This window comes from Lolium rigidum, chromosome 4 (genome assembly GCF_022539505.1).
Source record: "Lolium rigidum isolate FL_2022 chromosome 4, APGP_CSIRO_Lrig_0.1, whole genome shotgun sequence".
NCBI lineage: Eukaryota > Viridiplantae > Streptophyta > Magnoliopsida > Poales > Poaceae > Lolium > Lolium rigidum.
Window position 1 is genome coordinate 51,846,493 of NC_061511.1, and position 144,179 is coordinate 51,990,671.

Genomic DNA, 144,179 nt, shown 5'->3' on the forward strand with positions numbered 1-144,179 from the left:
CAAACAATCATCTTCCACACAATACGGTTAATCCTTTGTTACAGCAAGCCGGTGAGATTGACAACCTCACTGTTTCGTTGGGGCAAAGTACTTTGGTTGTGTTGTGCGAGGTTCCACGTTGGCGCCGGAATCTCCGGTGTTGCGCCGCACTACATCCCGCCGCCATCAACCTTCAACGTGCTTCTTGGCTCCTCCTGGTTCGATAAACCTTGGTTTCTTTCTGAGGGAAAACTTGCTGCTGTGCTCATCATACCTTCCTCTTGGGGTTGCCCAACGAACGTGTGAAATACACGCCATCAACACCGTCAAGGCCTCGCACCAGCCACGGCCGCCAGACAAGACGTTGCAGCAATACGGTCTCTGCGGTGACCCAGCATACCACTGCATGGTGTAGTATGCAAGTCGTTGACATAACACCAATGAAACACCATTCCACTAGTATTACATCCCTCGGAGTGGTACAACAGAAACATATGCGAGTCCAAAGCATGTCTATAGAATTACACATAAGCTCTTTACAAAATATCAACACAGCCTCCTACTTTACAGTGAGGTAAAATAACAAATAAAGTTCCAGAAGAACAACTCGTAGACTAAATTATGGCGAATTCTAGATCTATAAGTACTTGGCTTGCTAAAGAAATCTGGTAAAACTCTAGCCACTTAGATGCTAGGATTAGGAGAATGCATGATTCCCTTCTATTACTAGTCTAGGTTTTCATCGTAGCTGATGTAGAAGTTGACTCCATTGACTCCATTGATTGGATTCTCCATCTTGTTGTAGTTGAATCCTTTGTCTTCGAGTTCCATGGTAGTTTCTCCTTCGGTGACTTTAAATCTAAGAAGGGGGTTCAAGAGGGAACGAATGAGTACGAGCGTACTCAACAAGTTCTATAACAGAAATAGGTGTATCATGCACTAGCTACATCCATAGACCAGAAAGTCATAGGCCAATGCAAGTTTTCGTAATCATTTCTTCAAATGGTTTGTTTTATTCTGAAAAACTATGTCCGTCAGTCTTCACAGGTTGACCGAAACTTCATGGAGTTCCTTTACTGCTGCGTTCGTAGTTCCTTCCCGAAACAGGGAGTGACAGGTCACAGTTCAATACACTCTGCATAGGTGTGTTACTTTACCCATAAGAGAACTTATCCTTGTTGCCAACCGAGTTGCAAGCTCGTCCACACTTCCTTGGTGTGAGGCCAGGTGTAAGATCTAAGCCAATCATTGTCTTCTCCGCGACCCCGCATACCCACCCTTTTGTCCACTCACATATCCCTGGTAGACATCTTCCGTTCATACGGATTTACCCCTAATAGGTATGGAAAATCCATCGTAAATGGTAGAGCGCCCTTCATCCACACAGATGGGGAGATTAAGTCCATCCCAAACTACTGAGTGTTCATAGCCAGGTTCTATCAAGTCCGTTGATATGCGAAAGGAAGAAGATACAGCTAACTTCTCTAGAGCCATTATAGATCTTATAGTTAACACGTAATATGTGGCGCAATAATCATTGGACGAAATTTGTTGTTAATCATGTGTGAATCCATTCCAGTTGCAATGGAACCTCTACCATCATCTCAAACCATGGCTCCATTACCCACCATATAGTCATATTCATAATTGTAAAAGTAATATTTTGATTTTCAGTGCAAAAGTGATAAGTACAGTACTTTGCAAGTAATTTGATAAAAATAATCAAATGACATGAGCAAGTGATGAACTTGCCTTTCTTGACTGCAAGATTATGCAGGCAAAAACTTCGATACGTGATAACTCCAAATTCTGAAATAGCATCATTGTCTGGTAAGGACAATGTTTAAGCACTAGCAAAGAAGCTATGATGCATAGTATGAGATGCAATCGTTCTAAGCATAACCTAACCCTGATTTAGGATTGATGAGTTGTAATGATTTCTTTAGGGTGCGTTGCACTTTTAGAGATGGTTCACAAATAAAGTTCTTATTAAGGTTTTGATTCACTTGGTATCATATACAAGTGGTGTAATAAAGTATAGCAATCACATTAGCACACAAGAGAAGTAGTTGGCATAGCATGTATAGAAATGTTCTTAGGTTTTAGTACTATAAGACATGGTTAATAATTACTTGGTATTTACTTCAAAAGAATAACTTTTGAAGAACATGTTTCTTAGTGAACCACAAAGTATTTTCAAACAAGGTCTTTTGGTTTCTAGGATTTACTAGTGGTTTCATTTAATTCACTAAGTAAGGGTGAGTTGGTTCCTAAGTAGGATGTGTTCATATTCAGCAAGTATTGGTATGGTGTATCTAAATAGGGACAACAGAGTAAATTAGTACACATGGTTACTACTGTGGTTGACCATAGGGTGTCATATTAAAGGATGGTGATCAAGGTGGTGCCATGAATTAACCATTAGGGTTTACTATGTCTTCTTATCTCGCTTCACTAAGTAATCAACAATGGGTTCCTAAACTAGGTGGTTCCTTATCTTCTAGTGGGGTTTAGTTGAGTAGAAGCATATAAGGCGAATTACTGCACCGGGTTGGTATTTTGGTTGATCACCATGGTTCTACTAAGTAATGGTGGTTAAGGTTGAGTACATGCAATTAATAAGTTAGGGTTTACTATTAATTGATCATATAAGGTCTATTCAAAATGAAGACATGAAATGGTAACTTTATTTGCATTTGGGTTGGTACTATTTTAGTAGAACTTGAGCATACACTTATTTTCTTGGAATGGATCTATAAGTAATGGTGAAGTCCATAAGATCATGTTTTATAGGTTCCTTGGGTTTTAGGGTTCACATAAAATTATGGATCAAGGGTTATGATAGGATTAGGTTTCATATGACATGGAATTAGGTTCTTTGTTCATAACTGAATTAGGGTTTCCTCTTTGTCCTTCTAGAATTAAATTGTTGAATAAAGTTGAACTTAATAAATAATTCTTAAGTATAAGATAATATTGAGTTTTGAAATTTTTCATATTTTATATTATTTGGGTTAATATATTTTTAGGGTTTAAGTCTTAACAATTTAAGACCTAAGAATTGGTTTTCAAAAATTAGAGTAAAAATTCATTTTATGGTTATTTGTTCTTAAAAGTATTTCTTACTATTTTTTATTTTGTTCAGAAGTTATTTATTATTTGGTTTTTCTTACCATCTTATTTACTTAAAGAATTGTTCTAAAAGAATGGCCAAAAGAATAGAATGGGCCCATTTGATCCAGCCGGATCAGAACCAACAGGTCTGGCCCATTAGACCGACCCAACTGGCTGAGTCGGTCTGGCATGGGTCATCAAGACCCACCCCGGCCACTCCACTCTCCCATCCTCTCCCATTCTCTGTCATGGACACGCGAGCTCCCGAGCGACCATGTCGCTACCGTGCCTCCCCTTTTTGCTAGACCGCCCAGGCCCTCTCCGGCGCCGGCGAGATGGGCTATCACTCCGCCTCTTCAAGCTCTATAACCTCCCCCTGCTTGATTTGATCCTTCTGATTCCTCCTTGTCGCCCCTGACCCCGAAACCCTAGTTACCCTAACAGTGGGTTTGGCCGTCGTTGGCCTCAGCGGCCATCGTCGTCGGTCTGCATGGCTCCGCCATGAAGGTCTCCATCAGTTCCCATTCGCCACCACCTGGTCCAGTGCTCACGCGCCTGCTCTGGTTAACCCTAGTCGTGGCTAGGTGGTTCACCGACTCCGACTGTTGACCCTCGGTTGTTTCTCGACGATGAGCACGGGTTCCTCGTCATCCTCCACGATTTCTACTTGGTGCTGGCAGGACGGTAGCAGTTGTTGCAACCCTTACGCCCCTCCTTGCTCGCCACGGCCTACCCTCGCTGGGTGAGGGTGTAGTACCTTTGCTGCATGTGATGATGCAATAGTGGTGGTGGAGCTGTTGGTGAGGTGTTGTGGTGGTGATACTGGTGAGGGTGTGATACATCGCAAACATATCTATAATTTTTGATGCTCCATCCTTGTTTTACACCAATTTCATTTCGTTCACACAGCGTGGCACTTTTATACATTTTCAGGCACTAACCTATTGACAAGATGCCACAGTGCCAGTTCACTATTTTCTGCTGTTTTTTGTTTCAGAAAAGCTGTATAGGAAATATTCTCGGAATTTGACGAAACAAAAGCCGAAGTTCCTATTTTACCGAAACAAAGACGGAGTCTAGAGGGGGGTCGAAGAATTGGCGCAGGGCGGCCAGACCACACCTAGATGCGACCTGGCCCTAGCCTGCGCCTAGGCGTGGTGTGGGCCACCCTGGCACCCCACCGACCTAAATCCTCCGCCTATTTATACATGTTCTCGGGAAAACTCTGGATACAAGAGCCTCCGTCCCTGAAAAGTTCCATCGCCGCCGCCATCGTTCAGACAAGTTTTGGGGGTCAGAAGTTCCTGTTCTGGCACCCTACCGGGACTGGGATCGACCCCTGGAGCCATATCCATCAACTCCACCGCCTCTACTGTGACTCCATGATTGTTCGTGAGTAGTTTCCCCCTGGACTACGGGTTCTCGGTTATAGCTAGTTGGTACTCTCTCTCCCCCCATGTACTTCAATACAATGATCTCATGAGCTGCTTTACATGATTGAGATCCATATGATGTAATCTGTGTTGTGTTTGTTGGGATCCGGTAAATTGTGGAATTGTGATCACATTGTTCATCATATTATCATACTATTGTTATTTAAGATCTTGCATGCTCTCCGGTACTTGTGATTACCCTGATCAAGTAGTTGCATGTATCTCCAAGAGGGACTATTTATGCTCGATAGTGGGTTCATGCCTCTAGTTTTCTGGAAGAGTGACAATAACTTCTAAGATTGTAGATGTGATGTTTCTACTACGGAGAAAATAACAATGCTTTATCCAAGGGTAATTCTATTGTTTACTTTACACACATTGCTTAATGAGATTATCTGTTGCCCTCAACTTAATACTGAAAGGGGTGCGGATGCTAATCGAAAGGTGGATTATTACTCATAGACGCAGTTGGATTACGGTCTATGTATTATGTTGTAATGCCCAATTAAATACTACAGTAAACTTTATCTTATCATAGCATGCATTGTCATGCCCTCACAATTATCAATTGCCCAACTGTAATTTGTTCACCCAACACATGTTATATGGAGAGTTACCACTAGTGTAGATAGCTGGGAACCCCAGTCCTTCTGTCATCATCATTGCTCTAAAGTCAACTCCGCACCAGAATACTTTCTGGTGCCATCTCCTATGTGTTGCTACTACTGCTACTGTGTTACTATTACCATTACTCTCATATTAATGTTACTTTCACGTCACCCCTGTTACTAGTGCTTTTCCAGGTGTAGCTGAATCGACAACTCCGCTGTTAAGGCTTATAAGTATTCTTTACCTCCCCTTGTGTCGAATTAATAAATTTGGGTTTTACTTCCCTCGATGACTATTGCGATCCCCTATACTTGTGGGTTATCAAAACTATTTTCTGGCGCCTTTGTCGGGGAGGCATAGCTCTACTCATAAGTTCACCTGGGGAGTATACTTTACATGTCTCTCTGTTTTTATTTTATTTTATTTTGTCTTGTCTAGTTTATTTTTGCTTAGTTTATTTCTATTTAGTTGTGTTTTGTTTAGTTTACTTTTGTTTAGTTTATTTTTGCCTTGTTTTATTTTTCTTATATACCCAAAAATCCATAAAAAATTGAAAAACCAAAAATCTAAAAAACGGTTGCTATGGAAGAACATGCTAGACCCTCTGTGGGACATTTTATAAAGTATAGAGAATCATATAATGGTAAAGTCATGAGAGGCGCGTTAAAAAGGTTGGATCAAATTGCTAAAATTTTGCTTAAACGTCATGATATAAATTGCTACTCTGAACATGATACTAAACATCTTAAATTTCAGTGTGGCTTTAGTAAAGAAGTTTTGATTATGAAATATCAATGGAATAACTATATTCATCTTGTGTTTGAAGAAGTAGAACAATTTTTCTTATTTATGGGAGCTTCTGAAATAGAATCATTTATGTCTAAAAATTATGAAATTTGTGTTGCTTGTGAAAACCTTAAAGATCTGGTCTCTTCTATCCTTGATTATTGCATAGAAATTTTTAGCAATAATTGTTATATCATTGATTATAAAGAGAGACTCAGTCATGCACAAGAATGTATCCACAATTTGCAGGAACCTGTGGAAGAAGAAATTGATGAAGAAGAATTTGCTGAACCTGAAAGCTCATTAGATGAAAAAGAGGAGGAGGAAGAATGGATTAGCTATCCATGCCTACCTTCTAATGAGAGTAACTCTTTATCTCTTACATTATTTGATTGTCCTCCATGCTTACCAAAGGAGGATGAATGTTATGTTCACGTGGATTCTCTTAAAATATCTACTAAGACTAAAACTTGTGATAATAATTATGCTCCTGTTATCTATGATAATCCATGATATTTTGATAAATCCTATGATAATCCTTTATTTGTGCCTAACTTCGAAATGCATGGTGATACGTCCAAAACGTATCTACTTTCCCGAACACTTTTGCTATTGTTTTGCCTCTAATTTGTGTATTTTGGATGCAACTAACACGGACTAACGCTGTTTTCAGCAGAACTGTTCCGGTGTCTCGTTTTTGTGCGTAAATCCAACTTTCGGGAAAAACCTCGGGATTTTGACTGAAGGCCCTATTTTCCCGAATATCGATGTCTACGGGTGCTTCTATTCTTGTAGACAGTGTTGGGCCTCCAAGAGCAGAGGTTTGTAGAACAGCAGCAAGTTTCCCTTAAGTGGATCACCCAAGGTTTATCGAACTCAGGGAGGAAGAGGTCAAAGATATCCCCCTCAAGCAACCCTGCAACCACAAAGCAAGAAGTCTCTTGTGTCCCCAACACACCTAATACACTTGTCAGATGTATAGGTGCACTAGTTCGGCGAAGAGATAGTGAAATACAAGTAGTATGGATGTATATGAGTGGTAATAGCAATCTGAATAAAATATGGCAGCGAGTAAACATGCAACAGAACAATAAACAAACGGAGATTCGATGCTTGGAAGCAAGGCCTAGGGATCCTGCTTTCACTAGTGGACACTCTCAACAATGATCACATAATAGGACTACTCTACACTCTTTTGTTGGATGATGAACACCGCTAATCGTGTAGGATTACACGAACCCTCAATGCCGGAGTTAACAAGCTCCACAATATTCAATGTTCATATTTAAATAACCTTAGAGTGTAAGATAGATCAACACAATTACACCAAGAACTAACATAGCATGCACACTTGTCACCATCATACCATGAAGGAGGCATAGATCATATCAATACTATCATAGCAATAGTTAACTTCATAATCTACAAGAGATTACAATCATAGCCTACGCCAAGTACTAACACGGATGCACACACTTGTCACCATTACACCGTGCGGGAGGAATAAAACTACTTTAATAACATCACTAGAGTAGCACATAGATGATATTCAACTAGATCACATAAAGAGAGAGATGAACCACATAGCTACAAGCGGAGCCCTCAGCCTCGGGGGTGGATTACTCCCTCCTCATCATGGAGGCAGCGATGGCGGTGAAGATGGCGGTGGAGACGGCGGTGGAGATGGCTCCGGGGGCAATTCCCCGCCCCGGCAGGGTGCCGGAACAGAGAGTTCTGTCCCCCGAATTGGACTTTCGCGATGGCGGCGTCTCAGTAAGGTTTTCCGTATCGTGGTTCTTCGCATCAGGGGTTTCGCGACGGAGGCTTTAAGTAGGCGGAAGGGCAACGTGGGGGGCCACACGAGGGCCCCACACCACAGGTCGGCGCGGCCAAGGCCTGGGCCGCGCCGCCCTATGGTGGCGGCCCCTCGTGGCCCCACTTCGACTCCTCTTCGGTCTTCCGGAAGCTTCGTGGCAAAATAGGACCACGGGTTTTAATTTCGTCCAATTCGAGAATATTTCGTTACTAGGATTTACTGAAACCAAAAACAGCGAGAAAACAGCAAGCGGCTCTTCGGCATCTTGTTAATAGGTTAGTTCCGGAAAATGCACGAATATGACATAAAGTGTGCATAAAACATGTAGATATCATCAATAATATGGCATGGAACATAAGAAATTATCGATACGTCGGAGACGTATCAGCATCCCCAAGCTTAGTTACGCTCGTCCCGAGCGAGGTAAAACGATAACAAAGATAATTTCGAAGTGACATGCCATCATAACCTTGATCATACTATTTGTAAACATATGTAATGAATGCAGCGATCAAAACAATGGTAATGACATGAGTAAACAAGTGAATCATAAAGCAAAGACTTTTCATGAATAGTACTTCAAGACAAGCATCAATAAGTCTTGCATAAGAGTTAACTCATAAAGCAATAAATCAAAGTAAAGGTATTGAAGCAACACAAAGGAAGATTAAGTTTCAGCGGTTGCTTTCAACTTGTAACATGTATATCTCATGGATAATTGTCAACATAGAGTAATATAACAAGTGCAATATGCAAGTATGTAGGAATCAATGCACAGTTCACACAAGTGTTTGCTTCTTGAGGTGGAGAGAGATAGGTGAACTGACTCAACATAAAAGTAAAAAGAATGGTCCTTCAAAGAGGAAAGCATCGATTGCTATATTTGTGCTAGAGCTTTTATTTTGAAAACATGAAACAATTTTGTCAACAGTAGTAATAAAGCATATGAGTTATGAAAATTATATCTTACAAGTTGCAAGTCTCATGCATAGTATACTAATAGTGCCCGCACCTTGTCCTAATTAGCTTGGACTACCGGATCATCACAATACACATGTTTTAACCAAGTGTCACAATGGGGTACCTCCATGCCGCCTGTACAAAGGTCTAAGGAGAAAGCTCGCATTTTGGATTTCTCGCTTTTGATTATTCTCAACTTAGACATCCATACCGGGACAACATGGACAACAGATAATGGACTCCTCTTTAATGCATAACCATGTGGCAGCAATTATTATTCTCATATGAGATTGAGGATATATGTCCAAAACTGAAACTTCCACCATGAATCATGGCTTTAGTTAGCGGCACAATGTTCTTCTCTAACAATATGTATGCTCCAACCATAAAGGTGGTAGATCTCTCTTACTTCAGACAAGACGGACATGCATAGCAACTCACATGATATTCAACAAAGAATAGTTGATGGCGTCCCCGAAGCATGGTTATCGCACAACAAGCAACTTAATAAGAGATAAAGTGCATAAGTACATATTCAATACCACAATAGTTTTTAAGCTATTTGTCCCATGAGCTATATATTGCAAAGGTGAATGATGGAATTTTAAAGGTAGCACTCAAGCAATTTACTTTGGAATGGCGGATAAATACCATGTAGTAGGTAGGTATGGTGGACACAAATGGCATAGTGGTTGGCTCAAGTATTTTGGATGCATGAGAAGTATTCCCTCTCGATACAACGTTTAGGCTAGCAAGGTTATTTCAAAAAAACACAAGGATGAACGGTACAGCAAAACTCACATAAAAGACATATTGTAAACATTATAAGACTCTACACCGTCTTCCTTGTTGTTCAAACTTAATACTAGAAATTATCTAGACTTTAGAGAGACCAAATATGCAAACCAAATTTTAGCATGCTCTATGTATTTCTTCATTAATGGGTGCAAAGTATATGATGCAAAAGCTTAAACATAAGCACAACAATTGCCAAGTATCACATTATCCAAGACATTATAGCAAATACTACATGTATCATTTTCCAATTCCAACCATATAAAAATGAACGAAGCAGTTTTAACCTTCGCCATGAACACTAAAAGATAAAGCGAAGAACACATGTGTTCATATGAACCAGTTGAGCGTGTCTCTCTCCCACACAAGCATGTATTTATTCAGAGAATGAAAATAACAAAACAAAAATAAAAGCACACAGACGCTCCAAGTAAAGTACATAAGATGTGACCGAATAAAAATATAGTTTCAAGAGAAGGAACCTGATAATTTGTCGATGAAGAAGGGGATGCCTTGGGCATCCCCAAGCTTAGACGCTTGAGTTTTCTTATAATATCCAGGGATGAACCATGGGGGCATCCCCAAGCTTATACTCTTCACTCTTCTTGATCATAATATATCATCCTCCTCTCTTGACCCTTGAAAACTTCTTCCACACCAAACTCGAAACAAACTCATTAGAGGGTTAGTGCATAATCAAAAACTCACATGTTCAGAGGTGACACAATCATTCTTAACACTTCGGACATTGCATAAAGCTACTCGGACATTAATGGATCAAAGAAATTCATCCAACATAGCAAAAGAGGCAATGCGAAATAAAAGGCAGAATCTGTCAAAACAGAACAGTCCGTAAAGATGGATTTTATTAAGGCACCAGACTTGCTCAAATGAAAATGCCCAAATAGAATGAAAGTTGCGTACATATCGGAGGATCACTCACGTAAATTGGCATAATTTTCTGAGTTACCTACGGAGAATTAGACCCGGATTCGTGACGACAAAGAAATCAGTTTCTGCGCAGTAATCCAAATCTAGTATTCACTTTACTATCAAAGACTTTACTTGGCACAACAAAACACAAAACTAAGATAAGGAGAGGTTGCTACAGTAGTAGACAACTTCCAAGACACAAATATAAAACAAAGTACTGTAGCAAAATAACACATGGGTTATCTCCCAAGAAGTTCTTTCTTTATAGCCATTAAGATGGGCTCAGCAGTTTTAATGATGCACTCGCAAGAAATAGTAGTTGAAGCAAAAGAGAGCATCAAGAGGCAAATTCAAAACAAATTTAAGTCTAACATGCTTCCTATGCATAGGAATCTTGTAAATAAACAAGTTCATGAAGAGCAAAGTAACAAGCATAGGAAGATAGAACAAGTGTAGCTTCAAAAATTTCAGCACATAGAGAGGCATTTTAGTAACATGAAAATTTCTACAACCATATTTTCCTCTCTCATAATAACTTTCAGTAGTATCATGAGCAAACTCAAAAATATAACTATCACATAAAGCATTCTTATAATGAGTCTCATGCATAAAATTATTACTCTCCACATAAGCATAATCAATTTTATTAGTTATAGTGGGAGCAAATTCAACAAAGTAGCTATCATTATTATTCTCATCAAGTGTAGGAGGCATAGTATAATCACAACAAAATTTACTCTCCATAGTAGGTGGCACCAAAAGACCACTATCATTATAATCATCATAAATAGGAGGCAAAGTATCATCAAAGAAAATTTTCTCCTCAATGCTTGGGGGACTAAAAAGATCATGAAAACCAGCTTCCCCAAGCTTAGAACTTTCTATATCATTATCAACAATGGTGTTCAAAGCGTTCATACTAATATTACTACCGACATGCAAATAAGATTTCATAGGTTTTTTAATTTTCGCATCAAACCATCCATGTCTTAAATCAGGAAATAGAATAAGAAGCTCATTGTTGTCCATTATGCCTAACTAGTGTAAACAAGAAACAAAAAGATGCAATTGCAGGATCTAAAGGAAATAGCTTCGAGTACTTACAACGGCGAAAATAGCTTAGTAGCCGAGATCCGGAGTGTGAGTACCTTTTACCTTTCCTCCTCGACAACGGCGCCGGAAAAGTGCTTGATGTCTACGGGTGCTTCTATTCTTGTAGACAGTGTTGGGCCTCCAAGAGCGAGAGGTTTGTAGAACGAGCAGCAAGTTTCCCTTAAGTGGATCACCCAAGGTTTATCGAACTCGGGGAGGAAGAGGTCAAAGATATCCCCTTCAAGCAACCACCGCAACCACAAAGCAAGAAGTCTCTTGTGTCCCCAACACACCTAATACACTTGTCGGATGTATAGGTGCACTAGTTCGGCGAAGAGATAGTGAAATACAAGTAGTATGGATGTATATGAGTGGTAATAGCAATCTGAATAAAATATGGCAGCGAGTAAACATGCAACGGAACAATAAACAAACGGAGATTCGATGCTTGGAAGCAAGGCCTAGGGATCCTCGCTTTCACTAGTGGACACTCTCAACAATGATCACATAATAGGACTACTCTACACTCTTTTGTTGGATGATGAACACCGCTAACTGTGTAGGATTACACGAACCCTCAATGCCGGAGTTAACAAGCTCCACAATATTCAATGTTCATATTTAAATAACCTTAGAGTGTAAGATAGATCAACACAATTACACCAAGAACTAACATAGCATGCACACTCGTCACCATCATACCATGAAGGAGGCATAGATCATATCAATACTATCATAGCAATAGTTAACTTCATAATCTACAAGAGATTACAATCATAGCCTACGCCAAGTACTAACACGGATGCACACACTGTCACCATTACACCGTGCAGGAGGAATAAAACTACTTTAATAACATCACTAGAGTAGCACATTGATGATATTCAACTAGATCACATAAAGAGAGAGATGAACCACATAGCTACAGCGGAACCCTCAGCCCCGGGGGTGGATTACTCCCTCCTCATCATGGAGGCAGCGATGGCGGTGGAGACGGCGGTGGAGATGGCTCCGGGGGCAATTCCCCGCCCCGGCAGGGTGCCGGAACAGAGAGTTCCGTCCCCGAATTGGACTTTCGCGATGGCGGCGGCTCCGTAAGGTTTTCCGTATCGTGGTTCTTCGCATCGTGGGTTTCGCGACGGAGGCTTTAAGTAGGCGGAAGGGCAACGTGGGGGGCCACACGAGGGCCCCACACCACAGGTCGGCGCGGCCAAGGCCCGGGCCGCGCCGCCCTATGGTGGCGGCCCCTCGTGGCCCCACTTCGACTCCTCTTCGGTCTTCCGGAAGCTTCGTGGCAAAATAGGACCCCGGGTTTTAATTTCATCCAATTCCGAGAATATTTCGTTACTAGGATTTCGAAACCAAAAACAGCAGAAAACAAGAATCGGCTCTTCGGCATCTTGTTAATAGGTTAGTTCCAGAAAATGCACGAATATGACATAAAGTGTGCATAAAACATGTAGATATCATCAATAATATGGCATGGAACATAAGAAATTATCGATACGTCGGAGACGTATCAAATACTGACGGAGCCAGAAGGACAAATTAAGTGGAGGCCCGAGGGCCCCACACCATAAGGCGGCGCGGCCTAGGGGGGGCCCGCGTGGCCCTATGGTGTGGCCCCCTCGGCTGGCCTCCGACGCCCTCCTTCGGACTACTTATTCGCCTCGACCTAAAAACGCACGGGGAGAAGTCGAAGTCGCCGAAACCCTCCGAACACCGCCACATCGCGAAACTCCGTCTCGGGAGCCGAAGTCTCCGTTCCGGCACTCCGCCGGACGGGAATTGGAGGAGATCATCACCGCCATCACCGCCAACGCCTCTCCATCAACCAGCCATGTTTCCCCCATCCATGTGTGAGTAATTCCCCCGCTGTAGGCCGAAGGGGATGGTAGGGATTGGATGAGATTGGTCATGTAATAGCATAAGATTGTTAGGGCATAGTGCCTAGTATCCGTAGATGTTACTTTTATGATATTGTTGCAACTTGTTATGCTTAATGCTTGTCACTAGGGCCCGAGTGCCATGATCTCAGATCTCGAACATGTTATTGATTCATGAAGATATTCGTTGTTTATGATCTTACCCGCAAGTTGTATACACATGTCGCTGTCCGGAACCAATGGCCCCGAAGTGACAGAAATCGGGACAACCGGAGGGGATGGTAGTGACGTGAGGATCACATGTGTTCACGGAGTGTTAATGCTTTGCTCCGGTACTCTATTAAAAGGAGTACCTTAATATCCAGGAGTTTCCCTAGAGGCCCGGCTGCCACCGGCTGGTAGGACAAAAGATGTTGTGCAAGTTTCTCATTGCGAGCACGTACGACTATAATTGGAACACATGCCTATTGATTGATTAGTACTTGGATACCGTTTTATTATTATCTGCAAATGCCCTGCTATGATTGTTACATGAGTTTCTCTCATCCATGCAACGCCCGTCATCCGTCCCCGTGCCTACAGTATTTTAATCCTGCTGTTTACTAAAATCACTATTGCTGTCTTTGTTACTCTGCTGCTGTTATTTCACTACTGCTACTGCTATAAAACTGTTACTACTGATAAACTCTTGCGAGCAAGTCTGTTTCTAGGTGCAACTGAATTGACAACTCCGTTGTTAAGGCTTTCAAGTATTCTTTGTCTCCCCTTGTGTCGAATCAATAAATTGGGTTTTACTTCCCTCGAAGACTTGCAGATCCCCTATACTTGTGGGTCATCAAGACTATTTTCTCGGCGCCGTTGCCGGGGAGCATAGCTTTATTTGGAAGTTCACTTGGATTGATATTGTTCGCTGCAAATTCTCCATCATGGGTAAAACTCGCGATACTAAGGTCGCCATATTACCATCCACTACAAGAAAAGGTACAACTCGAGTACCTCTGCTGCTCTTGATTCACCATCCGTGATAAGTAAACTTGTTTCACCACCACAAGCTTCAAATGCTGGTACTTCGCTGAATCTGAAAATTCCTCTTATAATATTGATGATGCTTCTGCTGTGCTTGATGATAGTGGTTCATTGGGAACTTTTCTAGATGCTACAATTGCTAGGTCTAGACAAATTGAAAATACTCGAAACTCCCGATGTTACTACACCCGTTAATTCACCCGAACTTGAATACTCTAGTGATGATCTTGATGAAGATTATGTGGAACTTGATGATGATTTTATTGAAAAATGCCATGCTACTACCGATGCAAGAAAAATTAAAAAGTTGCTTGCAGTAACATACTCGTTAGATATAAACTGTCTCCCGATCCTAAATTTGCCACATCTCCTATAAACATTAAGGATAAAGATTATGATTTTTCTCTTGATCTATCTCATATAGCTATTGTTGAGAAAACACCTTTTTGTGGTACTGAAAAAGAAAGTGCTGTTGAACACATGACTGAGTTATCTACTCTAAGTAGCTTGTTTTCCGATGATGTTAAGAAGCGTACTTACTTTGTTGCTAAAATCTTTCCATTCTCATTAAAAGATGACGCTAAAACTTGGTATAATAGTTTGCCACCTAGTTCTATTAAAAGTCCAAAAGAATTGCTTAATGTTTTCTTCCGTAAATACTTTCCTGCTAGTGCTCAACATGTCGCTTTGCGGAGAGTTTATAATTTTGATCGGGGAGATGGAGAGAAATTGCCCGAGGCTTGGGCGAGATTTTGCTCTCTTATTAGAGCTCTGCTCGACCATGATTTGGAAAAGCATGATTTACTTGATATATTTTATAGTGGATTAACCATTGAGTCTAGGGCATACCTGGATAGTTGTGCTTGGTTGTGTTTTCGAGAAAAGAACTCCAGACGAAAGTCGAAGAATTATTGGCTAAAATAGGCCGGAATCATGATGATTGGACTACGCTCGAACCAACTCCAACGCCAATATTGAAGAAGAGGGGTTTAATTAAATTAAATGATGAAGATATGAGGGAAGCCAAGAAGTCTCTCAAGGAGAAAGGTATTAAATCTGAAGATGTGAAGAATCTACCTCCCATAGAAGATATATGTGAGATAAATCCCCCTTCATCCATGATTGAGGTAAACTCCCTTCAACGCTTTACTAGGGAAGATATTCCGTATTCAAAACCTCATGCTTAGATGAGTTTGATAATTATATTGTTAAGCAAGAAAATTTTAATATGAGAGTAGAGAATCATCTAATGGAAAATTCTCGAGCTATTAGTCAATTACATGATATTGTGGAGAGAACCTCCAATGATGTTAAGATGCTTGTTAAACATTTTCATATGGTTCAAACTCAAATTGATCAACTCACTAAAGTGCAAAATGACTTGTTAGGAAATAATGCTAAAGAAAAACATGCTTATGAAGTAACAACTAGAGGTGGTGTCTCTACCCAGGATCCTCTATATCCCGAAGGGCATCCCAAAAGAATTGAACAAGATTCTCAACGCATTGAACCTAGAGCTCCATCTAAGAAAAAGAAAAAGAAACATAAGAATGTTGTAGAATCCTCTGAACCCGTTAATGATCCTAATAGTATTTCTATTTCGATGCTCGAAACTGAAAGTGGTAATGAACATGATAAAGATAATGATAAGAACGATACTCCCGATAAAGAAGAGGTTGAAGAAGAACCTGAAAAGCATGCTAAAAATAAAAAGTATACTAAAGAAGATTTTATTGCTGAGAAACATGGTAATGAAAGAGAACCTTGGGTGCAAAAGCAAATGCCTTTTCCTGCTAAGAAACTAAAATCAAAGGAAGAAGAACACTATAATAAATTTTGTGATTGGATGAAACCTTTATTCTTGCAAATCCCTTTGATCGATGCTATTAAATTGCCTCCTTATTCAAAGTATATGAAAGATATTGTTACTAACAAAAGGAAAATCCCCAATGAGGAAATTTCCACTATGCTTGCTAATTACTCTTTCAATGGCAAAGTTCTAAAGAAGTTGGGCGACCCAGGTATACCTACTATTCCTTGATCTATTAAGAATGATTATGTTAAAACTGCTCTATGTGACTTGGGCGCCGGTGTTAGTGTTATGCCTTTTTCTCTTTATAAGAGACTTTACTTAGATAAGTTGATACCTACTGATATGTCTTTGCAAATGGCCGATAAATCTACTGCTATTCCTGTTGGTATATGTGAGGATGTTCCTGTTCAAGTTACTAATAACCGCTTGATATTAACCGATTTTGTTGTGTTGGAAATGCCTGAAGATGATAATATGTCTATTATTCTTGGGAGACCTTTTCTTAACACCGCAGGGGCTGTTATTGATTGCATTAAAGGAAAGGTTACTTTCAATGTTGATGATAAGGAACACACCGTCTATTTCCCCAAGAGGATTGAGAAAGCATGCGGAGTTAATACAATTTCTCATGTGAGAACTATCAAAGTTGGAACTATCGATTGTCCTATATATGAGCCTAAAGAAGAATATCAAACTCTTGTGATTGGATCCATATCAATACAATTCAAGGTAACATGATTGATTTGAGGTTTATTTCTTCATATGCTATGTAAAATTTATTTGGTGGCAAGACTTGATCAACCTTGTTAACAAATACCTTTTATATGCATGGAGGAGGTAAACAACATCTCTTTCTTCCTCCACTTGCTTTAGTTGCTGTAGCATTTTTTAATTTGTAAAGTTTCTTAGTTGATTAGAGTTTTCAAAAAATTTCCTGGCCAGTAATAATAAACTTAATACCCAGAAATGTGCATTTTTCAAAGTTTTCAAAAATTCGCGAAAATTACACCGTTGGTCCTATTTTTCGACGAGGCACTCGGGAGCACCGTAGGATGACCTGTGGGGCACCACGAGGTGCCACACCACGAGCCGGCGCGGCCAAGGAGGGGGGCGCGCCACCCTGTGGTGTGGGCCCCTCCTTGCCCCACTACTTCATCTCTTGCTCCCAGCATCTTCTCTCTCCCGAAAAAACTCGAACCAACTTTCTCTCACTCGCGTTTTTGCTCAAGAACTCAGGATTTTTCGATCTCTTTGCTCAGCCCAGATTTCTGTTTGAAATTTGGCACATTTGCTCTCCGGTATGTAACTCCTTCGATTATCCAAGTAGAATTTTGTTTGGTGAAGTATATCTTGAATATTTTGCTGCTGTAGGTAACATGTTTAGTGAGCTTGCATGCTTGTTCTAAGTGGTAGAAATTAGTTTTGATGCATGATTAGTACTCTAGCAAGTTCCTATGGTAGTTCCCCTCAATTATATGTCACCAAATCAAGTTTTATATTGTTTGTTGAAAATTTCAGAAAAAAGATGAAGAAGTTCAAATTTGGAGAATTGTTCAAGAAAGGAACAACCAGCACCGGGAGGCCTTCTAGGACCGCCACCCAAATTAGGCGGTCGTACAATGAGGACATCATCGCGCCTAGCTTCGCGCCCGAAGAGGACAATGGGGCTCCTAATGCTTCATCCTTCCCATGTTATGATTTTCTGACAAATGCAGGGATATTGGATGATTTCTTCACCCTTGTCAACAGGGCGGGCTTAGCCACCTACGTTGGAGATGAAAGGGAGCAGTACTACATGCTCACCAAAATTTTTGTCGAGAGCTTCAAGTTCCAAAACACGCAATATGATCCGACAGTTGCATTCAAGATCTATGGTAATCCTGTTACTATGGAATTGGAAGAATTTTGTCGTGCATTGGATATTGCCCCTGTAGATACAGCAAGGAGGATTGATGACAACCCCCGGGACTTGTTGGAGCTCTATCGAGGGATCACCAATGATGACTGTCGCACCATTCAGCATGGGCAAGATAAGGAACATTCAACTCCCCGCCATTAAATATTTTGCATATTACATTGCTACTAGCATACTTGGTAGGGAGAACACTAGCAATATTTCTAGTTACCATCTTGCTTTCTTGAATATTGCACTTACTGGACGGACATCTTATCATCTTGGTTCTCTTATTGCTCGCCGCCTGTCTACTAGGGGGCCTATATTTGGAGGGACTATTGCTTCACGCATTTTAGCATATTTAGAGCTTCCTATTGATCCTAATGATGTGCCATTAACCCCTAGGAGGCTTGATATCATTGCTATGAAAAGCCATCATTTTATTACCACCGAGTCCACTTTAGATAATATGGCCTATAGAATGTTGTTTGCTGATGGGGATGAGAAAGAAATCCCTCTTCCCCAGCCAGGTTTGTTTTGTATTGACAGGCAACCATGGTCGCGCACTAAGGAGGAGGTGGATGAACATATGAAGATACAAGATTTCCACCAACAGCATGACTCCGAGGACGCCGAGCCCTCCTACGACTATACCGTCACGTATCCGGGTGCTTCTTCTAGCACATACCCGGAATATGTTCCATCTTCGTCGTATCACGGGGATACTACCTCATGGCCTCGATGGGATTGAACTCCACTTAGGCCAAAAGCCTAAGCTTGGGGGGAGGTATACCGGCATCACTCATTCTTTTCATATCATGATTGCTGGATACTTGTACATACTTGTTTAGTCTCTTTGAGTGGTTTTCTAATGAGAGGGAGATGATATTTGGGGAAGTGCTGCCTGAAAACAGATTCTGGACTGTTACTAGAAAAATTCGTGCGCACAGCCAGAACGATATTTTGAGCTGCCAATTTTTGTGCAGGTTCCCCAGGTTTTTATCTAACTTTCATTAGTTGAACACTTTTCGAGCTGAGCAACGTAAGATTTTTGTAAAAATCGATTTCTGTACTGCTGTCAGGTTTTGGCAGATTTCTGTTATTTCGCTTTTCTGTGTTTCTTTTAGTTTGCTATTTCTTGCTTTCACTTTGTTTCTTTCCCAAAACACAAAAAGACCAAAAATATTTCTGTTGTTTCTCTTCACCATTTGTTTATCTTGGTCTCTTGCATTTGTTTCGCTTTATTTGCTATTGCTAGTTTGCTATAAGAAAACCCAAAAAGATTTTGCTTTGTTTGCTTGTTTCCTTTTGTTCTTGTTCTCAAATTCGAAAACACCAAAAATATTTGCTGTTCTTCTTTGGTTTGTAAAGTTTTTCATGAGTTCAATGGTCTTCGGTGGCTGGAGCGTGGTTTTCATTTCATATTATCCAAGCTACACAAGTGAAAAGGCAATAATGACGATCTACGACAATCTGATTGTGGTGAGAGGCTGGTATGAACTCTATTTGTTTTCATTTTTGTACATATACTCATCCATGTGAGCATGCTTAGTTGGTTCATGTGAGGTATATGTTATTTAAGAAAGTCTAGTAGTTCATGATCTCTCATGATTAGCTCCAATTTATTAATATGAGTAGCATGTCATAGATGTTTGCTTGCATTGTTTTATTCATAAGTAAGTATGGCATTGTGGTATCCTCCTCTGAATAATTCATTTATATCGACTTGGCACATGCTCACGCATGCATATGACTGAACAAAAGTCAATTAAGCCTCAATGATTTACATTGCTTCAGAGTTCTTGTATCACTTTTATGCCTCGCTTAATTTATTTTGCCGCAAGCATGATTATGACGAGTTCATTGCTCTCTTGATTTGTCGCTCCCTAGTCTTTTGCTAGCCTTCACTTGTACCGAGCGGGAACGCTGCTCGTGCCTCCAAACACATGAAAACCAAGTTATTCCAAAGTGTCCACCATAAATACCTATGCATGGCATTTCAAACCATTCCAAGTAAATTCTCATGCGCTACCTTTAAAACCTTCAAAATGCTTCTCAATTTGTGTTAATGTTTCATAGCTCATGAGGAAGTATGTGGTGTTTAGCTTTCAACCTTGTCATTTACTTTTGACGGACTCTCATACGGACTAGTGGCACATCCGCTTATCCAATAATTTTGCAAAAAGAGCTGGCAATGGGATTCCCAGTCCCAAATTAATTAACTTAAATAGACACTCCTCCATGGTTTGTGATTGTTGGACGGCACCCGAAGGATTCGGTTATCCATGGCTTGTGTAAGCAAAGGTTGGGGGGAGTGTCATCATCATAATAAAACTAAATTAAAAAGGCACTCCTTCATGGTATGTGATTGTTGGCAGTGCACCCGAGGATTCGGTTAGCCATGGTTTGTGTAAGAAAGGTTGGAAGGAGTGCCACATAAAAATGCAAATAATTCATGGGAGCCGCTCTTGGGAGTCCGGTTGGCGAGGTAGTTGGTGTACCTATTACCATTCGTTGACAACAACAAACACCTCTCAAAATAATTTTACTCCTGCTTTACAAATGAAAAGCTCTAGCGCATGTTAATCCCTGCTTCCCTCTACGAAGGGTCAATCTTTTACTTTTATGTTGTGTCTCCATCCTTTCTTTGAGCACTTTCTTGAGAGCACAAACTGTCATTCTTAGTATAATATGCTTGTCTCAAAATATGATTGATTGTGGTATAACTTTGATGCCTTTATCTTTGACAATCACTACTTCTAGTCTTTCTGTGAACTTCGGAGGTGCCCGGGCATTTATGTTTTGCCGATCAAATACGAGCAAGCGAGATACCACTTTATCATACTCTCTTATGAACATTGCAATCCCGCTTATATACATGATTCATGATGCTTATTATTAATTGTTGGTACCTCTTCATGATTGACATAGTCTGTTAGATGATCTTATTTGCATGTACCCTATTATGAACTCGCTCAAGTATTAGCCATATCATGAGAATATATACATCATATGAGCAAATGTGTTCGTGAAAGTTCTTTTATCGCTCGGTTGTTAATCGAATTGCTTGAGGACAAGCAATAAGCTAAGCTTGGGGGGAGTTGATACGTCCAAAACATATCTACTTTCCCGAACACTTTTGCTATTGTTTTGCCTCTAATTTGTGTATTTTGGATGCAACTAACACGGACTAACGCTGTTTTCAACAGAACTGTTCTGGTGTCTCGTTTTTGTGCGTAAATCCAACTTTCGGGAAAAACCTCGGGATTTTGACGGAAGGCCCTATTTTCCCGGAATACCGACGGAGCCGTAAGGACAAATTAAGTGGAGGCCCGAGGGCCCCACACCATAAGGCGGCGCGGCCTAGGGGGGCCCGCGCGGCCCTATGGTGTGGCCCCTCGCTGGCCTCCGACGCCCCCCTTCGGACTACTTATTCGCCTCGACCTAAAAACGCACGGGGAGAAGTCGAAGTCGCCATAAACCCTCCAGAACACCGCCACATCGCGAAACTCCGTCTCGGGAGCCGAAGTCTCCGTTACGGCACTCCGCCGGGACCGGGAATTGGAGGAGATCATCACCGCCATCACCGCCAACGCCTCTCCATCAACCAGCCATGTTTCCCCCATCCATGTGTGAGTAATTCCCCCGCTGTAGGCCGAAGGGGATGGTAGGGATTGGATGAGATTGGTCATGTAATAGCATAAGATTGTTAGGGCATAGTGCCTAGTATCCGTAGATGTTACTTTTATGATATTGTTGCAACTTGTTATGCTTAATGCTTGTCACTAGGGCCCGAGTGCCATGATCTCAGATCCGAACATGTTATTGATTCATGAAGATATTCGTTGTTTATGATCTTACTCGCAAGTTGTATACACATGTCGCTGTCCGGAACCAATGGCCCCGAAGTGACGAAATCGGGACAACCGGAGGGGATGGTAGTGACGTGAGGATCACATGTGTTCACGGAGTGTTAATGCTTTGCTCCGGTACTCTATTAAAAGGAGTACCTTAATATCCAAGTAGTTTCCCTAGAGGCCCGTACTGCCACCGGCTGGTAGGACAAAAGATGTTGTGCAAGTTTCTCATTGCGAGCACGTACGACTATAATTGGAACACATGCCTATTGATTGATTAGTACTTGGATACCGTTTTATTATTATCTCGCAAATGCCCTGCTATGATTGTTACATGAGTTTCTCTCATCCATGCAACGCCCGTCATCCGTCCCCGTGCCTACGGTATTTTAATCCTCGCTGTTTACTAAAATCACTACTGCTGTCTTTGTTACTCTGCTTGCTCGTTATTTCACTACTGCTACTACTATAAAACTGTTACTATCGATAAACTCTTGCGAGCAAGTCTCGTTTCCAGTGCGGCTGAATTGACAACTCCGCTGTTAAGGCTTTCAAGTATTCTTTGTCTCCCCTTGTGTCGAATCAATAAATTGGGTTTTACTTCCCTCGAAGACTGTTGCGATCCCCTATACTTGTGGGTCATCACATGGTACTAAAGAGTTTTGCTTAGAAAATGTTTATGATAAAGCTCTAGATGATGGTCCTATATTGGTTGATAATATTAATTGTACTACTATTGAAAATTATATTAGAGGGGTCTTGACTTTATCTTGGATCCCCATGCCTCTTGAGAATGATCAATCATCTTGTTATAAAATTGTTAAAAGTGGGTTGGAATATTTTAATCCCACTATTTTGAGCTTGATAAAAATTATGTGTTTGAAGATCATGAAAAGCATGCTTTATGTGTTTGTTATATTGTTGAGTTTATTCATGATGCTACTGAAAATTATTATGAGAGAGGAAAATATGATTGTAGAAGTTTTCATGGTACTAAAACACCTCTCTATATGCTAATTTTTTTGAAGTTACTCTTGTTTTATCTTCATATGCTTGTCACTTTGTTCATTATGAATTTCTTTTGTACAAGATTCCTATGCATAGAAAGTGGGTTAGACTTAAATGTGTTTCATATTTGCTCGTTGATGCTCTCTTTTGCTTCAATTCATATTTCTTATATGAGCATCTTCTTAAATTTCTGCGTCTAGCTGAAAGGTATTAAAGAAAAGCGCTTATGAAGGACAACTCATGTTTATTTTCTGTAATTTTTCTTTTATTGAGTCTTGAAAGCTTTTGCCTCTGTAACAATCTCTCTTCTCATTTTTATTTCGTTTTTATGGCAAGAGTAGCCTCTAATATAAAGAAAGTAAGATTTGGGGAAGTTGTTGTCCAAAAACATATTCTTTAGTGTTACCACAAAAATTCTTACTCCAATCCAGTACGAAATTTTGATCTGCAAATTTTTGAGCATATGCCCCGGGTTATTATCTAACTTTCATTAGTTTTGCACTTTTCGATTTGAGCAACAGAGGATTTTTCAAAAAAATCGATCTTTCCCTGTTGTTCTGCTTTGACAGATTTCTATCACCATTTGCATTTGCCTCTTGATCTTTTTCTTATTTTTTAGTTCTTTTGAGAGAAAGAGCTTTTTAAAGAAATTGCTACAGTAGCTAAATATTTTAATGGATGTTTGATTTAAGTTAGAACTGAATCAATTAGATTTTTTATTTTGATTGCACTAATGCTGCTAATGAGAATTATGTGAAGTTTTGTATGAAAGAAGCTTTTAAGTGTAGGGAGAGAAAAATGATATGATGAGATGAGGAGTGGACAAAATCTCAAGCTTGGGGGTGCCCCTTACCCCAAGAAATATCCAAGAGGTACAAGCGTCAAAGCTTGAGGATGCCCAAGGCATCCCCTTCTTCATCAACAAAAATATCAGGTCATCTTTCAAGACATTATATTTTTATTGCTTCATATGCTATGTGTTATTCTTGTAGCATCTTTATTTGTGTTTTTAGTTTTCTTTTGTTTTGTTTGCTGTAGCATATGGTTGGACCCCAACATATTTATTTTGGATAGAGACACGCTCCATTTTAATTGCATAGAACACTCTAGTTTTTTTACTTCTATTGTTCTGCGGGTGTTCTAATTTGCTTGTACTGCATTTAGCTCTTGTTCTTTCACTCGAATTATGTTCAGAGCTCATTAGTATTATTTATTTATGTATGATTAGCTCTCTGGTCCATATTGTTTTTCATCTCTGAGATCTATTTCAAATAAGTTGATTGGTGTTGGATACGAGTAAAATGTTTCATGACTATAGTGATGCAAAAGGAAGCTTGATTAGACTGTGGCATAGATTTTGGCATGTCATATTGGATATTATTCTTATTATATGCTTAGTAATTATTGTTGTAGCATGACTTGTCTCAAATATCTGAGAGTGTTTAATGCGCCATTGAAAGAATCATGTGTTGTTTCCATCGTACAAAAGCATAATATTGTGGTATTATCCTTTAATGATGTTATTGGGTCGACTTGGCACATGCTTACACCATGTTATGACTACAAACCAGTCACCTTAAGCCTTTATTATCATTTAGTTTTTGACTTGTCATATCACTTTATTCTTTGATTAATATTGTTTTGTCGCTATGCATGATTATGGCAATTATTGCTCTTTTAGTTGGTCGCTCACAGTCTTTTGCTAGCATTCACATGTACTGAGTATGAGCTCTAATCGTGCATCCAACCCCCAACAACCAAAGTTTGCCAATTGTGTCCACCATATCTACCTATATGTGGTATTACACCGCCACTCCAAAGTAAATTGCTTGTTTGCTACCTTTAAACCTTCAAAAATTATTACCTGTTTTGTGTTTTGTTTGAGATCATGAGGAAGTATTCAATGCTTTATCATCTCTTTCATGTTTATTATGGATTCACACCTTGACTAGCATGCATAATATGCTAGTCCTTAATATTGCAAAAAGAGCAGGCGCGGGTGCCCATCCCACTTAAATTAAACACATAATCAAAATCTCCTAACACTATGTACTTGAGAAATCATGAACTTAGCTTGTTCAAACAAAGGAGCAGAGGAACTTTATTGTTCTCTCTATGGGAGCCGCTCTTGAGGCCATTAAACATGAAGGAGATGATAGATCATTTGATACCAGTCGTTGACATAGACATACATACCTCTCAAAATACATTTTCAACACCTCTGTTTTATGCAAAATAAAAAGCTCTAGCACATGAGTGATCCCTGCTTCGCTCTGCGCAAGGCCTTTCTTTTACTTTTATGTTGAGTCTTCACCTTCTTACTCTATGCACCACTAAGAGAGCATAGTTGTCATTCTGGGTATAATGAGCATAGTCCCAAAATATATTATTGATTGATTCATGATTATGATGTGCTTGTTCTCAAATTATTTGTATCTAGTCACCCTCTAAACTTTAAAGGTGTCCTGACATTTATGTTTTTCTACTTCATAAAGGACAAGCTGAATACCACTTTGCTATGTTTTCTCTATGCCCATAAACAAACAGTTGCTTTCAATGCGTTATTATTCATGATCTTTTGTTTGAGTTATTTCTCTTGCTATAACATAGTTGCTAAGTTCTATTGAATTCACTACACCACGACCCCCCATGTAGCTACGTATACGTTACAACGGTTTGGAGATGCGCTGCTATGGAACAACTTCCCCACTTTCCGAACGATCTATAACTTCCCTTAGACTACTCATAGTGGGGAGTAACATAGGTAGTAACATCAACAACATGCAATGCCAACTAAGCATTTTGATGACATGGCATGTTATTAATTGAGGAAAGAGAGGGTAGTGGTAACTAGCTATGTTACCATCACATCACACATTTCAAGGCAAGATGAGTCTACAACTTAATAAATGTAGCATTTTATGTTACTACACCTATGATACTAACCACTATGAAGGTAGTAACATAGGGTAGTAACATGTGTATGTTACTACCTAATGTTACCCCCCACTATGACTAGTCTTAATCCCAATCCTTCTCCTCAGCTAGTAGTACGCACCGTCCGCAAAAGGCACCCGCCCCTACAATTCCGTGTGAGCATCTCCATCTCGATCTATCTTTATGGCTGCCTCCGACTCCGCGTTCGGCCGGCCGTGCTTCGTTCTCGTATGGGATTCAGATTCCGAGGATTGGGCAATGATTTGCGGCGGCGAGACGAACACCATTGACGAGTCAGTAGGTGCAGCGGTACTGGAGGTCCGGCAATCCAATTCGCAACTGACGTCTTTCAATTTCTCTCTTACCCGATCCAATTTTTGCAGTCTTTTTTTCAAGATCTAAATACAGTATTTTTTATGCAGTCTTTCGTTGGCTTGATCTGTCACTCATTATCCTAGATCATGTGCTTGGTGGATCGGTGATGCTCCGCCTACCGTTCCTGCCTCTCATTCACGGACGCTCGCTCGCGGGTACCCTGCGCCGAATTTCCTGCTCTGATACAGCTTCGCTTCTCTTAATCAGGTGACCAAGTCCTACAGGTCATCGGTTCTTCTTACTAATTTCACTCGGCCTGCTCTCAACCGGCATCACCTCTCTTGATCAGTACATGATGTATTCCACTAAATTTTATATCATCGCAGGTTCTATTGTTGTTGATAGTGTTATGCGATATACATGTTGTGTCTGAACATCAACTTGGGTTTCTGGTTTTGATTAATTTGACAGTGGTGCGATTGATTACCTAGTTATCGTTTTGTTCATCTGGTCCATAAATATTAGACATCCCGTGACTATGACGAGCCAGGCAATCCTTTGATTTTATCTGTGTAGAAATACAGATCCGTTGTTACCTATAGATGCACTTGAAAACTATCTTAGGGACCATTTTCAGTCTGTTGGCTATCCATGTGGAGAATAAAATAATTTATTAGCTCAAATTCATCTTGCATTTGATGATTTGTGCATTAATGTCAATGGTATGCAACTTTCAGTGATGTGCTGACTTCTAGCTAATAGTTTGGAAATTCAACTTTCAGGAGGGAGACCACTTAGATTAAAATTCTTTGACTGCATCGATTATGCATTATGTTTCTGTATTTATCAGGTAATCTTTAGATTGGTTTATACACATAATAGTTTGGAAATTTATGCTGGTTTCTTATGACAGCGTGCTTTGTGCTTTTGCAGTTTCAGAACAGAGTCAAATCTTCAGTCTTTGTGCAGTCCAACTATGGGAAGTATGAAGCCATGGTTTTACAGAAGGGTACATAAAGTAATCAGAGTATGTGGTGTAGCGTGGTGAAATCCTTGGTCCTGAGGTACTTATGGCCTCAAACATATCAGTCTAGCCATCTCACGTACTAATTATGCACGTATATCTGAATTTAGTTACTTCTGAATAATGATTTAGTCTCTCGAAATTACTACTCCGTATCAGTGTTCTTCCAGAAGGATGCACATGTAGTCTGCAAAGCACATAAATTCTTAGCGGATTAGGATGCAATATCTTTTATTCTATCTACTATATTCTATTAAATTATTTACTCTGAACTGTAACAGGTTTATTCAAAATAAAATTATTAGGCAATTACAACGCGACATCTTTTATTATGTCTGCTATATTCATTTAATCTTATACTCCACGGACAATAAAAGCCATTAATCTACTTTGTGTAAATCAGATTGCACTCCCAAGTAAAGCTCCCCCAATAAGTGTGGTAGTATTGGAAGATTAATAGCATCTAGAAAAAAAGAATTCATGCAAGAATCTGCTGCAACCAAGAGATTATGATGTATATATGGCTAAAAGTATTCTCGTTACTTTGACCTTGCTATTTAGAGAGAATAAACAATAACTTTATTAACTTGTTGCCTCATGGCCTTCATCCGATGTATCTTGCAGCTATTATAAATTGTACTATTTTATTAACTTGTTGCGTGTCCTACTAATGTTACATTACTTATCTTAATTTGTTTTGTTGTTGCAGATTACCAATACAAGTGGATGATGCAAGTATGAGAATAGTGCTACTACATAGTTAGAAATTAGTGTTTAGAATTTCATTTTCACATATAGAGATCTTGTATTCATTGGATCGTCTTCTTTGTAATGCTACAAAGTTAATTTAATATATGAGGTCTTTCTGTTTATAATATTGTGGCTCATGTGCACTCTCTGCTGAACAATAAATCAATATATGATCCACCATTAACGATTTGAGGTGTCTAGTAACTATTGTAAGATTTTGCAATGATTGCAATATCATTTCAAAATCCATTCATGCAGGTTAGCCACCAACGCATATGAAGCGTTGTTCGGCACTAACTATATACGTTGCTATCTTACAACACTTCTTTATGTCATTTACCAACGCATGTATATGCGTAGTTGTAGACCCTTGCAACGCCACCTACGGCAACGCATACTAAAGCCGTTGGTGTAGAGGTTACCAACGCTTATATGGACATTCGGCAACACATCAACGCATTGCTGAAGGGGGGTTCCTGTTGTAGTGATTATATCTATCATGCCTATGTTTAGAGTACTTTGATCCCAGCTCAAATGCTTTTACAATATCTTGATCAAGATTGTGTTGGCTGCATGTCACCTCAATTTTTTTATCACTTACCTACTCGAGGACGAGCAGGAGTTAAGCTTGGGGATGCTAGTACATCGCAAATGTATCTATAATTTTTGATGCTCCATGCTTGTTTTACACCAATTTCTATATGTTTCGTTCACACTTCGTGGCACTTTTATACAGTTTCCGGCACTAACCTATTGAAAAGATGCCACAATGACAGTTCCCAGTTTTCTGCTGTTTTTGGTTTCAGAAAACTTGTACAGGAAATATTCTCGGAATTGTACGAAACAAAAGCCGAAGTGCCTATTTTATCGAAACAAAGATGGAGTCCAGAGGGGGGGGGTTGAAGAACTGGCGTAGGGTGGCCAGACCACACCTAGGCGCGGCCTGGCCCTGGCTCGCGCCTAGGGTTGGTGTGGGCCACCTCGGCACCCCACCGAATTAAATCATCCGCCTATTTATACATCTTCTCGGGAAAACCCTGAACACAAGAGCCTCCGTCCACGAAAAGTTCCATCGCCGCCGCCACCCTCCAGACAAGTTTCGGGGGTCAGAAGTTCCTGTTCCGGCACCCTGTAGGGACGGGGATTGACCCCCGAAGCCATCTCCATCAATTCCACTGCCTCTAATACGACTCCATGATGGTTCGTGAGTAGTTTCCCCCCTGGACTACGGGTTCTCGGCATTAGCTAGTTGGTACTCTCTCTCTCCCATGTACTTCAATACAATGATCTCATGAGCTGTTTTACATGATTGAGATCCATATGATGTAATCGGTGTTGTGTTTTTTGGGATCCTGTAAATTGTGGAATTGTGATCAGATTGTTCATCATATTACCATACTACTGTTATTTAAGATCTTGCATGCTCTCCGGTACTTGTGATTACCCTGATCAAGTAGTTGCATGTATCTCCAAGAGGGACTATTTATATTCAATAGTGGGTTCATGCCTCTAGTTTTCTGGAAGAGACAATAACTTCTAAGATTGTAGATGTGTTGTTGCTACTAGGGAGAAAACAACAATGTTTTATCCAAGGGTAATTCTATTGTTTACTTTACACACATTGCTTAATGTGATTATCTGTTGCTTGCAACTTAATAATGAAAGGGGTGCGGATGCTAACCGGAACATAGACACAGTTGGATTACGGTCTATGTATTATGTTGTAATGCCCAATTAAATACTATAGTAAACTTTATCCTATCATAGCATGCATTGTCATGCCCTCACAATTATCAATTGCCCAACTGTAATTTGTTCATCCAACACATGTTATTTGGAGAGTTACCACTAGTGTAGATAGCTGGGAACCCCGGTCCTTCTGTCATCATCGTTGCTCTAAAGTCAACTCCGCACTGGAATACTTTCTGGTGTCATCTCCTCTGTGTTACTACTATTGCTACTATGTTACTAACCATTGCTCTCATATTACTGTTACTTTCACATCACCCCTGTTAATTGTGCTTTTCCAGGTGCAGCTGAATTGACAACTCCGCTATTAAGGCTTATAAGTATTCTTTACCTCCCCTTGTGTTGAATCAATAAATTTAGTTTTTACTTCCCTCGAAGAATGTTGCGATCCCCTATACTTTTGGGTTATCAGGGTGTTGTGGTGATGTGACCTCCACCTCGTCCCTCATGCCGGCGAGACGGTGCTGCGACGCAACCTCGGCGTCGGCTCCTAAATCTCTTCTCTGGACTGCAATGTGAGTTGTTACTTTCCTTACTTCTCTGCCTATGGTCATAGTGCTACAAGTTGCAATATTGATGAGCATACAATGCCCCTGGTGATGTTGTACTGGAGTTAAATTAACTTATCTTGATTCTGTTGACTGGTGACTATCTGTAATATGTTGGTATCAAACCACTTCGGTTTGTATGTGATCTAGTTTATTTGCTAGTGTGGCCTTGCTACTGCTATGGTACTACTTGGTTGGCATGGAAAGAATTCCTGGACCCTAAGTAGTACCCTTTAGCATGTTGATTACCACTGGATGCTTATGATGATGACTAAATTAGATGCATAAATGATACTGGACAATAAGTGTGTTGGAATGCACAAAGTGAGGCTTTGAGTTCCTTGAGTATGATCTAGTTGCAAATTAACAACTAGAAATGATTTATTTTTGCAAGGTTGGTTTTTATTGGTGGATCTTGTTGTCCCTTATTTGATAGTTATAGACTGATAAGAGAAGATCTGGCTTGGTCTTGTACTTGAGGCTTGCCTTGTGAGCTTGTATGTTGATTCATGATGGCATTGCTGCTATGGTACTACTTGGTTGGCCTGGGATGATTTCCTACTATTCCAGGTATTCCTACTATTCCTTGCATTATTAAGAATACCTATGTGAAGTATGCTTTATGTGATTTAGGAGGGTAAGTGTCATGCCATTCTCCCTTTATAAGAAGCTTAACTTGAATAAATTAGTTCCTACTGAGGTTTCACTCCAAATGGCTGATAAATCTACTATTATTCATATTGGTATATGTGAAGATGCTCCTATTATGATTGCGAATTTGCGAATCCCTACGGACTTTGTGATATTAGAAATGCCTGAAGATGATAATTTATCTATTATTCTTGGTATACCTTTTCTAAATACTGCATGGGCTGTTATAAATTGCACTGAAAGCAAGGTTACCTTTCATGTAAAAGGAAAAGAGCACACTATACATTTCCCGAAGAAGAATTCTATTGGGCTACCAAAGAAAAGTGTCAATGCTATTGAGCCAAAGTTTCTAAAAATTGGAAGATTTGAAATACCAATTTCTCCTCCAAAACCAAAGTACCAAATATTAATGGTTGGAACAATTCCAATCCATTATGAGGTACCCTGAATTTTCCTTTATTTTTTCTATTGAATCATTGTTTCTATCTTTGTCGTAGTGATAATGAGACTTGATCAACCTCATTCTTAACATGCTAATGATAATATTATGATTCCTAATACTTTATTATTGCATTAGTATTAAAGTTTCTCTCAAAAAAAATCCATTTAGCATTTTATTCCTTTACTTAATTCCTGTCAGCTTTTAACAGTTTTTGAGTTTTGAAAATATTTACACGGAAAATATTCTGCAAAAATAACCAAAAAATACACAGGTCATTTTTCTGCACAGAGAATCCACCAGGCAAAAGGACGAGGCAAAACAACAAACAAGGAAGAAAAGAGCGGGGGTGGGACGCCCTACTTTCTGAACCCAAGTACAGCCAGACCCCACATAGTAGTCGTGTGCCTTTCTGGACCCAAGTACGAGAACACCAGCCACGTACGCATTTTCGGCCCACAACTACTAATAGTAGTCACGTGCGTTCAGGAGTATGCTGCCAATAAGCGTGTCTCTATAGTGTTTTCCTTACTAGTGCAGGGTGGAAGACCATGCCCTCCCTGCACCCTATGTGGTGGCGCGGCACTGCGGCAGGAATGCTGGCGAGAAAAGAGGACCACTTGTGTGACCGAAATTCATTGACTTGTAATATGGCAACACTCTTGCGACACAAGAAAAAACTTACTCATCAGGTCCACATTAATTGACGTAAATTTAGACAAAAAATATGTCTAGTCAAATTAGTTGGATTAGAGGGAGTACTGCAATCCGACTGGTTTCATTCGTAGTGCTGCCGATTGCTCAATGTTACTTTGCTCCGCGAGCCCACTAATTGCAGGAATGGAGTGGACTGTCTAGCCCTATGTTGCAACGATCACAGAACAATGGAAAATTATATTTGGTGTCATTATCCTGTAGAATGTCCAACTCAGAGCCCTTGATGAGGAAACATAAAATGCACAAATTCAACGATTGATTTTTTTTCGGTATTACAGGGTACAAGCACACGCACATGGTACCACGCACATGTACATTTGGAAATTTTGGATCCAGACATCTGTACAGCACCTTTCAAGTATCTGTAAGTTCTGCTCAACCATGACATGCACTTTTGTGTGAAGCTACGTCCTGTAAGTTAGCTCCAGTTTTTCCTGTTACAACCTGGAGTTCCTCTTGGTCATAGTTTACAAATCATGTCACCACTCACCAGTGGACCGCTGAGGCGCTGACTCAAAATCCTCCATAGCTTTCACTTTCCCGCCTGTGACAGTGGTAGAAAAACACATCATAAGGTTACAATATAAGTCATGAATTGGATGTTGATTTTATATATAATAACTACAATAAATAAGATCTTCCACTTATTTGAGCATGTGGTCGATTGTGCTTTCTTATAAAAAAACAACTAGATTGTTAGCTTATTCGAGCATAAGTAGTTTCATCTTCAATTCGTTGTTAGGCACTAATAGGAAGCGAGCGGCGGGTGCCGGCAGTGGTATGCAGGCACAATTAAACAAACAAATGACGATGTCGTTAAACTTTTCTTTTTCAAAATCAAAACTTTAAAATGTTTTATCTCTGAAATGCCAGAGAGATACAAGTGATCTGCAAATACATGGAGTGTTTGTAGTCATTTCTTACTGCTAGTTAACATATAGAGCCAACGAGTCAAGGCAGGTACATCAGCAGGTGCTTTTGGTCAATAGACCATTTATGCAAGACCGGGGTAAACCCATGAGTGGAATATATAGATTAAGCCTATACTACATCCGTTAAAAAAAAGAGGCATATAAATTAATCAAAAGTTAAAGCTTACTAAGTTTGGCAAAATATATAGAAGAAAATACCAGCATATAGTGGGTACAGACAGACAACTGGTATGCAAATGTAAAAGGAATAACAAGGGAATAATCTGGGCAGGAAACTCGAAGTGCACATTACCTTCTTTAGTTTAAGCAACAATTTCTTTGTTCTCATCTGGTTCACACTATTTCTTTGTCATCCAAGAAAAACTCACACCACTGCTTAAGTTCAGGGTTATGCCTGATTTGTAGTTCCCTCAGAGAGCTGTGGTGTTGCATGGATCGTGGTAAAGACTTGATTAGTTGGCATCCCGAGATCTCAAGTCTCTGGAGAGAGATGAGATGGCTGAACCACTCTGGCAGTGACGAGATGTTGTCGCAGTGACCCAAGTGCAGCAATCTGAGTGAGGTAAGGCGCTGCATGCTCCCATGTAAGGACTCAAGCTTAGGGCAATAGTTGATTTCCAGTTCTTGTAGTGAGGTAAGGTTGCCTAACCATTCTGGCAGTTCTGTCAAACTATGGCATGCAAACACAAGTAGTGACCGAAGGGAGGTCAGGACTTGAATGCTTCCTGGTAAGCTGTTTAACTCATTGCACATGCGGAGCTTTAACTTGCGAAGACCTGGGAGATGATAGAGCAGCCTCCAGCCATCAGGCTTGACATGACAATCTGATATTTCTAAACAAGTTGTCGAATTAGAGATAATGTTTGAATGTCCTTTACCATCCCATGATGATACTATAATATCATTAACCTCTATGACCCATTCCGCGGCTACAGGCGGGCATGGTTTAACCATCAACTTGTTGCATCTATGTATCATCAACTTGTGAAGGATAGGGAACATGACTTCTTCCCTTTTATATTCAGCATCTATTAATACTCTCGTATACCAGACTTCCAGATTATTCATGTCCTGCATAACAAATTTTGTCAGCTTTTTGAATGCTCGATTACCACCACAGAAATTCTTATCCAGTTTCCTGATGTTTGGCAATGCACGGAGAGATAACTCTTGCAAATTAGGTAATTGACCAAGTGATGGTAGCTCGGTGCATCCCTGCAAATTATGCAACTCTATTCTGGAAAGGTTTGTAAGATATGTAGCAGAGCACATCCAGCTTGGGAATCTGATGCCCATGTAACCTTGGAGAATTAACTGCTCCAATGTGGTTGGGGGTAGGAGCTCCCCAAGCAAAGACTCATCATCCACAAGATGGTCAACAGCATTGCCAGTCCAAGAGAGAAATAGCATGGAAAGCCTTGATTTACATGCCAGATTGACTTTCTTAGCTTCTTCCAAACTCACCACATTCTCAAGAAATTTAATCTCAAGCTCTTCAGCATCTGCAGCCTCAAGCTGCAAAATATTGCTGGACTCACCACCAGCCATGGCACATACAAAAAACTTTGGCAGTGACATCAAACCATTGTCCAGTGCGGATTGCTTGATTTGATCTTCGATAGGTGGAAAACAATTCTTCACAACTAAAGATTTAAGGTTTGGCAATTTAAGAATGCTCTGTGGCAATTTTCTTAAGGAAATGCAACGTGAGATATCCAACGTGTGAAGCATTTTGAGGCTACCAAGAGATTCAGGAAGAAAAGAAACAGGGCATGCTGACAAGTTTAGGTATTGCAGGTTGGATAGGTTACACAGGACTCGAAATAGCATGGCAAAGTAGTGGTGTAGATCACTGTGGTGCAAGGGCATGTAATGCATGAAAGCTTCTAAGTTTAAATGATGCAGTTTGTTTAGATAACCAAATGAATCAGGCAATCTAACAAGATTGGAACAATGCGATAAATCCAGAAACCTTAGTTCCTGAAGATTGCCAAAGAAATGTGGTAGTTCTTGCAAAACAGAACAATAAGATAGGTCTAGCTTCTCTAAGGACACAAGGTTACAGACAGAATCAGGCAAAACACGAAGCCTAGAACACCTAGGTAGGTGCATCAGCCGTACCTTCTTAAGATTTCCCAGACCTTTAGGTAGTTCTTCCAGTGTAGAACCTGAGAGGTTTAAGATCTCTAGATTCACAAGGTCACAGATGGAATTGGGCAATGCAGAAAGGCTAGGACAATCTGCTATGTTCAACAGCAAGAGATTTGTAAGGTAGGAAAAAAACTCCGGTAAGTGCGCAAGGCTTCCACAACATGATAAATCCAAATGTACCAAATCTTTAAGGTTCCCGATTGATTTCGGCAATTCTGATATTTTGGAAGATCCATGTAAGCTCAAATAATGTAGTTTCACGAGACGGGTAATCCACATAGGAAGATCTTTATCAGACAAAAGTGAAGCATGAAGGTATCTCAAATGAGCTAATTGACGAATTGGATCTGGCAACTTCCTCAAAGCACATCCAGTTATATCCAAGACACACACGTTTTTTGTCAATGAGAATGTATTACCAGGAAGTTGTTGTCCAGCACAATCTCTTATATGTAGTGACCTTACATTAGCAGACAATGACCTGGAAAGTCTTTTATCATATGTAACCACAACTATATGATGACAATTATCACTGGGTGAAGTATTTTGGTTTCTAGCATGTAGATAAAATGTTTCATCGCCAGCAACTGATCGTGCCAAGTCGTGCACCAAATCATGCATGCTGAGTTCTTTTGAATCTTTGGCATGTTCATGAGTAACCTAAAAAATATTAAAATTGTGTAAAAGTAATTAGTAATCTTTCTATGAACAAGCTCTTAAATAACTAAAGGCTTAAACAGATTCGTCTATACTCAGTGAGACAATATTAAATAGTACACCATCCATTATCAGAAACAGAAAGTCATCTATAGCAAGATATGATTTACTCCCTTTGTTTCATGATATAATTCATATTATGATTCATTAAGACAAACATTTGACCACATATTAATCCATTAATATATGGATTATGTGATGTACAGTTATAAACTTATAATCATAAGTACATCTGAATATGAAACCAGTGATATAACTTTTATCTTACATAAAGTGCATACCAACTTATTGGTCAATCCCTGTCTTAATGACTCATAATACACCCTATATTATGAAATATAGGTAGTATTCAATATTATAAAAGGTCAAAATGTATGTACAAAATGCGCACTCAAGCATGGATGCTTTCATAGACTCACCCATAGATATGCTACAAATATCTCAGACTCACAGGGATAAAAAGTTGTTTTCATATACACACCCAAAGATATGCTACAAATATCTCAGACCTGCAGAGATAAACAGTTCCTCTAAATAACAGTTTCATAAGAACTAACCAGAGAAGATACCGAGTACTGAAGGAGAGATGTCGCCAAAAGCTCTCTCAGATATTCCTCTGCTTGCACTTTGTGAGACAAGGTTGGTAGAGCTGGTTTAACGAAGTCAAGAGCAATCCACTGCTGAATTAGTTTGTCCTTATCCATGGCACAACCTTTTTGAAAGATGGCACAGTAGGAAAAGCATGGTTTCAAATAAGACGGCATATGTTCATAACTCAACCTCAATGATGGTAAGACATCACTGTGAGATGAACTTTTATGCCAAGTAGTACTATCTCTGGTAGCTTTCCAGAAGTCAACGCTTTTATTACGAAGCATGGATCCGACAGCATGAGCTGCCAGGGGTAAACCTTTGCACTTTATAGCAATGTCTCTTCCCACAGCTTCTAGTACATACAAATCTTCTTCATTTGTCGACTGAAAAGCAATTTGTTTGAACACAGTCCAGCAGTTATCATCGGACAATGGTCCCAATTTATATGGACCAGCTGTAGACAATTCCTGCGCAATTGATTCAATACGTGTGGTTACAATTATCTTAACCATGCTCCTCTGTTTACCACAATTTAGCATTAGTTTCATTTTGCGCAACAGTTCAATGTCACTCTCCCACAAGTCATCCAGCACAATTAAACACTTTTTGCCACTAGAAATGTTCTCTAGCTGATTATACAGAGATTGCAGATCATCAAAGCCATCAGCAGTCCCTTGAAACTGTGATGCAACAGCTTGTGCTATTCTTGCCAGATTGAAATTTTGTGAAACATGAACCCATGCCCTCCTCTCAAAATCTTGCATTCTACTATCATTGAAAACCAGTTTCGCCAAGGTGGTCTTACCCATGCCTCCAAGACCAAGGATAGGAAGAATAGTCATTTTCCTCTCAGATTGCAATAGAATCCTTACTATCTCCTCTTTCTCTCTTGATCGACCAACAATACTAAATTCATCGTCAATACATGCCACCGTTTCTCTTCTTGCGTCTTTATCTTCAATAATTGAGCTATTATGAAATGTAAAGCCGAATATATGGCGTTTCTCTTCCACCGCTTTCAGTTTCTTCTTTAGCTGTTCTATCTTGTTAACCAAACTAAGTTTCGCGAAAATCTGTTGAAGATACCAGTTATCATTGTCAGCATATGCGTGTAGTAAATAATATTTTTCCATTTAACTACAGAGAGAATATATTCGACGGCATGATAGAAAGAATTCAGCCTGATATGTGACTAAATTCATCAACAAAAAAAAGTGGCTGAAGTAGTTTTCCACGATCAATGATAAGTGACATGAGCGCAGCCACACATTTTCAAGTTCAAATGAAATCTATAACTTGAAATAAGATAGTATACATAGTGGTGTAGCTAGTGGCAATTCTGGTGCATTGGAGGATCTGGAAGGAGCAGAATTCACGCATCTTCCAGCAGGAGTGTAACACGGCTGACCATGTGTTTGAAGTAATCATCGAGGATATTCATTCCTGGAAATCTGCCCGCTGTATTTTTTTGCGTTTTAGGCTCCTGAGGTTTTTTTGCTGATACTATAGGCTGTTGCCTCTAGCGCACCCAGGCCTTCTCTTAGAGGGTCACGGGTCACCTAGAGTTGTGTTCGGACCTGGGTAGTGTTTTCTTTTGCTCGGCCATCTTGGCCGTCACTTGCCACGTTGTGGCTCTCTTGTAAAAAACTTTCTCTTCTACCTTAATGAAGTTAGGCCTAAGGCCCTTCGAAGTGGTGTAGCTAGTATTTAATGGCAGTATGGTGGTAGTAGGAACAGCCTCTATAGTAGATAATCTCTTGGCTAGTCTGGTAGTGGTGCCCAATATTTTTTGGACGACTTGATATGAATATCCAAGAAAGTGAGAGCCTGGATAACTTGGGTGGAGGAGTAGATGTACAATCTCACCACCTGGGTTCTTCACGGATGCAAATTTCAGGCTCCTAATTATTTTTTCGCAGATTTCCATACAGTTTCTTTTTCTAAAGACAATATAAAAGGCAACAAGATGGGCTTTTATCATAGAACTGAAACATATGTGAGGTTGAAGCAAAAATAAGTGTAAGCACAAAGTTTATCCTCACACATTTTCAATCCCATGCATACATAGAGGCTTTGAGTTTTATCCGAAGTAGTCTACTTGTTGCTACAGTTAGACATCATAAGAATCCTTACCTAGAATAGACTGCATTACTGAACTTCTTTTGTGTGTGTAGTAGGCTAGTAGCAGTAGCACTATGTTGCAAAATTTTACGGATTAAGAAATATATTACTAGACAGTATGAGTACACGATAAGTTGAAGATTGCTTTACAGATGCCTTATCCCTATGAGTATACATTCAACCTACAATAATTCTCTACTATTTACTCCCAGATCCAGCACAACAATCCACGCCCTTAGATAGGCTTCTTTGTGTCCTTTCCTCCTACCGTATACTTTCTCACAGCCGTCTATCATCGGCGACTCGGCGTGGTTAAACTGTGAATTGGGGGAAAAGCGAGAGGAATCGCATACGACAATTCTAGTCCATAGCTGTCGTACCTTCCACGACGGCGGTGGGGGCTGATCGAGAGCGCCGGAGATGTCGCGAGCGACTGCCTTAAGCAGTTGCAGCCACACACGCACCGCCTCCTCATTCCCGGACCGCCGCTCGGCGTCTCTCAAGCCGGCTTCCAACAGATTGAGGGTGCTCCTCATCTCCTCCAGGTCAGCTTTGCAGTTCCTCCACAGTCTCGCCATTGGACTGCCTGCGGCCGCCGCTACGCTCCGGATGGCCTGCTTCACGACCACCGAGGCGACAATCGCCTCCATGACTGACAGCTACAGCTACAGTATTACAGATCTCTTCCTCCAACATTCCACACAAGCAACTAAGCAAGGCTCTCCCTCCGTGAATGGCTGGCAACCTTTAAGCCATTTATTTACGCGTTGACTTTTTAACTTTGTTTTTCGGGTGAAACTTGCCCGTTTTCTTCACGCGATCCGTGAGAGCGCAACAAGGGCCACCTCCAGCGGGCCGAATCAGCGACCCAAAAGATCCGGTTTTCTGGGTTGGCCACCCCCAACTAGCCAGGCGGTCCGAATAAATTGTACCGACCCAAAAGATCCGGTTTTCTGGGTTGGCCCGTGACCGTCGTCACCACGCGCATCGGTACAATTTATTCGGACCGCTGGCTAGTTGGGGTGACTGTACACCGACTAGGGGTGCTTCTATTTGACGCATTCAGCGTCGGCGGCGAGCAACGCAATCATCTTCAACCTATCTCCGGTCGTCGGCGCGGTCATCTTCAACCTCTCCGGCGAGTTCCTCCATCTCCGCCCGACCATTGTGGGCTGGCCCATTGCGTCTGAGGGATGCGCGTCGACGCGCTAACGGACGCAACTGGCGTGAAATAGGCATCATCGCCGACTAGTGCGGCATTTGCGATGTGCCGTACACCCAAACATACCCTGCCACGATCAGTTGGGCCCCGGCCCAACATAACACGTAGTAAATTTTCTCATTTTTCATTTTTTTTCATTTTTCTGTTTTTAAAACCTGATTATTTTCAAAACAAATGAACATTTTTACAAATGTAAAAATCTATAAAAGTTTGAACTTTTTTTAATTTGACCGTTCTAGAATTTGAACATTTTTTGATACTCTGCACATTTTTTGAATTTGAATATTTTTTTAGATTGAAAATTTATTCAAAATTTTGATTTTATTATTTTTTCTAAAATTTAAATATTTTTTTCAAATACGAAGATGTTTTAAATTTGAAATGTTTTCAAATACGAATAATTTTTAAATTTAAACAATTTTTAAAATTGAATGTTTCAAATTTAAATATTTTCTAAATTTAGAACTTTCCAATTTGAACAAAAAATAGAAACAAAAAGGAAAAGAGAAAGAGAAAATAAAAAAAATGAAAAAACAAAAACGAAAAACGAAAGAAAAAGAAAAAGCCAAAATGGGTCGGCCCATACCCGACCAGGGGTGTGCGGTGCCTGGTAGGCACTGACCTGGTCGGTGTATTGGAGCCACCGGCTAGTTGGCCTGCCTACCAGGAAACAAATACAAACACACATATTTAAAAAATCCCGCGACAATTTAATCGAAATTTCATTGATTCGAATATAATTTACATAGTTTAAAATGAAAATCTAAACAAATTCAATGGCCGTCGTCTTCTTCGTCATTGGAGATGAGGTCCACGAACGGCGGCAAGGCGTCGAGTCATGCTGTGCCCAAGAAGGTGATAACCCCCTAGTGCAAGGGTCACCTGCAAGTACAATTCGATAAGTATTTGAGTGTTGAACCCACCACCAGCTAAAGCTAAACTAACTATTCTCTAAATCCCTATAACCCAATTATATGGCCTTCTATGCAAAGCTAGGTTCTAGCGTGTGTGTTTGTAGAGGTTTCTACTATGAACTAGAAGTGCTGAAAATAAAATGCAAGACAAGTAAAGTGTGGTAAAGTAAAATAAGATGAAGTGAAAGTGAAGTGGAGTAACTCAAGAGAGTAAGTGTTCTCAAATTGCTACTTCATTTGAGTGGTTGTCATAATTTGTGAAGCATAAAGATAGTCTTTTTATAGTTTCTTCTAGAGAGGGGCCATAGATAGATTCAACCATAAACATGAGCAATTACACCACTAGTGATTGATCCCAATGCCGATTAAGAACAAACAAGGAAATTATTAAGACATAAATTTCAACCACCGCTGAAATTTTAAAGGTCCTCATACTGAAAACCCCCGTTGATTAACCATGAATTAATACTACATGCATATTTAAGAATTAGGACAAGGTTTCTGTCAATCTCCAGCTACCCCTCTCCCTATCATCATGTAACGGTGACTACCTCATGCATTCCCCAACTGAAAGTATAGAGATGGTAAACCTAGAGGGGGGGTGAATAGGTTTTTACAAGTTTTAATTCTTTCTTTGCAATATTAGGCTTTGCGGAATATAAAGGTGAGCCTAATGCAAACTAGGTGAAGCAACCTATATGAGGATACAACTAACTCGAGCACGAAGGCTCTCACAGGCAGTTAAATCACAAGTAAGGAGTTCGGTTAGAGATAACCGATAGCACGCGGAGACGAGGATGTATTCCCGTGTTCCCTTGCTTTGCAACAAGGTACGTCACGTTTGGAGGGTGGAGGTCCCACGAAGGATTCCCCACGCCACGAAGGCTCACCATATTCTCCGGAGCCTATCCCACGAAGGAATAGCTCACTCACTTGTGGTAGACTTTGAGGTAGCCTCCAAACCTTCACAATCTTGCCCGGAGCAAATCCACGTGCCTGGATGCTTCCGGACTCTTCTTGCCCACCTAGGGTTTCCAAGGAACCCTAGGAAGCAAGCTTCTCGATGAATACAGGGGGAATGAGATTTGGCTTGGTAGAACAAGTAGATCGGGTCCTCCTCTAACGATTCCCGGAGGGATTTGAGTTTGGGTGGAGGAGGAGGTAGATCTGAGGCTTTTGGTGTTTCTAGCAATGGAGTAAGAGAGAGAGAGCTCAAGAACAGCTTGTAGTGTAGTGCCTAAATGTTCAGAGGTAGGAGAAGGCCTATTTATAGTGTTCTTCGAAATATGGCCGTTGGTCACTTGCCACCTCAGCTTTTCCCTCGACAAACCCGGTTGACCGGATCACAGACCGGACAGCCTGGTGGTGAGGCCGGTCGGACCGGACCAGCGACCGGATTCCCTTTGCGTCGTCCTGGAGCTCCTCCGGTTGGCGGCCGGTTGGCGTTGGACCATTCCCATCCACGCTATGATGTCGTTGGATATTCCACCCAAAACCCTGCAAGCTTTCTGGAAGATTTGTCGTGGTTTCATGTGGAAAGCTAAGAGCTACATCAATGGACGTCACTGTTTGGTGGTCTGGGACAAGCCGCCTCTCCGAAACATTGCGGAGGCTTGGGTATACCTAACCTCCACTCCTCAATGTGGCTTTGCGATTTTGTTGGGCGTGGCTTCAGAGGTCGGATCCGACCAAGCCGTGGGCTGAGTTTACCTAGGGACCCCCTCTCCCCCGGGCCATTTTTGAGTCCGCCACGACTATTGCAGTGGGCAATGGGGAGAGGGCACTCTTTTGTAAGGACCGCTGGATCCATGGCGTTCGTGTACCGGATGTGGCATCTAATTTGGTCGGAGGGGAAACGACGCATCAACTCCCGCATGGTAAAGGAGGACCTCAGTGGTGAGTAGCTTTGCGATTGCGGTCCGAACCTTGGTAGCGCCGCAGTGCCAGAGTTGTTTCGCCTTTGGGGTATCCTCTCCGATTTTTAGCTCTCGCCGAAGCGAGATGATTCCTTTGTGTGGCGTCGGATGGTTGACGACATTTTCTCCGCCAAATCGGCGTATAGCGCCTTCCTCGCTGGGACCACTTTGGCACCGGTCTCCACAGAGATATGGCGGTCGAGAGCCCCCTACAGTTGCAAGTTCTTCGAGTGGCTTGTTGAGAGGAACAATTGCTGGATGGCAAATAGGCTGTAGCGACGCGGCTTGCCATTTGTGCGATCAGCAGCCAAAGTCAATCTAACATCTTCTACTTGGTTGTGTGGCGGCCCGTGAGGTCCAGGCTTGGGCCGTGTCGAGGTGGGGGAAGATTGAGCGGATGCCGGTCGGCAGTGGATACTGACCTCCTACAAAGGTGGTCCTCCTTGCCCTGCCCCAGGGCATCGAGGAGGGACCTCTGGATGGCGGTGATCTTGGTCTTCTGGTGTATCCGGAGACACCACAACGACGTGATGTTCAACGGAGCAAGGCCTAAGGTGGGTGCCATTAGATGTAGAACCAAGGAGGAGTTTCAGAGATGACGTTTACCTAGGCTTTTCCGCTTGGAGATATTTGGTTTTCCCGAGCCGCTTCCGCATTTGTGGATGGACGGAGATTAGGCTTTCTTCTAGGAGTTGTTACCCTTAGTTAACAACATGCATTCTGTGGTGTGGGTCTTCTGATTCTTTTCTTCTACATTATTGACACACCTTTGACGGTGTTTTCTCGAAAAGCAATCTGCCCCATATAGTAGCTCCGCTTGCAGGCCTAGTGGTATCTGCGATACTTGCACCCGATCATATTTTCTAATTGCACAATAATTCAGATCAACGATTGGAAAACGTGCGGCAAGCCACACTTCCTAGGGCACAAGAGGAAACGTCGCGTCCAACACAGTAACTCATCCATATGAACGCACACACACTTTACCCCTATGATCACCTCCGAGAGACTACGTCCAAGAGACTTCATCCGATAAGTCTTGAGATTGACGAAGTCAACAGACGCCTCGCTGTCAACCGGAACATCGCCTCCCACAGAAAAATATTTCAACTTTAATCCGACATCAAAATGTCAAACATTCAAGGACAAATTGATTCATCTAGAAAAGAGCATGGACACGTTGTGTAGCCGCACCTGTCGCCATGTAGCAGCCCCCGGCCCACCTTCTTTTCTCCCAAGAAAAAGTAGCAGCCAGCCAGACTCCATGGCAGCGGCCCACGGTGGAGAGAAAAAGGAGCAGCCCACTGTTTCTCTTTCCAAAACTAGGAATCATTACGGCCGGTCGCCGCATGACGTGCACACAAACATAAACAAATCCGGAAAGCAATTCCTCTTTTTCTTTAAAGAAAAATTGAACGACGGTGACCAGCCATTTTCTGGCAGGTGGGCCCACCCCACAAACACGGCACGGACAGGCACAGAGCTCTCGCCGACCGATACATATACACCACCACCGCTTGTCTCCTCCGCCGCTCCTCCTCCCCCCTTCCACCGCCACCGATCTCCGGCAGCCCGCCATCGACATCCTCCATTGGTACGCTGCCTGCTTCGGCGCGATCCAGAATTTCTCTTCTTTCTTCCTCCCCAATCCATCCCATCCCTTTTCTTTCTTTTTTGTCTGGGCTCAAATCGGCAGCTTATCCTCCGCCTCAATCCCGCCAGGCCCGACCGACCTCTCCCCGGCGCTCCGCCATGGCGTCCCCGGCGCTCATCTCCGACACCGACCAGTGGAAGGCCCTCCAGGTGCGCTGCTTCCGTTCGCCGCCGGATTTACCCCCCGCACCCCTTTGGATTCAATTGCCAGCCTCACCGTTGGTTTGGTGACCGCAGGCGCACGTCGGAGCGATCCACAAGACGCACCTGCGCGATCTGATGGCGGACGCCGACCGATGCAAGGCAATGACAGCGTAAGCCTCCCTCCCTCCCTTGATTCGCCGTGCTTCCGTGCGCTCCATGCCTTAATTAAGCCGAGGTGTTCACGGTTTGCCAGGGAGTTCGAAGGCATCCACCTCGACTACTCGAGGCAGCAGGCCACCACCGAGACGGTGGACAAGCTCTTCAAATTAGCAGAGGTGACCGCTTGTCTGATCAAAAACACAATCCATCTTTCTGGTCGTTGAACAGAGCAGCATGCCCGTTTGTATATATAGTAACCTGACATATGTATGCTCGGATTGTCCCAGGCCGCAAAGCTCAAGGAGAAGATTGAAAAGATGTTCAGCGGTGACAAGGTACCTGTCGTGCCCTGTAACCACCGCTCGCGCAGTTGCTGTATCACCTCACATGTGCTCTGTTCAGCATGCACTTGTTTTTTAATCTGTAAACATGTATTTGCCGTGTAACATTGTGCGCTTATGTTAATTGAGTCTGCGCATAAATCTCTTTATATATGAAAGGTTGGCAGATCATCCGGACGAATAATTTGGGCAACAATGCAATTATTAGTCCTCAACGTTTTTATATTTCAAGCTGCCCAGCTCGTTACATATCATTTGGAGTGGATGGATAAGATCTCTGATTTGATTTGATTTGATGATTTGTTTGTCAGATAAACACCACCGAGAACAGATCGGTGCTCCATGTGGCTCTAAGGGCTCCAAGGGATGCAGTCATCAAGAGTGATGGGGTGAATGTGGTGCCCGAAGTCTGGGCTGTTATAGATAAAATCAAGCAGTTTTCAGAAACGTTCAGAAGTGGTTCATGGGTAAAGTATCTACAACGAAAATTTCTGAACAAAACAAAAAAAAAAATGAATCTGGCACAGATGGTGAAGATTGATCACTGCTGTTTACTGAACTGCAGGTTGGGGCAACTGGGAAACCGTTGACAAATGTTGTCTCGGTCGGAATTGGTGGTAGCTTCCTTGGGCCCCTCTTTGTGCATACTGCTCTCCAGACTGGTAAACAATTGTGCTACTCGATAGGTTCTCTAAACTGCGATACTTACTACCAAATTTTGATCTGATATGCCGTGAAAACACTAATTTGCAGACCCAGCAGCGGCAGAATCTGCCAAAGGGCGACAACTGAGATTGTAAGTACCCGAGACATGTTTCTGTATTTCCATTTGCCTGCATCTGCGCGCCCATTGTGTTAGACACTTACTATAGATTGCTCGGAGTCAGAATGTGACTGAATTTTGAACCTTTTGTACCACTCATGCAATCTTTCTAACGGTTTCTTGAATATTGTGATTGAGTCCCTATATTTCTTGACTTCCTATTCTACTTGTGCAATCATATACTCTTTGTCTAGTAACACATGGTCAATATTGGTTATGCTGCAGTCTTGCAAATGTTGATCCAGTTGATGTTGCACGAAGCATCAAAGACTTAGATCCTGCAACCACTCTTGGTAATCACCGTGTTTCACCCTTTATTATGAACTCTCTACATAGATGCTCTCTCTACTTCTGCACTTGTCATCAGAAGTTCTAATCGTTATCATTGAACAAATGTGCAGTTGTGGTTGTCTCAAAGACTTTCACGACAGCTGAGACAATGTTAAATGCTAGAACTATAAAGGAGTGGATCGTCTCTTCTCTTGGGTTAGTCTGTTCAATACCTTCTTTTGCCCCGTTCTGCACCCTTGCTGCTCAGCTATTTATGTAAAGTTTATTGATTCAGACCTCAGGCCGTTTCCAAACACATGATTGCTGTCAGTACTAATCTGAAGGTACCTTTCCAGCCAAATTTCACACTAGCATATTCCTTTTCGAAACTCCATCATCACATTTTCCATGTTTGGCTAATCTGTTAGAGCATTCGTAATGCCATATTATTCCTCGAGATCATGATTCTAATGCGATAAATTTTTAACTATGCCTTTTTCTGTTGAAAAAGCTTGTCAAGGAGTTTGGTATCGACCCTAACAATGCTTTTGCATTTTGGGACTGGGTTGGCGGCCGCTATAGTGGTGAGAACTTTTTTCTATATGAATTAAAAAGTTACCATTATATCCTATGCTCTTTATCATAATAATAATTCTTGTCTATTGTTGCAGTTTGCAGTGCTGTTGGTGTTCTGCCCCTATCTCTTCAGTATGGATTTCCGATTGTGCAGAAGTATGTTATCTTAAACTATATTTGCACCCTGAAGTGAATACCAAGTTTTTGCTATAGGGAAGTAATACAAGTAACAACACAGTAGAAGTTTGAATTGCATAACGTAGGTTCAAGTTTTTGCAAGTTATTATTTTTTATTTTCATGACTGGTAAACGCGCTTGTGCCTTGTTCCGTTCTATGGGCCAGAGTAGATGAGAGAGCATGTCAATAAACAATTGTATGGAATTTAAGCTGAGAGGATGCTAACACTTGTCACACCTTTTCTGGTCAATAAGTTAGTGTCACGACTCATGACCCAAGTGTCATTACCTAAATTCTACCAAGCAGTTATTCTTAAATAAATTCTGAATCTCGAAATGATTGTAACTCTTGTCTTGACTCAAGAGTAAATAAAACTTTTCAATAGCCCTAAAGAAGGACCTCTGTTTGAATAAGGATATCCTTTGCTATTTCATACTGCAACTACTTCATATATGCATTATCATTCATGAAAACGGTAAAAAGATCATGGGTGCTTCATGGAAGTTTACTACACATCTGTGTTCATTACTATTGATCAAATCTTGTGAGTATTAAAAAAGAAGAAATTTCTGAGACGAAAACACGCAAACCTATTACCTTTTGTCCAGCAAATGTATTGACCCAGCTGCACTGTGCTTTTATAGTATTGAGGAAATTTTTGTAGGATGTTATCTTTCTTTATGTCTTTATCATGTATATAAAAAGAAGATAGGATAAGTAAGATTCTGCTGGAACGTTACAAGTATCTATCTACAGGTTCGAGGGTATTAAATAATTCACTACTCGAGCATCCAAAGTAAACACATGCTAGATGGTTTTGAGTCTAGGACAACTTATCCAGGTAGCATAAAGCCACATATCCACTTTTAACTGGAAAGGTTAAAATCCCCTCCTCATATTTTAAAGGCTAGTTTTGGTGGGTTAAATAAAATTGTTGAATATCTCCGATGTCCAACTATCTGTGTTCAACTTCGTTTACTGTCAAGATGTTAATGACATTTCCAAAGTCTGAAAAGAAATTAATTGCATAGTAAAGTGACATGTTCATTGATCCTGTTTTGACTTTTCTTTTTGAAGATTTTTGGAAGGTGCTTCCAGCATTGATAATCACTTCCGCACATCTTCATTTGAGAAAAATATACCTGTAAGTCAGTTTTCGATGGGAATTAGTGATGCCATGTTGTCAACCATTCTTGTAAACATGGTCTTTCATTTCTGGTTAGGTACTCCTTGGTTTGCTGAGTGTGTGGAATGTATCATTTCTCGGATATCCGGCTAGAGTGAGCAACACTGTTCCATTGCCTTGTTATTCCCAGTTATGAATTTTTCTAGTTCTCTATGTGATTATTTGATTGTATTTCCTATTTTTTAGGCAATATTGCCGTATACTCAAGCACTTGAGAAACTTGCACCACACATTCAACAGGTACATTACATTGCTTTTAACAGTTGTCATCTTGGAGTTTCTCTTTTGTTGCTTTTTAATCATAACACTTGCACATTACGTTGTAAAGCTTAGCATGGAGAGTAACGGAAAAGGTGTTTCAATTGATGGTGTTCGCCTTCCATATGAGGCTGGTGAAATTGATTTTGGTGAACCTGGAACAAATGGACAACACAGCTTCTATCAATTAATTCATCAGGTAGTATTTTGTCTCTTCCTCTAGTAATATTGCCAAGAGGTAGTTGTTTGTTCAATGAATATGCACCTTTCTTGACAATGGTTGTGCCCACTCTTCCAGGGAAGAGTTATTCCTTGTGATTTTATTGGCGTCATAAAAAGCCAGCAGCCTGTTTACTTGAAAGGTATTGCACTGAAATATCTCCTTCGGAGTTAAATATTAAGATGCAGCCTGTTATGCTCCTGGTCCTTTAAATAGCGTTTCAAACACTTCCACGCAACATCTTTCTCAGGGGAAACTGTTAGCAATCATGATGAGCTGATGTCCAATTTCTTTGCTCAGCCTGATGCGCTTGCTTATGGAAAGGTAAATGGCTCAACTGTATTTTGGACACACGTGTTTCATGAACTGTTTTGGTTTCTTACTAGAGTTGACTGCATCTTTTCAGACGCCTGAACAATTACGCAGCGAGAACGTTTCTGAAAATCTTATCCCTCATAAGGTGATAATGGCTCACTTATTTCTTATGTGATTATTCCAATGCATCAAGCTGATCACCATAAATGTTTTCTCTCTGACTGAGCATTATCGTCCTTTTGTTCTCTTCAGACTTTTCAGGGCAACCGGCCATCACTGAGTTTCTTGCTATCCTCATTATCTGCCTATGAGATTGGACAGGTATGCCAATTACATTCTCTAAACTATTTGAAGTTGCAAGTTCTTCAACCCTGAATAGCACTACCTCCATTCTGAAATATAAGAGCTCTCTAAATAGGCTTATATTTTGGAACTGAGGTAATAGCTGTTTTTGTTCCACCTTTATATGAAGCCTATATCAAATGCATAATTTACATAAATTATTCTGTAAGATCTGGATTGGTACTCATGTCCCTATGCAGTTTCTTATTTTACTTGCCATTTCCAATATACAAGGCTCTCCAAATTCTGTTGTCACTGTTTCCATAAATGTACTTATATAGTCTGTACCTTTCAGCTTTTATCCATTTACGAGCACCGGATCGCAGTTCAAGGTTTCATATGGGGAATCAACTCATTTGACCAGTGGGGAGTGGAACTGGGCAAGGTATGTGCATGATATATTACTTCGTCCGATATTTCCGTTATTGATTCAAAAGCAAAGTTGTCTCCATCTGGGTCTGTGATATTGATTGTGTTATCTATGGAACTTGATGTTTCAGTCACTGGCTTCTCAAGTGAGGAAACAGCTGCATGCATCACGAATGGAAGGAAAGCCCGTCGAGGGCTTTAACCCCAGCAGCGCAAGTCTGCTGGCACGGTATCTTGCGGTATGTCCCCACTTGCCAGCCTAGCTATCCTCCATCATCTACCATATCCCAAATCCTGATCATAGTTACTGAAGTTCTCACTCTGGGAATCTGGTAGTTCTAACACTAGATTTATTGTTTTTTTTTTGTAGGTCAAGCCATCCATCCCATATGACACCACGGTACTGCCAAAAGTGTAAGCTGACGTTGAGAACTATAGTTGACAAGCTAGGTTGAGCTTGTGGCATAACAAGTTTTCTTGTTTTGAGTTGTCACAACCAGTTTGGTTGTACTGTAATTTTGAAGTTTCTCTTGCTCCGACTTGAGAAAAATAAGTAAATTATCATGATAATTGAATAAATACATGGACTCGGTGACAAACAAGTTCAAGGAACTTTGATTAAAGTTTGAATCCATATGCCGTCCAGTTTGTCTTATCCATATAAACAATAAAACCCCTACTTGGTCATTTGAGATGTTAAGGGCCATAGCTGTTTCACGCCAGTGCGTGCGCCTTTGTGTAGTTGGTGGTGCTGTTGAGTCACTTGTATAACAGTGAGGTGTGCATACAAGTTTCCTTGTTTCGCATGGCTTGCAAGAGATCATAGTTTTGTACCTCAAATGATGGAAAGTAGATACCTGGAAGACGCCCACAGCAATTCCTGGATGTTGGCCTGCAGCAAATATTTGATCGACATATCTTTTGACTTAGAGTCAAGTATCTAAGTAAGGCTGTGCCCTTGTTAATTTTATGTAAATTTAGTGAGTGATTATTCAAGTGTTCAATTACAACCATGAAATCATCCTTAATTATATCCCAGCAAAGTAAATAAAAGGAGAGAGGAGATCGCCGTTCCTGGTCGAGATCCTCCTATCATGCGAGACATGAATCAAACGATTCTCCTAAGATGTGAGACATGAATCAAGCCGAGTTTGGATGCTAACTTGGCCCCACAGCCCTCCTTCGCAACCGATTGGTCAAGCAGGATGAAGAATTGGATGAGGAGTTGAGGACTGGCTATGGATACCCATGGCCTCAGATGATCGTGACAGCCATGGGTGCAGGACAGGACCTGATGATCTTGATCCAACAAAGGTGTGTTGAATATTTGGTTACCAGCAGGTTAGGTGCTCAGATTTCCAACCAGTCTCCGGGGGAAAGAAGTCTACATAACCCCCTAACTATCAGGTTTGGGACACTAATCCCCCTTAAGTTTGGATTGGGACACTTAACCCCCTCAAGTATTGCATACCGGGTAATTCACCCCCTCCAACCATCTAGAGCGGTATTGACCAGTAGTTTAGCTGACGTGGACAGTGGTTTACACAGCTAGAAGGGGTAGATGGTTCAGCTCAGTCCAAATCTCCTGTTCTGCTTTCTCTCCCTTGCAGTCCGCGGCCGGCGGCCGGCCGCGCTAGCCCGTTCTGTCCAATGAGCTGCTCGCCGCCGGCTCCAGCTGCCAGCTTATGCCGCCGCCCCCGCTTTCCCGCTGACACCCCGCAGTGGCCGCGCCTCGCCTCCCTTGTCACCGGAGCAGCCCCGGAACCGCTCGTGCTCTTGCCGCTGCGTGCCCCCGTCGGGTACCCTCCGCCGCCCCGGTCTTCCTCCGCAGTGGCCGTGGACACTGGACAACATGAGGGCCAACGTCTTGTTCTGTACCTACTCCAATGCTTGAATATTTGTTCTTGTTCTGCAGCAGCTGCGCAGTAACCAGAGCAAATCTCATGAATTGAGGATGCAATCAATCTACTGTATGTCAATGAAGAATTACCCACATGTGTCTAGCTACTGACGTTGTGCTTGCATGTTCCTGATTTTGCTCTCCTCTCGATTTTGACGATTCCCCTGCTGACTGCGTGTAAAACATTGGCTTGTCGCTTTGGTCGTCTGTGCACATTCATTAATTCAGCGTTAGCTTTAAGCCTATTCAGGTATCCTAAGACGGGGAAGCAATCAAGCTAGTGATGGAGCGCCACGTCCTGCAAGCTGCAAGCATAGGAGATGGCGGGAATTCTTCACGCTATGGCGGCGGCAAGTAGCTGTATGCCCATATGAACAGAAGAGCGAGATGAGACACCTCCGGCACGGGCGGCGACGTCTGGTCCGCCGCGCCGTTGCAACTTTCGCTGTTGCTTCCCTGGTGCGGCATGGGCAATTTCATGGCGGCAGCCACAGAGCTGGAGGGGACTACCGGCAAGCAGAGCATAGAGAGAACGGGGACGGCTGGCCTTCGCTGCCGCCGTCGCGCGAGGCAAGGAAGCGGAGCAGAGGAGAAATGCCACGGTGAAATAGTTGCCGCGCGTCCACGTCACTAAAACCGCCTACAATACTGCTAAAACCACCGTGGGGGGCTTATTGTCCGGTTTTGCAAACATAGGGGGGTTTAGTGTCCCAAACCTGAAAGTTAGGGGGGTTTAGTGTCCCAAACCTGAAAGTTAGGGGGGTTATGTAGACTTCTTTCGTCTCCGGGGTATCAAACTTGAATGAAAGCACGACAGCCAGTGAGATGGAGCAACACCGGACGACCAATGTTTTAGGGACCATATAAACAAAATAAATATCTGCATTACAAAGTGTGACAGGCTCAGGTGGGGAAAGATACCACAAGCCATTAAGTCATCCTATGAACTTCCTACATTAAATCCCGTTCAACCTTATTCAAGAAGACAACACACTGAATGTGTGAATAAGAGTTTGGTCTCAGCAAACGAAAAGGGAGACTAGTTTCAGCTTTTGCAGGCTATTTCTCCAAAATTCCAGTTCCTCCCCCATTGCAACAACAAAACGGTGCACATGCTGGTCCCCTAAGTAGCCTTCGCCGCAGCCGCTTCCTCCTCTTTCATCTTTTTATCCCATCTGCGTTTCTGAAGAAAAAACGATTCAAGCAAACAGTTGTCAGATGCTTTGTTTGAGGCATGCCTTCATCACAGTTTGTTTATATATTCTTAAAACACACAAAGGTATGCATCACTTCGGTAACAGCTCAACCAGAACTAGCAGCGTAACCATCAAATGAAAATATTTTCTGGTCAAATTGAGCCGTTACCAGTTTATGCATGATAAGAGTGCACAATTGTTCAGGAATATAATTATTAACACAGAACTTTATTACCGGTGCTCCATCACAATAATAGCAGTCTAACTGAAACAATTTGTGCTAATCGTATAAGCAGCCTTACTAGGAACGTATCATTTTTTTAAAATGTACAGTACAAGCTCGTTTTTGATGCCTAATTACGGTTATTTAAATGGTATGCCAGCAACTGAAGGCATGGACTCGCAAGGCCCCGCTGCAACCTACGTATCCGACGCTGAGATAAGCTGCAGTTGGGAGAAATGGGCTCTAAATGTTGATTTTCTAGGAGGTTCTATGGGAAAGTTACTAGATTGCTGAGGTTTGAAATCTCTTTTGCCTAACTTATTCCGGCTTGTCTATACATGGTTCACTGCAATGCCAACACAATTCTGATAGATTTTTGTAAATGTTACAAAACAACATCTCTACATTCTTCTTCAGTATATATGTTGCAGATAGATGGCGTGTACACCAAAGGGTCATCAGTGTGATAAAATAAAAAGGAACATCCGTTCACTAATACCGACTTCTAGTCGAGTAATAGACACTTGCAGTTAAATCAACACACCCAAACTACCACTATCAGCTGGAAAGATGCATGGGTAAGTACAACAATTACATGAAATGGCATGGTTAATTGGTTACACACAAGGGTTGCTATGCTAGTACCAATGCAATGTGCAGAAACTGTATGGCTATGGAAACAAGCCGAGGAGGAGGCGGCGGCAAACCTTGTAGTCGAGGAGCATCTGGGGCATCTTCTTCATCAGCTCAACAGTGTTGGCACGCCTGAAAGAGAAAAAACCCATACCAGATCAAGCACCGAGAAGAGGACGCAAGATCACAGTGAGGAGCGGAGGAAATGGGGGCTCACTTCTCGGCGGCGATGCGGTCGACCTTGTGGCCCTTGCGCTTGGTGCGCATCTCGCCGCGGGGGGCGTCGTAGGTCCAGTCCTCGCCGGCGAGGAGCACCTCCTTGCGGAGCCGCGCGCGCTGTCGGCCGCTGATGCCCAGCGGCTTCCACGCGCCCAGCTCCCAGTACCCCCACACCCCCTTGCTCAGCTCCCCCCTGTACTTGGCCAGCTTGTCCTTCCACGGGTACCCCTCCGCCCACTTCGCCGCCGTCGCCGCCGCCGCCGCCCCCTTCCCGGCCATCTCCTCCTCCTCAACTAGGGTGGCCTCTGCCGCTCGACGGCGGCCGGCCTAGGGTAAGATGAGACCGTCCGAATCCGATGGGCCGTTATGGGCCGGCCCACGTGGGCCCGCACCAGCCCGGCCCAAGTATAAACCTTGCCGTGTGGCCATCTTCCTCTGCCACTCGAGCAAAAACCTCGCAGCCGCCGCCTCCAGCGCCGCCGCAGCAGCCAGCCATGGTGCTCGCGCGCAAGAAGCTGAAGCAGAGGATACGGACGCTGCTCCCCGGCGGCGACGCCGAGGCGGGGGCCGGCGCGGAGGTGAAGAAGCTGAAGGTGCGGCTGGTGTCCTCCAAGCGGGCCCGGCCTAAGCGTCCCAAGAAGCCGACGCCCGCGCCGGTGGTGGAGGAGGAACAGGAAGAGGGGGAGACGGCGGTGGACGTGGAGGAGGAGCAGTCGGATGAGGAGCCGGCGGTGGACGAGGCGGCCCTGGCGCTGAAGGCGGAGGTGGAGCGGCGGAGGGAGGAGAGGAGGAAGGAGAAGAAGGAGAAGAGGAGGGTGAGGAGGCTGTTGGAGGCGGAGGCGGCGGCGAGCAAGAAGCCCGACGTGGAGGACCAGGAGGCGGAAGTGGCCGGCGCTGATCCTGCCGTCCCAGACGATAGGTGAGTTGATGTTTCGACATATCGGTGCTTTTTTGCTCGAGTACCCCATTTGTTGTTAGGTTACTTGAAGTAGGAAAGCAATGTTGAGTTTGTTGATGCTAAGATGAGAGAAAATCAAGAAAAGCAGAGATAGCTTCATAGGTAGTTCGTACAGTGTGAGCCGAGTTCAGAGTAGCTCTATGTAGCAGTATAAACGATGAATCATTGCAGGGGTCATAGTGGATTTTCGGTTGTTTAGCCGTTTAGCGTTGTCATTCATAAGCTGTTGCATAATACAATTGCACATAAAATGATAAAAGTTGTCTTACCATCTGGATTGGTTGTGCTCTGGGACTCGGGGGTGTACACTACAATGTTTTGCCATGCTGGTAGATAACACTTTTAACTATTCATGAAGCGAGACTATTTGATTCTTCATTCAAATAAATGACAGTACATTTGATCGCTTTCTAGCGATGTCTTCTCGTATGGAATGTTGATGTGTGCGGGGTGGTCCGTGGTGTTATTATTTACATGTTGCAATCCTTGTATTGACCTTAGCTGAGTAATGTTATTTTTTGCCTTTGTTTCAGTGAATATAATATAGACATTGCAATCGTGAAAGAAAAGGCGAACAATCTAGACATCGCAAAGATGGAGGGAAAGGCGATGAAAATTAAGTCAGAAGAGGCAAGCCATGAAGCCGGATCTGACAATCCGATTGTGCCGCAAGATAGGTGAGTGGCAGCTTTCGAAGATAGGTGTTGTGGTGTTCGAGTACTTCCTTTCCTGTTGGATAGGTGTGAGAACCAAATAAATTATCGGATAGTGGCTTTGAAGACAACACACTGTTTCAGGAAATAGTTAAAGGGACTACATTAACGTATAGTGACTTAGAATGCATTTAGGTGTTACTTGAACTTGGACTGTCTAATTTTGCTGTTGACTCGAATAGTGCATTCATTCCACAATACATAGAAAATTGCTTGATCATCTGATTTTTTTGTGACAAAGTTCTCCCTCCCATTTTTCTTTGGGAAATGATATGGTAATTGTATTGCTTCCTGGTTGTATGTTCTTTGGACTGGTAAGAATGCGTTGCACAGGATGGAGATTAGTTTCTTCTAGGATGTTGGCCTTGTCGACAAAAGTTGTTTTATTTTTTTAATGTCTTTGTTTCAGTGGGCAAAGTATAAAGAAGGTGTATGTTGGTGGCATCCCATACTATTCATCTGAGGATGACATTAGAAGTTTCTTTGAAGGATGTGGCAGTATCACTGCACTGGACTGCATGACTTTCCCTGAGAGCGGGAAATTCAGGGGTATTGCCATTCTCACATTCAAGGTCAGCTCCGAAACCTTTTATCATTTGCTCTACTTTTCTTATTACTGTTCATGTAGGTATGCTCAATTCGCAAGTGTATCAAACAACCTAAGACATCTTGTTAGTGTACTGAATGTTGAAGGCTGGCGTTTGAGTTAACTAATTCTGCACAGATGGCAGTCAGACTTGTTCACTGTTCTAATCTTGAATTGTAGGTTTAATTTCCAAAACCTCTATGCCATACTTATCTTTATAAGCTCTTGGTGGTAATTGGTTGTGTACCCTTGTGTCTTTTGTTACTACTTTTTAGCAAAGCTTTTACCCACCATTTAATGTTATATAATTCATTGGAGTCAGCTTGCTACCAGCATATGATGCTCCTAATTTTCTATCATAAGTCATGCACATCATAGCATGCTTTTGTCCAATATCATTGTTTGGAGGTTGGAGCCTGACTAAGTTTTCTTGTGCAGACTGATGGGGCTGCACAAAGGGCATTAGCTCTTGATGGTGCAGATATGTAAGCACATTACGTTAATGTAACTGTAACCCCATCTTTGTTTTAATTGTAATTCATAAGTGATAGCATTCTTTTTAACCATCACAGGGGAGGATTCTTTTTGAAAGTCCAGCCTTACAAAGCTAACCGTGAAAAAGTCAAATCTAACCATGAGAAGGAAGACTTTGCACCAAAGATGATAGAGGGATACAATAGGATGTATGTTGGAAACCTAGCGTGGGACATAACAGAGGATGACCTGAGGAGGTTCTTTTCTGATTGCAAGATCTCAGCCATCCGATTTGGAACAGACAAGGAGACAGGTGAATTCAAAGGCTTTGCACATGTTGATTTTTCTGATAGTACATCTCTTGCCGTTGCTATGAGGCTTGACCAGAACGTGATTAAGGGTAGACCAGTCAGAATTAGATGTGCTGTTCCCAAGAAAGAAACCCAGAAATCAGATGACAATGCAAACTCAGATTCATCGAAGAATAAGATCCGTACATGCTATGAATGTGGTACTCCTGGCCATCTCTCTTTTGCTTGCCCTAATAAGAAGGCTTCTGAAGTGGAATCTAGTGAAAAGAAGGCTAATGTTGATTCAGCTGAAGCATCGTCGAAGAAGAGGCGCACGTGCTATGAATGTGGCGTTCCTGGCCATCTATCATCAGCTTGCCCCAACAAAAAGGCTTCTGAATCTGAAGCCGTAGGTGATGAAAATAAGGCTAATATTGGCGCAGCCACAACATCATCAAAGAAGAGGCGGACATGCTATGAATGTGGTGTTCCTGGCCATCTGTCATCTGCTTGCCCAGACAAAAGTGCTGCTGAGGTTGTTTCTAACACACAGACTTTTGATGAACCAAAAATTGCACCTTCAATGGCTTATGAGCAAAATAAAATAGGTGATGGATCAAATTCAGCACCTTCGAAGAGGAGGAAGTGTTATGAATGTGGCATCTCTGGTCATCTTTCGTCAGCTTGCCCCAACAAGAAGGCTACTGAAACTAATTTCGATGAAGCTAAATCTGTTGGTGACTCAAGTACAGTACCTGCTACCACTTCTGGTGAAAAGAAGCCTAGTGACGATACAAGTTCGGCGCCTCCAAAGAAAAAGAAGAGAAGGACATGCTATGAATGCGGCATAGCTGGTCATCTCTCATCAGAGTGCCCCAACAAGGCAGCTGCGTAGTTGAAATGATCATGGTGGACCAGTTGCTTTTTGATAGGTAGTGCCCATCGTTTGAGCCGCACGAAAAAATTTCTCATATAAAGGAGAAGAAATTGTTCCTCTGTAGCATGTCCTTTATAGGATGATCACAAGACATTTTAGAGGGCAATCGTGTATGCAACAAAGAAGTGTTGTATCTTCCATTTACCCTTGACAAATTTTGACTGCTTCATTTATTTACTTTCTGGGGATTTTTTTGGCTGCATCATATATTCCCAATTCTAGCTTACTTATACGAGGAATAACATTGATATAATGAATTATATCTATCGCTCAAAACATATAAAATCACATCTTGTATCAGAGAGTGTTCTTGTGATACCGCTGTTTTGTTACTATGCTAATATTCGGTTTCAAATCGAAGATATATATCTCAAAAAGGAATTGGTTCAAATTGCACAGAATTGGTGAACTAAACAAATATATGAGTGGTAGACTGTACAAAGTATTTTTTTTGTTTTATTTTTGGAAATGGAAGCTTCTACTAATTCTTGATGATACACCCCCAAAAGAGTTCGGCTTCCGGCCTTTGCTTACTACTACTGGATGCTGACTTCTAATTCAATCACCAACAAATTAATATTGCTTACTACTACTGGATGCTGACACCTGATTCAATCGCCACTGACCACGCTTTGTGTGTATGATGACATGTATTATGTATATCCTTGTCATTGCGTTGATCATTCTTAATGCTCCAACTTGATTAGGGTTCAAGGCAGAGCAGTCTGCATCATGCTGGTGGCGACCTACGTGGAGAAGGCAACTGAAACCCTAGGAAATTCAGGCAAGAAGCGAAGTGCTCCCTTTCTCGGCCAGGGAGGTTGCAACTGGGTGAGCTCCAGCCCTAAACGCAGCAACTCGCTGCTGTTCTTTTCCTCTGACAGAGACTGAACTCTCTCAAAAGCAAGTTTCCTTCACCCAGTTCGTCACTTGTGACAGCAACAGCTTGTTAAATTGATAAAGATGGAGAGATTCAGTTGTCTTCTTTATCCATTGGCACACCAACAACAACAATAACAAAAAAAATCACATTTTCTGGTTCCCACTAAGGCAGTTTTGTCGCCTGCGGGGATTTTCGACACCTGTAATATTGTACATAGATTCCTAAAACCAGGAAAAAATCAGATCACAATTTCAATTTTGATCTCCAAACCTGTTTGGTTAACAAAACAGATTATGTGCAGATATTTTGTATTGGTGAGGCGTCATAGTCTTCTGAATCCCTGCTTACTACCCATCTATTCTTACCGAATCTTGAATAGGAAATCTATTTTTGTTACCTCTGTGGGCTTTGCTCAGTTATTTCACTTTCAATGGATAAAAATAATTGCACTGATGCTTAGCTGCATCACAGCACTACAATCACAAAGTATACGATTCAAAATTACTTTAATACTCCATACATGCTATTTTTATATTGTTTTATTGTATTTGGTGCAGCCTAGAGCTGCACCACAACAGAAAGGAAGTGGATAGAACATGGTAAGCTAACTGAATCACAAAGTAGTATCTTAGGTTTTAAACAGGCCACTACTGTCTAGCTTATAATAGGCCATTGCTTTCTGATTTGTCAGTCCAGTTCAAATTTTCAAGGCCTGTCAAAATAAATCAATGAAGAAAAATCATTAGTAGCTGTCGATTCATTAAAATTAAGATGCTGGCTCTTAAGTAGCAAGGGGTTGCACAATTGATGCTAATTTTGCCCCCTATGAGTCATCAAGGAATATAATGCCCTTTCGCAACCTGAAACAGTAGTTTCAACTGTGACGTAACGCCTGAATATCATATTATGTAGCCAATGTTTTCAATCAATCAGTAGTATCTAAAGTAGTGTCCCTTCACTGGAAGAATCTTCCGCATTCAGTGGCCATAGATGCAGAAAACTGAAACCGCCTGGCGCCTTAATCTTCACTTACCATCTCTTTAGTAGTTTTTGTCCTTCAGAAATGATGGTTGACATTTGTAGTGTATACTTTATTTATACATATTGTGCTCAGCATTTTTTCGACATGGGGGAGCAACCCCAGCCTCTGCATCGACTGATGCATGTTGTGCTCAGCATGTATCACTTCATGAGATTTTTTCTCCAAACGTGTATCAAACCTGTGCTTCGATACTGCAGTACCAAGAAACAGGTGTAACTAGCTAGTCTGATCATTGGGCAACAAAGCTGCGTTTTAAACAATCTGCATATGTTTGACATGATGATGCATGAGTTTTTGTGATCTCAGTGCAGCTGCTGCTGAATCTTTCAGGGAATTAAGAAGAAAAGTTCTACTATTGACCATTTATGCGGCAAATAGTCGGCATTGCTCTAGTTCTTTATTCGGAAAGGGAAGGGAAGTTCTATCTTTGCTCAATTATGTGGTGAATGGCAGACGTAGAACAAGTTCTGATGTCAGATGGAAACTTACGGGGGACACAGAAGTCTTGGGATATCCGAGTCAGCTGTTTGACAAGATGATATGGGAGTTTTGGGATCTCTTGTGAACGTGCCACTGAATCTTGAAACAAATGAAGAATCAAGCTTCTACTTTGGAACATATATGCGACAGTAAACAGTGGGTTTATTCTAGCCATGTAGTATGATAGGGAACAAATTTCTATCTTTGCTCAACTATGCGGGGAACGGCAGCAGACCCATCGCAAGCTGCAAGTTCAGATTGAGGCCTGAGAAGGACACATAAGGTAATATGTTATGTGCTGTCATTGGTGATTATTATGGCTAAGCCAATAGGATTAGGTTGCAGGGACAACTAGAACTCTAGTCTTCAACCACCAATCGTCATCATCATGTAGATTATGGCTCTATATTTAGCAAACTGTAAATTGGCCATTTCTGTTTCTTGGAAAATGTGTTCGTTATCTGAATCTTTTAGAGCAACTGGGTAGCTGGTGAACAGAGCATAATTGCTCTATTTTTTATAAAAAATATACTGAGTTAAGCGTATCTGTGGGAACCGAGGGATATTGTGTTGCTTCAGGGTGCACAAAGGACTATCTTGCCAAGTGGCCTTTGCTAATTCCTGGCTCCTCTCATCGCATCCATTATATGACGTGACGTAACGAACAGATGCGCATTGTCATCGATGTACTAGTAATCTAAAGAATCTCAAGTAGTGAGCAGCAGGTATATTTTTTAGAGGATTCATCAGACATAACACATAATCTTGACCTGATAGTATGCTTACTATTAGTGAGTGCTAACATCTGATTCAATCACCACTGACCACTTGCTCTGTGCGTGTGATGACATGTATATCGTTGTCATTGCGCTAACTAGGCTAACACTCCAACTTGATTAGGGTTTGGAGGCAGATCAGTGTGCACCACACTGGTGGCGACGGACGTGGAGAAAGCAACCAAAATCCTAGAAAATCCAGGCAAGAAGCGAAGTGCTCTCTCTCTCTCGGCCAGGGAGGCCCCAACTGGGCGAGCTCCAGCCTTAAACGCAGCAACTCGCTGCTGCTCTTTTCTCTGACAGTGACTTAACTCTTTCTCAAAAGCAAGTTTGCTTCACCCAGTCTGTCACTTGTGAGAGCAACAGCTCACTCATCATGGCAGCGAACTTCTTTTGTTAAATTTGTACAGATGGAGAGATTCAGTTGCCTTCTTTATCCATTGGCAGAACAAAAAAATATATCCGCTCTAGATTGGTTCCGGCTTATGCAGTTTTGTTAACCCATGGGGGTTTTCGGCACCTCATAATATTGTCCACGAATTTTTACTCTGTTGTTAACTTATAATGCGGTGAGAAGGATTAAAGGGAAAAGAAAAATGGTCATCTCACTTGTTTGGCCAGGAAAAAGTTTCTGCCGGTATCCGGTATTAGTGAGGCGGCACAATCTTCTACTTTCTGGTATCTGGTTTTTGAATCCTTTCTTACTACTCATGTACTCTTACCTAGTCTTAAATAAGGATTTTTTTTCTCGAACACATGCCAAAGCATGCGTCATTATATATTAGAAGAAGCCATCGAGAAGACGGGAGCAAACAAGGGTAGCAGAGCTACGGAAATACAGAGAAAGCAAAAGAACTGTACAAGGCTAACTTAGTTAGACCAAAAGCTCCTCATCAAGGCTAACATCAGGAGGTCTAGCATGTAAAGGCAGTTGTCGTAGCGCCTTGGATATTTCTGTGCTTTGCTTGAAATTATTATTTTTACCTTTATGTGCTTTGCTTAGATATTTCTGTTTCAATGGATAAAACAATTGCATTGATGGTTTGCTAAATCACAGCACTACAAGCACAAGTTATACAGTTCATAGTTGCTTTAATTATACTCAATTCATTTTATATTGTTTACTTTTATTTGGTGCCGCCTAGAGCTTCAACACTGAAAGGAAGTGGCTAGAACATGGCAAGCTAACTGAATCGTCAAGCAGCATCTTAGGTTTTTAAACAGAACACAACTGCCTAGCTTATAACAGGTCACTGCTTTCTGATTTGTCAGTTCGGTTCAATTTTTCAAGACTTCAAAAATAATTCAATGAAGAAAAATCATTTGTAGCTGTCCTGATTCATTATATTTATGATGCTGGCTCTTAAGTAGCAAGGGGTTGCATTATTGATGCTAATTTTGCCCCCTCGTGAGTCATTAAGGAATATACTGCCCTTTCGCAATCCGAAACTGCAGTTTCAACGCTGACGTAACGCCTCAATATCATATTATGTAGCCAACCTTTTGAATCAATCAGTAGTATCTGAAGTAGTGTCCCTTCGCTGGAAGATTCTTTTGCATTCAGTGGTCAGCACACTTCATATTTAGAAAGTAGACGCAGAAAACCAAAACCGCACGACGCCTCGACCGTCACTTACCATCTCTTAATTAGCTTTTTTCCCTTCAGAAATGATGGTTGACTTTGTTTCTCTAATGTATATTTTTCTGATATAGGTTGTGCTCAGCATGTATCACGTAGTTAGAATATTCTTGAATAAATGTATCAAACCTGTGTTTTGATACTGCAGTACCAGAAAATCAGATATAATTATATATAAGTAGCATAGTAAGCAAGTCAACACAAGCAATTCTGATAATTGGGCAACAGAGCTGTCTGCATAGGTTTGACATGATGATATAGGAGTTTTGGGATCTCAGTGCATCTGTTGCTGAATCTTGAGGCAAACGAAGAAGAAAAATTCTACTTTTGACGATTTATGGAGCAAATGCCGGGCTTGTTCTGGTTAATTTCGAAATGGAAGCAAAGTCCTATCTTTGCTCAATTATGCGGGGAATGGCAGCAGACGCTCCGATACCTGATAGGGACACAAAAGATTTGGGAACTCTGAGTCAGCAGACGCTCCGATACAAGAAGTTTTGGGATCTCTGATTCAGCTGTTTCTGAATCTTGAGGCACGTGCAGCAGAAAACTTCTTCTCTTGACTATTTACGTGAAAAATCACCGGGCTTACTTCAGTTATTTATTCTGCAAGGCAAGCGAAATTCAATCTTTGCTTGACTATGCGAGGAACGGCAGACGCAGGGCAAACCAATGGGATCAGGTTGCCGGGACAACTAGAACTCCAGCCTCCAAGCACCAATCATCAGCAGCATGTAGATAATACTAGCTCTATCTATAGCAAACTGCAAATTGTCCATTTTCTGTTTCTTGGCAAATGTGTGCTCAGCAAGTTATCTGAATCTTTTACAACAACTGGGCAGCTGGTGAACAGAGAATAATTGCTCCTTTTTTAGTACTGACTTGAGCGTATCACGGGTGCCAAAAGATTATGTTGCTTCAGGGTGCACAAAGGACTATCTTGGTAAGTGGCCTCTGGGAATTCCTTTGCTCCTTGCACCGCATCCACCGTGACGTGACGCATCAAACGGATGGGATGCACTACTACTTATCTGAAGAATCTCAAGTACTGAGAAGCAGGTTTATTTTATAGAGGTTGTTTAATCAGACATAACACAAGAGTTTGATCCATGACATGTAAATATGAACCTGGCAGTTTCTTCTTTTTCTATGAGATGTGAACAGGGGCAATATTCCGGTTGATCCCCGTCAAACAGTTCCACTGCATGGAACAAACCGAGACGCCATGAACTCTCAACCATGATACAGAAACAGAAGCCACTGTTAAGACAAGTTGCTATACTAAAACAATCTGGGAAACAGTTGCAATAGGAAATTACTAGCAAGTAGAGAATGCACAGCTAGTCCTTGCTGACATCAAGCAAGCAGCAATTATTGATCATTTCAGTCCGATCAGGCAGTGCGGTATCGACGCAAGCAACCCCGAGAACCAATCATCGACGACACGAAAACCGGTTAACATGCAGAGAGTTGGATTTGTTAAGTTCCACTCCCAGATGACATTACTTGCTGGTTATTTAGCCCTGGCTACTTTTGACTGGAAGAGCCATCTCTGATACTATTACCAACACTGCAAGTAACTAAGTGCAAAAAGGTATTAGATGCCCCCCAAGAAAGAAAAATAAGAAGACTATTCATGTGGCATTTGGAGCAGGCATGAGGCGTTTTATAAGCTCGTCATTAAGAAAGCGATCATCATCGACACTGATTTAGTTGTACTTCCAGGTTGCCCTACTAATCAGCCTACCTAGCCATGGCCAAAGCTGATGGGACTGACTGGCTGAAGTAAACTCAGCAGGATTGCAAGTAGTTCAGTGGGCCTCCATGCATCTCTAGAAAAGAAAATAAGATCTTCATTGACACAATGTACCATGTCATAACATAATCTTCACAAGTATTCCCTCCATTCCAAATCAAGTGACGCAGCTTTGTGTAGATACGGATGTATTTCTGACACCGTATCTACACATTGAAATGTGTCTAGAATTCTATACATCTGTATCTAGACAAAACTACGTTACTTAATTTGGAACAGAGGTACAATTTTCTAAGCTCAACTCCCAGCTGATCCTTCTGAAATGAAGTGTTATTCCACAATTCAAAGTTTTTGTTCTTCAGACTTTTAAGCCTCTCCAAACCAAGACATGTCTCTGGAGAAGGAACAGTTGCTCTTCAGAATATGCAGAAAGGCCCCTCACATGAACATGTGCACAAGTCAAGCCTGGTTGATGATTTGAACCGAACAGGGGAGTGCACACTCAGCTACGTGCATCACCGGGCTGCATATTCTTTCCATTAATTCCAGGAGAGGCATCCGGTTTGCGACGCGCGTCGCTTGCGGTTCGGCTTTGATCCACTTCTGCAAACGAGCAGCGGCATCGAGGAGGAAATACTCGACGCCGTTGTTTCGCCCTCTTCATCACCCTCTAGAGGCAACTTGTGCATTTCTTTATCCGGAGGCGTCACTACTGGTTAGTGGATGATTGTATGGTTCATATGGCCTATAAATACAGCTACGGCCTGGGACGCTTCTTCATCTTATTCTGCTGCCTCTTCTTCAGAGTATCAGGGATCGATCAACTAGGTTGAGAGTTGAGAGATTGAACAGTGAGCCATGATGAAGCGAGTTACATTCGAGGAGAACGAAATGGCGCGCGTGCTGCTCCTTGTGTCGCGGGAGCAGGCGATGCACATGCCGATGCCGATGCCGGGGCCGGTGCCGGTGGCTGGGCGCGGTGACCGCTCCCCTGAGCGGGCGTTCGTGTGCAAGACGTGCGGCCGCGTGTTCCCCTCCTTCCAGGCTCTGGGCGGGCACCGCGCCAGCCACAAGAAGCCTCGGCTGGACGGCGACGACCTCAAGCCCAAGCTGCACGGCTGCTCCGTCTGCGGCCTCGAGTTCGCCATCGGCCAGGCGCTCGGCGGCCACATGCGGCGCCACCGAGCCATGGGCGGCGTCATGGCGCCCCTGGCAGTGATCAAGAAGCCCAGCGCCGGCAGCAGTGGTGTTGTTGTCGCCGGCGGCAACAAGCGCGGGCTGTGGCTCGACCTGAACCATCCGCCGTGCAGCGACGACGCCGATCACGGCGAGTGCGGCCACGACGCGGCTGCCGCCGGGTACACGTTCCACCAGTTCCTCGACACTGGCACCATGGCGGTGGACTGCGTCTAGCTACTCTCCCTCCCCATTGCCTGGTTTTTGCCGGATAGGATATTTTCATGTGTGTTGCTGTACACTTTTTTTATCCTTTTTATTTTCTTCTTTTATTTTTTTCCATTGGTGGAGATATTAATCCACATTTTGTAGCAGTAGATATATATGAGTGACTAATCCAAGGCATGGCATGTCACATAGATCATGTCACATAGATCATTTCTTTTTGAGGTGATATTGTGCTCAATTTGGTAGCTTGTAGGCTCACCGCAGCTAATTACCTCGGGTTTACCGGTTATATTGATGAGAAACCCATTGGTCAAGTGGCTCAGTTAATGTAATTATATATTTATTAGTCAGACTAAAATAAATATGGAGCTTGTGGATTTTCATTTAGTGCTCTATCTCTACTATCTGCTAATTCTCCTAGATAAGTTCAAATTTTTCGGAAAGAAGGTTGAAAACCCGGTCTCTCCATCAAAATGATACACCCATCATTTTTATTATATTATATTATTTAACATATTCAAACCCGTTTCTTAAAAGCGATGTTTAGTTTTGGCCTTAAAAAGTGGATCACCGAAACACTATGAAATGATAAGCCGCAATTCATCCAAAATATGAATTTTCTTGTCATGTTAAAAATGAATAGCGGCGTTTTCTTTGATTTTGCATCGATTAAAAAAAATGCTCGTATCAGTGGGTGGACAATTTTTTTATTCTCATTTATTGCATTCTCCATACCATGAGTTTTTCTTCAAATTTATCATATCTACAAACAATTGTGTGGTACCACAATTTATCTTTGTGCAAAAAAGACAAGTGTAACATTTTATTTATTTCTGCACATGACACAACCAATCAAAATTTTCAATGAAGTCTTGTGTCTTATAGTCTCATGTCATTCCTTAAATGTATAGAATTTTACATTGTTTAGATACTCTGAAATACAAAGCCACTGATCTAGGAAAAAAAATACAAAACCACTATCCTAAACCAAGTTGTTGTTTAAGTTGAACTAGGAAGGTGGCCCTCGCCAAGGGGAGGGCATCATATTTATCATTGTGATCTATAGAGAAATTTCTAAGATATAACCCGCTGAAAACAAACAATTTTAGAATGACAATCTGGAAACTGAATACATAAGAAAAAATATTATCAGACGACAATGTCAATTTCGGTATTGATATTTTCCTAGGTGTACCATAGTTTCCATGTGCAATCACATGTTTAGTTACTAATTATCGAGCCTCAACCTAGATGGAATTATTGCATCTGATCTCTTTTGATCCCTTCGATCTAACAAAAATTGTACTTACCAATTATGGATGGCTGTGCTGAAGTCCACTTACAATATCCAAGTATAGTTCATCTTCCAACACTAACTCGTAAGCTCATTGTGAGCAGGTTCCATATATCATTATTGCGTTCTTTTTAATAAATATATTTTAACATATAACCAACAAAATCTGAAACTTATTTATCACATGGTAGACTTCAAGCTTCCGATTTTAAAGCATCGTTCCTTGTGTACCTCACAACAAATGCTCGTGAGTAGCTCTTCATTCATCTACACAATATATGATCTGATCAAAGGATGTATGGTAAAATATTACATCTCGAAGGCGAGTGAGTTAGACTGGTGTGGCTAATGCGGAAACAACGTGTTTAATCAGTTGTAACATTTATATTTTTGTGTTGACTAACTAATAATTAGTATCTCCCGTGAATACTTGGTGATGTTTTGTGATATTAATAGACACTTAATGTAAGAATAATCGTTATTTGGATGTTAGTATTTTTGTGTGGTGACATTAGAATATCTCAAGACTTAATTAATATTAGTTTAAATACTTTTGACCTTAAACGCATGGGTATGGTGTTTCCGACACCGTTCTTTTTTTCTTTGAGATTGGATGCAAGAAGGAGAAAAAAGCTACTTTTCCATCTGCCAAGGCGAGCACGAATCTCGAGTAATAAATCAACGGTGACAAAAACACCCACACATACAAAATCCATTCTAGTTAGTGTTAGTGATGAACTTTCAATTGTTTTCTATTGTAATTTAAGATGGAGAGTCATCTACAATTTCAATCTTCGTTGTTTCTTTCCAACTTTAGCGCCGAATCAGACAACGTGTGGTGAATTTACGTGCATACTCGAGACGAAGGTTTTGGGATAAGGTTTTGGAATATGTTTTTATATTTTTAATAGATGCTTAATGTAAGATTAGTTGATATTCAAATGTTATATTTTTTTTGCTCACAATAGAATTTCTGAAGACTTAATTATTTATGTATTAGTGCCAACTTTTGCTTTTTTTTCCCAAAATTTATGATGAAGAATCATTCACAATTTTAATCTTCGTGATTTCCTTCCAACTTTACCGCCCAATCAAATAGCTGGAGCTGAATACGCGCATACTTGAGGCGAAAGTTCTAGTATACATTTTTCATTTATAATAGAATTAATAATTTAATCACCACTCAATTATTTTTATATTTATTTTGTATTAAAAATAAATTTACACTTTTTTATTTAGTATACATAAATAAATAAATAAATAAATAAATAAATAAATAAATAAATTAGCACTGTGTAGTCTAGTACGAATTTTAGCTGACATAAAACCTAATGAGTGTAGCATATTTTCTTTGACATGGACGAAGCCCATATTAGCCTCGTATAGTGCCCAGGCTTCTTTTTCTTTTTGATATGCCCATCAATCACACGTTATTTGGATACGTTCTGCACAATTTTTTTTTTCCTTTATGGCCCAAAACCTGAATCAGCACACATATTGTTAGTTTTCCATGTACGGCTTTATGTTGTCCCTTGATGTACAACGTGACTGGAACATATTTTGTACCCGTTATATGAGATATTGTGTTTACGTGTTAACTTTAAATCTCAACCATAAAAATCTACAACCAATGGTTATAATTTTATTAGATGATGTGGGTTAATGTGGTGTCTCTATTAGACAAGCCACGTATTGTGCTTTTAGTATATAATTGTGCTTTTAGTATATAATAGATGGTTTTAGAAACTTTAGGGTTTAACATGGATGGTTTCATAATTCAGGTTTTGAGTGACACTAAGCACCGTAATTCAGAGTTCAAAATGAATTTCTTTTAAATTTTAAAATATAAATTATAAAAACTGAACTACAATGCAATGAATAATCAATTTTGCTAATCAATCTTTTAAAGAAAAGTTGTTCTCTTAGCTTCCATGATTTTATCATTTAAACATTATAGATATGTACTAGCTAGACTATATATTTGTCTCTCCAATTCACATGCGCGCAATTGTTTCTAGTTATCAACATTTTGCATCAATGTTTATTCTCCGTATTTTACAACAAATGATTCTTCTGTAGTGCTCATTATGTAATTTTGTATTGAATGCTTATCATGGTGTTTTGCACGCCAAAAGACAAGACCCATCATCTCCATTTGTCTATTGTAGAGTTTAAGTGAGAAATTCCAGCAGAGTTATGAATCTTGATTCATATGACTACATTGTATAAATATAGTTCTACAATAGCACGTGTGAAACGATCGTATGAGCACCCCAGTGCTAATTAAATTTTAATTCATTTTCAATTTAGGCTTGACACAAAAGGTTATTTTTTAGATACACAACTATGTGAATTTACCTATATGATAAGGTGCAAGCGATCTACATAAGATACAAGATACAAGTAATAAAGTGCGGTAAAAGGTTTGAGGTAACCAATAGTGAAGCACACAGTGGCACAAGGGATGATTCCCTAGTTCCTTCCCTTTATTTTGAGGAATACGTCTACGTTGGAGGGGCATGGTGCCACGAAGATCAACCAACGCCACAGAGACCTCGCCTTATTCCCCGGTCAACAAACCACGAAGGTTAGCCCACGCTCCACTAAGCGATAGCCTTGAAGGTGGAAACCGAAACCTACACAAAGCTTGGGGCACGCATCCACAATTGAATTAGAGGCTCCCAAGATTACCATGAAGGTCTTACAACACAAAAACAAGTTAGCACAAAGAAATCAATACCTAGGGATTCCAAAGGAACCACTAGGCAAAAGATCCTCAAGTGAATGAGGAGGAAATTCAAATCGCTTTGGCGAGCTTGTAGATCTAAGTCTTACCCTTAAATTCTCCAAAGATCAACTCTTTTGATTTGCTAATGGAGGAGATTTAGCAATTTGGAGTGGCTCAGATTTTAGGGTTCTCGAGGGGAAAACGAGTAGCCCAATCTTAAAGAAGGAGAGGGGTATTTATACCCCCTCCAAAATGTAGATGTTGGGAAAAACAGGGTCCGGATAATCCAGCCTAAGAAAATTTCCGGCCGTCTCAAATAAACTGCGAGAAAACTCTACGTAATAATCCACCCCTACAAAAGGGGATTGCGCAGCTTGACAAATTCTAGTCCTCGTGATTGCATTATTTTTTAGATCCATAAAGAAATTTGTTAGACCCATAAAGAAATTTTATTGCGGGAAAAATCATTAGTGACATGTATATCCTCGTCATTGCATTAATTAGGCTAATTTCGGTTTGCGGCAATGCTGTCTGCATCACACTAGTGGTGACCTATGTGGAGCGAACAAAAACCAGAGAGGTCCTAACTAGGTGATCTCCATCTGCAAACGATGTAACCCGCTGTTCTTTTCTCTAACACTGACTTAACTCTTTTTCCAAAAGCAAGTTTCCTCCACAAATTTTGTCTTGTAGGAGAGGAACAACTTGCTCAAGATTATACATTTGTCAAATGGATAAGAGAGAGCGCGGGGGAGAGGGAGAGGGACAAAGACAGGGAAAGAGAGATTCAATTGCCTTGATTATCCATGGAAGAAGGGACAAAAAAATATTTTTTCGAGAAAACGCAAAAGGTCTTTACATTTCATTTGATTGAAAAGAGAGAGTTTGGTGTTACACGCCTCTTAAGTGGCCAAAGGGAAGAAAAATTTACACCTTAGTGGACATAACAAATAATTATCCACCTTAGATTACTTCCTGTTAGACGGTTTCAGTACCCATGGGGATGTTTGGCGCATCACAAATGTTTGCCGTTTCATGATGTTTCCTTCACACACCCCCAAAATAAAATGTGAAATTCCTATCAATGTAGTTTTACAGCCTTGTTGCTTACTAAATAAGTCATTCACCTCTGTTACCCTTTGGTGTGCTAATCAGATATTTCTTAAAAAATTTGAAGTCATGCTTAGCTGCATCATAGCACTACTAGAACAGAGTATACAATTCATAGTTGCTGTAAAACTAACCACTAAATTTCGTTTGGTGCAGCCTAGACAGCACCACATAAACGAAGTGGATAGAACATGGCAAGCTAACTGAATCATAAAGCATCATCTTAGGGTTCCAAGCAGAACACTACTGTGTAGCGCATAAAAGGTCATTGCTTTCTAATTTGTCATTTTAGATCAGTGATGAAAACCACTGATAGCTGTCCTGATTCTATATCTATTCTTCTCACAAATTAAGACGCTGGCTCTTAAGTAGCAAGTCGTTGCATATGTTATGCTAATTTTGCCCCCAGAGAATCATTAAGGAATATACTGCCCTTTCGCAACCCAAAACCGCAGAGGGTGACGCAACACCTCAATATCATATTATGTAGCCAACCTTTTCAATCAATTAGTTTTATCGAAAGTAGTGTCCCTTACCCGGAGATTCTTATGCATTCAGTGGTCAGTGCACAGCATACTCTAGAAAGCAGATGCAGAAAACTAGAACCGCTCGACGCCTTGATCGTCACTTATCATATTTTAGGATCTTTCCATCACAAATAATGGTTGACATTGTTCCTCTAATGCATATTTAATTCATCTATGTTGTGCTCAGCATGTATCACGTAGAGAGAATATTCTTGAAACAAAAAAGTATCAAGTTGTGCTTTGATACTGCAGTGTTAAGAAACCAAATACAACTAGCACAACAAGTAAGTCAACACAAGAAATTCTGAGTATTGGGTAACAAAGCTGTGTTCCAGTATAAACAATCTCTACATAGGTTTGACATGATATATAGGAATTTTCAGAATCTCAGGTGCAACTGTTGCTGAATCTTGAGGCAAATCAAGAAAGAAACTTCTGCTATTTACCATTTATTATGTGGGAAATAGCCGGTTTTGTTTTAGTTTTTTATAAGGGAAGCCAAGTTCCATCTTTGCTCAATTATGCGGGGAACAGCAGCAGACATTGAGAAAGCTACGAGGTCAGATGGAAACTCACTTGAGAGGGACCCAAAAGTTTCGGTAACTCCAGGTCAGCTGTTTGACATATGATGATACAAGAAGTTTTTGGATCTCTGATTCAGCTGTTTCTGAATCTTGAGGCACATGGAAGACGGGAACTTGTTCTTTGACTGCTTATGCGGCGAATAACTAGGCTTGTTCCAGTTATTTTTTTAAACATAAGGCATTACGCCCAGCTTTAAATTAATAAAGCCATGTTCCAGTTATTTATTCTACAACTGAAGCAAAATTCTATCTTTGCTTGATTATGCGGGGAAAGGCAGATGCACGGCTGGCTCCAAGGTTAGACCGAGACTTCAGACGGAAACAGAAGTTACTTATGTTAATATGTCATGTGCTAAACCAATGGGATTAGGTTGCTGGCACAACTAGAACTCCAGCTTCCAAGCACCAATCTATAGCAAACTGCAAATTGGCCATTTCTGTTTCTTGGAAAATGTGTGCCCAGCAAGTTATCTGAATCTTTCAGGACAGCTGGTGAGCAGAGAATAAGTGCTCTTTTTTTAGTACTGAGTTGAGCGTATCGCGTGCACCGAAGATTATGTGACTTCAGGGTGCACAAAGGACTATCCTGACAAGTGGCCTTTGTGAATCCTTTGCTCCTTGCACCTCACCCACCATGACGCGGCGCACCTCCGAAGAATCTCAAGTACTCCAGTGAGCAAAGACATATTTTAAGGAGGTTTAATCCTCCATATCACAAGAGTTTGATTCATGGTGTATAATCTTATTCTGGCAGTATCTTCTTATTTCGAGATGTGAACATGGGCAGGATTCTATTTCATCCCTTCCAAATACTTTCATCTCGCTGAACAAACCGAGATGCCATGAACTCTCATCTATTGAACAGAAACAGAAGCTTTTTCCACTGCCAAACACAAGTTGCAATAAAAAATGGAAACTGTTGCGATACGAAAATTAGTACTAAGTAGAGTATGCACAACTAGGGCCTGCTGCTAACATCAGGCAGCAATTAGTGATCAGCTCAGTCCAATCAGCCAGTGCGGTGTGGGCGCAAGCAAGCCCGAGAACCAATCATCGACGGGACGAAAACCAATTAACATGCAGAGAGTTGGATTAGTTTAATTCATTCTAAGATGATGCTAGCTGCTGGTTTTGATTAACCCTAGCTTGCTACTTTTGACTGGAAGAGCCATCTGTACCAGCATTGCAAGTAACCAAGTGTAGAAGGAATTAGATGCCCCCAAGAAATAAAAAAACAGAACCAAAAATGGGAAGATGCTACTGTTTTCATGTGGCATTTGGAGCAGGCATGAGCCATCCCGTCAATAAGAATGCGATCGTTATCGATGCTAATCTAATTGTACTTCCAGATTGCCCTACTAATCAGTCAGCCTAGCTAGCCATGACCAAACCTGATGGGACTGAGTGACCGAAGTAAACTCAGCAGTGCCACAAAGTACCATATTATCATCTTTCGGTCCTTTTTTTTATTTCTGAAACAAAAGTGTTTTTCCTTGTTGATAGCCTACCACAAGATTCAAAATTTCGAAAACGAGACAGGTTTCCGAAGAGGGAACAGTTAACCTTCAGAATAATATATAGAAAGGAATTGCTAAGTTTCAGCTAGCTGAGACATAGCAGTCACGTGCTTCATCATTGGATTTTGTTTCTGCTTGAAGATTCATGTTTGCTGCTGTTTATACTTTGTTTAGACCCGCATTATGTTATTCGACTGAGACATCTCAGTCGACTGAGACTTAGACACACCCTATATAGAAAGGCCCCTCATGAACATGTACACACTACAGAGGTCAAACCTGAAGCTCTGAACTCAATGGGCCGTGCGTCATCAGGGAGAAGATGCATCCATTCGGCGACGCGTAGCGTGCAGCTCTCAGGGAGGAAATACTCGGCGCCGCTGTCTTGGCTCTCTTGATGGCCCTCTAGGGGCGGGTTGTGCATTTCTTTATCCGGAGACGCATACACCGTCACTACTTCTAGATGATTAGCTTAGGGCGAATATGGCCTATAAATACAGATGCGGCTTCATACGCTTCTTCTTCACCAGCTTCTTCTTCACCAGCTTCTTCTTCCTCCTCCTCTTCAGAGGTCGATCTAACATTCCAGGGGATTTGATCAGTGAAAGCAATGATGAAGAGTGTTGCTTTCGAGGAGAAGGAAATGGCGCGGGTGCTTCTGCTGGTGTCGCGGGAGCAAGCGATGCAGATGGCTATGCCCATGCCGGTACCAGTGGCCCTGCGCGGTGACCGCTCGCCGGAACGCGCGTTCGTGTGCAAGACCTGCGGCCGGGTGTTCCAGTCGTTCCAGGCGCTGGGCGGGCACCGCGCCAGCCACAAGAAGCCGCTGCTGGACGGCGACGACCTCAAGCCCAAGCTGCACGGCTGCTCCGTCTGCGGCCTCGAGTTCGCCATCGGCCAGGCGCTCGGCGGCCACATGCGGCGCCACCGCGCCATGGGCGGCGTCATGGCGCCGCTGGCGGTGATCAAGAAGCCCCGCGGGGTTGCTGTTGGCGCCGGCAACAAGCGCGGGCTGTGGCTCGACCTGAACCATCCGCCTTGCGGCGACGACGCCGATCACGGCGAGTGCGGCCACGACGCTGCTGCCGCCGGGTACAAGTTCCATCAGTTTTTGGACACTGGGATCATGGCGGTCGACTGCGTCTAGCTGCCACACACATTTGCCGGGTTTTTGCCGGATAGTAGATATGAGTGCCTGATAGAAGGCATGTCACATAGATCATTTCTTTTTGAGGTGGTAGTGTGCTCAATTTGGTGGCTTGTAGGCTTACCAGAGCTAGTTACCACGGGTTTACCGGTCATTATTTCTCCGGTTATATTTATGAAAAACCCTTCGTCAATTGGCTCAATGTAATTATATATTTAGTGAGAGTAAAATATATACGGGGCTTGTGGATCATTTGGTGCTCTATTTTATATCCCCTCTTTTATTACGTGCTAATTTTACTTTAACATGGACAATGGAAAAATAGACGAATACCTGAATTTTCTGAAACGGTTTCTCATAATAAAAATTGGTTATGAAAATTAATGTGTCTTTAGCTAAAATATATTTTGTTCAGAAAACAGAAAAAGAGGGAAATTAAACAAAAAAAAATATATTGAAATATTTCGTGGAACAAGAGAACCCGCAGTCAGCAGACCGAAGAGAGAGGCCACAAGGCCACCTCGGGAAGCTGGGGCCATGAGGTGTCCCCTTCTAGCCATGCAATAGGGGGCCAGCTCCACCAGATGCTTGGACCACCCTCTCCTTTTTCCTGACGACTTCCTTTACGTATTTTTTCCGCTTCAGAGGCATGGAGTATTTCACGAAACACAACACCGTCATCATCGCGGTCACTTTTTTCGGGAACAGATCTCTCTCTCTCTCTCTCTCTCTCTCTCTCTCTCTCTCTCTCTCTCTCTCTCTCTCTCTCTCTCTCTCTCTCTCCTAATGTCGGAGAGGGGGATTACGACCCCATCACCACCACCACCGTCGGCAAGCAAATATCCATCGCCATGCCTTGAAATTTATCCATCACGCGTGAGTAATTCTCTTTAGGTATATGTGTTGAATAAGAATGGGATGAGATCAATCGGGTAATAATAAATATCCATAAAAATTTATGGTGCCTGGCTTGAGTATGTTCTTGTTGATATGTTTATGCAACTTTGCAATGGGTAATGCTTCTTAATAGGGTCCAAGTGACATGATTACAGATCCAAACCTTACATTGTTTGACTATATATTTTTGCATTTGGACCATACCTGCAAATTCTTTCACCTGTTATTGTTTGGAACCTATGACCCCGACACTTTATAATAGGATGTCAAGGGGAAAGCTATAATTTGTGGAGTTAATGTGTTCATGAAACATTAATGCTTGATCCAGCTGAATGGAAAAGGTCCTCCTTATAACCTTAGTTCACTCAGGCCTCAATTCAATGATTTTACTGGGACATTTATGAACTATGATATTATTAAATATTCCGAGGGATTTCAAGCTTCAATAAGTAATAAGACTCCACTGAAGATTTTCTCTCTCGCCGATAGTATTTATGCCCCTACTACATGTGTGATATTATGAAGCTTATGAATTCTGAGTCAACCCTGAGATTGTTAAAATTGTTGAAGAGAAGGAATTTTATGGTAACAAAGAAGAATTACCTAATGAACATTTTGGTAATTTTATTGAAGTATCTATTCATTTTTTTGAAATAGAGGATGAGACCCCCGACCTCTGCATCGAGGAGATGCATATGGCATTTTTTTTTATTCAACAAACACTTGTCAAAGCATACATCACAAAACCCGAAGCCACCATTTCATGTATACAGAAAACATGTCGTCAGGGCTTTGTGCCCAGAAAACAGAAATAACACCCCAGCAGCTAAATACCAAGGCATCACCAAGTCACCCTATGGCGGAAAAAGGAGCAGTCATATGGTCTAGCAGCCCCTGGGTGAGCACTTCATGCACTCGCTTCAAAAGTCGTCACCGCCATCAACCGTTTGTCCATCTTGAATATTGTACAAAGAAAAACGCTCATGATCCTTCTGTGATGTTTCCTTCATACAGCCAAAAAACTATGAAAAACTCCTACTTAAGTTTATTTGACTGTCGTTTTGTTAAGTCATCCATCTCTACCCTTTGTGTGGTGTGCTAATCAAATATTTTTCTTTCAAAGAATTGAAGTGATATTAGCTGCATCACATCACTACTGCACAAAGTATATACAATTCATAATTCCTCTAAGACTCCAAAATTAATTTATTTGGTGGAGCCTAAAACTGTGACACATAATAGAAGTGGGTAGAACATGTCAGGAAAACAAAATCATAAAGCAGTATCATAGGGTTCTAAGCAGAACAGTGTTACATATCTTATAACAGGTCATTGCTTTCTGATTTGTCAGTTCAGTTTGATTTTCCAAACCGTAGAAAAAATCAGCGATGAAAATAGTTTGTAGCTGTCCTGATTGCTTGTCCATGTCTTTCACAAAATTAAGACACTGGCTCTTGAGTAGCAATGTGTTGCATAACTGATGCTAATTTTGACCCCAAAGAATCATTAGGGAATATACTGCCCTTTCGCAACCCGAAACTGTAGATTCAATGGTGACACAGCGCCTAAATATCATATTATGTAGCCCAACCTTTTAAATGAAACAGTAGTATATATCTAAAGTACTGTCCCTTCCCTGGATGATTCTTATGCATTCAGTGGTCAGCACACAGCATATTTTACCAAGTGGATGCAGAAAACTAGAACCGCTTGATGCCTCAATCTGTCACTTGCCAAGTAGATGCATTTAGTTTTTTTCCATCAGAAAAATGGTTGACATTGTTCCTCTAATGTATATTTTGGTTCATATATGTTGTGCTCAGCATGTTTTACGTAGTGAGAATATTCTTTAAAAAAGTATCAAATCTGTGCTTTGATACTGCAGTGCGAAGAAATCAGATATAACTAGCATAGCAGGCAAGTCAACAAAAGCAATTTTCAGCATTTGGCAAAAAGCTGTGTGCCAGTTTAAACAATCTCTGCATATGTTTGACATGCTGGTATAGGAGTTTTTGGAATCTCAGGTGCAACTGTAGCTGAATCTTGAGGCAAATCAAGAAGGAAACTTCTACTATTGACCATTTATGCGGCAAAAAGCTGGCCTTGTTCTAGTTCTTTTTTGCAAAAAGGAAGCAAAGTTCTATTGCTCAATTATGTGGTGACCGGAAGGTGTAGAACATGCTCCAAGGTTAGATGGAGACTCGCTTGAGAGGGACCAAAGGTTTTGGGAACTCTGAGTCAGCCGTTTGACATATGATGATAAAGGAGTTTTGGGATATCTGGTGCACTTGTTGCTGAATCTTGAAACAAATGAAGAAGCAAATTTCTACTTTTCACCATTTATTATGCGGAGAAAGAGCGGGGTTATTCCAATTGTCGTTTATAATGACAAGGAAGCAAGTTTCTATCTTAGCTCAACTATGCGGAGAATGGGGGCAGACGGAGCGCAAATTAAGCTCCAAGTTCAGATTGATACTTCAGAGGGACATGAAAGTTACTTGTGTAATATTTTATGTGCTATGATGGTGATTATTAGGCTAGACCAATTGGATTAAGATGCAGGGTCCACTAGAACTCCAAACACCAATTATCTGCAGAATCTATATAATCTATTGACAAACAGCAAATTGCCCATTTCTATTTCTATTTCCTGGGAAATGTGTGTTCAACAAGCTACCTGAATCTTTTACAGCAACTGGGAAGCTGGTTGACAGAGAATAATTGCTCTCCTTTGTTAAATATACTGACTTAAGCATATCACGGGCACCGAGGGATTGTGTTGCTTCAGGGTGCACAAAGGACTAACCTGCCAGTTGGCCGTTGTGAATTTTTTGCTCTTTCGGTTGCATCCAACATGACCAGGTGCAGCAAACAGACACGCATAATGCGCGCGATCAATGTAGTACTACTAACCTAAAGAATCTCTAGTACTGAGGAGCAGGTATATAATGGATTTCCCAAAGACGCTTTGATTGAAGTCTTAAGTTTCTGGTTAGTCTCTTTAGAGGTTTTATCAGGCAGACGCAACCGAGAGTTCGATAAGATCCAACGCAGAGAATCTTGACTCCACAACTTCCTATTTTTCTTCTGAAATGTGAAAATGGGAAAGATTCCATTTGACCCCCATCAAACACTCCTGTTGTGTGGAACAATCCAAGACGCCATGAACTCCTGAATCCTGATCCATGAAACGCCAAACATGGCACTACTAACACAAGTTGCATTAAGAATACTGTTGCGTAACTTAAACTTCTTTCTTTCTTGCTGACATCAGGTAGCAATTACTGACCAGTTCAGCCGAATCAGGCCGGTGCAGTGTGCGCAAGCAACTCCGAGAACCAATCATCGGCAGAAAAACTGTAATTTAACGCTGCAGCACGGTTTTCTTACTAGTTCAGTTTGATGGTTTAAAACTAGCTAGGCTTAAAACTGCACAAATCAAAACTGAAGAAGCTCACCAACTGTACAAGTCATACCTGAAGAAACTCGCTGCTCCCCTTCGTGCATCATGAGATATTCTTTTTCCGCTAAGCAAAGAGATTCGCCGGTTCGCGACGCGTCACGTGCAGCTCGATTTCAACCCACTTGGCATCGGCGCAGCTCCTTCACTCTTCATCTGCCTCTAGGGGCAGCAACCTTTATGCTGCTCCATTTTAATATCGTAGATTCGTAGGCACACTGACACACAGTAGATGAAGCGGTCACTACTCCTGGGTACTACTGGATGATTAGTTTATGGTGCATATGGCCTATAAATATAGCTGCGGTTTGATGTGTATATCTAGTTGGTGGCATCTATCCATCGTGCCGAACATTTTGTGAATATAATTACAAATCCTCAAGGTAACAAGCAATACGAGTTTGCCACTACGCAAGAATCCTGTCGGAAAGACATTGGGCAAGTTTTTGGTGTGTTGCAAGCTCGGTTTGCCATTATCTGGGGTCCTGCTCGTTATATGAACAAGATGTTCATTGCCAGCATCATGATCACGTGTGTGATTTTCGCAACAAGATCATGGAGGCTGAGAGGTCCTTGGGCTTAGACTTCGAGAATGACAATATAGGTACTCGTGCGGAACTTCGGAAGAACCTGGACTGGTTTGAAGCTTTTCCTTAGGTGTACTGGAAGACGGAAGACTGGGGTTCGCATACTCAGCTTCACGACAATCTCATCCAGCATCAGTGGCAATTACATGGGATATAGTCCCTTTATATTTGTTCATTTCTATTCATGTCTGATTTGGACCATTTGTTGCATTCATACCCGGTCCAATGTTACCTATTGAGTTTATAATTTGATCTACTATTCTAATTCCAACTACTGATGTATTGTGTTATGTTGAAATTTAATAATTTTGATTTATATTGGTATACAATTAGAGATAAAAGTGTGCTTGAAGTACATTCATGTGACAAATAGAGGAAAATCTGCTTTTACATACAATTGTTTTGTGTATAAAATCAGATTGGGTTCTAAAAATGCTCTGAAAAGTTACTGGAAACCGATAAATTTGCACATTTGGGTCGGCTTGATGACGTCAAAGAAACATTTATTCCACCTTCGATCTTCATGTATTATCTATGGCACGGAAATTCCTTTCTCGGGGGATTAATGGCTAGGAAATGCCCCTCTCTAAGACCAATATGATGATATGTCTAGTTCCAATTTCCAAAGGCTCGACTTTTAGACGAGACTTAGTCCATAGCATGATATGTGACTTTTTCAGATGCATATTATTTGGATCTTCTTCTGCTCTTTCTCTTTGGTTGTGTGCGTGCTATCTATCAATCTATGCAAATATTGGATGTAGAGTCGTCTTTGTTTGTATCACCTTGATGCGAATTTTGGATTTAACAAAAAACAAACTTTGTGAAAGAAAGAACCCACTACCCTATATACCAGACCAAGTTTTCCTTTGATGATCCTGTATTGTTATAATGTAAAGTTTAATCAAAGGTACGCCAGCCTTATTATAGAATTTTCTGAAAATTTTCTGCTACTGAGCTTTGTTATAGGTAGTCAAGTTTAGAGCACCCGGTCCTCCTTGATCTGTTGGTAACACATATGCCATGCTATGTAGCAATACATTTGTCCTCCATGCCGTATTTTTGCTAGAAACCCAGCGTCGTGTAAACCACGAATCCTGATTCAATAGCTACTTGCTGAGATGTTATTTTGGAATGGTGGCATCACAAAATAAACAAGAAAATATAAAATCCATGTGTACGTGTAGTAAGGTTTTTACCTTAATTTTGTTAGCTTTATATTTTAAATGGATGCATACTCTACAGAAACATATTTGAATTTTTATTTTCTGTGCAAGCTCATGAGTTATAATATCTTGTAAAGTGGTTTATTCCTGATTTATTTTGAAAAATTCCTAAAGTTAATTGCATAGCAAGTGCCGTACAAGTTGGACTACACAATCCAGATTATATCATACCCACCTATATGTAGTTGCATGTACAAAAATGGCTGTTATTCGCCCTAACTATGTAGTGCTTGGTGAGGTTATCATGAGCACACATCTTTTGACAAAATGCAAAGCATCCCCAACTATTATTTTCAATACAAGAACTGATTCTTCGTCGATCGATTCCTTCATGGAGACGCACGTAGCACTGTTACTACTAAAGCAATCGAATCTGGCCTTAGTTTCTTCTAATTTAATTTAGTCTATGGTGGTGGTTCTCGTTGATATACAGTCAGACCTTCTTGATGATAGTTTAAAAAGTTTATATAAGGAAGCAAATTTCTATTGCAACTCTTCTTGCAGCTGTTCTCACAATATTAATAATGGTATTGTGCATACGTACGCAGAAAACTGAAGCTGTTCTTGAGGCCAGCAGACTGAAAATGTATTCAATCCGTGGATGCAATGATGTATGTTGTTGGGTACTGCAGAAAGTAATTTACAAACTTCCTCTTATCGCCTTGAAAGCTTAGGAGACACTTGCTGTAATCAAACTGTGGCTAACCTTTGCATGCAGGGACAATCATGTGCTCAAAATTATTGTCAAAATGTACATGCTGGGGGTGGTGGAACAGCGTTTGAATAAGATTTAGCAATAAATTTGGATCATGCGGATGTGCAAATCTTGTTACCAACAGATGAACCAAAATATTTCCATAAATACCCTATCTCTATGATTATATGATGAATCTCCATGTGCGAGTACTAGTGTGTCTCCGAAAGCACACAACTTCTAACCGAATGACTGTGTAGACAAAGACAGATGACAAGGAATCAGGACTAAAACCGATATAGACATATGCTTTGTTAGGTTGTTAGTATTTACGAAGTCCCCAGATCGGATTGGATCGGATCGGATCTCGCCTTAGAGGCCAAAACAAGGAGAACGTAAAAGTGTCCAGAGGCCATAATGAAACACAAGCGCAACACACAAGCACCATAAACCCTAGTTGCCAAGATTGAGTTAGCCCTCTGATTAGTCCCAAACACCGATGTAATCCTTATGAGAATATAAGAAAATGATCAAGTAGGGCATAGTGCTATCCACATCTGCAGACTGAACCAAGGTAAATCTTGTTTGGTGTTTCATCTGTCCCTCTGAAGCAGTTTGGCGCGAACCTAGTATTGCCTACTCTCCAGTTTCTACAACGTATGCCCTCGTATACAGGACCAATGCAAATTTAGTATCAATAGCTAGGGGCGCACCGTGAGGGGATACTCCATTCTCATGGGTATAGAAAACTTCAGAAAAAATCTCCCTCACCCATTCTCCGGCAAGATTCATCTCTTCTCAAATGCTCGGATAATTACTACATGGTTGTTCAACACTCAAAGTTGTCTTTTCGGCTGGATGCATGAATCCTCAGATTGGAATACACCTTTTTTTTTCATACTGCGAGCAAGCGATGTGTGTGAGTGAGTGCATAAGCTAGGTATCAGGGAGGTGTCGTTTTGGCTCATAGGGGCAAATGCTCCCATTATACATAATAATAAAAAATTAATTTTAAAAATGTCAAAAAATTCTGACATAATTTTTTTGGTGTACATCGTGACATTCTATGTTAGTACACAACTTTTCATGGAAAAACAACATTTTATGTGGTGTGTACAAAAAAGATAAAAAAAATAATCATGTATGCAATCGTGTTATAGCATTAAAATTTGTCTTTTTTACAGGAGCCACAAACTTTTTTATTTTTTTTAAAACTTGTGTACGAATATAAAAATATGTAGATGTACATGAAATTTTTTCCTTTAGAATTTTTTGACACTTCGAAGTGTAAATTCACACAACGGGAGCAAATGCTCCTATGAGCCAAAGTGAATATCCCAGATATCAGATGTAAGATACTTTTCCATGTGGCACTTGGAAAGTTGGAATTGCCACGAGGCGTTTCATGAGATCATCATTCACCGAGCAGGTACTGATCGTCATCGGCATAATTGTTTTCAAAGGTACTGCTGGTCTAGTCATGTATGAGTCATGAGCTGACAGCAACTCAAGTAAACCCTGCAGGATTGGAGGTTCTGTGGGCAACAGTATATGCATGCATGTATATGCTTGGATCAGTATTTTCTAAGTAGACATGTGTATAAAAAGATCTAAGCTAGATACACCATTGATTTTTATAAATGGCCTGGAGCTCAAACAATTCTTCCTCGGTTGAAAATCTGTTTTTTACTGTTGGTTTCATATGGACGATTCAAAACTCTTGTGTAAGCTTCAAGAAACAAATCTAGGCTCTTTTGTTATCAGGCAATAACACCAGGTGACTTTAGTAAAAATACGGTGGTAAAAAAATTGATAAACTGTGGGGTTGTAATTTTAAACATTAAAGAAATCATATCAACAAGGGGTCTAGTTCCAAAGATCTCATCTCATAAAGACAGTACGACCCTCAAGACGGAAAACGTTGGTTACACTGTTTGAGACCTTGACCTAAAATATTTTAAAAGTTGAAGCATATTAAAATTCTCAATTATAATCGACATATATAGAGTGTATGTTTGGGCCCTATGTTGTCCTAGTAAAAAAATAGTATCATCCCACATTATAATCGACCAACTTGGAGCCTTGTCAATTTTCAATGGTGCGTCTAGAACAAAACAAAATTAATGGTGGATTATGCACTCTGATGTGGTCTCATCATTTTTCTACATTCTGAATGGAAGGTCCTTTCTTGTTCTCTACTTCTACCACACTTGGCTGAATCAATGCAAGAATCTGCAACACGCAAATTCATATTCGCATCCTCAATTCATATTCACGTCCCTATTAACACTGCAAGTTCTACGATTTGTTTATTTTGGGAAGGAGTCCTTGACTTGATTTTTTTTATATTTTCACCAGTTCGTCTGAAAACAAGAGACAGGTTTCTAGATGAAGAACAGTTGACTCAGAATCACCCTTGTTTTCATTGGAAGCCTGCACCATGCATCACCTAGAAGGTTTCTAGATTCTGGGCTCTTGTTTCAGATCGCCGAAACCTGTCTTTTGTTTTCATGGTGACGCAGGAGTCCTCAATTCATTGGAAGCCTGCACCATGCATCACCCTTCTGCTGCGAGTTTATCCGTTAACGCAAGAGAAGTGACAAGTCATCATGGTTCCGTGGCGCCGCGTACGAAATGCAGAGAACAGCAACCGTTTCTTGTTCTCATTGTAGGGGTATCGTGTGCTCTTGTTTAATGAGGAACTCCTGCAAAGTCTGTTCCATTCACTGCTTCCTTGCTACTGGCTGATTACTTTATGGCAAGAAAAAACCATGACTATAAATACGGATGCAGTCCGATGCGCTTCTTCTTCATCCATTTCTCCATCTCATCTAGACTTCTTCCTTGCCAGAGACCGATCGATATTTGATTGGGTTCGAGGATTGATTTTGCAGATTGAAAGCACTAGCGATGATGAACAGATTTTCGTTCGAGGAAGCGCAGATGGCTCGCGTGCTGCTGCTCGTGTCGCGGGAGCAGCCGATGGCGATGCCGATGCCGGTGTCTGGGCGCGGTGACCGTGCACCTGAGCGGGCGTTCACGTGCAAGACGTGCGGCCGCGTATTCCCGTCGTTCCAAGCGCTGGGAGGGCACCGGGCCAGCCACAAGAAGCCGCGGCTGGACGGAGATCTCAAACCCAAGCTGCACGCATGTTCTATCTGCGGCCTCGAGTTCGCCATTGGCCAGGCGCTCGGCGGCCACATGCGGCGCCACCGCGCCGTGGCCTCTGGAGGCGGTGTGATGCCGCCGGCGGCAGCGATCAAGAAGCAACGTGCAGGAAGCGACGATGTCGCCGTTGGCGGTGGCATGAACCGGGGGCTGTGGCTCGACCTGAACCAACCGCCGTGCGATGACGACGGCTGCATGGACGTCGACACCGAGTCCAGCGGAGAGTGCGGCCACAACGACGACGCAGCCGGGTATACGTTCCACCAGTTCTTGGATACGGGCACCATGGCGGTGGACTGCGTCGGCTACTAGCTCGTCTCAATCTCTCCCTTCTTGACGGCATTTTGCTGGATAGTGGCACAGTGCAAATATTTTCTGTGTGCTGCCTACTACTTTTGCTTCTATTTATTTTTACATGGATGGAGAAATTCATCCACATTTTGTAGCAGTAGATAACTATATATGAGTGTCTAATAGAGGCATGGCATGGCACATATATCATTTCTTTCTGAGGAGATGACAGTGTGCTCAATTTGGTGGCTTTGAGGCTCACCAGAGCTAATTGCCTTGGGGTTAATTTCCAGTTGCTGTTGACAGTAAAAAAGAACTTTCGCTAAGTGTGTAATGTAATTATTTACTCGGAATAAAACACATATAGAGCTTATGTTTGTTTCAGTTGGTGCTCCATGTTATTTTGCTTCTTTTAGTATGTATGATTATTCTATCGGCAAAATTTAATTTTGTAAGAATGTCTACTTTTGCCTGTAAATTACTTTGTGGGCGAACCTGACTCTGAACAACAACACTACCTTGTACACATATGACTGGAATTTCTATTACTGTTTACATGAACTCAGACCTAGTTTTGACGACTAGTTTGTATTCATTCCCACAAAAAAACTGGTTTGTATTTTGGACGTTCTAAATAAGGGCAATTGTTTTCATTCATATCAGAATCTCTGTGAAATAATAATCTGCAAAAGAAATTATACAAAATGTGTCTAGTTATGTCCCCTAAAAAGACAAGAAAAAGCCATTTATTTTTTACGTTTCTGCGTAGAACATACGTGAGCATATTAGTTGGTTCAAATTTTGTTGTTTTCTTTTCATAGAATTTCATGCATTTGGAAAAAAAAAACCCACTCCATATCTCAAAAAAATCATTTAGATTAAATTTGCACCTTAACTTCATCAGAAAAAATGAAAATAAATGTAACTTGTGTAATGCTACATATTTGATGCCAGCAGAAATTCATTTAAAAACATGACAATTGTTTTGTGTATAGTAGAGACGTGGAATATGTATATCTTGCTAATTTGTAACACAAATAACCTATTTTTAGATGAGTTATTGTACATTATTATCTCATACCATTCTCTATCAAGTATACATATCTTGTGTTTTTTGACATAATGTAATTATTCAATTCAAGTAGTGGTTTATTTGTTGGTGATCCATGCTATGTTGCCTCTTTAAGTACTTAATTATTTATTCTACGGTATTTCTGAAATAGTGATTACAGTTAGTTAGTGCTACACTTTTAAAAAGAAAAATTATATACCAGTGCTATCCTGTTCTTTAGTGCAGCTAGTAAATGGAAGAAATGTGCAAATTACTTCTTATACTTCTCTAGCCAATAAGAGAAACTCATCGGTGTCCAACTGTTTCCAGTGAACAATAATTTACATCAACAAATGACTCTCCTTCCTCGACAATAAATTGTAGTGATGTAGAACTCCTTTGATTCATACGATAAGAAAAGTGTAGATATAGAAAACATATAGTATTGGGATGCATGTCTACTTGGACATTTCCTATTAAATTTACACTGCAATATTTTTATGGAATAATTCCTTGTGGAGTATGATCATATGAATCAAATGGCTTTCACATGAATTTTTCATATAGAATCTCAATCCTACACAAATCCTTTAAAAATCCTATAAATTAAAGGTATTACCCGGGAACCCCACATGGATTTAGGCTTCTAGTGAGCCTGGTTTCACATAAAGTGAAAATAACAGTTTAAAGTTCCAGCAAACTAATGTACATGTAAATATAGATGTGAACGATGTGTTATAAAATTGCACTAAGAAATATATTTTTAGTCTGAGCTACATAAGTGACAAATATGTGGAAATCCACTTTGCCTCGCGGCAATAGATACTTGGAAAAACACATTTGAAAATTTCAAAAAAAAATTGAAAAAGATCTTCGGTGTGCATCTACATTTTCTATCTGTGCATATAAAGTTTCAGGGGAAAGATATTTTTTGTGACCGTGTTAAAGAAATTGGTTCCAGAAAATTACTCTCACGAGACAATTGTCTTAACAAAATTTTGTTGCCTATGATGTACATATGTTTTTTTCTTCACAAAACGTTTCCAGATATGTAAAATATACAAACATGTACATTTTCAACAAAAATATATTTCTTAGCATATTATAACCATTTTTTAAAAGTTCATTTTCGCAATAGGATCATGGGCTCCTGTGAATATGTGAGCCAAAATGGCGCCTCCAGATCAATATCTACCATTTGCTACTATGAATAAATCAATAAAGTAGTTCTTTTCTGTACCTAAAAAATCAAAGATTTTCTCAGTGACATTCTATAGACATGTACGACACATCAACAGGCCAATGTAGTGTTTCTGCACAGTTGTTTTAAACATCAAATGTGATTTTCATAATTGTCAAAAAATTCGGTGCTCATTGTAGCTTAGAATCCCTGTATACAGCAACACTAGAAGGACTTCTTCCCCGTGATTATAATAAGCTTGATGAGGTTAGCATGAGCACATCGATCAGTTGACAAATCCGACTTAGCATCCCTTGGTTTTTTAATACTACGTCCACGAATATGTAGCTTTGATGAATGATTCCGTCTACCACTAGTCGTGTGATCCAACTAGGAGCAGCACACACTGTTACTAACTTCTAAAGCGATCGAATCTTTAAGCTAAACTAGTGTTTGTACACGATCGAGAAGCAAGATCCCAACGCAACTCTCATACTTGTAATAGTAGTATACTCACATACGTAGCAAACTGCAGCTGCTCAAGCAGAGATATATACAATATACTTAATCCATTGGAAAGAACTTAAGGAGAACAGAAGCGTACGGTTTAAGCCATTGAACGGATGTGTGACGCGTTAATTAAGTTGTTGGCTACTGCAGCTAGCAAGTATATAGTTGATTAATTAGGGAGAAGTAGCTACGACAGATAAGCAGGTTGCACATGCTCTTATCATGCATCATCCTCTGAAAGCTGATCGAGACGAAACTCAGCTCTTATCATTTTGTCGTCTGTGTCATAAGGTACGGTATTCGCATAATTAGTGATCAAGGAAATTAACTATACCCTATTACCCTGCCTAGAGAAAAGCAGACATCCGAGAGCTTTCTTTTTCTTGAGTGCAACTACATCTTCGGCTATTGAGCTGTGTTAACTCGGACGTGGGTTGCGCCCCACGTTCTACCCGACCTGCATGCACTGTATAACCTTAGGCGTGAACTCATGCAGACACCGAAGGATGGAACAATAGGCCTTTGGAATCCGGCCACTCAGATATCTGTATGGGTGAGGGGCGATCAACAGTTCAGAGAGCACTCTAGCGGGCGCGACAACTTCTTCCCGGATATTAACAACATCTCCAGCGACATGGGCACCCTCAACGCGAACGTTGCTGCCGGTGTTGCATCGTATGTAATCATGTCTTTCCTCTTTCAGATGTTGCTAGAGTTTCGTGTTCTAACAATCGGAGTAGATGTGATATCTTGTTTAGATGTGATCTATTTATCTACTTTCTTACTTCACATGTTTAGTTTATATCCTGCTTTCGTGAACATGCAAAATCTACTGCCTATTCGGATTAGATCATATGATAATTTACTATTGTATTCAACAATAGCTTATTCCTCCGGGACCTCGACTCACCCATTTCGTGATATCGTGCTCGATGGGCCTAGCCCAGCGTCCATCTAGGCGACCAGCGAAGAGCAACGTGGGCCACTTAAAGAGAAAGAATAGCTATCAGGTACATCAGCGCATGTTCAGATCCTACCAGCGCATGTATACATCTTCTTTTTATTTTCTTTTCCTTTTGTTTTTTGTTCAAATTTTGTTTTCAAAGTTCAAACTAGGTATTCCTTTTTCTCTATTTTGTGAAAATTTATAAGAAGATTATGTGAAAATAATTTTCAAAAATAAATAAATGTGAAAACCAATCTTCTTAAAACAGTAATATTTTAAAAAAATGTTCATGACTAAGGTTTGGATTTTTAATATGTCCATTATTTTTAAAAATGCATTTTTCAAAATTACTCATGATTTAAAAAAGATTCAGATTTTAAGTTGTTCACTAGGTAAAAAGGTTTAGATTTTAAAAATGTTAAACTAAAAAGTTCAGATTTTAAACATTGTTCATCATGTAAGAAGGTAAAGATTTTAAAATTTTCATAATTTACAAAGGTATAGATTCCAAAATCGTAGGTATAGATTTTAAAATATTCATAATTTAAAAAGGTTCCGATTTTAGAAATTTTTTTTGAAACTTTCTACTATGGAGGAGCCCCCACAGCCTCACTTTATTAAAACATCTAAGGTCCACTTACTTACAGTAAAAAAGGAAAATTACAATATGTACAATATATACAGGGAACAACTATGGAAGAGAATCAAGCCATAAAACTAAGTTGTCAGCTACACTACTTTTCACCCTATGCATAAGCATGGTGATATCATGAAAGAAGCCTACTTTCCATCCTCTGAAAGTTGGTCTAATTTGTTTGAATACCCATGCATTCCATTTCCATTGTTTCCAGATATTTCAGCATGCTAGAATTGCTATCGCAACAAAACAAGGACCTTTGAAATCTCTTCTAGCAGCCAGCAGGGATCTAGTAACGTCCCCAATCTTCCATGGAATTTGCTTAATTCCACACTCATAGTGTAAAAAGGCCCAGATTTAAAAAAAAATCAACCTGAAAAAAGGATCATAATTTAAAAATGGTTTATATTTTAAAATTATTCACCTGGTAAAAAGGTTTATTTCAAAAAGATGAGCTTATTTAGGGCTAAGAAAAGATAGAGCAAAAAAGAGGAAGGTAAAAAGAAGCGGACAGAAAAAACAAACATAAGAGCATCTCCAATTGGTGCGGCTCGCGCGCGGTAAATTAACCGCCGAAATGCAGGGCAAGCGAACCTCCAGCGAATTCGCGAAAAAGCCGTGCTCTTTTGCGCCATCCTACGCTCCAAACCTGCCGTGCCGATTGACGTGCGCGCTATAAAAGGCCCCACGCGCGCACCCAATCACCGGGAACTTTCATCCCGCGTGTCGCTTGGCCGCCTTCCACCTTGCTGCGCGTCGCTCGCGCCGCTGCTCCGCCTCCACACCGATGAGATGCCGCCCCGCCACCGCTCGAGCTCCGGCTACCGCGGCGTCCGCGTGCGGCCGAACGGCACCTTCTACGCCGAGATCCGCAGCGGCGACGAGCGCATCGGGCTCGGGACTTTCGAGACGGCACACGAGGCGGCGCGTACGACGCGATCGCCTGGCGCCTCGACCGCTCCTGGCGATCGATGAACTTCAACGACGTCTGGACGTGGCAACATGCGGAAGCGCTCGCGCCGCCGCCGCCGGCCGTCACGCGCAAGGCGAGGCAGCACTAGCACGAGCTTGAGCAACGCCTCATCATCGCGGGGCGCGACGAGCGCCTGCGCCTCGAGTGGGCGCGCCAGTTCCCGGAGGACGTCGCCGCGATGGAGGCGTTCTACGACAAGAAAGAAGAGGAGAAGGCGGCGCTTAAGGCGGCGAAGAAGGCGGACCGGGAGGAGAGGAGGGCGAAGGCGGCAGCGAGGAAGAAGGAGAGGGAGGAGAAGGCCACGAGGAAGGTGGAGGAGAAGAAAAATGGCGCCGGCCCGTCGACGATCGTCCTCTCCTCCTCCTCCTCCTCCTCCTCCTCCTCCTCCTCCTCCTCATACTCCTTCGAGTGGACATCGACTCCGGTGTCGTCGACAACTCCACGCTCGTCGGATTTTGATTGGGATTCCGAGTAGTTTGTAGGCTAGTTTCAAAATAAATTTGGTTCTAGCGTCGAAGTTTGCAATATATTTTCATATTTCCAGTTTATTTTTACATTTTGTTTGATTTATTTCGGTATGTGAAAATGGTGTTTTCCGCACGGCTTTTAGCGCGTCTGCAAATGGAGCAACTTGGCGTTGTAATTTAGCGCGACGATTTAGCGCGTCTGCAAAAGCGTTGCATCCACATACCGCTAGCGCTAAACACAAATTTAGAGCGTTCTATTTAGCGCGCTTGTTGGAGATGCTCTAAAGAATAGTGAAGGAGAGCATGCAAAACAGATTCGTGTAACTGGACCGTCCATGGATCATGCAGGTGAGTCATAATAACCTTATTTGCTAGAGGAGGCCAGCAGATGCAACCATCTTCTTCGAGTTCATCGAACGTTGGCCATGGATTTGGGGTCCGGCGCACATGGGTTTGGCCCCGGCCGACGTGCTATAACGGTTTTGGCTTCGTCTTTCACTGTGAGCCGATAAGCAGTATAAGTAATGTACTGTGGCGGACTCGTGTTTGATGGATGTTGGTCTTCTTCCTCTTTGACAGTGCCAGGGATGGAGGAAGGGGGGCGAGCGGGGCTAAGCCACCCCCAACATTATGTTTTTCTTCATAAGTATATTAGACATGTAATTTAGGTAGTGTACAATATGGTGTAGTACACCAATTGTACATCTACCAGGACTCTGTATTGCCACGATAGGGGCTTTTCCTATCTCCTATAACACGCAACCGAACCCACCAACGTGGGTATCGTTCCTCCCAGAAAACTAACATGGTATCAGGCCCCTCCCTTCCCTCCTAGCCGCCGCCGCCGGTGCCCTCTGCCCCGCCGCCGCCACAATCTCTCGATCAATCCGATCGACGACATCAGGACCCTCCCAGACGATCCCTCTCTCAATTCCCTGCAAGGATCTTCCCTTCCCTACAACATCAGGCTCTCTTCACACAAACCCTAGGACATACTTTCAGGACCTCTACTGGTTTTTCGCTACGTTCTGGCTGAGATCGATTCAATGGCGACATCTTCCAGCTCGACCGCCTCTGGCTCTTCCTCAATTGTCACACCGCCCTCGACCAAGCTCACCCGGGAGAACTTCTTGTACTGGCAAGCTCAAGTCCTCCCCACTCTTCGTGGTGCAAGAGTGATGGGCCTTCTTGATGGATCCGATCTGGCTCCGTCTGAAACAATTGAGGCTGAAGATGCAGACCACAAGAAGATCACAATTCCCAACCCGGCTTATGAGACATGGATTACCAAAGACCAAACCGTTGTCAGCTTCCTTGTCAACTCTCTCTCTGAAGAAGTGCTCCCTCAAGTTTTTGGTCTTGCTCATGCTGCTGAGGTTTGGCGTGCCATCAAGGAGCTCTACTCCTCTCAGTCCAAGTCCCGGGTATCTACCCTGCGTGGTGCCCTCACCAATACCAAGAAACTGGACATGACGGCTCAGCAATACATCTCGAAGATGAAGGGTTTTGCCGCTGAACTCTCGGCTGCAGGAAAGCCGGTTGATGAAGATGAACTAAAGGACTATATGTTGAACGGATTGGACAGCAGTTTTAATCCTCTTGTTGCTGCTATCAATGCTGTCCCATCTACATCCCTCAGTGATATGTGCTCGCAGCTCTTGGCGGCTGAAAATCGTGACAGTATGTTACAGTCTACAGGACAGGCGCCTGGATCCTTCACTTCGTCGGTCAATGCGGCCACACGTTTTCCAAACCCGTCTTATGGGGGAGAATCACCTCGGCCGTCGCTGCCCCCGTCACACTACTCCTACCAGCCGCCTCCAATGTCACAGTATGCACCGCATCCATCATCCTATGCCCCTACTCAGCCACCACCATATGCACCATATCAGCATCCTACACCATATCCATCCCCTACACCATATGCTCCACCCTATGCTTATGCACCATATCCGCAGGCTCCCCAATATGCTCCACTGCCCATGCCCTATCATGCACCCCCGCCTCCCTACCGTCCTCAACAACAGCAGCTCCCGTATCGCCCTCCCCAGCAGCAGCCTCAGCCTCCTCGCCCGGACCAGCAAAAAGGGCGCAAGAAAGGGGGGCGCAAGGACCGTGGTCGAGTGGCGACTCCCTGGCAAGATGGTGTTCTTTGTCAAATTTGCAAAAAGGAAGGCCACTCTGCAAATGAGTGTTGGTGGCGTTTTGGCGATGATGATGATGAAGATGACACGTCCAAGGAGCGCAAGGGTGCCTATGGTGTGGACTCAAATTGGGTCATAGACACTGGAGCTACAAATCACACAACTGGCCAACTCAACAAGCTTCAAATCCATGAAAACTACAATGGGCGTGATCAAGTTCACAATGCTAGTGGACAAGGTATGGAAATTGCTAACATTGGTCATTCAGTATTGCACACCCCGCATCATTCTTTTCAGCTTAAAAATATCTTGCACGTTCCAGCATCTACTATGAACTTGCTTTCTGCACACAAAATTACTTTAGACAACAATGCCTTCATTGAGATTCACCCATTCTTTTTCTTGATTAAGGACAGGGCCACGCAGCAAATCCTGTTTAGAGGTCCGTGTCATGGAGGCCTTTATCCACTTGTTCCTGTCTCCATGGGGTCATCATCCAAGCATGCTCTTGTCGCAGCCAAGCCTTCATCCTCTACATGGCATCGTCGTCTAGGACATCCGTCGTCTTTTATTGTTCAGCAAGTTCTTAGGAAAAATAAGTTGTCTTATACTCCTGAAATAAACTCTTACATATGTGATCCATGCCAACAGGCTAAGAGTCATCAGTTACCATATCCTGTTTCCACTAGTGTTTCTACAGTTCCTTTGGAACAGATATTTTCTGATGTATGGGGACCAACTCCTCTTTCTGTAGGCAAACATTCATACTATGTTAGCTTCATTGATGATTTTAGCAAGTACACTTGGATTTATTTGCTTAAGAAACGTTCTGATGTTTATCAAGTCTTTCTTGATTTCCAACAATATGTTGAACGCCAATTTGGTAGAAAAATTCTCACCATGCAAACTAACTGGGGTGGTGAGTATGAAAAGCTCAATAGTTTCTTCCAACGTGTAGGCATTGTACATCATGTTTCATGTCCACATGCTCATCAACAGAACGGTTCTGCTGAACGCAAACATCGTCACATTGTTGAAGTAGGCCTTGCCTTGCTCTCTAATGCTTCCATGCCTCTTAAGTATTGGGATGATGCCTTCATCACATCCACATATCTTATAAACTTGTTGCCTACCAAACTTTTAAATCATGAATCTCCAGTTGAGAAACTCTTTCAAGTTAAACCAAACTATGAGCCACTTCGTGTTTTTGGTTGTGCTTGTTGGCCCAACCTTCGCCCATAGAATAAACACAAACTATCGTTTCGTTCCAAACGGTGCGTTTTTCTTGGCTATAGTTTTCGCCATAAAGGAGTCAAGTGTTTAGACATCACCACTGGTCGTGTTTATGTCTCTCGTGACGTTGTCTTTGATGAAAATATTTTTCCCTTCGACTCGTTACATCCTAATGCTGGGCGTCGTCTTCGCGATGAAATTCTTCTCCTTCCACCAGATTCATCCTCATCGGCATCTCAAGATAGGGGTGTGCATACTAATGATAATTATCTGCATATTGTTCCTGTTGTTGAGCCTCCTCAGGTTGCTGTCGATGCGGCCTCACAAAATTCAGATCAGCATTCTGGTGAAAATTCTGATGAAAACAATACATGTGATAATGATTCTGCTACAGCACATAGGACAAGGGGAGACAGCAGCGATCCCCATGCAGATTCTGTAGAAAGATCCGCTTCGGATCCGGTGCCTGACGCTGCTGCCTCGGATCCGGAGTCTGACGCTGCTGCTACTTCTCTCGTGCGCGCGCATGCTCGCTCCGCCCAGCAGCCGCTCGCCACGTCGCCTAGGTCCCGTCGGTCGCTTTCGCCATCTGCTGCCTCGCGCCAGGACGTGGACAGGCAGCCTGCGCCCTGCCAAGACCCCGATGGGCCACCAGTCACGTCGCCACGACGGGACGCCACGGACAGGAGTGTGTTCCCTGGCTCGCACATGCACAGCAGGCCATCATCACCTGTGTCGCTGTCTCCCAATGACCACAGTGGGCAATCATCACCTCAATCATTGCCTCATAATTCTTCTCCTGGCTCTAGCAGTAACAATGATTTATCATCTGATTTTTCTTCTGCTGTTCCTCAGCCAGATACACAGCCACCTGCACCACCTGTTGGGGTTACAACCAGGCTACAAAGAGGTATTAGACAGCCAAAAATCTACACTGATGGTACTGTTCGGTATGCCTTGCTTACTGCCACAGGAGAACCCAGGAATTTAAATGAAGCTCTTACTGATGTAAATTGGAAGCCTGCTATGCAGGAGGAATATGATGCTCTTATTGCCAATCATACTTGGCATCTGGTTCCACCAAGTTCAAACAAAAATGTTATTGATTGTAAGTGGGTCTATCGCATCAAAAGAAATGCTGATGGCAGTATTGACAGGTACAAAGCCAGATTGGTTGCAAAAGGTTTTAAACAACGATATGGTCTTGATTATGAGGAAACTTTTAGTCCCGTTGTTAAAGCTGCAACTATCAGGATGGTTCTCTCTATATCAGTTTCTCAAGGATGGAGTTTACGGCAGCTAGATGTAAAGAACGCGTTTTTACATGGTGTTCTGGAAGAGGAGGTGTATATGAAACAACCACCAGGCTTTCAGTCTTCCGCTACTCTAAATTATATTTGCAAACTTGATAAAGCCTTGTATGGATTGAAACAGGCTCCCAGGGCATGGTATTCTCGTCTGAGCTCCAAGTTATGCACTCTGGGCTTTCTTCCGTCCAAGGCTGACACATCCTTGTTTCTATTCAGCAAGTCAGGTATCACAATGTTTCTTCTCATATATGTTGATGACATTATTGTGACAAGTTCCTCAGATTCTGCTATATCAGCCCTGTTGTGTCATCTTCAATCAGATTTTGCTCTCAAAGATCTTGGAGATCTTCATTATTTCTTAGGTCTTGAGGCACATAGGCGATCCAATGGTCTCATTCTGAATCAGGAAAAATATGCCACTGATATCATTAAACGTGTAGGCATGAGTCATTGTGCTCCCTGTCCTACACCTCTTTCGGTCAATGACAAGCTTTCGCTGCATGAAGGGACATTGCTAGGACCAGAAGATAGTACTCAGTACAGGAGTATTGTTGGAGCTCTTCAGTACCTTACTTTGACAAGGCCTGACTTATGTTTTTCTATTAATAAGGTCTGTCAGTATCTTCATGCTCCTACTACAGCTCACTGGACTGCAGTTAAGAGGATTCTTAGGTATATTCAGGGTACCAAACAGGTTGGCATTACTTTTCAGCCATCCTCCTCTACGCTTCTCAGTGCATATTCTGATGCCGACTGGGCAGGTGATCTTGATGATAGACGTTCTACAGGAGGCTTTGCTATATTTTTTGGTCCTAATCTCATATCATGGAGTGCTCGAAAACAGGCTACTGTCTCTCGCTCCAGTACTGAGGCTGAATACAAGGCACTAGCAAATGCCACTGCTGAACTTATCTGGGTTGAAGCTCTTGTTCGTGAGCTTGGCGTCATCTTAAAGGAGAAACCGTGCTTATGGTGTGATAATCTTGGTGCTACATATCTGTCTGTCAACCCAGTATTCCATGCTCGCACTAAACATATTGAGATCGACTACTTCTTTGTTCGAGAAAGAGTTGCTTCCAAGCAACTTCATGTCAGGTTCATCTCCAGCAAGGATCAGATTGCTGATGGTTTTACCAAAACCTTATGTACTAAACAACTAGATGAGTTTAAGCGTAATCTCAACCTCTCCCAGGTTTCGATTAAGGGGGGGTATTAGACATGTAATTTAGGTAGTGTACAATATGGTGTAGTACACCAATTGTACATCTACCAGGACTCTGTATTGCCACGATAGGGGCTTTTCCTATCTCCTATAACACGCAACCGAACCCACCAACGTGGGTATCGTTCCTCCCAGAAAACTAACAAAGTACACTAATACTCATCCGTATACGGAGCCTATTTGCCCTCACCAACATGAGCATGCCCCTCCAAGCCTAATGGCTGGCTCCATCCCTGGAGGTGCTTCGGCGGCGGCAGCCGGCGATCTCCGAGACTCCGACGTTATGTTGTGCACAGATCTAGTGGAGCTAATTCATCATTTCCTTTGTGCTAGGGTCTTTTCTGCGTTGTTCACGCTCTTGCTTTTTCGGGAGTTATCTTGTAAGTGTTGCGTGTGTCATACCGACAATTGTTTTCTTTTAACTTATACCCACAATTGTTGAATGAATGACACTAACAACTTTCTAAAAAAAACTTGCAATGAGGGAAATATAGCGATCGCGTCAGCCCATGGCACGCAGTGCGGCCCGCGCGATCGATCAGGTCAAGCTGAGTGCAGGTGCTGTAAAAGAAAGTGCAGGTTTAGATAGCCCATCACCATGCGTACCGACCAGGCTGCAGGCCACTTGTTGACCGGCCCACTAATCGTGACTGGACTCATCCCAGCCTCAGACTCGACACTCGAGTAGACTGATCTGATTGGAACTACACATGTTGTTTCTTTTCCATTCTTTTACTGTAATAGAGGATGTTGCACATAATAACCACTCGTAATAGAGGATGTGGTATGAATTGCACAAACGGCTCAGAGATTAAACGTTGCAGATTAGGCCAACAGTCCCAGAAGTCGCATTTTTCTGATATAGGGCATTTTATTACTTAAAAGTTTAAATATTATTATATCTGGCATCTGCATAACTAAGATGCACATAACTGCATAGTCTCAAAGATACAAAAGCACAACGAGAAAATGTATCAACTCCTAAGAGAAAATGTATCAACAAAGAAGTCGTAATTATCGTTCAAGGGAAAAAATACGCGGGAGGGAACGTTGACAAGCGACAACATCACTAATTGCCAGTGTTCTTTTTCGAGATTGAACTACACAAGGTGGGATCCAAGCTCACTTTTGCATTGTTTTTGGCGCCGTCTCCCCGTGGCGTATTGCTTCATGCTGCGAAGACGACGACACTGATGACGCCGAGCCAACTTGTCCTCGAATTCCCACACCACCGCTATCATGTCACGTCTAGCAAGCTAGAGTCAAGGGCGTTGCCATGCTTGCAACGGCGCTAGTGTGGTCACGCTGACACCCGAGACCCGCCAGAGCACGGCCACCGACACCGGGCTGCCGTTGATCGGCTAGGACACCAAGTCGGGACCGCTGTCGTAGTAACTAGGCACCGCGGCTGGACCGTTGGGTGCGATATGGTAGTTGGGCCACGAGGGGTAGTGCAGGGCGACGGGTAGTAGTAAAGAGCCATGTGCATCGGTGCGGCGACGAAAAAGTAGTAGCCGCTGCCCAAGGCCATCTACACGTTGGTGAGGTAGCTAGTGGCCATGCATGACCATGGCGCTTGAGAACTACGCGCGGTTCACATGCTGCAGCCCCTCTTGTGCTTGTTCTAGTGCCCCCCACCGCCTCATCGGGAGTAGTGATGCTCATAGCGGCAGACTCTCTGTTCGTGATGGAGGACGCCACTCCGTTGGGCGGGAATTCAATTCGACGGCGTTACCCATGCAACGAGGTCGACGTGGAAGAAGCAGTGTACAAATTGTTTTTCCACGCGAATAACAAGTTGGGATCTTTTGGGCCGGGCCCATCTGTAGCCTTTTTTGATGAAATTGCAAGGAGTATGAATCATACCTCTCAGGTTTTCTACAGTAGTATAAATTATTGTAGACCTTTGGATGGACCAAAATAGAGAGCTGTTATTTATTTAAGGGTGCCACAAAACAACTCCTCTCATCTCAATTTCTAAAATCTTAACCTATAGTGTCAAATTAGCTGATTCACTTTCGATTTTGCTTGCAAGGTAATTCTTTAATTTAATAATCAGATAGTTCCTACCGCTTAATGAGAGAATATATATTAATGTAGATACTATCGGAAAGTTATTTGCGACAAATGGCACCTCTGGTGAGATTATTGAATTGTTAGATGAGCGTTATGGTCGTAGAGCTAAACTTATCTAATAAGTAAAAGCTAATATTTTTATGTGTTGTCAAACAAATATTGATATGTTTCGGTATCAATGCAATAGTTGCAATAAACATATCGTGGTGCTTTATCTTCACAATTGTTTTTTTTTAATCCGAAGTGACTACGCGAAAAAAATCTCAAATACCGTCATTATTTCCACTCATCTTGAAACTAGGGCTTGGTACTAGTGATCTACTCCTCTTCGTCATCTTCTTCCTCGTTACGTTTATATGACGTGCGATCATCTACCAGTTTTTTTATGAAAGGAATACGGTAGGGGAAGCCCCTACAGTGGTTTTTTTGTGTGAAATAATAAGAACCCAAATCTGCGTCCGTGGGGACTTGAACCTGGGTGGCTGGGTTGTACATCCACTTCCCTAACCAAGTGAGCTAGGCTCACTTCTTGTGATCATCTACCGGTTGCTAGTCGCGTCTTTCCTCTCCCTCAATCACCTTATTTTCTTCCATGCAGGTAGCCCATTTTAGAGTTTGACAGAGCACCCTAAATTTTGACAACGATAATCGTGATCCGGGTGGCATCGACAAAATACTGATCTTTGCAAAGTTCTACTTCTGATCAGTGTGGGTAGCACCCCAAAATTTGACAGCTCATCAGCGAAAGGCTTCCATGCTGACACATGTCACAAGCGGAGTATTTTCTCTGAGGCATTTTTTGGTATTACACAGTGTGCGGGTGTACTTCAAAGTAAGATATATGAAAAATAAAAGCACAAGCTATTCTGAAACGGGAATACAAAGTATACTAAAAACAGAAGTACAAACTATACTAAAATGGAAGTACAAAATATAAAGTACACTAACATAAATATACTGAAAACCCGAAGTAAAAAACCATAGAAACAAAAGTACAAAGTATAGTAAAATTCAAAGTAAAAATACATTGAAACTAAACATACACTAAAATTCAAAGTATAACCAAAATAGTTTTGGAAGATAAAAGAAAGTATCATGAAAATCTATCAACATGAAATCTATTTTTGAATATTTTGATGTGAACAGCTTAAAAGTGAAAACGGTTAATAATTTTACGAATCGTTCTCAGGATAGTTTGTTTTGACAATTTGAATCTTGAGAAAAGGAAAAAATTTCACCCTCACATGTCCGTCTCCCTCACCCCTCATCCACATCCACTACGGTAAATGTCACGCGTAAAAACCACTTGCCATTGATTTTCTAACACCATACTGAACCAAATGAAGCGAACATCGCTCACCATTCCCTTCACCACTGTAGGATTTTTTCGAGATTTTATCATCATTCAAATTCAAATAATTTTTGTGACTACCATCATCTATAGATCCTTCATTTCTGCATACAAAACCCATGGGAGTGGCATCCCCAAACTTCTCCTCTCTCAACGCAACCAGATCCCCACCTCCTAATGTGGGGTAACCACGAAAACGAGCATACATGATTGACTTGGGTTTTAGGGAAGAAGCATGTTGGTGGTTTCGACGGCGTACACGCAAAAGACACCGGGGAAAAAAATGAGGTTTACCTAGCTTCAGGCCTCCGAAGGAGAAACCCTACGTGTTGCTTGTACGAATGTTGAGGTTACAAAAGTTGTCAAGATTGGCTATGGTGAGATCGATCTAGTGTAGATAGGGTTTGGTGTTTCATGTGTTGTCCAATCGTGTATGAGTTAGGTCGATCTAGGTACTTTTGCTCGGAGGCCCCTCCTGTCCTTTATAAAGGAGGTCAGGTCTTAGGTACCACGTTGTTCGAATCGAATATGGGTTAGGAGTTTCCTTCTTTGAGCTTTCCTTGGTTGATACGCCAAGTTCCTAGGCTTCGAGTGCTTCGTAGCCATTATCTTCTCTTGGGCTTCATGGCCCATCCTATAGGTCTCCAGTCGGACAAAGCCAGGTAAAGTAATAGTGGGTATCCCATAGGGTATTGCCCACATCACCTCCCGTATGTCCGCCTCCCTTATACATGCTGCTCTGGCGCTGAGAGGGTGGTGGCACATAGGTTTTCCGCGTTCGATGTGCACTTAGTGTTAGATTTTTGTGTCGCGGTGTCGTTGTACGTCCAGATGTCGGTGGCACCTCTGCATCGAATATGGTACCCCCACTTCAAATCTATCTTGGCATCATGGTCGAGAGCGTCATGGAGTTAGTGGGTCTAGTTCTTCGACGGGCTTATGCCCTGACTTTGTGTGGTGTTGACTTGATTGTTGGCATGCTTGTCTTGCAGTCGGCGTTTTCATCTGTTCACAGGTTGTTGTCAGTTGCCACCTCAAGCATATGCGGCCTAAGCCATGATCTCTCAATGTGGATTCTAGCGTGATTGTCAACAAAAAATTGGGGTGTGTTCTCCATCAATTCGACGTCCTAATTAGATTTCATCGTAAGGGGTGGGTGGTATGACGACATCTACGACAAATAGCCTTCTTTAGGTCCTTGTGTTCAACTCTGTTAGTGCTCTCCCATCTCTCAGTATCTCCTCCCACGATGCGACTACAACTATTAGATGTGCCAGATTCAAATGCAGAATCTCCTGTGGGACCTAAATGTATTTTAGCTTTCTCGGGACCTTTTCTGAAAACATAAAACAACTATCCTAGGTCTTTGTAAAAGTTTTCCTTGATTAATACTACATCCGTTTTAAAATATAAACCGTTTTAGCAAACTGTTTTAGTTTGCTAGAACCATATTATGGAAACAGAGTGATACTATATAATAATTCATGTGTTAGGTATAGTAAACATTTAACCTGAGGAGCTACTTTGGTATTTTTCTTTGACAATCAATGCCATATATATGCATAATTATAATTAGTACATGATGACTAAGATAAATAGGATGTATTCAGCGATTACAAAATAAAATTTAAAAGAAACTAACAACTCTTTGAAATCTTCAAACTCCTTTTTTTCATGACATAATTTTGTATTTTCTGAATCAGTAAAATGTAAATATCAAACCGCATACTTGTAAATGCCAACAAAAGTTCTCTTATAGTTGTAATCTGAGCCGCAATGCCAAGTTAACATCGTGCAACCATTAAAGTAGTAAGCAGAAAAAACAACCAATCTTATTCAGACACACAAACATTAAAATGGTTTGTACGAAGTTAAAATAAAAATAACCATTGTGGAGGACCTACCAGCCAGAACAAATATTATGAGAACAACCATGAAAAAAGATTAAAAAAAAAGAAACGATTTGGCGAAGGAACCCTCTAAAAATCAAACAAATGAATTTCGCGATAGAAAAGGAAAGAAAAAAAAACACCAACACCTTCGGTCCTCCCACTGCAACATTCGGATCCCCTTTCTCTGCTTCCATTATCCGCTCCTCCCATCGGCCACGCCGCCGGCGGCCAACCTCGCGAAAACGCCGCATCGGCGGCGCGAGTAGTAGCAGATACGACCACCGCAACGCGCTGCGAAGGCTCTCTCTGTGCGGCATAGCCGGGGACGGCCGACGCATGCGAGTCAAGACGGGAGCACGGCGACGACCTCCGGGCGAGCGGCAACAGCTCGAGATGGCGGACGAGGCAGCCGCGGCGAGCTCGTTGCAAGCGGCGGCGGCGCTGGCCTCCCTCCACCTCCCGCAGCCAGGACCGACAGGTGGGCGTCGCTCTATCTTTTTTTTTGTTTCATCTTCTGCTCCAGGCGACTGGAATTGTTATTTCGGTTGCTGCATAGTTCTCTGGAAATGTTAAAATTCACGCAAGAAATAACCTTTTCAAGATCTGTGATGCAATCATATTTACAAATCTAGATTTTGTACTTGGAATGGAGGAGCGTGTGTTGGGAAGCAGCAGCAACTATTAATTCGTTCATTGTTGGGATGCAGCAACTGACCGCCGAGATAGGAGATATTTCGGGAGAGGGGCACGTATAAAGCGTAAGGCGAAGCGGAAGTGGGGCTTCGATGCGGGCGGAGCGGGCAGTTCCGCCGGGCTGCCCTCCAGGCATCTTGGTCGCCGCAGGTTGACCAGGTCAGCCCTAGCAAACTCTTCCACTGTCATACAAATTGTCCAATAACTGGAAGTGAGATACCATGGGAGAATTGTCCAGAGTATTGTCTCTCTATGTATATGTGTAGTTTCATCCAATGTTGCAGTTGATAATATGTTATGTTGAAGCAGTATGGTATGTAGTGTTCTCGATTTTTTGCTAAATAGTTTTTTCCCACTTATTGTTCATGCAACATTTTAATGCCCTGCTGCAGTTCGCGCTTGTACATATGTTGTTTGCTTTGTTTTTGTTCTTGCGGTGTTGCTTTATGTAACAGTTTTCCCATAATTTTAGCAAGGGCGAGTGTTTATTGTTTTAGGTAACAAATACTTACATTTGCTCGTTTCTCTTGATTGCAGGGGGGGAGTTGGATCTATGAACGAAGTACTAAAAACTGAAGTGGGCATCAGGAGCCGTTTCAGTGCATTGCGGATTCGGCAGATTATGCGGGGTCTAACACCCAAGCAGCAGGGATATGTTGCCAAGTATGGATTTGAGCATTTCAATCGTATTGGGGAGTTCTCTGTCCACGAGCCACTGACTGAGTGGATCATGGGGAAAATTAACCCTCCGTTCTCTGAGTTCAGAATTGACGCGGAAAGGACAATAGTATTCAGCAAGTCCCTTGTTCAGAAAGTTTTGGGCGTACCGTCAGGGGGAAGACCCGTTGTGCTGCATGGGCACAAGACGGACAAAATCAATGAACTACGAGCTCTGTACTTAAATGATGGACTAAGGGCAAGCATCCCCCAGGCTGTTAGCTTGCTTAAGAACAACGAGGACGAGGAATCCTTTATGAGGACATTCTTTCTTATTGCACTTGCTGCAGTGCTCACCCCCACCACTGGAAATACAATAGACCTTGACTACCTGTGGCCCCTTGAAGATATGTCAAAGGTTCAGGACCTCGATTGGGCTGGCCATATCACGGAGCATCTGATGGATGAGGTCCAGAAATTCCAGTACAAGGCCAGGGAGGAAAAAATGAAAAACTTCTGGGTTGGCGGGTGCTTGCCTTTGCTCATGGTATGACCATTCAATCTCTCCTCTCCTTCCCTCCCTCCCGCTGTATATAATGCAACGGTGAGATGCCTTTTGATTTTGCTGCTGACATTTCTTGTCTGATGTTGATGTTACTGTAATGGTGATGCTGTAGTTACAACTTACACTTCATGTTGCTTTCTGTTTGGTTTTGTTGATGCCACAGTATTCTACTGTGAATGCTGCAGTAATATTCAGTTCATACTGCAATTGTACCTTCTTTGTTCTGTTACTGTGATGCTGCAGCTAGTGCAATTTCTTGTTAAAACACGCAGTTTCTAGATTTATTCATGCCATCCTTTTCAATGCCAGATTTCTTTTGCCAAAAGTGTTTATAACTTTGTATGTAGTATGATCCTTGTTTCAATTTATGGTTTTGTAGATTGCTTACATGGATCACTTGGATCTCCCTAGAGGGCGAATCGTAGACCGTGTAATTAACTACTCGGTGCCCAGGATCTGCCATGTTTCTAAGCATGATTTCCAGTTTGCCGCGATTGCTGACCTGCATCGTCAACATTACAAGTTTGCCACATTTGGGATACTTCCTGTATGTTATTTTCTCTTCCCGTTTCACTCTGCAGTTTCTCTTTGCAACATAAAACTTTTAAAACTGTTTTGATTTTTTTCTGTTCTAACTTTTGTCTGGGCATATACAGTTCCGTGATAGAACACCATACACTGATAATCCAATAACCGGGACAGAAGTACCGGAAGATGATCTTCATATTCCCTCAAATTCAAAGGATCAAGTCTTACCAGGGCAATGGGAGCTTATAGAAGTACATGAGAAAATGATAGATGAACTTGATCAGGAAATACAACCTGAAATCCTTGGGTTTGCAAAACCGAGCATCAATCATTCCTCTTTTGGAAGGACCAATGGTTGCCCGGATCAAGGTAATACCGAATAAACTGGTATACAAATATTTTATTATTTCAAGGAGCTCCATAATGATGCCACATGATTATCAGGAACTACAAAATCCGCTAGCTGCAAAATGGGCAGTTCTAGCAATTGTCGGAATACTGCAAAGGCAGCTTTGACACCCTCTTCATCTGAGAAATCAGGTCATATTGCCAACTTATATGCACATATGCATCAAGCCTTCGATTACTCATGAAATTTTTTCCTACCTGTGAACTTTTGTACAGAAGAAGACAGTGCTCAAGAATACGAATCTTCTGAGTCAGCTGATCATCCGACACCTCCAGAAGCTGATTATGGGGTAATATTCAGGAATTGCCTATCTGGAGCACAAATGGACAAAGTAAACAGGCTTATCCAGGAAGTTAAACCAAAAACTATTTTGTTCGTAGCTATCATGAGGAAGTGCGATGTTCAACTACCTAGTCCTCTTATGGTATGTTTATATTCTTGTATACTGAATGTGCAGCTAATTGTTTGCAATGTGAACAGTTTGTTGCTGTATATGCTATACATTCCTGTTTTCCATATGCTTTGGGAAAATCCTGTCATCTTCAAGTTCTCATAAAATTTCTGAACATTTGGAAAATGGTTTTTTTCTTGCTTTACAATTGAAACCATGCATTTCTGTTCAGCCTGATTTTTTTTATTGCTTCTTTTGTCATGACATCACATCTTTTCCACATGTAACCAGATGATTTCAAAGGAACACACCTTAGCCGCAGCTGCGCACTTTCCGCATGAGAATGGGACTGTCACACTTCAGATGCTGGGCAAGAGCGAAAACTGGCGCCCGAGATTCTTCATCGAAAAAGACATGTGCATGCTTGCGGGTAACTGGTTAGACTTTGTGTGTGACAACCAAGTGCAGGCGGGTGACATCTGCATCTTTGTACCGGCAAAGGGTGGGGAAAGGTCCACGTTCATGGTCCATATAATCCGCGCAGAAGCTGCCCGTCCTAGGGGTGTTAAAAGGGCTCGCTCTAGCCATGATTCTCCGGTTGATAAGGAAGGAATGGCTAACACAGATGTCGTTTAGGAATTGCAAACACAGATGCTTGGTAAAGGTTCAAACAAGTTTTCGTGCACAACAATGGTCTATGTTCCACTGCCGGATATGTGCCTGTTCTAATTGAAAAAAAGGAGTTTACCTAGCAGTCATTGTTTCTTGAGGCAAGTCCTCGTTGGTAGGAAAACAGAATGGTGAGAGCTAGCCTCCTGCAAGCTCTTCCTGTTTTGTGGGCTCTGTCATCTTTCGTACTCTGAAATCAGGCTATGCTGAACTTCTTATCCACTATATATAACTGCGAGATATGTTTTCTTGTGCTGCCTCCGCTACATCAGATGTATCTATATGCACTTTAGTTCTAGGTACACTAGATAAAGTTACTTTAAAGACATAAGAGGCGGCTGCCTCACTTTTCTTCGTCTATTTACATACCAATCCGTATGAGAGAAATTTGCTGCTAGCATAAATACAAGAAAAAAACCACCATAGGAGAAGACAATGCAATTTTTAAATCTCAGCGATGGGAGTGAGAGAAAACAGGAACACATGTTCACTTCCTTGGATGTATAAGCCGAGATAAAAGGACATATGCAGCACAACTTTCATGAGCTGAACCACGACAGCAGATTGTAGATTTTGGGCAATCCTACAGCTCTGCGTAAAGTGGCATGAGATCGCTAGAGTGCACAACGATCAAAGTACAATTATTTTTTATTTTCTTACAAGGATGCGAGGAATCAGGAACACATGCTGATTGTGTTGGACGTATGTATAGGCTCAAATCGTTGAGCAGGACCAGCAGTACAGGAGACGTAAATGATTGCAACAAATAAGCTTCTAGTATATGTAGTACGATAGTAGTAGATGAAGCAGAGATCTTGCATTGAGTGTGGATGTGATGCGAAAGTTTCCTTTTCACGTTACTGCATGCAACATTTACTCTGAATATAAGAGGCGGTTGCCCTCACTTTTCTTCTTATCTACCCACATACCAATCCATAAGAGACAATTCCGAGCATAAATAGAAGAAGAAGAAGAAGAAGAAGAAGAAACCACCCTAGAAGAAGATAATTCAATTTTCTATATCTCGTCGATGGGAATGAGAGAAATCAGGAACACATGTTCACACTATTGGATGTATAAGCCGAGTGAAAAACGCATGGGCAACACGGCTTAAAATTGCTGAACCGTGATAGTTCATTGTTGATTTTGGACAATCCTACTTCTGGGCGTAAAGTGGCAAAAGATAACGGCTTGCGGCGGCCAAGCAATTCCCAAAGTGTAAGAGGATCAAAGAACATAGTTTGTGATTTTAGTACGAGGATTATCAGAGAAGACATGATATTTTGGCACGAGTACGAACATGTTGTACAGGTCGAGATTGTTTAGAAGCAATCTTTCAGGAGCCTAGCAAAGTAGTGAATTCCAAGTTCTACATTGTAGTTTGATATTTGTGGCAATAGTTTTCTACTTACCAGCAAATTCATTCTGCTTACACTGTTTCGGAAATCTTGTCAGTTTTTTAAACCATTTTCATGTTTAACACTGTTCTATCAGGTAGGGCTGGAAATTGAGGTCCACAATGTGTACCGCAATGCAGGGTCTTCCAGGTGCGCTCATAGCCATGCATTGCAGTGGCGGTCGAGTGCACACGTTGCAAACAAGCCTATAAGCATGGCCATCCTCGCCGGTGGACATGATGTAGCTACCAGACACTCCTGCATGATCTCCAAGTCCAGTCACTTTGGTGCGCTTGTTTTTCAAGATAAGAACCAGGAATGATCCACTTGTGTAGATTTTGGAGTGCTGGTGGCTTTGGTGACGGGTGAAGCCTACGACGGTGGTGCCCGTGGGTGTCGTACCCTTATTGAAGGCGTTGATAAGGCAGATCGACCATATCACTCTAGGGAAAACTCTAAGTTTCGGATTTCGGGCCGGATGTTGATGATGCTTAACGTTGTCTTCCCTCTTCAGGGCAGCGTGTGGGAGTTTGACCTGACTTGTGAGACCATTGGCAGAGTGGCAGATGCTGGTGTTTGTGGTGAAGCGAGGTTTCGGTGACATATGTGTATTGACGGGTGAGTGCAGGGCGGAGGCGCTGTTTGGCGCCGTGGAGGCATCATTGGCAAACTTGGCATGAGTATTGGATCTTTGCCTTGAAGATGGACCAACAATTAATTGATAATGTTGATGGCTTCTAAAGCGATTGCATGAGGTACTCATCGAGGGTCTGCTAGACTGGATGAGTGCTCCTGGTCTCTCCATAAGGTTACTCGGTGATGTGCCCGATATTTAGCAGGTGGGACGATGTTTCTGTTTTTAGGGACAAGGCCCCGACGGCATGTTTCTTCGTCCAATATAGGGTTTGTAGGTGTTGAGTGGTTCCTTTGACTTTTGTGATGTATACTCTTCATAAGTCTTTGTTGAAAAAATCTAAATAAATCATGTATGCATCTTTGCGATGCAGAGGCCGGGGGTCTCATTCTCCATTTCGAAAAAGAAGCCTGTTGAAAACTTCAAGACCATCTTCCTAGTATCTGTTGCATGCATCAACAAGTTGATACATATGGACGGAGAAATAATATCAGGTGGAAATCAATTTCGAAGTCTCCAAAAGATATGTAGGCATCACTAAAGTCCACTTTGTAATACACTCAAGATCTCTTTAAAAAAACATGATCGATTCAGATGATGGTCAACCTTTCTTGTTATTAGTAAAAAAAAATACCGTCACTGCAACAGAGCCAAATAAACTAACACGGCTCAACCAATTTTGATTTCTGAATATATTTACGCTAAGAGATTTGCTAATTCTCAGTTAGATGAGAATTAGCTTAGGGCTTAGTCGATGTCTGATCCGTCGGATCTAGGATGCCACGATTCATGTTTACTTGTAGCTACTTCCTAGAGCTAGCAAAAGTAGCAATGCATATGTGTGGGCTTTTTTTTTTTCGTTTGTTGCTGTTGTTTTCTGGGTACATGAGCCTACTGTGTTTTTGTGTTACTGTTGTGCGGTCAGTATAATTTTTTTTGAATAACAACAGGAGAACTGTTATATTCATCGCAATAGAGGAGAAGGTCAAGATGACCGGTCGATCCAGTTTATAAGGAAAACCGGGCCCAAAAACCGTACAAATCAACCCTGTTTTGAGGAAAAAGGGGCCAAAAACCGCACAAACAACAGGGCCTCGTCGCCCACACGACACAAAACCACCAATTGCACAAAACAACACATCCGTGCCTGGAGCCGCTGCTCCAGCTTCCCCTGCTCAGTCATGAGCCGCAACGCCGAACGGACTAGATGCCTCGTAGCCCAAACTACACAAGACGACCATCCGCAGACCACGAACATCGCGCCAAAAGATCCGGGGCCGCCGCCCCGACGTGCCAGCCCGGACCGACCTTCCGATCGCGTTGACCGAGCCGACGGACTCGCTACCCACGTAGCACAAGCACGCCACCCTTGCCTTGCCAGACCACAACCACACCCCATATGTCTCTAGCTGCAAGGCCATTCGAGGCCGCCACCTCGACGCACCATCCACCGTCCGGAGCCGCTGCCCCGGCGTCCACCATCTTCGGCCGCAAGGCAACCATGCCTAGTTGACGCAAACTTGCCACACCACAAGTGTCGAGGCCTCCAAAGGCGGCGCCTTCAAGAAGGTAGCGGCAAAGATGTCGCCGTCGCCCGCTCCCGGGGAGCTGAGGTTTTCACCCGGAGAACACCTGACACCCACGACGACAAGAGATGTAGCTCACGAAGACGCCTTCAAGAAGGAGCACCCACGGGTACCGCCATCATCGGCACCTACTCAGAATAGGTGCAAGGCTTTCGCCTGGCATGCCATCTCCGCCATCGAGTTCCGCTTGGAGCTCGGGTAGAAGGAGCAGCCAACAGGGCATGGGACCTTGCCGCCGACCACCAGACGCCCACACCCAATGCAGCAGCCAAAAATAGCACCTCACTCCGCATCCAACAACTGCCGGAGCACCAGATCGGGACGGGAGCCGTCAAAGATCCAGGCCCCAGCCGCCGCGCCGTCGAGGAACTGCGCCATGAGCCCGCAGATGCCCAGATCGGCCCAGCCCACAGCGACCCCGACGCCTGGCCGCCAGCGCGTTTGCGCATCTACGTGCAGGACCAGAGCGCGCACAACCACCGCTGGCCGCATCGGCCGCATCCGCCGCATCCCCAGGCCGCTCCCCCGGCGCCCGATCTGATGCCGCCCGCTCGCTTGAGCGCGACCGGCCCGCCACGACGCTCGCTTGAGCGCCACCGGCCTCAACCGCACCGGCGCTCGCTTGAGCGCGACCGTCCATGGCGCAGCAGCGGAAGCTCCACGCCGTCCTGCGCCAAAGCTAGGCGCCAGCCCTCGCCTCCGGTCGACGAAGCTGCCCCGCGCAGCCTGCCTCTGGAGCTGGGAAGGGAGATCCCGCCGCCGCCCACGCCGCGCGGGCTTTGCCCGGCGACGCTTGCCGGCGGCGGCGGGGGAGGAGGGTCGAGGCGGAGCTGCTCCCGACGGCTGGGGTTAGCGCCAGGTCGCCCGCGGGGAGCGACCGAAGCGCAGCTCCGTGTGCGGTCAGTATAAGGCTTTATGATTTTGAGTATACTGGTTATCATCGTGGGCAGCCAATACGGTTTTTTAAGAACCAGCCCACCAATTCAATCGTGATAACCAGTATCGTGAGCCAGCCAGGCCGAAAAAAGGAGCCCATGAGCCATGCGGGAAGCACGGGAGGCAGTACGCCAGTACCTGACTCACTAATTAGCAAAGAGACTTACTGGGAATCAGCATAATTCTCAGTTAGCTGAGAGTTAGACGGACCCTTTAGGCTAAAACATATATCGAATATTGCAATGAGGTAGGATATCATGCAAGTTAAATAGCACGTGTGTTGAAAGGAGAATTTGCGATTTTGCAAAGGCTAAGAAAGGGTGTCACGATGATTTGATAAGCCAATTGGATCCTAGGTCCTGGTGGCGCAATCCTTGCAATAATATGTGTTCAATTGTTGATTGTCAAAGAGTCATACTTGTCAGACGAGGACTTCAAATCTTCACTTTCCTTCAGCATTGTTTGGCCCTATTTTTCTTGCTGAAGTTCTTAATTAATTTTCCAACTGGGACTTTCTTCCCATTTCCATTACAGAATATAACGGCAATACATCAGTCAGTTGTTTGTCTCCACCACACAACACACAAAAGGAAACAAGATAACTGAAAAACAGGAAGTCTAGCTGCCCAGCCAAAGGAAAACTTATGGTAGGAAAACCCGCTGCTCAGCCTCGGCATCGAAAACTAAGCTACGGGGCAAAAAACCTACCCCTACACTACAAAGTTTTAGGTTACCACGATCACAAAAGAGCTTCAGGATATCAAAATATCACAGCAACAGCCCAATCAAGAAGCTAACAAAGCAACAGCCATCATCAAGCCCCAACTTCTTCTTCTAGTCTTCCCCATTAGTGATCATCAGGAGGCCAGTCCTGGGCCTTGGAGTCCCTGGAGCAACCGCCGCAGCACCATGATGCAATGCCGACGCTTGCTGTAGCATCTGATCCGCACCTTTCTTGATCTTCTCCCCCTCCTCCGCGCCGTAAAGACCTGACCAAAAATGTAGGAAAGAACAAATCGTGGCGATCGTTACAAGAGGAGAACGAACAACAGTTCCATCAAAGGTTATCTTGTTCCTGACATTCCAAATCCCCCAACATATTGTAGCAAGAAGAATCATATGGAATTTTCTCCCATGAGGATAAAAACAATGTAACCATGTTATACTTTGCCATAAAGACATGGGGCAAACCTCAGTTCCCAAAATCTTCCCCAAGACCCCCAAACCACTTTGGCATTAGCACACTCAAAAAATAAGTGTCTAGCAGTTTCACATTGATTACAAAAGGAGCATAGAGGGGAACCTGCCCATTTGCGTTTTTTCAAATTGTCTCTAGTCAAAATAGCATTTCTGAACAATTGCCAAAGGAAAATTTTTATTTTGAGGGGGATTTTAGCTTTCCAAATCCATTTGTTCTTAATTAATGAAATGGTGCAAATCATGTGCTTCCAATTCAATTTGTTTGATCAAATATACGGCGTGTAGATTATTTCATATCATCTTTCTATTTCATATGTTACCGTCATATAGGCCGATCCATAGGAGACTGTACCTAGTATAAGTACAAGAAAAGAACCAAGCTAGGAGATTTAAATCCAAGCTAGGAGACGCTCCAACACCTCCTGCTTGGTTGTGTGGTCGCCCGTGAGGTCTGGGCGTGGGCGTTGACGCGGTGGAACAGGTTGGAGTGGATGCCTGGTGCGGGCTCTGAGATAGTGCACTGGTGGACCTCGCTTCATTGCCCCAGTGCCGTGCGCAGGGACTTGTGGACGGCGGTCATCCTTGTTTTCTGGTGTATCTGGAGGCATAGGAATGACGTGGTGTTCAATGGCGCCACCCCGGCGGTGGAGACCATTCGGCATAGGATTAGGGAGGAGTTTCAAAGGTGGCGTGTAGCTAGGCTTTTCCGCTCGGAGTCCTTCGGATTTCCCGAGCCTTTTCCTTTTTCGTGGCGGGACGGAGATTAGGCTTTCGTTTTTGTAGGGGAGCTGCCACCCCTTGTTGGCAGTAGCGCTCGTGGTTCGGGCTTTCTTGCCCTTTCTTCTATATGATTAGTACACCTTCCAGGGTGTATTCTCGAAAATAAATCCAAGTTTAGAGACTTATGGATAGGAATCCTAAGAATACAATTAGGAACAGTACGTGAGTTTTCTAACTGTGTTGGATCTTGGATGTATATATATGCTCAAATCATGGAGTTGGACAAAGAGTACAATAGTCAATGACTCTAACAAATGAACTTCTAGTATGCGTACAGTAGTAGTAGATGGAGCAGTAATCTTGCATTGAGTTGATGTGATACATAAGTTATGTCTTCATCATGTTACGGTATGCAACATTGTACTCTGAAGCGCATGATTTAAGAGGCGGTGCTCTCACTTTTCTTCGTATCTGATCACATACAGTAGTAAGAGACATTGCTAGAATAAAAAGAACCACTCTAGGAGAAGATAATTCAGTTTTCAAATCGTGGCCATGGGAATGAGAGAAATCAGGAAAACACGTTCACTCTGTTGGATGTATAAGCCGAGAAGAAAAGGAAGAGGCGGCACAACCTTTGTTAGCGCATCCCTGATAGTACCATGAAGGGACGCGGCAGTGAATGTAGGCACGACCGGCGCGGTGGGGTGGGGCTGTTGGTGTTGTCAGCGCTGTGGCTGGGCGGTGCGGCGTGCCGGCGGCGTGGTCTGAGCTCGCTCGGGTCAGATGCTACGACCACAATCGTCCTCTACAGGACATAGAAAAATTACAGAGCTATTGTTTATGTGCCAATTTTTTTTCGAAATGGGAGCTTCGCCCCAGCCTCTGCATCAATTGATGCACACACCCGTTTTATTGTATAGTTTAACATTCAAAGGTTATACAACTCAAGGATCACACAAAGTGTACACAAATATTAACCAGCGGAAAATAAAAAGGAAAAGACTCTTATGCATGTTGCAATCTCTTAGTAGGCTGCCAGCCACCCTGGTTGCGAGATATCCGCAGCAACCGTCTCCAGACGGCTGCATCCAGAATCCATATGCGCACGCTGAGCCTCCGGTAGTAGGTATGACCATTCGTGGATCCAGTGCGTAACCATACGGATAACCTGTAAGAAATTAGCATTTGATCTTCTGTTAAAGACAATATCATTGCGACAATTCCATATAGCCCACATCAAGGCACAAATACCCGTTCGGATTTGTCCTTTAGATATTTTATCAACACCATTTAGCCAATTTCCAAATATATTTGTAACATTGGCCGGTGAAGGCAAATTAAAAGTATATTGGATGGTTCTCCAAATCAGCTTTGCGAAGGGACAATCGAAAAATAAGTGATTTATTGTTTCATTATTATCACAGAAAACACATTTCCTACAACCATTCCAATTTCTTTTTGCGAGGTTATCTTTTGTGAGAATTACTTTTTTATAAAGGAACCACATGAAAATCTTAATCTTCACTGGTACCTTTATGTTCCAAAGATATTTGCGCAAGAAAACCGTATGGCCATTCATCATGTCTGCGTACATGGATTTTACCGAAAATGCACCGGTGGTAGTTAAATTCCAGACAAAAACATCCGGGTCTTCCGTCAAATTAACCCAGATTAGCTGCTGAAGTAGTAATAGCCAAGCCTCCCATTTATCCGTAGATAAAGTTCTCCTAAATTCTATATTCAAAGGATTACTCGTTAGAACATCCGAAACCAGAACGTTTCTCCGGCGGACAATGTTATATAACGAAGGGTACTGCTTAGCTAACGGTTGGTCACCTAACCATAAGTCCTCCCAGAAACGTGTGTATTTGTTGCCTGCCAAAACCCACCGGCGAGCAGCGACGAGCAACACGGAGAGCCGGGAGGCTCCCGGGACTGCTGGTGGGCCCTGGTCCCTCGGGCGACGGCCCGCAATGCTCCAGCACACGTTCTGGTGATTGCAAGGGCGTGCCACCTGACCTATACCTGGCCAGGAAGGTGTTGGATTGCTTCAATTAGTTTCCTGCATGGTAGACACGTAAACATTAAATGAGCCTCGATCGGCTCTCAGGTTCCCTGTGAATCGGCTCAAAGAGCCGATTAACCCATGGTTCATAATGGATCTACGATAACATGGGTTTCCTGCTTTATCAATACTAAGTTAAATCGATCTACGACAGTTTAGGGATTTTCACCGCATAACCGGAACATCCTACGCGTAGTTGAGCCTGGCAGATACGAAAGATAACGGAAAACTAATCCTAGAGGAGGCCTAAAAACCAACACGGAGTCGATTCCCGGAACTTCCCTTCTTGGATCGGCAAACCGTACCTTACGCACTACTGGATCGTTCAACCCGTTTGCAAGGCCTAACCATACGAATATCAAACTAATCCTCAAAGAAACAAGGAACAACTATAACAGATCGAATCTACTAAACAAAGATAAAGCAAGATGCTGCCCTGTAACATCCCAAGTTTCAACAATAATAAAATCAAGAGAGAGTTTCAATTATTCAAAATTTGCAACAAACAAAAACTTTTTACATGCATATAGTGCCACATATAGTTTTATGCATTTGAGTGTTTTACCTATGTGCTATTACCATGCTGAGTGTTAGTATGTTTATCAATTGCTATATGAACCGTAACAAAGAGGATCAAACAATAATTTGAGAAGAAATAAAGAAAATGGGAAAAACCCATATTTCACCTACATACACCATATGCCAAATTGCAATTCTTCACCCTAGGCCAAGATTGCTTGCCCTCTTGCTTCTAAAATACTTTAATGTGATAAAATAACCCAAATGCATCCTTGGATCAAGAATCAAACCCAAAGAAATCAAGATTTCTTCATACATATGATAATGGTCATATGGCCCAAAAATATTTTCTTCACCACTTTACCCCTCTGTTTTTCTCAATTCTTAAACTAAACTTAGTCAACCAAAGCCATGTCATCAAGGACCATGTCAAGGTCTACAACTTTCATGTTGACCATCATGGTTAAAGTTGACCAGGTTAACCAGTAGAAAATTGACAAGAGAAGACTTTAAATCAATGTGAAGATAACCTCAAATTTGAAATGTTGCAAATCACTTCCAAAATGAACACCACCACCACCAATCCAACACATTAATTATATAATTGAGATGTACCAAAAAGAATTCCAAAATTCGACAAAAATGTTCATGCGGGCATTGTGTCGAACACTTGGCAGGCATCATTTGCAATTTGTGTTACATGTCTTTGTCCAGCGGTTTCTTGCCTAAACCCACTTTAATCCGTGATCATTTGATCCCTCTGGCTCCCCTGCATCAAGCTTGGTACATGCTAGGGCTTGGTAGAGTGGAAAAGTTTGGAGAATATGATCATGCCATGCACACCCGGCCACTTTGGGCATCCCTCTCTCTGGCCTCTCTCTCAGCCCATCACCTTGTCCTGGAGCATCTTGAACGCATAAGGATCGCACCGGCACTTTGCACTTGATCGCCAAGGCTTGGCATTGGCCGGAACGCGCGTGCCAAAACGTTGCCGGGACGTGCCGGCCGACGCGGTGACCGCGCACCGGCCGCGCCGCACGTCGCGTGCTCGAGCGACGCCGTCCTCCTCCTGCATCCCTACCACCGCGCTGAGTAGCTACTCCACACCCTCTAACGCCTAGACACACTCGATGAGCTGCGGAGGCCTTGTCACCGTCGTCCTCGCCGACGAAGTACCGCGGGTACTGCGGCACTCATTGCACGCGCCCGAGCCATCCTCTCAACCTTTCTCTGCGCCAGCTAGTCCTCGAGCACCGCCAGGACAACGCCTACACGATGCCGTCCTCGCTTTGCCCTTTCGATCGCCAGAAGCGCCGCGCCATGGCCGCACCTCCACAGCACCTCACGGCCACCATCAGCCGCTATAAATAGCGACGATCGGCTCCTCCTCTCTTCACACAAATCACTCCCCTCCCTTCACTGAGCAACACCCCCCGATCAATTTCACCAATAGCCGTTGGAGCAGCTCGAATCGCGAGCTCGAGTCCGCCGGAGCTCGCAGAAGCTCTGCGACGCCTGGAGCCTCCCCGAGCGCCACCGCTGCACCAGGAGCTTCCTCGACGACACCCACTTCCTCGCGCATACTGCCAGACACCTGCAACGGCCTGGTAGGCTCTCCGACCCCCTACTGACGCCGTGAGCTCGTCGGAATCCCGCCGGAGACGATGGCCTCTGTGAGCCGTGGATCTCCTTTCTAATCCTACGGCTTAGAATCGGCGCACCGTTTCGCTGGTTAAAGCGTCGCTGACAGGTGGACCCCACCTCGTCAGGGCAGCCCACTCGCACCCGTGGCTTGTTGGGCTGCGCGGTGAATTTAAATCCGTTTCGGCCCGTTAAGGTTTCCCGCCTAAGCCCACGATTCGAATTTAGGTTTAAACTTATTTTAAATTGTGCTGCAGATGGTTTAGTAAAAATTGAATAGTTTGAAATATGCCAAACCAAATTTAGCAAACTTTATACCATTGGAAAGCCCATGAAATTATCTAACCAATGCCACTGGCCCCGTCTCCAAATTCGTAGAAGAATTTAAATGTTAAAAATAACAAGTCAGGGACTTTTGAAAATTGAAACTTAATTTAAAATTCAACCATAACTGGTTTTGAGTTGATTCCAATTCTAATAAATCACAAATGATGTCCTCTAATTGATTATGCAATAATATAGACATGTTATTTGCATGATCATGGACTAGATGAAATAAAATAGCTATGTAGTCAATTCTAGTGATTTTCCACTTGAATTTAAATTCAATAAGTAATATGAGAGCTATCCTCTCATTTAAATCTTGATCCTAAGTAATGCAACCAGAGGGAATGATTTAGAATTATGAACCTCTGATAACTATTACTTAGAGATTTTAATTCATTTAAATGTTAAGTATTAAACACCATGTGGAGTATAACACTTCAATTATTATATATACTCACATATAATAGATATGAAATGTTGACCTTGGGTCAATCTATATTTCATACCTGATTATTATATGAAGAGATTAAATCTTAATATGAGATAATAGGAGGAAATTAATTTCTCTAAGGAACTACAGATCAAATTTAAGAAATAGTAATAATAAGAGGAACTTATTTTTAATAAGAACTCATCCAACAACCCACCATGCCATGTTTGATTGATGATAATATTAGTGTGGGAATTCTTTTAAGTGTTTCTAGTATAGTATGTGAGCTTGGTTTAGTATTTATACCTCGTATTCGTATATAGACGCTAGTAACGAGGAGTATCAAGAGGAGGAAGCCTACCCCCAAGAAGAAGAGGAGAACTTTGATCACTACTATTTCCTCGTGTTAAACCTATTCGAATAGCCGTGTCCGCGGTTATGGACGGTTGGAAAGGCCATACTATTTCCGTTATCAGAATTTCTTTCGAAATGATGAATTAAATGGTGACTTGACTTAGATTCCAAAAGAATGGTGGGAATGACACTAATGTTCCCACTTGAGTTAGTCTAGCAAATGATGGGTATTTACTAAATGTTTATCAAATGAAAACTTGGCTTTATGCAAATAAACCTAGAGCTTAGTACCCCTTACTACACTTAATATGTTTTACCTTAGTATTAGTTTGCGAGTACTTTAAAAGTACTCATGGCTTTGCCCTGGCTATTCAAATGCCAGACTTTGAAGAGGAGCAACAGTATCAGGAGGACGGGCAGCAGGATGTCTACGATAACTAGGATCGCCTTCTAACGTCAAGCGTTGCCTGTGGAATATATAGTCCACTACTACTACGCTTCCGCTACTTATTTGTGATGTTGAACAATCTATGTGTGTAATATTGGATCATGTGATCCCTTGTTGTAAGACCTTATGTGCTGTAATAAATGATGACTCTGAACTACTTACTATTATATCTCACAAAAACAATCTTCCTGGGATTGCGATGTATGATGTAATAGGGCATCCGGACTTAAAAAACCGGGTGTTGACAAGTTGGTATCAGAGCCATTGTTTGACCTTAGGAGACCCTAGTTAGAATGGACGTTCGGCAAACTTAGTTTTAAATATAATGAATGGAATAGTTATGAAAATACCATCATACCCTTACCTCTGAGATCTTTTCAGAATAACCAATTCATGTTCTTATTACTTAAAATTTTGAACACTTTCACTTGTTAACTTGCTTGTCACTCCCTCTACAGATGGAGCCTATCATCCCGACGGAGCCCTTCATCCAAACCCAAGTGTACGACCTGGCGAACGGTGGGGTGATACGTCTCCAACGTATCGATAATTTCTTATGTTCCATGCTACTTTATTGATGATACCTACATGTTTTATGCACATTATATGTCGTATTTACGCATTTTCTGGAACTAACCTATTAACAAGATGCCGAAGAGCCGATTGTTGTTTTCTGCTGTTTTTGGTTTCGTAAATCCTAGTAACGAAATATTCTCGGAATTGGACGAAATCACCGCCCGGGGTCCTATTTTTGCACGGAGCTTCCGGAAGACCGAAGAGATAACGAAGTGGGGCGACGAGGCGCCGCCACCATAGGGCCGCGCGGCCAGAGGGGGGCCCGCGCCGCCCTATGGTGTGGGCCCCTCGTCAGCCCCCCTGACCTACCCTTTCGCCTACTTATAGCCTCCGTCGCGAAAACCCCAGTACCGAGAGCCACGATACGGAAAACCTTCCAGAGACGCCGCCGCCGCGAATCCCATCTCGGGGGATTCAGGAGATCGCCTCCGGCACCCTGCCGGAGAGGGGATTCATCTCCCGGAGGACTCTACACCGCCATGGTCGCCTCCGGAGTGATGAGTGAGTAGTTCACCCCTGGACTATGGGTCCATAACAGTAGCTAGATGGTCGTCTTCTCCTCATGTGCTTCATTGTTGGATCTTGTGAGCTGCCTAACATGATCAAGATCATCTATACGTAATACTATATGTTGTGTTTGTCGGGATCCGATGGATAGAGAATACTATGTTATGGTGATTATCAATCTATTGTTTATGTGTTGTTTATGATCTTGCATGCTCTCCGTTATTAGTAGAGGCTCTGGCCAAGTTTTTGCTCTTAACTCCAAGAGGGAGTATTTATGCTCGATAGTGGGTTCATGCCTTCATTGACACCGGGACGATGACGAGAAAGTTCTAAGGTTGTGATGTGCTTGTTGCCACTAGGGATAAAACATTGATTCTATGTCTAAGGATGTAGTTGTCGATTACATTACGCACCATACTTAATGCAATTGTCTGTTGCTTAGCAACTTAATACCGAATGGGGTTCGGATGATAACCTGAAGGTGGACTTTTTAGGCATAGATGCGGTTGGATGGCGGTCTATGTACTTTGTCGTAATGCCCGGATTAAATCTCACTATATTTATCATATCATGTATATGCATTGTTATGCCCTTCTCTATTTGTCAATTGCCCGACTGTAATTTGTTCACCCAACATGCTTTATCTTATGGGAGAGACACCTCTAGTGAACTGTGGACCCCGGTCCTATTCTTTACATCGCATACAATCTCATCGCAATACTTGTTTTACTGTTTTCTTGCAAACAATCATCTTCCACACAATACGGTTAATCCTTTGTTATAGCAAGCCGGTGAGATTGACAACCTCACTGTTTCGTTGGGACAAAGTACTTGGGTTGTGTTGTGCAGGTTCCACGTTGGCGCCGGAATCCCTGTTGTTGCGCCGCATCACATTTCGCCACCATCAACCTTCAACGTGCTTCTTGGCTCCTCCTGGTTCGATTAAACCTTGGTTTCTTTCTGAGGGAAAACTTGCTACTGTGCGCATCATACCTTCCTCTTGGGGTTCCCAACGAACGTGTGAGTTACACGCCATCATGGGGATCTGATCTTTGAAAGGGATCTGTTTGCCCTCACAGAGTTCCTCGGACGTTCGCCTCCCGTGTTTTACGGAGGCCAGATCACTGACCAAGCCAATGGCCAGCTCCAGTGGCTCATCATGGCTAACCTTCCTGGGAAGCCGGAGTCACCCATGTTCCGCCAGATTCAGTTCTCTCTTCGAGACAACACCTGGGTGGATGGACTCGCCCATGCTCTACAGGAGGCTCTCGCTCGTCTGTGCGGGCAGAACTCGCTGGCTATTGAAGGGGAACGCTTTGCGCACTTTGCAAGGCACTCCTCTGTTGGGCTGCCCCTCAGCTTGCCATACCACCCAGTGCTGAGGCACCATGTGGATCATCTCGACTACATGTTGTTCAAGACTCGGTCTGCGCTGGATAACTCCCGCGCCGCCGCCAACCACACTCAGCAACAGCTGAACCAGTATGCGGAGACCATCAAGGTCATCGCAAAGGAGCGTAGAACTCTCCGCCAGCTGGTCGCGAAGAGGGACTCCACCATCCACCACCTCAAGACCAAGATCTCCGTCCTGAAGGAGACCATCTCCACTCAGGCAGAGCAGCTCCAGATCCTGGAAGGAGAAGGCGAGGGGAAAGACATCCAAGGGGATGGCTACTCCTATGTCAGCAACGACAATGACTACGAGGAGGAGGAAGAAGGAGACATGGACTTCTACCAGCACCTGCCTGCCGGGATGGACACCACCTTCCCGCTCCGCATCGATGGATAGTTTCCATCCCTCTCTGAGCACTTGCGTAGTATGAGATGTATCGGTCCTTTGTATCCGCCCCATGTATCGTAGATTGTTGAAAGGGTTCTTCAAACCCTCCGGTTTGTTACCTTGTAATAAGTGCTACCTTCATGACTATGTGGTGTGTAATATTATCATCTTATGAATCAAGTTTTAAATTATGTGATTTTACCCCCAAAATAAGCCATAAAAATTTCCCTCTCATCTCATGATCCATACCCCTGTTCAGATGGCACCTCCAAATCGCAACGCAAATCAGGATGCGCTGATGCAGATGCTGCAGCTCATGATGGAGGACAGGGAGGCTGAACGCGCTGAAAGGCAGGCCAATATCACTGCTCTGCAACAGCTAGCACAGAACAACCAAGGCCACGGGAACCATGACCACCCAGGATCCAAGCTGAAGAACTTTCAGAACACCAACCCACCGGTGTTTAGCAAAACGGAGGAACCCCTGGATGCTGATGATTGGCTCCAAACAATGGAGAACAATCTTGAGGTTGCCGGAGTGGAAGATAATGACAAGGTGCTGTTTGCCACCCACTATTTGGCAGGACCTGCACGTGCCTGGTGGACAAGTGCTCGCGCATTGAATGCGGGGCAAATGATGACTTGGGCAGATTTCAAGCTCAAGTTTAGCAAGTATCATGTGCCACCGGGTCTCATCAAGAAGATGCGGGATGAGTTCCGCGAGTTAAAGCAAGGCCGTCTAACCGTGGTAGAATACCGCGACAGATTCCTCACTCTGTCAAGGTACTCCCCGGATGAGACTGACACCACCGAGAAGAGGAAGGAGAGGTTCCTGAACGGATCGCATGATGAGATGCGGACCGTGTTGGTCAACATCCCTTTTGCCGACCTCGAAGCCCTTGTTGACTCCGCCATCCAGATGGAGGGCAAGTTGAACCAAGCCAATGAAAACCGCAAGCGCCGCATGATGCACCAGAGTGGGCCCAGCAACACCTCCAAGTTTCGCCCTAGCTCAAGCGGAGGATTCACCCCCAGAAACACCAGGCCACCGGCACAGATGTCGCGCCCCGGTTATCAGAACCGGAGTGGAGGAAACCCCAGGACGGGAGGACACCACCACAACAGCAATAACTTCGTCCACCACAACAACAACTTCAACCGCGCTCCGACAAGAGCCCCTGCCAACCCCAACACCAACACTGCTCCGAGGACTGGGAGCAACGCTGTCCCTGTCGCCCCCAAGGACAAGTCCACCATCAACTGCTATGAGTGTGGCGTGGTGGGGCACTACTCCAACGAGTGTCCCAAGAAACTCGCCAAGATGGCCGCCAACACCACTGGCCCTGCTCAGCAGCAACGCCGTGTCGCCAACAGCAAGAAGTTCACCCCCAACAACCCGAACAACCGTAGCGGCCGCCTCTTTCACATGAGTGCGGAAGAAGCTCAGGAAGCCCCAGATGTCGTGCTGGGTATGTTCTCTGTTAACTCAATACCTGCAAGAGTGCTGTTTGATTCTGGAGCATCGCATTCATTTGTTATGGAAGATTTTGCATGCACTAGTAAGATTCAACCCATCAGTTTGAAGCATGTCATGGTAGTGCAAATACCTGGATCAACCACTAAAGCTAGAAAAATTTGCAAGGATGTTCCTATCAGAATTCATGAAATAGAATTTTATGCAAATTTGATTGTTCTGGAAACAAAAGGTTTGGAAGTAGTATTGGGTATGGACTGGATGTCCAAACATCATGGACTGATTGATTGTGCCAAGAAGGCCATCACCATGACTAGTAGCACCGGAGTGTTAGTAGAGCACATCTCAGAAAAACTACCCAGAAAATTTACCTGCAACCAGAGTTCAGCCAAACCTACCTTGGATCAAATCAGAGTCGTCTGTAGATACTCTGATGTGTTTCCGGATGGCCTACCCGGTATGCCCCCGGACCGGGATATCGAGTTTATCATTGAGCTAATCCCCGGAACTGGACCCATAGCCCAGAGAGCTTACAGTATGAACGCAGCAGAGTTAGTAGAACTGAAGAAACAACTGGATGATATGCTAGCCAAAGGTCTGATTCGACCAAGTGCATCGCCCTGGAGGTCACCAGTTTTGTTTGTGGATAAAAAGGATGGTGCGAACCGTTTATGTACGGATTACCGCAAGCTTAATGATGTCACTATCAAGAATAAGTATCCTTTGCCCAAAATAGAAGACCTGTTTGACCAGTTGACCGGTGCCACCGTGTTCTCTAAGATTGATCTTAGGACAGGTTACCATCAGCTGAAGATCCGTGCAACGGACATCCCCAAAACTGCTTTCACCACCAGATATGGATTGTATGAGTACAATGTCATGTCATTTGGATTGACCAACGCCCCCGCTTATTTCATGAATCTCATGAATAAGATCTTCATGAACTTCCTGGATAAGTTCGTCATTGTCTTCATCGACGACATCCTTATCTACTCCAAAACCGAAGAAGAACATGAGCAACACCTGGAAGTGGTCTTAGATACTCTTCGGGAACACCAGCTGTACGCCAAGTTCAGCAAGTGCGAGTTTTGGTTGAAGGAAGTAGGATTCCTGGGACACATCTTGTCAGCAGGAGGAATTGCCGTTGATCCCACAAAAATAAAGACCGTTGCAGAATGGAAAGCCCCAACCACCCAGACTGAGGTCCGTGCATTTCTCGGATTGGCGGGATATTACCGCCGATTCGTTGAAGGATTCTCAAGCATAGCCAGACCTATGACGCAACTGCTGAAGAAGGACAAGAAGTTCGAATGGACGGACAAGTGTGAAGAAAGTTTCCAACAGCTCAAGAGCAGACTGACCTCAGCCCCAATACTGATCATGCCGGACATCACCAAACCATTTGATGTGTATTGTAATGCCTCCAAGATTGGTCTTGGATGTGTGTTGATGCAAGAAGGCAAAGTGATATCGTATCTGTCCAGGCAACTGAAGCAGCACGAGCAGAACTATCCGACCCATGACTTAGAGCTAGCAGTCGTCGTGTTAGCCTTGAAAGTATGGCGTCATTACCTCATGGGTAATCGATGCGAGATCTATTCGGATCACAAGAGCTTGAAGTATATCTTCACTCAGAAGGAGCTAAACATGAGGCAAAGGAGATGGTTAGAGTTAATCAAGGATTATGATATGGAAATCCACTATCACCCGGGCAAGGCCAATGTGGTAGCAGATGCTTTGAGTAGACTGCCGTGTCAGTTGAACTCCATGATCGCTGAAGAGCAACCCAGCCTGCACCAAGAGTTTGAACAGTTTAGGATGGAGCTAGTTAGCAAAGGTTTTCTCGCCAGCATTGAACTCCAGCCCACCTTGATTAGCCAGATCAAAGAAGCCCAGAAGGGCAATTCTAGTATTGACGGAGTCAAAAGCCAAATAGCTGCGGGAAAGGCACCAGGATTCACCGTAGATGAAGAAGGAGTACTTTGGTACAACGGACGCTTGTGCGTACCGTCAGATTCGGAGTTGAAACAAGTTATTCTGAAGGAAGCCCATGACACCTTGTATTCTATTCATCCCGGAGGTACCAAGATGTACCAAGATCTGAAGGAACAGTTCTGGTGGCATGGAATGAAGCGAGAAATCGGGAGTTACATCGCCAAGTGTGACATCTGTCAAAGAGTCAAGGCAGAACATCAACGACCCGCAGGACTACTACAGCCCCTGCAGATTCCCGAATGGAAGTGGGATTCGGTAGGAATGGACTTCATCACTGGATTACCCAGATCTAGTAAAGGGAATGATTCTATCTGGGTAGTGGTCGACAGATTGACCAAAGTCGCCCATTTCATCCCCGTCAAGACCACCTACCAAAGACCAAGACTTGCAGAGTTGTATATCTCACGAATAGTCAGCCTGCACGGAACCCCGAAGTCAATAGTATCCGATAGAGGATCCCAATTCACCTCCAGATTTTGGCAGAAGGTACATGAAGGACTCGGAACCCGGCTGAACTTCAGCACAGCCTATCACCCGCAGACGGATGGACAGACTGAACGAGTCAACCAGATCTTGGAAGATATGCTGAGAGCATGTGTGTTGGAGTATGGATCCAAGTGGGAAGACTGCTTGCCATACGCAGAATTCTCGTACAACAACAGCTATCAAGCCAGTTTGCAAATGGCCCCTTTTGAAGCCCTGTACGGAAGGAAGTGCCGTACCCCTCTGAATTGGTCGGAAGTTGGAGAGAGTCAAGTCTTTGGACCAGATATTCTCCGGGAAGCTGAAGAGAAGGTTCACAAGATCCGCGAGTACCTCAAGACCGCTCAATCAAGGCAGAAGAGCTACGCCGATGATACGTCTCCAACGTATCGATAATTTCTTATGTTCCATGCTACTTTATTGATGATACCTACATGTTTTATGCACATTATATGTCATATTTATGCATTTTCTGGAACTAACCTATTAACAAGATGCCGAAGAGCCGATTCTTTGTTTTCTGCTGTTTTTGGTTTCGAAATCCTAGTAAGGAAATATTCTCGGAATTGGACGAAACTTTCGCCCGGGGTCCTATTTTTGCACGAAGCTTCCAGAAGACCGAAGAGATAACGAAGTGGGGCCACGAGGCAGCCAGGAGCTAGGGCGGCGCGGCCCAGGCCCTGGCCGCGCCGACCTGCCCCCGGGCCCCTCGTGTGGCCCCCCGCGTTGACCTTCCGCCTACTTAAAGTCTCCGTCGCGAAACCCCCAGTACCGAGAGCCACGATACGGAAAACCTTCCAGAGACGCCGCCGCCGCGAATCCCATCTCGGGGGATTCAGGAGATCGCCTCCGGCACCCCCGCGGGAGAGGGGATTCATCTCCCGGAGGACTCTACACCGCCATGGTCGCCTCCGGAGTGATGAGTGAGTAGTTCACCCCCGGACCATGGGTCCATAGCAGTAGCTAGATGGTCGTCTTCTCCTTGTTGTGCTTCATTGTTGGATCTTGTGAGCTGCCTAACATGATCAAGATCATCTATCCGTAATACTATATGTTGTGTTTGTCGGGATCCGATGGATAGAGAGTACTATGATTATGGTGATTATCAATCTATTGTTTATGTGTTGTTTATGATCTTGCATGCTCTCCGTTATTAGTAGAGGCTCGGCCAAGTTTTTGCTCTTAACTCCAAGAGGGGTATTTATGCTCGATAGTGGGTTCATGCCTTCATTGACACTCGGGATCGTGACGAGTAGGTTCTAAGGTTGTGATGTGCTTGTTGCCACTAGGGATAAAACATTGATGCTATGTCTAAGGATGTAGTTGTTGATTACATTACGCACCATACTTAATGCAATTGTCCGTTGCTTAGCAACTTAATACTCGAATGGGGTTCGGATGATAACCTGAAGGTGGACTTTTTAGGCATAGATGCAGTTGGATGGCGGTCTATGTACTTTGTCGTAATGCCCAATTAAATCTCACTATATTTATCATATCATGTATATGCATTGTTATGCCTTTCTCTATTTTGTCAATTGCCCGACTGTAATTTGTTCACCCAACATGCTTTTATCTTATGGGAGAGACACCTCTAGTGAACTGTGGACCCCGGTCCTATTCTTTACATAGCATACAATCTACTGCAATTGTGTTTACTGTTTTCTTTGCAAACATCTTCCACTCGATACGTTTAATCCTTTGTTACAGCAAGCCGGTGAGATTGACAACCTCACTGTTTCGTTGGGACAAAGTACTTGGGTTGTGTTGTGCAGGTTCCGCGTTGGCGCCGGAATCACTGGTGTTGCGCCGCATCACATTTCGCGACCATCAACCTTCAACGTGCTTCTTGGCTCCTACTGGTTCGATTAAACCTTGGTTTCATACTGAGGGAAACTTGCTTCTATACGCATCATACCTTCCACTTGGGGTTCCCAACGGACGTGTGCATCTACGCGTATCAAGCTAAATTTCTGGCGCCGTTGCCGGGGAGATCAAGACACGCTGCAAGGGGAGTCTCCACTTCTCAATCTCTTTACTTTGTTTTTGTCTTGCTTTATTTTATTTACTACTTTGTTTGCTGCACCTAAACAAAACACACACAAAAATTAGTTGCTAGTTTTACTTTATTTACTGTCTTGCTCTCTATATCAAAAATACAAAAAAAATTAGTTACTTGCATTTACTTTATCTAGTTTGTTTTATTGCTACTAAAATGAGTAATCCTGAAGTTGAAGTTCGTTCTTTTAAGCAACAAGGTGGAGAAAGTTTTAAAGATGCTTGGTATAGAATTAGTAATGCTCATCAAAGGTGCATTAAGAAACACTCCACCACTATCCTTCTTAGGAACTTTTATGTTGGTTTATCTAGTTGGAATAGATATGTTCTTGATACCCTTTCGGGAGGTAATTTCCTAGGTACTCCCGCTTTAGAAGCTAGTTGCATCATTGAGAGTCTAGTTGGAATACCACCTGTTAATGAAGTTAAAATTGAAATCTCTCTTGAGAATGTTATGAAAAAATTGGAAACCATAGAGAAAAAATTTCCAAGTATTGAAACTAAATTGGAAATGTTATTGGATAAAACTGATGAACTTGATAAATCCCTAGGAGGGATTGATGAAAGAATTAGTGTCCTAGGAACTTGTGTTATCCATGATAATCAAACCAATAGGATTGATGAACTTGAAAAAGCTATGGGAACCTTGGGTTCAACCTTTTCTTCTCTTAAGTATAATGAGAAAGCTTATGTGGGTAAAGAGCAAAAATTCATGTACGCCTCTAAAGTGCCTAAACAAAAGAATTATTATAGGCCTAAAATTTCTAAAACCCCTAGCACCACCATAGAGAATCTAGATAATGGAGCACCTAAAGTACCCTCTGCAACAAGTTGTGTTTGCATGAAAAATAATGATGTTGATGCTTCTACTCTCGATGTTACTTGATTTGCACTTTCTGCGCCTAGCTGAAAGGCGTTAAAGAAAAGCGCTTATGGGAGACAACCCATGTTTTTACCTACAGCAATTTTTTGTTTTATTGAGTCTTGGAAGTTGTTTACTACTGTAGCAACCTCTCCTTATCATGTTTTTGTGCCAAGTAAAGTTTCTATGCCAAAGTTGATGTTATATTTGGGATTGCTGCGCAGAAACAGCATTGCTGTCTGTCACGAATCTGGGCACAGTTCTCTGTAGAAAATTCGAAAAAATCTGCCAATTTACGAGCGTGATCCTCAGATATGTACGCAACTTTCATTAGTTTTGAGTTTTTCCATTTGAGCAAGTCTGGTGCCAGCTTTAAATTCGTCTTTACGGACTGTTCTGTTTTTGACAGATTCTGCCTTTTATTTCGCATTGCCTCTTTTGCTATGATGGATTTATTTCTTTGATCCATTAATGTCCAGTAGCATTATGCAATGTCCAGAAGTGAAAATAATGATTGTGTCACCTCTGAATGTGTGAATTATTAATTGTGCACTAACCCTCTAATGAGTTTGCTTGAAGTTTGGTGTGAAGGAAGTTTTCAAGGGTCAAGAGAGGAGAATGATATACTATGATCAAGAGGAGTGAAAGCTCTAAGCTTGGGGATGCCCCCGTGGTTCACCCCTGCATATTTTAAGAAGACTCAAGCGTCTAAGCTTGGGGATGCCCAAGGCATCCCCTTCTTCATCGACAACATCATCAGGTTCCTCCCCGAAACTATATTTTTATTCAGTCACATCTTGTGTTCTTTACTTGGAGCGTCGATTTGTTTTTGTTTTTGTTTTTGTTTGAATAAAATGGATCCTAGCATTCACTTTGTGGGAGAGAGACACGCTCCGCTGTTGCATATGGACACATGTGTCCTTAGGCTTTACTCATAATGTTCATGGCGAAGTTTCTTCTTCGTTAAATTGTTATATGGTTGGAATTGGAAAATGCTACATGTAGTAATTCTAAAATGTCTTGGATAATGTGATACTTGGCAATTGTTGTGCTCATGTTTAAGCTCTTGCATCATATGCTTTGCACCCATTAATGAAGAAATACATAGAGCTTGCTAAAATTTGATTTGCATATTTGGTCTCTCTAAGGTCTAGATAATATCTAGTATTGAGTTTTGAACAACAAGGAAGACGGTGTAGAGTCTTATAATGTTTACAATATGTCTTTTATGTGAGTTTTGCTGCACTTGTTCATCCTTGAGTTTGCTTCAAATAACCTTGCTAGCCTAAACCTTGTATCGAGAGGGAATACTTCTCATGCATCCAAAATCCTTGAGCCAACTACTATGCCATTTGTGTCCACCATACCTACCTACTACATGGTATTTCTCCGCCATTCCAAAGTAAATTGCTTGAGTGCTACCTTTAAAATTCCATCATCCACCTTTGCAATATATAGCTCATGGGACAAAATAGCCTTAAAAACTATCGTAGTATCGAATATGTACTTATGCACTTTATATTTTATTAAGTTGCTTGTTGTGCGATAACCATGTTTCTGGGGAACGCCATCAACTATTGTTGAATATCATGTGAGTTGCTATGCATATCCGTCTTGTCTGAAGGATCTATCATTTTAGTGGTTGGAGCATGCAAAATTGTTAGAGAAGAACATTGGGCCGCTAACTAAAGCCATGAATCATGGTGAAAGTTTCAGTTTTGGACATACATCCTCAATCTCATATGAGAATAATAATCATTGCTACATGCTTATGCATTTAAGAGGAGTCCATTATCTGGTTGTCCATGTTGTCCCGGTATGGATGTCTAAGTTGAGAATAATCAAAAGCGAGAAATCCAAAATGCGAGCTTTCTCCTTAGACCTTTGTACAGGCGGCATGGAGGTACCCCTTTGTGACACTTGGTTGAAACATGGCATGCAAAGATCCGGTAGTCCAAGCTAAGTAGGACGAGGTGCGGGCACTACTAGTATACTATGCATGAGGCTTGCAACTTGTAAGATATAATTTACATAACTCATATGCTTTATTACTACCGTTGACAAAATTGTTTCATGTTTTCAAAATAAAAGCTCTAGCACAAATACAACAATCGATGCTTTCCTTTTGAAGGACCATTCTTTTACTTTTATTGTTGAGTCAGTTTACCTATCTCCTTCCACCTTAAGAAGCAAACACTTGTGTGAACTGTGCATTGATTCCTACATACTTGCATATTGCACTTGTTATATTACTTTATGTTGACAAAATCCATGAGATATACATGTTATAAGTTGAAAGCAACCGCTGAAACTTAATCTTCTTTTGTGTTGCTTCAATACCTTTACTTTGATTTATTGCTTTATGAGTTAACTCTTATGCAAGACTTATTGATGCTTGTCTTGAAGTACTATTCATGAAAAGTCTTTGCTATATGATTCATTTGTTTACTCATGTCATTACCTTTGTTTTGATCGCTGCATTCATTACATATGTTTACAAATAGTATGATCAAGATTATGATGGCATGTCACTTCAGAAATTATCTTTGTTATCGTTTTACCTCGCTCGGGACGAGCAGAACTAAGCTTGGGGATGCTGATACGTCTCCAACGTATCGATAATTTCTTATGTTCCATGCTACTTTATTGATGATACCTACATGTTTTATGCACATTATATGTCATATTTATGCATTTTCTGGAACTAACCTATTAACAAGATGCCGAAGAGCCAGCTTGCTGTTTTCTGCTGTTTTTGGTTTCGTAAATCCTAGTAAGGAAATATTCTCGGAATTGGACGAAACTTTCGCCCGGGGTCCTATTTTTGCACGAAGCTTCCGGAAGACCGAAGAGATAACGAAGTGGGGCCACGAGGCAGCCGGGAGCTAGGGCGGCGCGGCCCGGGCCCCGGCCGCGCCGACCTGCCCCTGGGCCCCTCGTGTGGCTCCCCGCGTTGACCTTCCGCCTACTTAAAGTCTCCGTCGCGAAACCCCCGATACCGAGAGCCACGATACGGAAAACCTTCCAGGAGACGCCGCCGCCGCGAATCCCATCTCGGGGGATTCAGGAGATCGCCTCCGGCACCTCGCCGGAGAGGGGATTCATCTCCCGGAGGACTCTACACCGCCATGGTCGCCTCCGGAGTGATGAGTGAGTAGTTCACCCCTGGACCATGGGTCCATAGCGAGTAGCTAGATGGTCGTCTTCTCCTTGTTGTGCTTCATTGTTGGATCTTGTGAGCTGCCTAACATGATCAAGATCATCTATCCGTAATACTATATGTTGTGTTTGTCGGGATCCGATGGATAGAGAGTACTATGATTATGGTGATTATCAATCTATTGTTTATGTGTTGTTTATGATCTTGCATGCTCTCCGTTATTAGTAGAGGCTCGGCCAAGTTTTTGCTCTTAACTCCAAGAGGGGGTATTTATGCTCGATAGTGGGTTCATGCCTTCATTGACACTGGGATCGTGACAGGTAGGTTCTAAGGTTGTGATGTGCTTGTTGCCACTAGGGATAAAACATTGATGCTATGTCTAAGGATGTAGTTGTTGATTACATTACGCACCATACTTAATGCAATTGTCTCGTTGCTTAGCAACTTAATGCCGAATGGGGTTCGGATGATAACCTCGAAGGTGGACTTTTTAGGCATAGATGCGAGTTGGATGGCGGTCTATGTACTTTGTCGTAATGCCCAATTAAATCTCACTATATTTATCATATCATGTATATGCATTGTTATGCCTTTCTCTATTTTGTCAATTGCCCGACTGTAATTTGTTCACCCAACATGCTTTTATCTTATGGGAGAGACACCTCTAGTGAGCTGTGGACCCCGGTCCTATTCTTTACATAGCATACAATCTATCGCAATTGTGTTTACTCGTTTTCTTTGCAAACATCTTCCACTCGATACGTTTAATCCTTTGTTACAGCAAGCCGGTGAGATTGACAACCTCACTGTTTCGTTGGGACAAAGTACTTGGGTTGTGTTGTGCGGGTTCCGCGTTGGCGCCGGAATCACCGGTGTTGCGCCGCATCACATTTCGCGACCATCAACCTTCAACGTGCTTCTTGGCTCCTACTGGTTCGATTAAACCTTGGTTTCATACTGAGGGAAACTTGCTTCTATACGCATCATACCTTCCACTTGGGGTTCCCAACGGACGTGTGCATCTACGCGTATCAGCCGACAAGAGACGCCGAGAGATGACCTTCGAGATCGGAGATTTCGTGTATCTCAAAGTGTCCCCCCTTAAAGGAATGCAGAGATTCCAGCTTAGAGGAAAGCTTGCACCCCGTTATGTCGGACCCTTCAAAGTCCAGAGTCGCCGTGGAGAAGTGTCTTATCAACTGGATCTACCAGAAGAAATGTCAGCAGTGCACAATGTGTTTCACATCTCGCTACTCTGGAAATGCTTGGAGATACCTGAGAAGACCGAGTTTTTCAAGAACATCGACCATCGAGCTGTGGATATCAACTCAGATCTGACATACCGCGAAGTACCTATTCGCATCCTGGAAGAAGCTTTCAGAACCACCCGTACCCGGAGTATCAAGTTTCTGAAAATCCAATGGAGTAGCCACACCGAAGAAGAAGCCACTTGGGAGAGAGAAGACTTTATGAAGACTGAGTACCCAGATCTCTTTAGTACCTAGTTTTCTTTAAGATCTCGGGACGAGATCTTTTGTAAGGGGGAAGGGTTTGTAACATCCCAAGTTTCAACAATAATAAAATCAAGAGAGAGTTTCAATTATTCAAAATTTGCAACAAACAAAAACTTTTTACATGCATATAGTGCCACATATAGTTTTATGCATTTGAGTGTTTTACCTATGTGCTATTACCATGCTGAGTGTTAGTATGTTTATCAATTGCTATATGAACCCTAACAAAGAGGATCAAACAATAATTTGAGAAGAAATAAAGAAAATGGAAAAAACCCATATTTCACCTACATACACCATATGCCAAATTGAAATTCTTCACCCTAGGCCAAGATTGCTTGCCCTCTTGCTTCTAAAATACTTTAATGTGATAAACTAACCCAAATGCATCCTTGGATCAAGAATCAAACCCAAAGAAATCAAGATTTCTTCATACATATGATAATGGTCATATGGCCCAAAAATATTTTCTTCACCACTTTACCCCTCTGTTTTTCTCAATTCTTAAACTAAACTTAGTCAACCAAAGCCATGTCATCCAAGACCATGTCAAGGTCTACAACTTTCATGTTGACCATCATGGTTAAAGTTGACCAGGTTGACTAGTAGAAAATTGACAAGAGAAGACTTTAAATCAATGTGAAGATAACCTCAAATTTGAAATGTTGCAAATCACTTCCAAAATGAACACCACCACCACCAATCCAACACATTAATTATATAATTGAGATGTACCAAAAAGAATTCCAAAATTCGACAAAAATGTTCATGCGGGCATTGTGTCGAACACTTGGCAGGCATCATTTGCAATTTGTGTTACATGTCTTTGTCCAGCGGTTTCTTGCCTAAACCCACTTTAATCCGTGATCATTTGATCCCTCTGGCTCCCCTGCATCAAGCTTGGTACATGCTAGGGCTTGGTAGAGTGGAAAAGTTTGGAGAATATGATCATGCCATGCACACCCGGCCACTTTGGGCATCCCTCTCTCTGGCCTCTCTCTCAGCCCATCACCTTGTCCTGGAGCATCTTGAACGCATAAGGATCGCACCAGTACTTTGCACTTGATCGCCAAGGCTTGGCATTGGCCGGAACGCGCGTGCCAAAACGTTGCCAGGACGTGCCAGTCGACGCGGTGACCGCGCACTGGCCGCGCCAGTACGTCGCGCGCTCGAGCGACGCCGTCCTCCTCCTGCATCCCTACCACCGCGCTGAGTAGCTACTCCACACCCTCTAACGCCTAGACACACTCGATGAGCTGCGGAGGCCTTGTCACCGTCGTCCTCGCCGGCGAAATACCGCGGGTACTGCGGCACTCATTGCACGCGCCCGAGCCATCCTCTCAACCTTTCTCTGCGCCAGCTAGTCCTCGAGAACCGCCAAGACAACGCCTACACGATGCCGTCCTCGCTTTGCCCATTCGATCGCCAGAAGCGCCGCGCCCTGGCCGCACCTCCACAGCACCTCACGGCCACCATCGGCCGCTATAAATAGCGACGATCGGCTCCTCCTATCTTCACACAAATCACTCCCCTCCCTTCACTGAGCAACACCCCCCGATCAATTTCACCAATAGCCGTCGGAGCAGCTCGAATCGCGAGCTCGAGTCCGCCGGAGCTCGCAGAAGCTCTGCGACGCCTGGAGCCTCCCCGAGCGCCACCGCTGCACCAGGAGCTTCCTCGACGACACCCACTTCCTCGCGCATACTGCCAGACACCTGCAACGGCCTGGTAGGCTCTCCGACCCCCTACTGACGCCGTGAGCTCGTCGGAATCCCGCCGGAGACGACGGCCTCTGTGAGCCGTGGATCTCCTTTCTAATCCTACGGCTTAGAATCGGCGCACCGTTTCGCTGGTTAAAGCGTCGCTGATAGGTGGACCCCACCTCGTCAGGGCAGCCCACTCGCACCCGTGGCTTGTTGGGCTGCGCGGTGAATTTAAATCCGTTTCGGCCCGTTAAGGTTTCCCGCCTAAGCCCACGATTCGAATTTAGGTTTAAACTTATTTTAAATTGTGCTTTGAGATGGTTTAGTAAAAATTGAATAGTTTGAAATCTGCCAAACCAAATTTAGCAAACTTTATACCATTGGAAATCCCATGAAATTATCTAACCAATGCCACTGGCCCCATCTCCAAATTCGTAGTAGAATTTAAATGTTAAAAATAACAAGTCAGGGACTTTTGGAAATTGAAACTTAATTTAAAATTCAACCATAACTGGTTTTGAGTTGATTCCAATTCTAATAAATCACAAATGATGTCCTCTAATTGATTATGCAATAATATAGACATGTTATTTGCATGATCATGGACTAGTGTTACCCTCCAAAACCCCCCGACGGGTGTTGGTTAAGCAACACGAAGAGCCGGGAAGCTCCCAGGGCCGCTTAGTGGATCCCTGGCACCTCGCGTCGTCCCGCAAATCTTCTGGCCAACGTCCTGGCGGTTGCTAGAGCGTGCCACCTGACCTAGACCCGATCAGGAAGGTGTTAGTGCTTCGATTGTTCCTGCATGGTAGACACGTAAACATTAAATACGAGCCCTATCGGCTCTCAGGTTTCCCCGTGGATCGGCTCAAGGAGCCGATCGCCCCATGTTTCACGTTGGATTTACAATGGCATGGGGATCCTGCTTGATCAGGACAAAGCTAAAACGATCCACGACAGTTTAGGGTTCTCACCGCATAATCGGAACGTCCTACGTGCGATCGGGCCTAGCAGCTACGAGAGATGATGCAAACTACCCCTACGAGAGGCCTAAAAACCAACATAACGTCGATTCCCGGAACACCCCTCGCAGGGACGATAAACAACGCCTAACGCACTACCGGATCCTCCGACCCCAGCATAAGGCCTAACTATGCAGATATTAAACTAATCCTTGCGGAGCAAGGAGCAACTATAACGGATCGGATCTACTAAGTTACGAACAAGCAAGATGCTGCCCTTACGTCTGGGTAGACGTAAGGGCAGCTAGGTGTCGAGGGACGGCATTGCCACGCAGATATGCACGTGAAAGCATCAATGCAAGCCCCTAGACACCTAAGGATAAATAGCACTGCTCGCCATCAACAAGGCTTCGAGCACGAGCGAGTACAAGGTTAACGAATAAACGTATATCGCCTAGATCGCTAGATGCGATCTAGGCAGACATGGTGCTTACCCGGGAGAAACCCTCGAAGAAAGGGGTGGCGATGCGCCTGATTTGTGTTGGTTGAACGATGATTGTCCTCCTTTTCCGATAACCCTAGATACATATTTATAGTCCAAGGGACTTTCTAATTGAGGCGTGCACCTAACCGTGCACGGGCCGGACTCTATCTCTTTAATCTAAATTACAACGCGATCTAATATGTTACAGATACATGGGCAACTTAGCCCAAACTCTCAGCGCAAGGCCGCTTCGAAGATGCTCCACGTGTACGTCCTTCAAGCCCATCTTCACTTACGGCCCATCTCCTGATTTGGCCAAAATCGGGTGGTAACACATGCCCCCCTGGTTTTGACAATGGTAATTGCAAAACCATCTGTCTCCTTCGAAGGGTCATGTCGTGGCAGAACCGTCACAGTTTTCTTCATGATGACGCCTTGCCTCCTCGCCTTCTCTGCACGACTTGACGGTTCTGGCACCACGTCCTTGGGAACTGCTTAGGCATTAAACCATATATTCCCCTTTTTATTCGGCCACATCGAACAGTTCTCCTCTTCCTCCCTCTGCATCAGCATTTCCAAAAACCCTCCTCTGCTGCCATGTCTTCATCTTCTTTCACTTCATCGGACCTTTCTGCACAGTCCTCCCCCCTCCGCGAGCCGACGCCGGAGTGGGACCCGGTGGAGGCCCATGCGGCCAACACCCGCCGCGCCATCGAGGCCGGGGACGATCCGAGCCACAACTTCTCCATCTGGTCAGAGGATGACCAGTCCCTGACCGACGGGGAGAGCGACCTCCGCTTCCTCGCCAATGAGGAAGCGGTGGAGGAAAGCGATGACGACCACCTTCCCTGGGACGGAGCCCCCTCCTCTGAGGAGGCAGAGGAGAAGGAGGAGGAGGGAGAAGATGACAGCTCCTCCGACGAGCCGCCGGCCAAGCGCCACTGCCCCTGGCCCGGGAACCTCAGCGACTTCGACAGCGATGACGACGATGCTGACGAGGAGGACGAGGACAACGAGGGTCCTGCCGGTGGTCGCTACAGCAGCGACGACGAGCCGGCTGGGAGCAGTGCCGACGACGGCGATGATGACGACGACAACGAGGGCAGCAACGGCCCCTAGATAGGATCTTAGCCTAGGGCCAGTAGTAGTAGACGGGGCCTAAGACCTCCTTTTGAGAGCAATCAGCTCTTTATGTAAGAAATCTAGTTTATCAATGAAGAATTTCCCCAACTTGATTTTGCCGACCTTCTTCATGATAATTTAGCCGATTGCCCTTCGTACTGAGCCTGCCGACTGTCAATCTGGTCAGTGCTCAATGAGCCGATGGCAGTGCATCGGACTCTCATGACAAATTCAAGGTAGATCCATCCGGACCTCCAACTCCCGGTCGAGCCACAATCGCGCAAACCTCAGAACCTGGAAATACAGATCCAACTGACCAAAATGTTGGACTTTAACGGCATCCTCGTCTTCCAGATCCTCTTTGCCCTCAGGAGATCTTAGGACCGTCGTTAGAACAATTCCGCTGCTGAAGCTAATACTTTTGCGGGACAGGCACTATTCGCCCATAACTGTCCTTGTGACGCTTCATTTCTTTGCAGCCACAACTGGTCCAGAGCCCATCAACGATCGTTGCTTCCTTTCTATGTTCCTCCCATCAACTCCAGCAATTCCCTTCTGCAATAATTCACCCTCCCTCGATGAGTTGTGATGCAGAGCAAACCGATTTCAACCAAATCGGCTCCATAGAACAAGGAACCTTAAGGGCGAGCTGCCCCCCGAGCCTCAGTCAAGGCGAGGATAAAAGTGGACCAGCCGATTGGGCCATCATTGGCTTCCCAACTGTAGTGCTGTGTTAGCTGAATTCCACAGAATCGGCTCTCCAGATCATCGATGTTTCAGAGCGAGCTGCCCCCCCCCCCCGAGCTACTCCAGCTTTTCATTAAAACAAGGCAAGAGCGCTTACGCTCAAGGAGCCAGCACCGGAAAGGTTTTGGAAAGATCAGCAGCTCCCTTGAATCAAGAAACCTTAATGTAGTGGCCTTTCAACCCCTCCCAGCTCCATTCCTGCGCCTTGCTGCTTTGATTGGTTCATCATCTTGGGCAAACTGATGCAGCTTCTGGTGAGAATGGTCCGGCTCCAGGAAATCATCGGATGATCATCGGTTGTACTCATGATCCTAACCTGATCCGTAGGCTTGCGCAGGCACTGCTGATTTGGTGACGACTGCTCCATAAGACTTCTGCTTGTAACCACTGTATCCCTTGAGTCGATGGCCATGCGTCGGCTTTGCCCCATGAGACACCTCAAACAAGATCATGACTCTTACCAGCCACCCCAGCGGGCTGGCAATCTGGTTTTGTGCAGGTGTCTACAATAGAGCCCTGGGCTTGTCACTCAATTGACTTGTATGTGGAAACTGATATTTTTAGCGACATCAGCACCATTCCTCGGACAAGGCTGTGATGCGAGGCCGGCCGATCCCGAAAAATCGGCTTCCTATAGCGAAGGATCCTTCAGGGCAAGCCGCCCCCGAGCTTCTTCCGTTCAAGTCCTGCGCCTTGCCGATCATATTGGCTCATCATCTTTGGCAGGCTGATGCAGCTCCCGGTGAGGACGTTTTCCTGATGCTCTCCCCCATTTTGGTCGTAACATGCCGTAGCCGATCGCTTCATCATCGACTGTCCTCCTGGTCTCAGAAGAGACATGCTCCTTCGTCGGGCTCACCCTTACCCTGAACTGCATGCTCGTGTTGGTGCCGCCGAGCTTGAAGTCTTGCAGAAGGAGTTGGAAGTCCTTGAAGGGATGGCCGTGCCTTGGCGTTGAATCCTTAGGTCGATGTCTACGCATCGGCTGAACTCAAATTTTTTTGATTTTTGCGGCCAACTTGCTTATGTATCGGCCCCCCATAATTGAGCTGCTCTGCTGGATATTTGACATCCGTTCCCAGCTCCGTATCCTCGTATCTCATCCATCTATGTGCCCCCCGAGCCGATTCTGTCAAGTAATTGATGGCATCGGCTCTTCAGGCATCTGTTAGCTCAATGCTGAACACAGACAAAAGGATGCTGATGATAATTTTGGCCGATTGCGGGAATCGGCCTCCTTTTCCGTTGCAAGGCTTTGGCGATGATTTGCAACTTCTCGGATTTCCACTATAGCCACGTGGCATGTTGGAGATGAGATCCTCTACTTTCATTTTTTGAGGGCCGATCTCGGGGATCGGCCTTGCCACGTATGTCCAATGTCTTGGACCTGCTACTCCGTTAGGCCGGTGGATAAAACCAGCCTTACCCCATTTTTCGAGGCTTCTATAAGCTCACAACCCTCTAAACTGATTCCAGAGAGCGGCTCTTGGTCATCTGTTTCCCACACGCTCATGGCAGCTAATGATATCTCGATTGAGTCATCCGCCTGAACGACTTCCACCTCATCTCCATCCCACTGTATGATGCATTGGTGCATTGTAGACGGGATGCAACGATTAGCATGAATCCGGTCCCTTCCCAATAGGACGGCGTAATTGCTTTTGCTTGTCAACGACGAAGAACGCAGATAGGTATGGTCTTCCGGCCTACGGTAAGTTCTACATTCAGAACACCTTTCGCTTCGACGCCCTGGCCGTTGAAGTCGCTTAATGTGATGTTGGTCTTGATCGGATCGTCGCCGGAATGTCCCAAACGACGTAGCATGGAATACGGCATTATGTTGATCGCCGCTCCGGTATCAACCAACATCTTGTCGACGAGGCTGCCCGTTGATGTAACCCCTCAAGTATAGGGCTTTCGGATGCTCGTAGCTTCTATCTCGTGGCTTTTCAAAGACAACCGGTCGTGGACCGCAGTCGAATTGAGCCACTGAAACTTCCTCGTCGCTTGGAGCGCGAAACTCCGACGGGAGTAGGAACACCATGTTCGTATCAGCCGATGTCTCTGCATCGGCATCAGCCGATGCCTGTGCATCGGCTTTCGCCTGTTTTGGGCGCCATACTTTCTTTGGCGGGCGCGCCTTCGTCTCCGCTATTTGCTGGATTTTCCCGGCCAGATCGGGCCGTGCTCTTCTCAATGTGTACAGGTACTGTGCCTCGGCTTCTTCCAGGTTTCGGATCCGTTGCACCCTACGCTTCTGAGAATGGCTGAGTCCGTCAGGGCACCACCGTGGTCGGTGATACCTGTCTTCTTCTCCATCTGACTCCTCAAAGTCTTCTTCTTGAGAGGACTCAGCTCGTTTGTTATGTGGTGGGAGGGGTCCCAGACGCTCGAATACTGAAACTTCGTTAGTCCTTCTCCTTTGCTGCGTGCATTCTGGGCAGTTCTCGATTGTTGGCAATCGGCTCATTCCTGAGTCCCAGCAATGTTTGAAGAAGGGACAATTCCAGTGCTTATCCATGTTGTCCTGCTCCCTTGACCTCCCTCCAGCGTGACGTTCGTACCCGTCGTTGTTCCTGTCGTTCTGACGATACCTCCCGTTTGCATCAAACTGACGATATCCTCCATCGTCGTCGTCGTAGCGGCGACGTCGGTCATATTGCTGCTCATATTTGTTGAGGAGATGCACGGATAATGGGCGCTGATACCGTATGCTTCTCACCTCCTCCTTGGTTAGGTACCGTCTATCATCATCTTGGGGCCGGTCGCATGGAACGGCCTCTTCTTTATCTTTGCCACGAGAGTGGCTACTCTCTGCTTTGTCCGCGGCGTGGCGGTTCACCGACCTGGCCATGTTGACATTAACGGAGAACCCTGGCTCCCTTAAGGAGTGGCTGAGATCTACCGTGTTGACGCCATGCGACGGACACGTGTTTCCTTTGAGCTTGATGTTGTGAGAACGGGTTGTCTCAAAGGAGCCGATGAGTTCGGCTTCACGGATGGCCTTCAGCTCATCGTATTTCTTCTTGTGCTCCGCAGGGAGATCCTTGTCGGTGATATGTTCCTCTGCCATCTCGGATGTCGGTGTTGACGTGGATGTTGCAGAAGAGTGTCCCACCGGGCGTGCCAGAATGTGTTACCCTCCAAAACCCCCCGACGGGTGTTGGTTAAGCAACACGAAGAGCCGGGAAGCTCCCAGGGCCGCTTAGTGGATCCCTGGCACCTCGCGTCGTCCCGCAAATCTTCTGGCCAACGTCCTGGCGGTTGCTAGGGCGTGCCACCCGACCTAGACCCGATCGGGAAGGTGTTAGTGCTTCGATTGTTCTCGCATGGTAGACACGTAAACATTAAATACGAGCCCTATCGGCTCTCGGGTTTCCTGTGGATCGGCTCAAGGAGCCGATCGCCCCATGTTTCACGTTGGATTTACAATGGCATGGGGATCCTGCTTGATCGGGACAAAGCTAAAACGATCCACGACGGTTTAGGGTTCTCACCGCATAATCGGAACGTCCTACGTGCGATCGGGCCTAGCAGCTACAAGAGATGATGCAAACTACCCCTACGAGAGGCCTAAAAACCAACATAACGTCGATTCCCGGAACACCCCTCGCAGGGACGGTAAACAACGCCTAACGCACTACCGGATCCTCCGACCCCAGCATAAGGCCTAACTATGCAGATATTAAACTAATCCTTGCGGAGCAAGGAGCAACTATAACGGATCAGATCTACTAAGTTACGAACAAGCAAGATGCTGCCCTTACGTCTGGGTAGACGTAAGGGCAGCTAGGTGTCGAGGGACGGCATTGCCACGCAGATATGCACGTGAAAGCATCAATGCAAGCCCCTAAACACCTAAGGATAAATAGCACTGCTCGCCATCAACAAGGCTTCGGCACGAGCGAGTACAAGGTTAACGAATAAACGTATACTGCCTAGATCGCTAGATGCGATCTAGGCAGCATGGTGCTTCCCGGGAGAAACCCTCGAAGAAAGGGGTGGCGATGCGCCTGATTTGTGTTGGTTGAACGATGATTGTCCTCCTTTTCCGATAACCCTAGATATATATTTATAGTCCAAGGGACTTTCTAATTGGGGCGTGCACCTAACCGTGCACGGGCCGGACTCTATCTATTTAATCTAAATTACAACGCGATCTAATATGTTACAGATACATGGGCAACTTAGCCCAAACTCTCAGCGCAAGGCCGCTTCGAAGATGCTCCACGTGTACGTCCTTCAAGCCCATCTTCACTTACGGCCCATCTCCTGATTTGGCCGAAATCGGGTGGTAACAACTACATGAAATAAAATAGCTATGTAGTCAATTCTAGTGATTTTCCACTTGAATTTAAATTCAATAAGTAATATGAGAGCTATCCTCTCATTTAAATCTTGATCCTAAGTAATGCAACCAGAGGGAATGATTTAGAATTATGAACCTACGATAACTATTACTTAGATATTTTAATTCATTTAAATGTTAAGTATTAAACACCATGTGGAGTATAACACTTCAATTATTATATATACTCACATATAATAGATATGAAATGTTGACCTTGGGTCAATCTATATTTCATACCTGATTATTATATGAAGAGATTAAATCTTAATATGAGATAATAGGAGGAAATTAATTTCTCTAAGGAACTACGAGATCAAATTTAAGAAATAGTAATAATAAGAGGAACTTATTTTTAATAAGAACTCATCCAACAACCCACCATGCCATGTTTGATTGATGATAAGATTAGTGTGGGAATTCTTTTAAGTGTTTCTAGTATAGTATGTGAGCTTGGTTTAGTATTTATACCTCGTATTCATATATAGACGCTAGTAACGAGGAGTATCAAGAGGAGGAAGCCTACCCCCAAGAAGAAGAAGAGAACTTTGATCACTACTCAGCTCAAGGCAAGCTAATAATCTTGCTAACCACCATGATGCAAGCTCTACAAGAGCAATGCACCATCACCCCTTTAAATTTATGTTTTACCTATCCCATGTTTTTACCTTGCAATTACTTTTGCTTATTTATTTCAAGGTATTTTGAATTTATGATTTTTACTTGGTATAGAGTAGAACAAGATCAAAGGTTATCTTAGAAACAATCAAAGCTAGATAGCACCCCTCATGAAATAGTTGCTAGCGCTAATTAATTAAAATTTGACTACTCTAGATGGGAACATGTGACTTTGAAATGAAGTTGAAACCTTGGAATGATGGTTCATTCCATTGAATGACTTTGAAGGTGAATATGACCAAGAGAAGATGGTGATTTTTGATATAAAACTGATATGGGTTTGAATGCGATACCTTTCCAATTATACAAGTACCCCCACAATACCTGATTATGGGTAGGGCTTAACTAGAAACTTGTGTAGTTTAGTATGGGTTCCCTCTAAACAAGCATCATAGGGGTTACGCCGAGGCTGCCTCCGTATATGAGAAATGATGTGAATATGAGGTGAATGTACGACCCAAGCCCTGTGCAGTTCCCGGTTAACGAGTTGGTTCTCACCGGGGGGCCAAGCTCATGGGGAGAGGTGCCTATACTAGGACATATAAGTGAAAGGTTAAGGTTGATGATCCGCGTCTCGAGTTACGATGATTCGGGGTTATCCTCGACGGATGTAATCAAAAGTTGTGGCACAAGAGTACAACCTCTGCAGAGTGTTAAACCTATTCGAATAGCCGTGTCCGCGGTTATGGACGGTTGGAAAGGCCATACTATTTCCGTTATCAGAATTTCTTTCGAAATGATGAATTAAATGGTGACTTGACTTAGATTCCAAAAGAATGGTGGGAATGACACTAATGTTCCCACTTGAGTTAGTCTAGCAAATGATGGGTATTTACTAAATGTTTATCAAATGAAAACTTGGCTTTATGCAAATAAACCTAGAGCTTAGTACCCCTTACTACACTTAATATGTTTTACCTTAGTATTAGTTTGCGAGTACTTTAAAAGTACTCATGGCTTTGCCACTGGCTATTCAAATGCCGGACTTTGAAGAGGAGCAACGGTATCGGGAGGACGGGCAGCGAGGATGTCTACGATAACTAGGATCGCCTTCTAACGTCAAGCGTTGCCTGTGGAATATATAGTCCACTACTACTACGCTTCCGCTACTTATTTGTGATGTTGAACAATCTATGTGTGTAATATTGGATCATGTGATCCCTTGTTGTAAGACCTTATGTGCTGTAATAAATGATGACTCTGAACTACTTACTATTATGTCTCGCAAAAACAATCTTCCTGGGATTGCGATGTATGATGTTATAGGGCATCCGGACTTAAAAAACCGGGTGTTGACATGCCCTTACACCTAAGATAGGTGTAAGGACAGCTAGATATTCAAGGGCAGCACAACTAAGCAAATATATCAGAAAAGCATCGATGCAAGCCCTAAAACATCTACGATGAACAGTGTTACTCGCCATCAAAAAGGCTTCAGTACGAGCAACACCAAACAACGAATAAACAGATACTGCCTAGATCGCAAGATGCGATCTAGGCAGCATGATGCTTACCCGGAAGAAACCCTCGAAACAAGGGGTGGCAATGCGCCTGGATTGTGTTTGTTGTGAACGTGATCGTCCTTCTTTCTCAATAACCCTAGATACATATTTATAGTCCGTGGACTTTCTATCTTTGGAATAAACCTAATCGTATACGACCAAACTCTATCTCTTAATTCTAAACTATCA

At 43.0% G+C, this 144,179-nt stretch overlaps 8 protein-coding genes across 8 annotated transcripts; 6 read left to right on the forward strand and 2 right to left on the reverse strand.

Annotated features, from left to right (window-relative positions):
- Nucleotides 1-33,361: 33,361 nt before the first annotated feature.
- LOC124647044 (disease resistance protein RGA2-like) lies at nt 33,362-39,334 on the reverse strand. Its single transcript, XM_047187040.1, has 3 exons — nt 39,027-39,334; nt 36,489-37,598; nt 33,362-35,874 (listed from the first exon to the last, which is right to left on the reverse strand). Exons 1-3 carry the CDS (start codon nt 39,294-39,296, stop codon nt 33,397-33,399), a joined length of 3,858 nt encoding a protein of 1,285 aa, XP_047042996.1. The 5' UTR covers nt 39,297-39,334; the 3' UTR covers nt 33,362-33,396.
- A 5,149-nt stretch (nt 39,335-44,483) lies between these two features.
- On the forward strand, nt 44,484-50,185 carry LOC124708215 (glucose-6-phosphate isomerase, cytosolic). Its single transcript, XM_047239902.1, has 23 exons — nt 44,484-44,501; nt 44,589-44,665; nt 44,749-44,830; nt 44,942-44,989; nt 45,307-45,462; nt 45,561-45,657; nt 45,749-45,791; nt 46,044-46,111; nt 46,220-46,304; nt 46,384-46,432; nt 46,600-46,672; nt 46,760-46,820; nt 47,920-47,986; nt 48,066-48,122; nt 48,215-48,268; nt 48,357-48,485; nt 48,585-48,648; nt 48,757-48,830; nt 48,913-48,966; nt 49,074-49,142; nt 49,459-49,548; nt 49,664-49,771; nt 49,903-50,185. The coding sequence occupies exons 2-23, from the start codon at nt 44,631-44,633 to the stop codon at nt 49,948-49,950; spliced, it is 1,611 nt and encodes a 536-aa protein (XP_047095858.1). The 5' UTR covers nt 44,484-44,501; nt 44,589-44,630; the 3' UTR covers nt 49,951-50,185.
- A 2,045-nt stretch (nt 50,186-52,230) lies between these two features.
- Nucleotides 52,231-53,982, reverse strand: LOC124708285. Its single transcript, XM_047239967.1, has 3 exons — nt 53,702-53,982; nt 53,559-53,616; nt 52,231-52,615 (listed from the first exon to the last, which is right to left on the reverse strand). Exons 1-3 carry the CDS (start codon nt 53,980-53,982, stop codon nt 52,556-52,558), a joined length of 399 nt encoding a protein of 132 aa, XP_047095923.1. The 3' UTR covers nt 52,231-52,555.
- Nucleotides 53,983-54,197: 215 nt separating this feature from the next.
- On the forward strand, nt 54,198-57,864 carry LOC124647045 (phragmoplastin interacting protein 1-like). The gene is made up of 6 exons (XM_047187041.1): nt 54,198-54,467; nt 54,543-54,622; nt 55,195-55,338; nt 55,784-55,946; nt 56,399-56,445; nt 56,533-57,864. The coding sequence occupies exons 1-6, from the start codon at nt 54,198-54,200 to the stop codon at nt 57,617-57,619; spliced, it is 1,791 nt and encodes a 596-aa protein (XP_047042997.1). The 3' UTR covers nt 57,620-57,864.
- A 7,231-nt stretch (nt 57,865-65,095) lies between these two features.
- LOC124705839 (zinc finger protein ZAT12-like) lies at nt 65,096-65,650 on the forward strand. The gene has a single exon (XM_047237533.1). The coding sequence runs from the start codon at nt 65,096-65,098 to the stop codon at nt 65,648-65,650; it is 555 nt and encodes a 184-aa protein (XP_047093489.1).
- An 8,304-nt stretch (nt 65,651-73,954) lies between these two features.
- LOC124650003 (zinc finger protein ZAT12-like) lies at nt 73,955-74,548 on the forward strand. The gene has a single exon (XM_047189571.1). The coding sequence runs from the start codon at nt 74,012-74,014 to the stop codon at nt 74,546-74,548; it is 537 nt and encodes a 178-aa protein (XP_047045527.1). The 5' UTR covers nt 73,955-74,011.
- Nucleotides 74,549-84,322: 9,774 nt separating this feature from the next.
- On the forward strand, nt 84,323-84,892 carry LOC124650002 (zinc finger protein ZAT12-like). The gene has a single exon (XM_047189570.1). It carries the CDS (start codon nt 84,323-84,325, stop codon nt 84,890-84,892), a length of 570 nt encoding a protein of 189 aa, XP_047045526.1.
- A 17,207-nt stretch (nt 84,893-102,099) lies between these two features.
- On the forward strand, nt 102,100-106,020 carry LOC124708381. Its single transcript, XM_047240057.1, has 8 exons — nt 102,100-102,341; nt 102,571-102,715; nt 103,094-103,760; nt 104,158-104,325; nt 104,435-104,675; nt 104,751-104,846; nt 104,931-105,139; nt 105,398-106,020. Exons 1-8 carry the CDS (start codon nt 102,200-102,202, stop codon nt 105,740-105,742), a joined length of 2,013 nt encoding a protein of 670 aa, XP_047096013.1. The 5' UTR covers nt 102,100-102,199; the 3' UTR covers nt 105,743-106,020.
- Nucleotides 106,021-144,179: the final 38,159 nt, after the last annotated feature.

Excerpts from the sequence above, each read along its gene's own strand:
- LOC124650003 (XM_047189571.1), top strand. The coding sequence starts at position 74,012 with ATGATGAAGAGTGTTGCTTTCGAGGAGAAGGAAATGGCGCGGGTGCTT.
- LOC124708215 (XM_047239902.1), top strand. The coding sequence starts at position 44,631 with ATGGCGGACGCCGACCGATGCAAGGCAATGACAGC. Across the intron at positions 44,831-44,941 it reads AGCTCTTCAAATTAGCAGAG|GCCGCAAAGCTCAAGGAGAA; the intron begins GTGACCGCTTGT and ends GGATTGTCCCAG. Across the intron at positions 49,772-49,902 it reads TGCTGGCACGGTATCTTGCG|GTCAAGCCATCCATCCCATA; the intron begins GTATGTCCCCAC and ends TTTTTTTTGTAG.
- LOC124708285 (XM_047239967.1), bottom strand. The coding sequence starts at position 53,982 with ATGGCCGGGAAGGGGGCGGCGGCGGCGGCGACGGCGGCGAAGTGGGCG. Across the intron at positions 53,617-53,701 it reads GACCGCATCGCCGCCGAGAA|GCGTGCCAACACTGTTGAGC; the intron begins GTGAGCCCCCAT and ends TTTCTCTTTCAG. Across the intron at positions 52,616-53,558 it reads AGATGCTCCTCGACTACAAG|AAACGCAGATGGGATAAAAA; the intron begins GTTTGCCGCCGC and ends TTTTTTCTTCAG.
- LOC124705839 (XM_047237533.1), top strand. The coding sequence starts at position 65,096 with ATGATGAAGCGAGTTACATTCGAGGAGAACGAAATGGCGCGCGTGCTG.
- LOC124647044 (XM_047187040.1), bottom strand. The coding sequence starts at position 39,296 with ATGGAGGCGATTGTCGCCTCGGTGGTCGTGAAGCAGGCCATCCGGAGC. Across the intron at positions 37,599-39,026 it reads CCCCACCGCCGTCGTGGAAG|ATTTTCGCGAAACTTAGTTT; the intron begins GTACGACAGCTA and ends TATCTTCAACAG. Across the intron at positions 35,875-36,488 it reads AGTACTCGGTATCTTCTCTG|GTTACTCATGAACATGCCAA; the intron begins GTTAGTTCTTAT and ends AATATTTTTTAG.
- LOC124650002 (XM_047189570.1), top strand. The coding sequence starts at position 84,323 with ATGATGAACAGATTTTCGTTCGAGGAAGCGCAGATGGCTCGCGTGCTG.
- LOC124708381 (XM_047240057.1), top strand. The coding sequence starts at position 102,200 with ATGCGAGTCAAGACGGGAGCACGGCGACGACCTCCGGGCGAGCGGCAA. Across the intron at positions 104,676-104,750 it reads CAATGGTTGCCCGGATCAAG|GAACTACAAAATCCGCTAGC; the intron begins GTAATACCGAAT and ends CATGATTATCAG. Across the intron at positions 104,847-104,930 it reads CTCTTCATCTGAGAAATCAG|AAGAAGACAGTGCTCAAGAA; the intron begins GTCATATTGCCA and ends ACTTTTGTACAG.
- LOC124647045 (XM_047187041.1), top strand. The coding sequence starts at position 54,198 with ATGGTGCTCGCGCGCAAGAAGCTGAAGCAGAGGATACGGACGCTGCTC. Across the intron at positions 54,468-54,542 it reads CCCTGGCGCTGAAGGCGGAG|GCGGCGGCGAGCAAGAAGCC; the intron begins GTGGAGCGGCGG and ends TTGGAGGCGGAG. Across the intron at positions 54,623-55,194 it reads CCTGCCGTCCCAGACGATAG|TGAATATAATATAGACATTG; the intron begins GTGAGTTGATGT and ends CCTTTGTTTCAG.